General features: G+C 35.7%; 2 protein-coding genes and 1 non-coding gene across 6 annotated transcripts; 2 read left to right on the top strand and 1 right to left on the bottom strand.

Moving 5' to 3' along the window:
- Positions 1-369: 369 nt before the first annotated feature.
- Cip2a (cellular inhibitor of PP2A) lies at positions 370-31,743 on the bottom strand. The gene is made up of 21 exons (XM_021660962.2): positions 31,536-31,743; positions 28,778-28,925; positions 26,975-27,087; positions 25,622-25,716; positions 24,831-24,927; positions 24,364-24,486; positions 24,105-24,250; positions 21,359-21,434; positions 20,879-21,097; positions 19,708-19,867; positions 18,183-18,324; positions 17,143-17,242; positions 14,188-14,306; positions 11,515-11,710; positions 11,034-11,108; positions 10,832-10,942; positions 8,186-8,382; positions 7,221-7,334; positions 6,913-6,995; positions 5,714-5,853; positions 370-4,687 (listed from the first exon to the last, which is right to left on the bottom strand). Exons 1-21 carry the CDS (start codon positions 31,635-31,637, stop codon positions 4,517-4,519), a joined length of 2,727 nt encoding a protein of 908 aa, XP_021516637.1. The 5' UTR covers positions 31,638-31,743; the 3' UTR covers positions 370-4,516.
- A 53-nt stretch (positions 31,744-31,796) lies between these two features.
- On the top strand, positions 31,797-98,251 carry Dzip3 (DAZ interacting zinc finger protein 3). 4 transcript variants are annotated; one of them, XM_060370498.1, is made up of 32 exons: positions 31,797-32,117; positions 36,946-37,047; positions 42,078-42,150; positions 43,058-43,213; positions 44,407-44,523; positions 46,144-46,224; positions 47,240-47,364; positions 50,900-51,014; positions 54,192-54,311; positions 56,565-56,666; positions 57,833-57,925; positions 58,917-58,969; positions 63,949-64,025; positions 67,705-68,322; positions 69,804-69,836; positions 71,357-71,526; positions 72,206-72,250; positions 74,647-74,672; positions 75,385-75,550; positions 77,845-77,940; positions 79,676-79,803; positions 81,063-81,131; positions 83,446-83,542; positions 84,956-85,059; positions 86,508-86,595; positions 88,611-88,712; positions 90,385-90,510; positions 92,549-92,688; positions 93,782-93,902; positions 94,337-94,459; positions 94,542-94,643; positions 94,840-98,251. In XM_060370498.1, exons 2-32 carry the CDS (start codon positions 37,016-37,018, stop codon positions 94,858-94,860), a joined length of 3,519 nt encoding a protein of 1,172 aa, XP_060226481.1. In that variant the 5' UTR covers positions 31,797-32,117; positions 36,946-37,015; the 3' UTR covers positions 94,861-98,251. The 4 variants fall into 4 exon arrangements, with proteins under 4 accessions (XP_060226481.1, XP_060226480.1, XP_060226482.1 ...); XM_060370497.1 differs by having other exon boundaries at positions 31,798-32,117; positions 96,385-98,251; XM_060370499.1 differs by lacking the exon at positions 36,946-37,047 and having other exon boundaries at positions 31,798-32,117; positions 96,385-98,251.
- Positions 78,788-78,891, top strand: LOC132648892 (U6 spliceosomal RNA). Its single transcript, XR_009587275.1, has one exon. It is a non-coding gene; the product is annotated as a U6 spliceosomal RNA (small nuclear RNA).
- Positions 98,252-121,896: the final 23,645 nt, after the last annotated feature.

Below are 121,896 nucleotides of genomic sequence, written 5' to 3'. Positions count from 1 at the left end.
GTGAATGCCTGCTGGAGTTGTGGGGTGCTTTCCAGGCCAGAGTAGTCTTCAACATTCTTAACATGCATTATTTGTTTTTTCAAATAGAGTAGAAAGCTCAAATCGCTGGAATTGCAACAATGTGCCTATACACACACACATACACTCATTCATTCTCTGTCTCAACCAATCATTGTTATCTTAACTGCCAAAATAAAAAAAGTATTAAGTATTTTAATTTTCCTCAATTAAATGATATAATTTACTTAGAGCTGAGGTATATTATAACATTACAAAAGTATTCAATCTCTGTCATTAAAAAGTAAGGAAAAATTGGCAGTCATCAGTTTAATAATTGTTTTAGGTAAGAACAAGAAACAAAAGGATTAATATAAATATATAAAAATTAGAAGAGAAAAAGTTATTAGCTGACTCTGCCTAGAACTTAGTTATGACTCCCAAACCCACACGTCATGTTATAAGCTATTGTGCTTCAGCACAAGCAATAGGTAAATATATTGATGACATTTGGAGTAATTTATTTATTTAAAGAATACTGTAATAATGCTTGGGAACTATTTATTTACATATAGGCAGCAACATATAGTCATCTGTAGCATAAAGGATGACGTGATAAGTGGTGCTATGGAGAAGTGAGGTTTGCATTTTATATACTGACTTACAATATCAACTCTTAAGTGGAGAACGAAAATAAAAGAACTTATTGTCAAAACAGATTACGAAATCAGTCCTACCTGTAAAGTATCTACAAGTAATGTTTTATATATAAATGTACAAAAGGAAATGACACAAAACAATATAACAGGCCAAAGAAAATACAAAATGTAGTAACAGTTATTAATAAACAAAACAGATCATAAGACAAGGAATAGCAAAGAGAGATTTCTTAGTGGGCAAACTGAACATTTAATAGCAAATAATTAACAGTTTTTGTTAATAAGGTTTACTAGAACTGAGCTGGGAATATTTACCTATGCAATGTTCAAGGCTGCTTTTGTGCTAAAATTGTAAGGCTTAATAGTTGTGACCATAATCCTATGTCTCCCACAACCTAATATAACAAAACTAACCAATGATGGAATCTCTGTTATCAGATAGTTTTTATGATGTTAAGACCTGAAGAAGCACGAATTTGATTTTCTACGATAAAGTATTAGCCTTCCATCTTCTTTTTATCCTCACATTAAATTAACAAACAGCTTGGAATAAACTTTAATCAATCAAGTTTTAAGAGAACTGTTTTAGTTAGGCTTTCTATTGCTGTGAAGAGACACCATGACAATGGCAACTCTTATAAAGGAAAATATTTAATTGGGACTGTCTTACAGTTTTAGAGGTTTAGTCTGTTATCATCATAGCAGGAAGCATCGTAGCCTGCAGACAAATATGGTGCTGGAGAAGAAGCTGAGAGTTCTACACTTAGATCCACACAGCAGAAATAGACCTTGAGCCACTGGCCTGGTTGGAGCACCTGAGACCTCAAAGCCAGTGAAACACTTTCTCCACAAAACCACACCTATTCCAAAAAGGACACCTCTCTCAATAGTGCCAGTCCTAGAAGCCTCTGAGACCATTTTCATTCAAACTGCCCAAGAACATTACTTGCACAAGTTTTAAGAATAAATAATAAAAGGAAACATACTAATCATCTCTAAATCCTCAACTATGGTAAAATAGTGTGAACTCAATTAAAACTTTTTTAGAAAAGAAATATCCAGATATTAACTTTTGCTTTTAAAATCTGAGCTACACAGAACCAGAAACAAAATCAAATTAAAACACAACCAGATAAATACCCAATGTACTACATGTTGAAAAGAATACAGGAATAAGAAACATGCTACAAGAAACAAAGAAAGCAGTGAAAGATGCTTTTCCTACAAAAAGACTGAAATGACTGCACTTTGAGAAAGGCTACTATCAATATATTCGAGTACAGTTGTTCCCACCCATCCAAAAATGACATATCCCAAAGTTCTTACAGATGCCTTGAACCAGAGGTAGTACTAAGTTCTACATGTACGATTCTTCCTATAATACATATTATTAAATATAACTAACTCTTGTTCTACCAATGTCCATGGTTTCATTCTTATGTAAAACAAGACCTTACTGTACAGCTCAATCGACATCAAACTTGTGATCTACCTCTCTCTGTGCTTTCAGTGTATGAGAGTTGCAGGCACACAGTATTATACCTAGCGACAAAGCTTGAGTTATAAATTAGGTACTGCAAGGAAATAATAATCGACAATAATTAAAAACAGTAATTATAAATAGGTGCTGTAATGAGTTAATTATAGTATTGATCTCAAAATATCATTGCACTTCTCCTATGTTCTTTAATTAAGTGAGATATAACGGTTATATCCAAATTACTATTTTGGCATGTTTTAGGGCCATTATTAAGTATTATAAAGTAAAGGTTTGTTGAATAAACCATTTCAGTACCTTTGAACATGATCTGATAACTGGGTTAAATAAAATAGCCAAACTGAAAGTAGAATATGAAGTAGAGATATGATGGAAATATGATTCATGATCCAAAACAGAGCAGGAAGATGTAAGAGTTCACCAACTCAGAATCATGTGCAATTTACATCTTATGCATCACTTTTTCTATTTTTCAGATAAAAGTTTAACATTGTAACTGAAAACTATATGACCTATTAGGCAAATCTAACCTGGGTCCCTTTGGTAGCATTCCACCCAGGATAGCTCTGAGTATGCCTAAAATAATGTAGATAATGTCATATCACAATGTCAAAGTGTCCCATAGAGTAGCTATTAAACAAATTAAAAATCCAACTTTTCAGCTGTATATACCACATGTCAAGTGCTCAGAAGCATGTATAGTTAGTGTTATTAGGTAGCACACAGACAATTCTATGGGGTAACATGGGGTTTTATATATTTTCAGTGCCTAGAGAGTTGTACAGCTTTATTTTTCCTAGAATTTTTAGTTCGTTCACTAATTTGTTCCTTTTAATTTTTTATTCTTTTCATTTTAACAGAGCTTTTGGTTCTGTAATCCCAAGTGCTGGGATTAAAGGCATAAACCACCACCATCCAGCTATAGTTCTTAATGCAACCATTAAAATGAAAATATGATTAATTCCTAAACCCAAATTCATATTTTTTATATTTGAAAATGAAAAGAAAACTAAACTCACATAAATCATATATGATTAAGAATGCACGAATAACATAACAAGGATATCAAAAGTACTGATCTAAAATGTTTTCTTAAAAACATCACACTTGCACTTTATTCAAATAAAAAGTGCTGAAAAAAATCCCTTGTATGAATAAAAACAAGTATACTTTTGCTTCGAATTTCAATGGTTCAGTTGGAAAATATTTATACATTAAATGTGTATTATACTACAGAAAATAACATTTTTAACTAGCTAGGATAGAAATCAGATTACCTTTGAAAGTGATAACGGGTTTGTCAACATACATTATTTTAAGGAGAAAACATAGCCTGATATAAGTAGATCACACTTTTAATCTCAGCACTTGGTAGCCAAGGCAGAAGATCACCATAGAAAGGCATGGGTTCCACAGTGAGCTCAAGATCAGCTTGGACTACAGAGAGAAACTGCATCTTAAAGAGCAAACAACAAAATTGAAAAACAATAACAAAAAATAAAAACAGAAAGTGAGAGAGTTAAAGACTACCTTAGCTTACTATATGCCTTAAAAAAAAAAAGCAATAATAATACAAGCCAAATAAAAGAACTAGAGAAGATTAATTCTACGAAGAATAATTCTATTAAGAAAGTATGTAATCATTTAACATAATGGACACTTTCAATTTTTAAACATTGTTTCTCATAACTAGTGCACTGTTTTCAAATTTAGCGTTTAGGCTTTACATTATTTCATTTTTTATGCAGTAATAGAAAAGTCCTTTCAATCTACTAGAGAATACTATTAACTTTAGAGAGAAATTTCTTAGTATTATCAGACCATTTCTCCTTTTACTAGTTGATCTGAGCCAACTAATCTTTTAAGACTACTGTAACAAGAAAGTTTAATTTAACAAATATATCACTTGGTGACGGTGATATTTTAGTCAATGATAGATCATATTTATTACAATAGTCCCCAAAAATGATATTGCTTAGTGACATTTTATCCCTCATAGTCTGTGTGTCTCATATAGTCACAAATTAAAGAAAGTACTTAAAAGCACATTTATATAAATGATCCATGGTTGATACTAAGTAATCCATGACTATAATCATAAATGAAAATAAATAAGACATGTAGGGGCAAACATTAGAAAAACCAAACCATAAAATAACCAACCAACCAACCAAACAAACAAACAAACAAACTCTATTCCAAAGATCATATAAAACATCAAACAAATTAGGATTTTTACTAAGTCAATAGACAGCAAGCAAATGATAACTGTTTTGGAGTCATGATTCCTCCATTTACTGTGACCTCTAATATATAAATACATCAAAAGTATTCATGTACAAATTCCCCAAAGCCATAATGTTTATATACTAAGATTCACAGTTTCTGGGCTTATTTTTCCACCACTTAAACTGTGGATCATTGCTATCATGTGAGAATGTTTGTTCAACTCGTCTTGCTGAAGTTTCACCAAAGACTCTTTCTCTTCCAAACGACCTTCTAATTGAGTCTTCTGCACTTCTAGGGAGGAAGCCTAAGGAGTGAGGGAAGAATGACAAGAAATAGAGATTAAATAGGCCAGAATGGCTTTTCAGTTGAGATTTTAATCTTTATTTGTAAGTGTCACTATAGGACAAATTACATATATTGTATTTTAATTAAGTTATAAAGTGAATTTAGAATAATAAGATATAAATTGGAACTTTAAAATTATACTTTAAAGCCAATGATAACAGTCAGCACTCAGGAGGCAGGTGGATTTCTGCACATTCAAGCCATGTTTGGTCTACATAGAAAGGAAGAGGCCAACCAGGGCTAAAAATGTAAAAATGAAACCTGTTCACTCACATATCCACTCACACACAGCCGATAGAGCAGCTACATATTTTTTCTTTTTGCAGAAACAGTACATACTATATAGTACTTAAAAAAAAAAAAAAAAAAAAAAACAAGATTAATGCAGATTCCCCCAAACTCTAAATATTCTATCAAGTTCAATGACCCTTGTGTTACATTTACTCTGGAAAAGTTCAGTCTTAAAGTAGGGCTATTCTTAACTTTTTGGTAGTAAATGGGCTAGAAAGCACAATTCACAGCCACCTCTCAAGTTATATAATCATAATATATAAGCAGTAGATTAAAATTCACAAAGTATGTTTATTATATATAACTTCACATGCCATTTCCTAATTGTTAAGTTATAAATGCTAATATTTTGATATGCATATATGTAAAAGAGAAATAATTAAGAAAAAGATTTAGGAGTTCTTTGCAATTAATAAGGCTCTGAACAAATATAAAATCATAACCACTTATGTAAGAAGAGACAGAACTATCAACCTACATAAAGCCACCAACATGCCACATGAAGACCTATGAACCCCTTTTCTATATTCTATACACACTTAAAATACACATTCAGCTGTAAATACACATTCAGAAATCTTTAATGACTTGAAATTACTAAAAACAAAAACCAAAAAAAAAAAAAATCAATACATGTTTATCCTTTTAAAAAACTACTTTTCAATTTTTTGCAAGGAAAACTGAGGAGTCTTACCTTAATACTCAACTCTTTTCTTATCTGTTCTGTTCTGCTTAACTCTTTTTTAAGGCCATCAATGGCTTCCTGTTTATCTTCCTTTTCTTTTTGTAAAACACTAATCTTTTCTTCTTGGGATTTTGCTATTTTACGCAAATCTAAAAACAAACAAATAGCCATGTTCTTATGAAAAAGTTAAAGTTTTCTTTTCCTACTATAAAAGAAAAGCAAAGCAATGAAGAAGGTGATCAACTATCTTGCTAGAAATATTTATACAAAATTTACTGCCTAAAAGAAACACCTCAATGGAGGGAGAGATGGTTAAGAAGGTAAAGGTGCTTACGATTAGCTGAATTAATCCCTGGAACCTACATGGTAAAAGGAGAGATCTGACTCTCATAAGTTGTCCTCTCACCTCCACATGGTCAAATCTCATCCCCCATACAATAAATGTAAAGAATAAATAAAACAAAAATACCCCCAAATTCTTTCTTTTTACAGTATTCTTTATAAAATAGCAAGTTCTTGTCTTTTCCCATTTCCTCTGTTCTAAACAAGCATTGGGGGTAGGACAGGGAAACACAGAGCATAAGGGCTGCTGGAAATCAGAAAGCAAAAACCATGGCAAATAAAAAAAAAAAAAAAAGAAAAAGCAGGTTAGGTCTCTGCACTACAGAAGGTAAGTTAGAGTAGTCATGCCTGTGTGGGTCATTTCACAGGGGACAGCATCTAGAAACTAGTAACTGTAAGTTATGCAGTACTGCCACCTGCTGTTATGTTAAACATATTTTAAAAAGGGCCATTATTTCTTGTAACCCCTAGAGTTGGTAAAAAAAAAAAAAAAATTCTATTCAATCAACTGAATAAAAATAATAAAAATAATTTTGAAAGTTCAGAGAGAAGGAAGGTTGTTTAGGAAGTAATTTAAAACTGGAAAAATAAGAGAAGTTGGCGCTTAAGAGATAGTTCAGCAGTTTGGAGGAGGTATTGCTTTTGCAGAAAATCAGTTTATCCAAAATCTCTTCCATGGCCACTTGCACTCAGTTGCACACAGCCCCACTATCCACATAAACAACAAAATTAAGAAAAATAAAAACAAAATCTTTAAAATAAATTAGAAAAGTAGATAGCAGTAGTAAACTAAAATATCCCACACTATGATTTTCTTCCAAAGCAAAATATGCTGAAAACACAGTATCTCAAACAAAGTAACTTACTTGATAATTTATATTCTCTGTCTACTAACTGGCTCTGGACTTCTTTTCTCTGTTCTTCTTTCTCCATCAACTGAGCAATAGCTCTGAAGTTATAAAAGAAAAATTATTGAATAAAATTTGTGCTATTTCACCCCCCAAAGTATTAAGTAAAAAATCGTAAGAACTGTAATTATTTATAAAAGTGCCATATTTACACTGTAATCTAAAAGAAAAGAGTTCTAGCTAGCAATAAAAACAATATTCTATATAGAAAGAGAATCACTGTCTTTTCAAAATAAATAATTAGAATGTAGAATTAGAGGCTTTACTTTTCATTTTGTTGCTTGAGTGACTCATTCAACTTTTTCACTGTCTCAACTTGTTTATTCAGGGACTCACAAGTAGTCTGTAAGTCCGTATTCTTCTTCTCAGTAGTTTCATTTCTAAAAAAGACAAGGAAATGTGTTAGTGTCTTTATGGAGGAAACCAGCATGGATACCTGGAAGTACCTGTCAAAAGTATACTATGCTCTTTAACTCCACAATTTACCTGAAGAGGCCATGCATGGCACAGTAATCTGTACTCAAAGAAAATTGAAGGCAAGTAGTAACACAAACTTTTGCAGTATTAGGTAAAATGATATGGAATTCCCAATTGTTAACTAATCTGACTTGCTGAAATGACCAACTGCCAGTTTTAATATTAATAGTGACAACTAAGTTGATCCAATAATTTAAAACTACATATGGATTATCTGTTTTGTATGTGTGTATAGGAATATGCCATGGTGTGAGTGTGTGAATGTTTAAGTATTCATGGTGTGAGTGTGTGAAAGTGTGAGTACATCAGCTCTATCCTTCCACTGTGAATGTTCTAGGGATCAAACTTGGGTTTCCAGGCTCGGTGCAAGAACCTTTATGCCCTGAGCCATCTTTCTGGCCCTCATTCAATATCTGCAGTAGAGCAGTGCCAAAATATCAAGCACTATTTGTTCTAGGTCATAGTGAAAACCAATTGGTTTGCTCTCCCCTGGACTAGACTATTTCTCCTGCTACCAGCATTCCTTGGTTGTCTGTAGTTCTTTGTGGAGGGTTGAGGCCTTGTGGTCTTTTTCCACTTTGGCATGTCTCTTCTCTTGTCCTCATTCAGTTCATGTTTAGAGAGTCTTAAATCTCTTATGTACTACTTATTTTTTGATGTCACAACTTAAGAAATGTTTTCAAAAATCATTCAGGGAAGAGGAAATGTGGCCTGCCCACTTAGCTTCTAACTTTACACAGAAACCTTTATTTACCTTTGAACAAGTTCCATGTAGGACTTTGTCAGTATTTCATGTTCTTCAGCCACAGACTCCAACTTCCTACTGTGTTGAAAGAGATGCTCAATATCATTTTGGATTCTTTCTGACTCCAGCTGTTGTGACTTCAGCAACATACTAAGCTCTTCATTTTTTTTCTCAACTTCTCTTAACATGCCTGCAAGTGTTCGTGCCTCAAAAGAAAATGAAACATACATTTTTTCCACTATCACATATACATACATCATGCTGTAATGCTTGGAGAAAAGTGTATCACATAGCTAGTGGTACTTCCACTGGATTATTTTCCTAGTTATAATGTAGTGATCTTAGTTTAAGTACACTATGTGATGTTGGCACAACAACTGCCTAATGCACTAAATAATACATGCATGTAATATGAGCACACATTATAGTTGATAAACTGTACTATTTAAAAGAGCTACAAAATATTTAATTCAGTAACTACTGGCTACAGAAAACTGTATCAGTTGTATATTATTAACTACTTCCAAATCTGATTAAGGCTGGAAATCAGAATTGTTTCAGATTCTTCAAGGTTCTGGAATATCTGCACATACATAACATATCATGATACCCACATCTAACCTTAACATTTATTTACATTTCATACCCCTCATATACATAACCTGGAGATAATTTTATGCAGTTTAAATTTGTGTATAAAATAATTCCATTGTGAATAATTTTCCACCAAAACCATAATTGCATTCAAAGTTACTTCAAATTAATTTTTGTGGGTTTGAGTTTGTTTGTGTCTGGGTAAGTGCATACCACTGAGTGCGTGTGGAGGTCAGAGACTAACTTGTGGAGATCAGTTTTCTCTTTCCACCATCTGTGTCCTGGGGACTGGATTCAGTTTATCAGGATTGGTGATAAAGGCCTTTACCTTTATAGTAACTCCATCTCACCAGGCCAACAGGAGAGATTTTGGACGGGGATTATCTGGTTAGGTTAACTGATGTGGAATAACCCATCTAAATTTTGGATGGGACTGTTTCCTCTGCAAGGTATCCTGGCATGCATGAAATGGAGGTGAGCAAAGCATTACTACTCCCTGACTGGGTATAATGCCACTTCAGACTCATGGCACTCTGCCAAGAAAGCTCTGAATTATAAGTTAAAATAAATCCTTTCTTTCTTAAGTTGCTTTAGTCAAGGTATTTTACTACAGCAACATGAAAATTAACCAAGACAATACATTATCCAGGGACAGAATATATGCTTATTTCCTTTCTCCTTCCTTTCAGCTATATTTTCTTATAATTTTTACAACACCTTCACCTTGGAAATATTGTAAAGGTATTTTACTTACCAGCAATTTTAATCTCTCTTTCAAACACCATACAATCTTATAATTTATTAATTGAAATAATGTAAAAATTCCATGTGAATCTGCTAAGAATTTCATATTAAACCAACCTTTCACCTATAAGATACATATCATGTATATTTTAATTGCCAAACTTATATTCCAAGAATGCAATGGAGCTTGGAGATTCAAAAGTAGGCTTTAATATCACAAGTAGGGGTAGGAGGTAGTATGATTTTCATATGGTTTGGAAAATGCAATGAAGAGGCAAGCACAAGATGGAGGGATAGAAGGGAAGCCAAACATACGAATGAGAAAATGGACCATAGAAGCTTCTGGGGATGTAGGCATTTAAAAGATAATTGAATATGGATAAAGTATTAAGAGGAAAAGATCTCTAAATACGGTTAAGAAAACATAAGACTATGGGAGGTTCTACCAAAAATGCCAACTAGTATAAGCAGTTTACCCGCAGTGTATGAGCAAAAATGGAAGACGTAAGATGAGGGAGAATTTTTTTTTTTGCGTGTCAAATTAAGGAATCCCAGTGACATGAGAGAGTAATGACAACTACCGTAAAGCACTGGAGAAACAGGAACAAAGGAAAAGAGAACAAAACAGAGAAAACCATTGAGAGTGCAAAGGGTGTCAAACAGACTTAAGGTAGAAAGACTACTTAAAAGCTCTCCTACAACACCCATGAAGAAGAAACTAGAATGACCCAGAGCAAGTGAAGGTAGGAGACAAAGCAGAAAGTTATTTCTAATCAGCTGAACATGGTGATTAATAGAGGTAAACAGTGTTTCCAGATTTCTGTGTCAGCAAATCTAAGCCGTTAATAGACCACTATATAAACAAGGTTTTAAAACAAGGTTTAAGTACTTCACCACTGATTATTCGGAATTTCAAGCATTTCCCAAATTACAAAATTCAACAACACAGTGTATTTAGTGCTCTGGAAAATGCTCTCAGCTTGCCTTAAGTTTGGGAACAATGACTTTTAGTAATGGTTGAATCTATATGGCAGAAAAATAAGGAAAGGGCTTACAATTCTGAGAATCTCTTATACTCAAGGGTAGAATATTAATGATATGTATACAAAAACACATCAATCAAGTAGAAAAGAAAATTGAGATGATCATGTAGCTAAAAGTAAAGGGAAGAGAGTTTCAAAACAGGAATTACATGAAATAAGATAGTTCACCTCAGTTACATGTGTTACTAAGATACTTGTAACTAGTACTGTGCATCTTTTTCATTTCATTGAAGTTTTCTATTAATCACATACTTTATTGACATAGTGTACAGACCTCTGTCTCTGCTTGAGTTCTTTGACAACGATACTGAGCAATTAGTCTGTCAGCCTGTGCAAGAGCCAGGGCTTTTGCTTCCAGGAGATCTTGCAACCTGCTCTCTTTAGACTAGAAGAAAATACACCATTAATGTCCATTGTTTAAGAAACATCTGTGAAATGCATATATCATTACACAGTTATAATAAGCTTGTACTCACGGCTAATGTGGAAAGTTTCATCTCATAAACATCCATTATGTCAGATATTCTTATATCATTAATCTGATCCTTTACCTGGTTTTAATAGAGTTCAAATCAGAAAATTATAAATTTAACAAGAGAAAGAATGAAAGTCGACTTTGCAACTAAACCATTAAGTCCAAAGAGTAAAACATACAATTTTATCAAGTAGGTTACAAATACTTCACTAATTTGGCTGACAAGGTTCAATATTCATACGGTCATTTAAAAATATCCCTTAAGCTTGGTGGGCAGATAGAAAGGGGCGAGAATGACAGCTTCTTTCTTTTTAAATAACTGTTTCTTTTCTTTGAAAAATGTCCAGATTTTACTTTCTATGTCAGAGTAAAGTTTCAGGGATAAATTCTGTATCTCAAGTTGTTTAAATAAATCTGTAATGAGAGCTGACACTTGGCTGCCTGGTACTAAGCACAAGCCCATTTGTAGCAGTAGCACTTACCATCATTCCAGCCTGAAGTTTCTCTATTAGCTCTTCAACGTTCAATGCAGGCGCATTATCTTTTGAAAGAGGAGGCGTTAAGCACTTTGCTGATGTTGAAAAACAGTGATTTAAGGGCTGCAAAGGCACTTTCCTGGGCATATTCTCCGTTTCTTGCTGTCTGTATACATTGTTTGCTGCTATACTTTCTCCAAGGCTGCATAAGAGTCAGGAAGAAAAAGCAATCACAAAAACAGAGCAAAAGGCAGAGCTGTTATAGAGCTACAGTATCATTTGGAATGAGTCTTCTTTGGGAACCTCAAGTCTTTAAATACATTGGAAATCATCTTGGTAACCATGATAAAACAAGGTTTGGAGAAACATTCGAAATTTTCCAGAGAACTCTTTTCTACTTAATAGTCATTTATAAGGACAATTCCATGTTTGGAGTCATTCTACCTCTAGTTAGTGAACATGGATCATCTGCAGGGAATGCAAAGTTACTATATTACTCAGAACAACCTTATCCTAGATGGTAACATCTGGGCTCATCTATGCTCTCCTTTGACGCTCCTTTTTCTCACCCAATATGTCCTCATCATACTGACTTCAACTACACTGAAAGCCAATCCTGTTTATGTCAAGGCCTGGAATGAGCTGTTTCTTTATCTGAAACTCTATCAGAAAAGGGTTGAGAAGGCTTCATTAATGTGCTTTGTAATATTAATAATTAGCCACTCCTTTCCATAGTGATAGGCATTATATGAACTTTTAATTTTTTTTTTAAATACTAAGATAAAACAAAAACACATCAGAATAAGATAAAACAAACAGAAGAGTTCAAGAGAAGGCACAAAAATCAAGACACCCGCTCAGGAAACACCACTCACAGAAACACTAAACTGGAAGCCATTACATATTAGCAGAGGACCTGGTGCAGACCTGTGTAGGCCCTAAGCAACTGCCTCAATCTCTGTGAGTTCATATGATCGTTGAGCACTCTGATTAAGAGAGCCTTGTTTCCTTGGTGTCCTCCATCCCCTCTGGTTCTTAACACTCTTTTTGCCTCTTCCTTTACAGGGTTTCCTGAGCCCCAAGGGGAGGGATTTGTTGGAGTCATCCCATTTTAGGTCTCTTACTGCACTCTCTGCATTATGTCTGGCAATGGCTTTCTGTATTTGTGTGTGTTATCATCTATTAGAGGTGGAAGATTCTCTGATGATGGCACTGATCTATAAGTATAGCAGAATGTCATTAGGAGTCAATTTATTATGTGTGTTTTTTGTTGTTTTTTTTTTTTAAACAGTAGTATTTGACTTTACCATAGGTCCCTGGGCTATCTATTCTCGCCACTATCTAGCTTCTATCCCACTCCCAGTTTTCTTCAGTTGCCTAAAGTTCTTGAATAGGGTTGCGACCTTGTGGGCTTTCCCAGTACACTTTGGCATGTCTATACAAAACCAAATGGACTCCCCCAATACACACTACATATATGCATGCAATAACAATTAGTAAAATAATGAAAGAAGAAACCATGAACTTGAAGAAGAGCAAAAAGAGATATATGAGAAGGCTTAGAGATGAAGGAAAGAAAAGAGAGAAATGTAGTTATAATACAATTCCAGAAATTAAAATAATTTGGCTAAACATATTTATCAAAAATTTAAACTTTGGGGGTTGGGTTTTTGGTTTAAAATATTTATTAGATTATGTGTGAGGCTTTGAGTTTGTTTTATTACACCACTACCAACAAATAAAGTGATGAACGTTATTTTTATAGCACTGACATTGGGTTTATACTTATTAGTCCTTAAATACTTAATTTATGACTACCCACATGAGTAATTTACAAAATTCAACTACCGTCACTTAACAACAGACAGCATGGACCAGTAAACTCATCTTTTACTTTTAGACAGTGAAAACAGTACAGACAAGAGAGATAATATTAAAATGAATGATGTGGCTTTGGTTTGATGAAACTATTTACAAAGCAAAGGCTTGTTCACAGGCCTGTTTATTGACAATTAGTTTCAAATTACTCATGTGATTTTTACAAATTCTATTATATAAACCACTTAAAGGTCTAAAAACTAAATCCCAAGAACAGACTATAGTAACCATTCAGTTTATAGATTCTCTCCTCCTGATGTAAACCCAATTTAAAACAAAACAAAGCAAAATAAATAAACAAATAAACCCACACCATTTTAAATATACTATTATCTAAAATTAACTATAATAATTTTTTTTGGACTGGCCATCTACTGCATTTAATGATATAATACTTTGTATTTAAGAATCCTCCCACTGACCTTTCCCAGATGAGTTTAAGTTCATGCAGTTCTTAGGACTCCTTGGCAAATAAATCAGAAAGGAAAAGTTCTTTCTACAAAAGGAACTTCAGCAACTGGTTCAAGCTTCAATGTCTAGAATCTATGTTCAGAAGAGGTGATTAAAGACAAAAGCAGCGCTACTAATATATCTAATCGCCTGCACCTACACTTTCTTTGGAAAGCAAACATCTGGATTTTTCTGTTACAGGAATCAAAATTTTAACCATTTGAAGGCTTACTGACAATTACAATAAAATCTGCAGTTTACTAATTTATTAATAAATATGCATGGAGGATTATGAAGAAATATAGAAGGACAAACTTCATTAAGGAAATATTGCAAATGGTTACAACTCACACTAAGGCAGGAAAATCTGGCAGTGGAGCAGCTTCCAGCAATATTCCCAATCCAGACTGTACTTGTTCTCTATTATCTGATGTTAAAGCAAAAGCCAAAGGTGTAATCAAACGTGGATCCTAAACAAATCAGAAACCAGCAAGTAAGAGGCAAAAAGATCACATACTGCAAAGCCTTTACTCAAAAGTGAGCCTACTCTAAGGTATTCCTACTTGAAACTTGCATGTAGTCAAACTTTACCACCCTGCAGCTATTTATACTATACTGCAACCCAAATTAATAAACTAAGATATTATCTAGGAAAATGCTTGAATGTCACAGCCATGCCTCTCAGAACTGATGTAAGTATTTTGATGAATTTAAATTTTTAAAATCAAATTGTATTTAGATATTGTTTTATTTCTAATAAAATAAAACTTTGGCCAATCACTTCTAAATTAAAAACATCAAATAAATTATTCAAGTGAATGCAAATTAGAAAAGTTAATAACTAAATCAATATACTTCAAAGTTCCCCATGTCAGTATTTTACACTTAGTATCACAAGCTCTAAAATCATCTATTATGAAAAACATACAAACCCAAAAGTAAAAAAAAAAAAAGTAAAAAAATCCGACCTACTCTTTAGTGTATATTGTGTAAGTATGCATACATACAAGCCAGAGGTCTATGTTAGATGTTTTTCTCTATTGCTTTCCATAGTATTTTTTTAAGACAAAGTCTCTCATTGAACCTTGAGCTCACCAAATGTGTAGAACAGTTAGCGAGAAAGACCCTGGTAACCTGTTGTTTCTTCTTCTCAGTGCTGTAATGTACTCAAGATATACTGTCACACTCCCCTTTTATATGACTTTAGGCACTTCACTCACTGAGTCACTTCCCCATCCAACTCATTTTTTTAAAATGACAAATTGGTAATGAAGAAAACATTAATAGGTAAAGCCTTTATAATGAAAATATTAAATACTTTATTTTACTTAAGTGTAATTCAGCCTTCAAAACTTTCAACAGAATCCCTTTACAATTTCTCTCAGAGAGGAGAATCATTAATTACTGCTTGCAGTAAAGGTAACTAAAGTACAAAGATGGGAAATTACTTGCTCAAGCCCACACTGTCTAGCAAATAATTTAGCCAATCACGCCTCTAAAGCTAATGCTCTTATAGTATACACATAGCCACTGCCTAGACATTCAGTTCTGGCTTCTATTCCATCTGAATGTTCACCATCACCCTTTCTAAGCTATTTTATTAACTTAATTCAGCAAAAAAATTCTGTATAATTCTGTATTTTTATTAAATAACTCTTATAATCTAGGTAATATAGATATTAACATGGGTAATGTTGAAACCTGTACTAGGCAAAGAAACCAGATAAAACCAGAACGAAATCCTTTGGGCTAAGTATTATGCAATCAAACTAAACTTTAGCTTTGTTTCCCCAAAACAAGCAAAATAGATTGTAGTATCAAAGACCTTTTTCCTATAAGGAAAGTAACAGACAGGGATACTCTTCATTTGAGGAACTCTTTTTCTATCTATAAAACCCACCTCCTCCAGTTCAGTTAAGAACACTCATGAATTTGGCAAAATTAGATGTTTCCTGATTCGTAAAGAATAATGAAGACCAAGAACATAGCCCTGTAAGGGAGGAGTACTTACATGTATGTTTTAAGTCCTGGGTTTGTAGTACAGGAGGGAGTGGAAAGTAAAATACAATTAAAATTTTAAACTAAGTCTTGTAATTTTGCTTTCTGATAATATCTAGGGCTTTTGAGATACTATCATTAAAACATGTAAGCTAGCTATTTTCAGCACATCCTCACTAATCTTATCAGTCCCTTTCTTTCAGATGTTGTCTATCCCCTTATTACTTTATGTCACCAACTATGATTAAAATTCAAAGCTCACCCAGACAGAAAATCTGAGTTTAATAGAGAGAAGCCACAACAAAGTGCTGGGTATGTACTTTTAACCCCATGTTGGGGAGGCTCCTGCAGATTCCTGCAGCTCACTAGCCACCAGCCTTCCTTATTTGGGGAGGCCCAGAACAGCAAAGAGACCTAAGTAAAAAAAAAAAAAAGGTAGACAGAGCCTAAGGAATTACACTCCAAGTCATCCTCAGGTCATCACACATATGTATCTCCCACAGGTGTATAAATACACACGCACGCACAGTCTTTTCCAATGCTAAGATACATCAAGAAATCTTCAAGTACCACACAATGAAAGAAGGGCTGGGAAACTATTACTGTGGACATTCTTTACCTTAGAACATGGAAAAATTTAGCTTAGCTTCTAAAGAAACTGTAAAACAAGGTTATTCTAAGAAGAAGACAAAACTGTCAACTTTTCTCCTGGTCAATTCTAAGAGAAATACACCTTAAGGATGTAGAAATTATGATAGGCATGGTGCACAGGCTTGCAATCCTAGCACTTAGGAGGTCAAGGCAGAAGAATGGAGAGTTTAAAGTCAAGATATCTGACATGTTATATGATGTCTTAACAAACAAGAAATCAAGGAGGAAACAAAAGGAGAACTATTATAAGCCAAGGCAGAGTGGCTGAAGATGTTGCTCAGGCACAAAGACCTGAGTTCAATCATCAGGACCCACCTAGAATGCAAGACATGGTGACATATCTGTACCCTTATATCCATAAGAGTGGGAGGTAGGAAGACAAGACAGAGAAAGGTAGATTTCTAGAGTTCATTGATGAGGGAGCCTAGCTGAATTTGTGAGCTCCAGGACAGTCAGACTCTTGATTTAAAAGAAAAACAAAAACAAAACAAATGGTAGCAAGCAACTAAAGAGAACAAACAACACTGACCTTACACATACACTATCCATAGATACACATACCACAGGATTATGTGTGTGTGTGTGTATATATATATATCACATACATGCACACAAAGAAATACATGGTAATAAAATGTGTGAAAAGTTTGAAGTTACCTGAAGGATTTTGTAGAAGCTTACTTCCATACCAGGAACCAATTGCTTAAGTTTGTTCATCAAATTAAGAGTTTTCAAAATTACATCAGCAGCAAGTTTGCTTTAAAAATAAGTCACATTTAAATTAGGTAATTAAAAATTAGCATATCTTCGTCTAAAATTCTAAAGTAAATGAAAAACTTAAATTTGTTTTTAAAACACAAGATAAATTATTACTTCTAAGAATTAAAATATTAAATATTTGATATTTTTAGTACTCAAGTTCCAGATTGATCAAATTAGTGTTGAGTCTGAATTTCAGACTGCTATCTACTTTTAGATATCAATATATTTCAAATTTCTTCTGAAAGAAGTACAAGTATTAGAACGCTGCTCATTTCATTCTTCATAACTGTTTTTAAAACTAAAAAACAAACCCCACAATAACCGAATATGTAAAGCATGTACTTATTCTACTTTGAATCTGAAAGGGAGTACTTTCAGGTAAGTACTGGGAGGACTTATTCACGAGATGGAGGGGACAAAAAAAACCTGCTCTTTACTCTCAGTGAGCATCCACTTTCAAACAATCCTCTGATGTGCAAAGGAAAAGAGTCGTCTTTGTTACTAAGAAGCTTTCTGCAGGGATTGGTTCTGCTAATAAAACCATCCATGTTGTCATACTTTTCTCTTTAACAATTAAGATTAAATGAAGCAAAAATTAAATTACAAAGGCAATATAAAAAAACAGATGTAGAAAAGAAATGTTCAGGGTCTGTAATTTCTCTTTCACACATGTGCAGAGAGAAAAAAAGTTAGAATGAAATATAAGCTACAGATGTCAAAACCTTTCAGCAGAAGTATGTAATCCATAAACTGAATTTTTCAAAAATTAAAATATTTTCAGCAGGTTCCTGAATAAACTGCATTGGAAAAAAAAATATTTTCAGCTTCTTTTGATTTAACGGAACATTACTAGGGATGATCCCTAAATATGATAACTATATTTTATAGTTTTAACTGCCTTTAGCCAACATGCATTTTGGATTTGAGATACTCACCACAATTCAGAATCTGCTACCTTTGTTCCAAACCCCAGGTCAATCTTGCCATATTTAAACTGTTGCTCTATCAGTGTGGTGCACTTTATAGTGGTCAGTACTTTCACAACATGCATTTTCAGCGTGTCATCTCCACACAGAGGTTAAATTTGGTTAAGATATATAGGGACCCAAATACTTGGTGTATAGTGTATAGCTCTATATAACTTACAACATTCAGAATAATTTAAATCAAGTTATCTCATCACTGCAATCCAGTATAATTACTGTAATTGCTTTAAGACATGTTAGAAAAATGGAACTCTAAATAAAGTATTAAGGTAACTGGTAAATAGGGATAGATAGATTCGCACAAGTATCTGCCACATGGTAAAACCAAAGAAAGGATATTTCTTCCCTGGATGTTTGTTTTTGTTAGCAATGATCACAATGTTTCAATAAATACTGAATGAATTACGGGAGATTATTTTCTCATAATTTATAAATTATGATGAATATTTATCAGAAAAAAGGGCTAAGATATAAACACTTTTTAAAGCTAAAAGAGCAACTGCATGCCTCTATTGCAGTGATTTTTTAACCTTGTCTACATGTTAGAAACAAGTCGGTAAATTAAACAATCACAAACACAGGGGGATTGGGCTAAAATCATGAAAACACTTAGTATTTGCACTGATATATCTACCAAAAACTCACAGGAGTAGTAATAAGCATCAAAAACACAGGAGAGTTATGAGGAGCCAATTCACACTACAACTTCAAAGCTCAAACTGTGATTTAAAAAAAGTGGTCATGCTCCTATGCCTTTCCCTTGGGCACGGGAGCAGGAGGGAGGGTGAGATTGGGAGGGGACAAGGAAGGGGGTTACAGCTGGGATACAAAATGAATAAAAAATTAAATATTAAAACACCAGTCAGTGCTTTAAGAACATTTATTGGTCAACGTAGGTCAATAGTGGAATGTTTGATCTACTGAGATCCTGGGTCTGATCCTTTACAGTGCATATATGCACACAAAGATGTATCTTTAAAAAAAAATGAGTTCTAAATGTACTGAAGCATAAATTTACACAGAAAAACCAACTAGAGAACATTTCCATGTATCCTTGAAACTTTAATTTCAGATCAATATCCTTTTTCTGGATATGTTAAGTGCCTATCATGTTTGCGTGCAAGTGTGCATATATGTGTGCACATGCATATGGAGGCCAAAGCACAACCCAGAGTGTCATCCTCAGTACCACAGGGGAATGAATGTATGCCACCTGTTAGGCTACACTGCTGGCCAGCAAACCCCAGAGATCCTCTTGTCTCTGCTTCCCCTTCCCTGGGATTACAAACCCACACCATGATGCTCGCCTGACATTTTCATGACTCTGCTGAGTACTCAACTCTAGTCCTCATGCTCTTAAGCATTTTACTTATTAAGCTATTTTCCCTGTCCTTTGGTACAATATTGTAAGATTGCAAATAGAGGCAAAAATTGGAGTTTCTATACTTTTCATTTATATAATGGTAAAGGATATTTAACAAAACTTCAATGGCTTTGACCATCCTTTCACACTTTTTTCTTATTAAGGTCTCATCCAGATTTTGTTCTGTGAACTGAAGCTGATCTAGGATTGTAGGCAGCAGAAGCGTCACAAAACAGTCAGTTGAGGAACAGTTACCAGTATCAATGACATCCTAGAAAATTTGACAATCAAGAATAATTAAAATTAAAGATGGAACACATAGCACAAAGCAGTTAGTGAGCTGTAACATATTCTTCACATTTTTTTAACATTTATTTCAATGTTCATTTATTCAAGTCTCCCATTATAACATTACTTTTTGCAATTTAAGCAATTTTTAGCCAATTTTCAGACCTGTTTTTTTTTCCTCAAATCTGTATGATTTTATAAATAAGACAGTTTTAAAGGACTCCACAATTTAAATGTTATTCTAAATATGTTTGTTATTTAATGACAATATCCTAAATTTGCTAAATATAATTAAAATGGTAAGAAACTCACTTTAATAGTGTAAAACCACAACTGATTTCAAAGGCTTTTTAAATTCTAAGATCAGTTATAGTCAAGACCAAGTTAAAAACGCCAAAAGTAGTTTATGCATCAATCTTAATGAATAGACTTAATCAATCATATACATATTTGTGCATAGGATCCAATTATGACATGAAAATAATTTGGAAGACTAGGATAGGCTGAATGAGTATAAAAGCTGGCGAACAGCAGATAATGTTAAATCACCCAGTAGCATAATTTACAGATCATGATTATTTGTCTTTATTCTATTAAGTACATTTCTTGTGCACACTCTGTCTCATTTCACTAGTTAAGACCAATATTTTACAGAATCAAAGGCAGTGGACAAAATCTGAGATAGACAGAAACACAAGGATCCACACACAAAGAAATCATATAGATACCATGTAATATATACAGCATAAAACTTTATATATATATATATGTACATATGTGAGAAACAGATACATACCAAGCATTCAGTAGAAACATAGAAAATACTAATACATGTGAATTTGCAGGAAAAAACCTTAGTAGTTGAATTCCAGACAAATTGTTAATTTTTTCCCATCTGTGGACAATTGGAAGCTAACACATTAAAGTGTTGTAAAACAAATTGTTAACTGAGTATCATAAATTACAAAAGTCCATTTGTCAATCATTCCATTACCTCAAAGATTTCCTTGAACAACTCCAAAGCTAAAACAGAACAGTTTTCAGATCCATCCAAAGGTTGGCTTAGCCAACGAAGTAGAGCCACAGTAGGTTCTAAGCTCTTAGGACGGCTTCCCAGAACGTTGTTGCCAGGTGGAGACTGTTCAAACATCATGTGACTGAGCACATGGCGCAACTGAGTCACTGCACAGAATGCAAGAAGTAATTCTAAAACCTGTGCAACATAAAGTCTTCATTAAGTACTACTTCATTGGACTTTAATAGACAAAGCATATGACGATGCTAAAAATGCAATGCAATTTAAAAAACATTCTGAAAGAAAAGATTAAAGAAATGCTTGTAATGCTTGTGTTCTGATTTCAATACTGGTTACATGAGTGTGAGCAGTTTCTAAATATGCAGAGAACAGTATACTTAGATCCTGTACATTTTAGTTTTTAAAAAGTGTAAAACAAAATGTCATGCTTTAACATACCTTTGAAGAAGAATCAGCGTCTTTTGCATTTAGAAGCCCAAGTACTTGATTAAGACATGAAGAGAAGTGTTCATACCTATGTTTAAAGGTATATATTAAACAAAAAAAGGTGAAGAAGTGTAGGCAAAGGGGGTAGATTTGATCAAAACATGCACATATGAAATTCTCAAAATAAAAGATACAACAAATGTCTTTACCATGTTTACAGAGATATTCATTGATTTCTGACAGTTTTGTGCAAATAAACCCATCTCAATAAACTACTCCATGTGAAAAATGTATTTTCTACAATCCTCAGAGCATAGCAACACAGTGCATGGTAGCTGATGGGTTGTTTAGCATTATGATCTGAGGGGCTGGCTTGCAGCTGCAGTTTCCAGCCACTGTTTAGCACTGCATGGGGCCAGAAATTAAGCTGCAGTGTGGCCAAACTGCAGGTATTCACATTGAACACTACCGAAGTGATGTAATGGTTGGAAGCCAAGTTAAAACCTGAACACCTATAAGTAAAGAGAATTGATGATTGAATAGGAAGCATTAGATGGGCAGGAGAAATTATTTGCTGAAGACGACAGAATGAGTTTACAGCAAATGGTAATAAAATATTTATGAACAGTATAGGATAGAATTAAGAAAGAATGTGCAGAAACAAGTTTGTCTAGGAGTACAAATATGGGTAGGCTCTAAGCAGATGAAATTTTTTTTCTGTATTTGAAACAAAGATAAAGTGAGCTTGTGCATGAAAGGTAGCAGGAGGAAGTAACACATATTTGAGTGCGACCTTGTAGGAATCAAGAAAGAAAGCTGATAAAAGAAATGTAAGTATGATTTTCTCATATCTGTTAGAAACATGACATTGGTAAGACTGAAACAGATTCAAGGTTTAACAAATGATATGGCAGTGAAAAAGAAAGACAAGCTAGATATAGTTCTTGGGATCCATGCTCAACAGAAGGGAGAAGGAAAAAAAGGATCTGAGACTGAAAGGATGTTGATCAAGCAATCTCACACATACTACACATGGTCACCTCCTAGTCTCCTGAAAGCACATCCAGAAGAAAATCTTAATTTACCACAAGGTAAGCCAGAAAGGATACACATGGGTGTTGAAACACAACAAATGAAAAGGGAACAGCTAAAGGGAAAGTACTCTGAAGGGAAAAATGCCCTTATTTATGACACTGACTTTATAAGCACTCTTACAACAGATGTTTAGGAAAAAGACCATATACTGAAGTGAGTATGTGTTCTTTTTCTAGCTATCCGAGGTTAATTTTGCCATATTTCCTTAGGTTTATTTGTTAAGCTTCTTGATTCTTTTTCTGGAAAATTGGGAATTATCTGACAACCTACTGCTGCTGAGACTTCATTTTTTCTCACTGCATGAACAATGTAGGTGTTCAATAAATGTTTTCTTATTAGAGATGAGTCACTTCAACTCTTTGAAGCAATTTCTTAATTTAGAATTCTAATGTAAGTTAAGAACTGAAAAAATTAAATTAAGATGCTAAAATCAAGATCTGGAGGATGATCCAGGAGTTAAGGATGAGTATTAATTTTCCAAAGAAACACAGCTAAGTTTCTAGTACCCAAATTGGGTAGCTCACAACCATCCATGACTCTAGATTCAGGGAATCTGATGCCCTGTTCTAGTCTCCACAGGGACCAGGCACACACATGGAGCACATACATGCAGACAAAAAATCCCACATATAAAAAATAAAAATAAATTGCAAAAAAAAAAAAAATTGAAAATAAAAGAGAAAGATTCTAATGCAATGAATTCTTTGAAAGTAAATGCTTCCTTGTTTCTAAATATATTTGACAAGAAACACCTGGTGACAAAACATAAATGTTTTAGAGCTCGAGAGATGGCTTAAGTATTTTTTTTTAATTTTTAATTACGTAATTAATTAATTTTTAAATTTTTATTTTTTGGTATTAATTATAGTTGATTTATTTTTTATCCCAGCTGTAGTGCCCTCTCTCATTCCCTCCCAATTTCACCCTCATCTTCTCCCATGCTCCTCTCCAAGTCCACTGATATGGGAGGACCTCCTCCCCTTCCATCTGGTCCTAGCTTCTCAGGTCATATCAGGACTCGTGCATTGTCCTCCTCTGTAGCCTGGCAAGGCTCCTCCCCCCTCAGGGGTTGGGGTTGGTGGTCAAAGAGACAGCCACTGAGTTCATGTCAGACACAGACCGTTTCCCTTACTAGGGAACCCACTTGGCTACTGAGCTACCATGGGCTACATCTGAGCAGGGTTTCTAAGTTATATCCATAAATGGGTGGAATATCAGTCTAAGAAAAGACCCCCTGCGCCCAGATTTTTTGGTTCTGTTGCTCTCCTTGTGGAACTCCTGTCCTCTCCAGGTCTTACTATCTTCCCCTTCTTTCCTAAGATTCCCTGCACTCTGCCCAAAGTTTGGTTATGAGTCTCAGCATCTGCTTTGATACCCTGCTGGAGAGTCTTTCAGAGGACCTCCGTGGTAAGCTCCTGTCCTTCCTGTTTTCTCCTTCTTCCAATGTCCACTCCGTTTGTATTGCTCTCAGCCACAGGACCTGGGTTTAATTCTCCGCATCCACATGGCAGCTCACAGAAGTCTCTAACTGCAATTTCAGGGACCAAGGCCCTCTTCTGGTTTTCATAAGCAGCAGGTATGCATGTGGTGTACATACACACGTGCTGACAAAACACTCATGTGTACACAAAATTGAAAATAATTTAAAAAAAAAGTAACATACCTTGTAAGATAATCAGCAATTTTAGGATTCTTGAGGAGATCCATGAGTAGATCAACTGAATACTTTCTTGTTAGGGTACCATCACCATTTATGAGAATATTAAATATTAGTTGGAAAGTCTGATGAATATTTCGAGCATGAAATAGCTTTGAAAAATTGGGAAAACTTCATTATACACAAAAAACTGTAAGTTGACATCTTACTGATTTTAAAATGTCTAATACTATAAACTCAAAATCAGTTTCATGAACAGAATTACCTTTTCCCCGACTTCTTCATTTAGTGTCAAACTGGATAATATTGAAAGTGCAAACACAACCACTGTCAGACTGCTGTGTGCTAGGAAGCTTATGAGAGTTCGATAAAAAGATTTCACATTACTCTGAAGGAAAAAAGAAATAATGAATTTCATCTGTATACAGGACAAGCTTATTTACCATTATTATGAACTGTCTACACATGATTGTTACTTTTAAAAGATGAGTGCTCTAAATAGAAATTTTAGAACAGAAAAAAGTAGAAAATCCATGATTGTTTGATATACACAGAATTTATGATTAAGTTTTCTTTCTTTCTTTTTTTTTTTTTTTATAAAGGTGTCCAAATGGCAGTGTAAGGCCCTAGGTTTCACCATTAGCAATAGCAATTAAAAAAGAAAACAAACAAAAAACTTGGAATTTAGAAATAGAACCTACTACACAAACAAAACCCAAACTATCTACTTACCAAAGTTTTTATTTGTGTTTGAACAGAAAGATTGTACCGACAAAGATTTGCCAATAATCCTAGACAAGGCATTGTTAGCTCATCTTCAGAAGACTGTCTGTTGTAGAGACAGAAAGCATGGTGTTCACTCTAATTAGTCAAAATCAGAAAGTAATTAATATACCTAAGTTCCTTCTTACATGTAACAACATGACAATCATATTCTGAATAATATTCCTTATGTTTTAGAAGTAAATTGTCCTATTCAACTATACCACAGAAATACAGAAATAATTGTTAAAATAACTGTGATATTTTATCATAGTCACCTATGAAGAACATACAATGTTCACCTTGATTACTATTTTTCTTCTAAATTTAATTCGTTAAATCTTATGAAAATTAAACTTGCTTTACGATACTCAACCCTTGAAATCAACCAAGTGGTTAAGTAAACAAACAGTAATCTTAGTTTAAAAACCAAGATAGCAGGGAAGGCTGGTAAGATGGCTCAGTAGTTTACGAGCACTTACTGCTCGTTAGAAGACCCAGGTTCAACTCCCAGTACCCATGTTGGACAGCACACAACTGCTTATAATTCAAGGGAATATGAAGCCCTCTTTTTTCCTCCACAGGCACCTGCACGCACATGATGTACTACAAATATGCACTCAGGCACAACACATACACATAAAATTAAATGAATAAATCTTTAAGCTGGAAAACATTACCTAAGGAGAAATGATCTACACACCATTTAAGTTTTAAAATAAAACAACAAATTATCTAATTACGTTTTGTTGTATACTTACATATGACCAATCAAGAATGTAACTAAGTCATCTATATGGGCACCAGAATGGAAAAATCTGACATTATATGTTAACCTTTGCAGGAGTTGAATACACTGAAAATAAAAAAATAATTTTGAGTATATACATGAAAACATATTGACTGCTCATAAAAATGGACTACTGTAAACATTTGAGAGCATCATTTCAGGAACAGAGCAAGGACCGTTTCTTAACTTTCATTTTATTTTAAAATATATATCCTAAAATCCTTGGGAGTCATGTCTTATATTGAGACTTTGAGTCATCTCTCCAGCGTATGTGTGTGTGTGTGTGTGTGTGTGTGTGTGTTGGGGGGGGTTATGTCTTAATTTATCCATTTCTACATATTTTATCCCAAGTCTTGTCATTGCTATGGTTTGAGTAACACCTAACTGTGTCCACTAAGGGTAGGTCCTGTGATTCAAGCCTTAGTTGCTCAGGCTGGTGTTAACTGGGAGGTGACAGACAGAACTTCTGGAAGTTAGGGTCTGAACAGAGGTCCTGAAGTCACTGGACATATGATTATTTCCACGTGACCCTATTGGTAGTTCTCAAGAGAGGAAAGTTATAAAAGAAACATACCTGGTCTCGGTACCTCTCCTATCTTACCTTAGATTTGACAATGTTCCCATCCTTCACACATGCCATGTTTATAACCAGAAGACCCCTTGCCTGATCTACGCTCCTGTAGATGGCACATTCTTGAACTACCAAACCCATTAGGTAAATACATCTTCTTCCTTATCAAATAAACTATTTCAAGTACTCAGCTGTAGTAACCAAGGATGACCACAGTCATCTACCTTGTTTCCTTACTTACATTAAACTTGAGTATAGGTTGAAATTTGAGGATATCTTTTTCCTTTCACATTTTATCTTTATAACTGCATGTCAGTTTAATTGGTGATTTTTTTTGCAGATTATCACATTTTAGATTCAATAAAATGATGAGTTCAAGAATTTTCAAATTATGCTAAGTAAGACTAAACCATAGCTTTAAATTTTTTAAGGTGTTTCTTCAATAGTCTGAGACTATATACAAACCCAATTATAAATTTAAAATGAAGAGCTCACATTTCAAAATGCACATCTGTGTTCTTAAGTTAGTTGTAATGGTATAAGTTAAAGTGGTGATAATGCAGATCTGATTCTCTCTATTCCCTTCTTCAGAAAGATGTAGTCTGCATGTGTCCAATCAGCTCCTAATAATAACTCGGTCTGATCATGCCATATCAAAACTGTAACATAGCAGTACACAAAAGGTCTTACCAGTTCTGGACTGAGAATAAAGAAGGAAGAACACGTGACAATGTACTATGAAGATCAGTATACCTGTAAAAACACCGAATCATTGTGGCAAGTGCTGCTCCGACAAACCACTCCTGCCAGCACACTGTTCAGATTGTATAGATTCTGAAGACAGTCTCGGCTTTCATTATCTAAAGCTAAAAGTTAAGATAAAATGGCATGAAATGCATCACTTTTATATGCAGACATTATTCGACAGAAGTAAAATAATGTTTATGTCATATAATCTTATCTTTAAAGGAGATAGAACATGACATAGCTGTTTAGTTTTGAGTTTTTGAATCAGGATTTCATTCTGCGGCCAGGACTGGCCTAGCACTTATGGCAGTTCTTCCTGTGTTAGGCCCAGGAGTGCTGAGGTTACAGGGTGAAGCCACCATGGCTGACCATAGTAGATATTTTTTTCTTTTTTTAATTACTGCCCACCAATTTCAAAGTACAAATAATTTTTCTATTTAGAATTAATAGTAAAGAACAAACATGTTTTAAGTATGTATAAAAACTTGGCTGTTAAAGAGCAATATAACAGCTGGTTTGGTATTTTATGCCTGTAATTCCCATACTTAGCAGGTTGAGGAAAGAGAATTTTGAGTTCTTGGTCAGCCTGGGTTACATAAAGTTAAAGTTAAAATGGTGATAATGTGGATCTGGCTCTCTTTGTTCCCTTCTTGAAAAATATGTTTGCAGTTTGCATATGTTCAATCAGGTCCTAATCAGAACTATGTCTGCTCATGCTATGGCAAGATTATCATTTCAACTTCTTTTATAAATCCAAAGACTTACAATATAAAGCTTACTACTTAAACATAATTTAAATTAGAAAGATATATATCAAACCAATAACTAAGATTATATCCCTAAAGGTAGCAATGATAAAAAAAAGCTGGGATAATGAATAACAACAAATGTATTATCTAATATGAGAGCTATTAGTCAATATGTAATTATTTAAATTAAGATTAACAAGAGTAAGACTCAGCTCCCTAGACTTCAAATGGTAACAAGCCTATATGGCAAGAGGCTACTCTATTTTACAATACAAACTCAGACTATTTCTAGCGCTAATAATACTTTTGAATGCTCTGCTGAACAATGCAATGTCTGTCTTTGCTAAACTACCTGAATCTTATAACCATATACAAAAATATCAAACACTTCTGTGCACACACAAATCAAGGAGTAAATGATCAACAGATGAACATTTAAAAGAAAACATGAAGGGAAGGAATAAAAAAATGTAACTTAGTTTATTTTTGGCTCTAAGTTCAATACAGTTTATCACAGAAGGATCTCTGATTGGTAGCTATGTCCTTCTGATTGTTGTCTTTAATATTGGCACTATGTTCATGTGGCTTTTTGTTATTTTAAAATTAAACGGACTGACATTTCCCATATTCATTCCTTTCTGTAGAACACGGAAGTCTTTGATATATGGCAGACTCTTTGATCCGATAATTTAAATACATGATATATATATGTTATATATATATATCATACATATATATGTATGATATATACATACATATACATCATACATATGTATATCTATATGTATATAAATGTATCTATACATATATAGATGCATATATAGATGTGTATATATATGTATATATCTATATATATGTATGTGTTCATATGTATATGCATGTATGTGTCTATACAGGGAGTTGTTTGAGAGATATGTAAGAATAACTCTAAAAGGTTGTACAATGAAGAAATCTTTTTACTGTAAATCATTCTTAAAGAAATTCTATGTACTATCTGCCCTTTAAGAATATTAAGTTTATAGTCTTCCAAAGTCTGAAAAACAAAGTATGAATACGTTACCCAGTTGAGACAGCAAACTGATAATACTTAAGATCAGTGAAGCACTTATGTTTGGGTCTTCAAGAAGTTCTACGAGGCAACTCAAGCATTCACTTGGCAGTATCTGATGTGATGTAAACAGCCTTGTCAGCTTTTGTCCAGAAACTATCTATAAAATGGGAAGTAAATGTGAGTAAGAAATTACGGGCTAGTAATTTCTACTTCTTTTCTCATTCAAATAAACCAGTTTTCTGAAATGCTACTTAGCCCTTTCTTTCCCAATTTAGAAAACCCACAACTGTTGTTCTCTCTGCCCACATATAGATGCTCTCCTTCTCTAGCTGAATTTTCTGATTTTAGTTTGTTTAATTTCCCCACAAAGATTTCCCTAAGCCATTTAGATCATGCAAATTTTACTTATTACACAGCCTTACACTCAACTCTTCTTTCATGTATTTTAACTTTTGACTACCTGGTAACATTTATATAGTAGTTATACTGAGCACAGACTAAAATGCGCACTATTATCAACGAGATTTATGATTCTGAAGCTTGGTATACTCATTCCATCTACTGAGAGAATGAATGTGAGGTTCAGTGTACAACTAGTGACTGCTTTCAGGCTGAGCCTAGGAGTCAGCAGATGATACAGAAACAATTAGGTTAATAAAGAATATTTTAAAATGAAGCAAGCATAAGTTTTTAATCATTTTCACTTTTCAATTCAGTTATTTTTGTGAGGGAAATTCATTATAAACCTGGTACTTACAATCAAATAATTTGTTACTTTAGAATTAGACTAATGCATCTTATATACATACCATAAAAGGTCACATCTAAGAGACTGCTTTAGTAACCCTCTAATTATTAAAGTCTAATTCTTCCTTCTATATCTCCCTTCTGTTTTCTGACTTCCTTACAAACTTTGATCTCGGAGTATCACAGTAGAATGTGTGTTAACATTAGTTATTTAGTCTGTAAGATAGAAAAGTATGTCCAAAGTAAAAATTATACAAACCGGCAACTTCTCTTGGGTTCAACTTATTGAACATGGTTACATGATTTCTTTCATTTATTAAGAATTACAGCCCTAGCAGTGTAGTGGCGGTGGATGCCTTTATACCAGTACTCAGGGAGGCAGAGGCAGGCATATCTCTGTCAGTTCAAGGACAGCCTGGTCTACAGAGTAAGTTCCAGAACAATCAAGCTATACAGAGAAATCCTGTCTTGAAAAACAAGACAAAAACAAAAACAAAACAAAACAAAAAGACAAAACCAACCAAACAAGGATGACAACAACAACAAAACAACCCTCTAGAAGATGAAGACATTTTCTGTTTTAAAAATGAATGGGGCTGGAAATGTATCTCAACAACAATCTAATATATAGTAATTAGTTAATACAAGGTAAAGTTAAAATTTTTCTAATGAAAACTAGTTTATTTTAATGAAAATACTTATATAGCACTTAAGCTGGCTTTGGCACTGACCTAAGTGCTTTACTTAAAATATGGTAACTCTTTTTCATTTTTATAACTCTGTAAATTTGGTGCTTTCTATTCAATTTTTATTTGAATAAACTGAGGCACACACTGATGATAAAGAAGCACAATCAGATTTATACCCCAAAGAGATGAATCTACAGTTTTAATGACTAATTACATGGTCAGTGTTGTGAAATACTATCATTAAACACCAGAACCAATCAACTTGGCCTTGTCCATCAAGAAATGATTCAAAATACAGGTTTTGTGTGGGGTTATAAAGTCAAACTATGACAGCAGCAGCTCAGAAGAATGGCTAATCCCCCTTCCCATGATACACATTTGTGTAGTCTCAGAAACTGTTCTCGGTCTCTGCATGATGATGTTGACCATCAAAAACAAAACATCACCCTCAAAACGGTAAATACTAAGAACTAAGGATGGCTGGGTGAGCCATGGCAAAGACGATTTAGTGCCGGTAAGGAAAATGCCACAATCTCCGTGAAAACTGTTTTCAGCAATTTGAAATAAAAGTGAATGTGGGTTGGATGGCTCAGCAGATGGGAGCATTTACTACTCTAGCGCAGGACCTGAGGTTGAGCCCCAGCACCCATATCAAGCTGCTCACAACCTGCTGTAACTTCAGCTCAAGGGAGTAATGCAGCGCCCTCTTCGGTCTCCTGTAGGAACTGCACTCACAGCATACATAAATAATTAAAATTAAAAAAAAAAGGAAACAAGCCTTTCTGGTAGGTGCATTCGATCGTAATAAAAATGTATGATTGGAATGCCTTCATTCATAATTCTATCCACCCAGTCCTGGAAAAAAATCCAAATGTCTGTCGACCGGGAAATGTACATAACTTGCAGTACTCTTATATAAACGGGATTACACGTGACATAAAAAGGAGCCCTGGTAGTATGTGCAACCTGAATTTCCCAAATGAATGAAACCACTCACTCAACATTCAACAAAGCGAACGAAATGCTCTGAGAAGACAGACCTAAAAGAAGACCAGTAAAAGCACAGAGGCACAGATACACAGACACACACTCTAACACATCCACACGAAGCCATGGGAAAGAAAATACGACCCTCTGGGTCCGGGCAGGCCACGGTCCCCTCCTGTCACCCACACGAACGCTCACACCCCGTCGGCCGTTACCAGTGTAAGAACAGGGAAGCAGCTGAAGGGCTGTCCTCAGGCGTCCTGGGCCAGGCCGCCACTTGCTGGTCCCACGGGAACACAGAATCCCTGAAGGGGAGCACCCACTCGCGCCCCGAAACCCCTTACCTCCAAGTGCCTCAGGAGCTGAGTGGCGTTCGCCTCCGACTTAACGGCTTTGTACTGATTGATGCTCAGGAGCAAGGACTTCAAGCAGGCGGTGGAGTCCATCTCGACGTGCTGTCAGCGAACACCGACACCGGCCTGCCGCAGACTCCAGCTGTAGCCGCGCTCTATTTTTGATTTTTTGTAGGCTCCACCCTTTCCGCCCCGGATCTTCCTGTTCCGGTCTGACTCCGGAAGTGTCTGGGCCGCCTCTGGGCCTGCTGCCTGTGATTGGCGGGGTGGGCCTAGGGGCTCCGGAGGGGTTCGGGAATGTGGCTGGGAGCCGCCCCCGCCTCACGGCCCCTCAGCCCCCTTCGGCGCAGAGGCCGCGAGCTTTCAGCCGGAGGTCCGCGAAGACGCGAGATCTCGCGAGGAACGCCACTCCGGCGCAACCTGTGGAGGGGCAGCTAGGCGCGAGGGGGTCGCCGCATAGCGTGGGCTCTGGTTCCCGGGGATCCCTCGGCCTCGGCGCTGCAGGGTCTGGTTTTCGCTTGTGCGTCAGCCTCTACCCGGTCTACATGGTCGCTTTCCCCTAGTCTAGACACGGTGAGGAACTCGTAGCAGTTTCTTTGGGGCGTAGGTTTTGATGCGGCGGGGGGTGGGGCCTCAGGCTCTCCAGCAGCGGTCGCTTGTGTCCAGAGACGACTTGATGGAGGGTAAACCCGTGGGCGCCAGGGTTTCGTGGCGAGTTAGTTGTGACCTTACAATAGAATTTGTCAGACTCTCTAGGTATTACACCCTGGACTTGCTCCCCTGTGTGTTCTCCTCAGCGTTGGTTTCTATAAGGCGAAGGTGTCTTGTTCCTGTCTGGCATGCTTATTTTGTACATTTCTTGACTCCCAGAAAACGGCACTGTTGAGATTTTTTATTTAACTCAGAGGTAATGTTGTGCATTACATTGATCTGTAACGGAGTGAGTCAGCAACTGGTTCAGGAGCTTAAGCTAGGTTGTAGAAGAGAGTACGTGACCATTTGACGAAGAAGTTCGCCTGAAATGTTTTGTGAAATTGGAAAACATTTTTTTTTTTTCCTGTGCGTTACTACCTTTTAAAGACGGGATTTGTTTTCATATTAAAAACAAAAATAAAAGTAAAGCTAACTGATGGCTGAAAATTATTGTGCTGTTGAGATATTCACGAAAGAATTTGTAGCATATATTTTCACTCATGCATGCATTCATTTATTCATTCATTCAATTTTTTCATTACTCTCTTTACAGCCTGATCTCAGCCCCCTCCCTCCTCTCCTCCCAGTCCCACCCTCATGCCCTCCTACCCTCCTATCCTCCAAACCTTTCTCTCCCTTCTCATTGAAGGGGAGGCCTCCTCATTCATTCAGTTTTAAACAAATATGTATAATGGGCTAGGGATTGACTGCTACCCAGAACAAAGATGAGGAAGCAGTACCTTAGGAGAAATAAGGGAAATCATCTAAGTAGAAAAGTACTTTTGGAATTCACTTCATAAGTGAAAAATACATCATCAGTAAAATGTGGAGCCAGTTTACTTATGAACGTTTTTTGCACCTTTTTCTTTGTGTCTGCTTTTCACTGCTTCAATCTTTTCATGAAGTGAAATCCAGGAATAGTCTTTTTCATGATTGCTCATTCAATAAATTCTTATTTGAGCTTCTACAATGGGATGAGTGCTGTTCTGGTCACTATTCAGTCTTTGGGCATTGGATTTAACATCTGGTAATAAAAAATGTCATAAGCCAAGGAGAAAAAATACTCTAGAATAATAGTAATCAGAACAGGTAAAGAAGAGGTTAGAATAGGCTTCACTGGAGGGGCAGGGTGGCATTTGAGGAAATACTTTGAGAAATCAACCATACTTATAGCTACCAGTTAGTTGGAGTAACCTGGACAACTGGAAATACAACAGAATGCCAGGAAGAGAATGAACTAGAGGCCAGAGTACAAGTATAGAAGTAGTAGAGATATGGTGAAAAATAAGGTCATGTATTGGTCTTGTAGACTGTTATCAAATCAGTTTGTCAATGAGTTAAATTGTTGATTGATATGTCTTCCATATGAAAATACAATCATTGGTAAATGGAGTTGCAAGAATATAGTCAAGATTTTTCACATATAATGACAAGTGTTCAGCATCATCCCCATTTTGCCAAGTAGGAAAGGACCCAAGCTGCCTATGTAGAGTGCCATCTTTACAACTCCATAAAGTATTGGTGTCATTATTACCTCCATTTTCAGATAAACGACATACAGAATATTTTATAATTCTACATAAAGTTGAATAACTAGTGTGCTTAAGAGCAGACCTTTGTACTGCAGAGTGAGTCCAAATGAGATAATTTGTCATTTGTTTTTTATAGACATGTTTTTATTATCTGGATTTATATATACATCATAATTAGAATGATGTTTTTTCTTCCTGAGAGCAAAATATTTTCTGTGTTAACTATTTGAACTTAGCACCATACATTCTTTAAAGATACTGGTTCTAAATCCAGCATAATATTGTGTTCCAGGGGACAAGAGCATCTTGAAATAGATTGATTGCCCTAGTGGGGCTGACAGGAAGTAGTTTAGTTGACAAGTCAAAATTTTTAATAAAACTTTTTTGAGAAGATACAAATAAGTGGCTTTATTTTCAAGCTACTAGCATTGAGACCGGTGTGAGGTCTACTTTAATTTTTCTCTGCACTAGTAAGTTTTCCACCTGCATTCTGTAAGTGCCAGAGTTGGGATGGGTAGAGAATTCTTGGGCCTTTGCACAATCTCTGAAATGGGAACTTAACTAACAAATTAGTCTTGGGTAGCTTGGGCAGGTAACTTAGTCAAGATGAACAAAACACTTGGGTGGATTTTTGCAAAAATACACTCATGTACAGTCTGGGGGAAGTGACAGGTATATAACCAAGTGTTTAAAGTACAAATAGTTGTTATGTCTGCTAGCCACAGCCTTAAAAAATTGAAACCAAAACCACTTTTATAAATGAATAAAAGATTTTGCTGTAATAGCAGTAAATAAAAATGAGAGCTTAGAGCTCTGTGGCAAGAGCACAAAAGACTTTTTACTGATACAGATAACTACTCTTCTGCCAGTGAAAATCAGCCTCTGGATACAATCATTGATGGATGAGATGGTTAGGAAGTTAACAGTGCACTTCAGGTTACCCTCCAGTCAAAAAGGAGCCTGATAAGTTCTGCCAAAAAGCACTCTCAGTTGCAGGAAGACTGAATTGTCTTTCCTGCAACAGGAAAGTCTATTGAAATGAACGCATGGTGGAAACTAGATTCACCCTCTGCTATGTAATCCTGACTAAAGGTTTCTTCTGACCTCTTCTAGAATGTTAAGTACTTCTGTCCTGTTGTAGTTGTACAATGGTAGTATATCAGTCTTGCTGCTTCCTTTTGGTTACTGGGCTCTTAGGTCTTGCCAGCAGAGGCTGTAAAATGCAATTGTTGCTGCTAGGCACACATACCTGCTCTGCTAAACCTGGATAATCTGCTCACCTGGAAATTTCTTCATACAGATGTGTCACCGGTTGCATTTTAAACAGAAAAGCTGCTAGCCCTTCTTAAATATTAATTTAGCGTATAAATGTCTTGTTTTTTTTTAATTTCTCAACTCTTTAGATCTTAATATAGAACAGCTTAGAGAAAACTTCTGCCATTTTCCTTGTAGCCAGATTTTCCTCAATCTTTACATAAATCTTTCTTGTGATCTTCATAGTTATTAATTAAAGGAGACCTTACCAATCTTGAGTGTGTCACATATGCTCTTTGAAACTACCTCCTAATTACTGGAGAAAAAAAAAAAGTGTCCTAAAGGGAATAAATCAGGCACTATCTTTTCTCACACTTTGTAGGAAAGATATGGAGATCCATTGTATTTATATTGTTGTTGTCAGTTTCCTTTCTTTTCTTCAATATTTCTTCCCTTGTTCCAGAGCATCTAGCAACAGTTTTATTTACATTTATTTGCTATGTTGGTTCTGAGTTTACTAAATGGAATCAGTAAAGGAAAGCCAGCCTAACAGAGGGTCCTGAGTCTAGAGGCATAAACACACCATGAAGGAGATCAAGTGGGACTAATTTTATAGAAAAGTTGTTCTTGGAATAAATAGAGCTAAATAAATTCCAGAAATATCTTTAGTCTTATTGTTTAATTTGTATTGTCTGCATATTTTTTGTTCTTTCAAGAAACATCTGCAAAGAGCTGGGCATCGTGGCATACACTTTTAATCCCAGTGCTTTGGAGGCAGAAGTAGGTAAATTTCTGAGTTCAAGGCCAATCTAGTCTATGTAATGAGCTCTAGGACTTAAGACCCTGTCTTAAAAAAAAAAAAAAAAAAAAAAAAGCCTGGGGAAGAGAAGAAAAAGAAACATCTACAAAAGTTCTTTGGTATCTTATCTGGAGAATATACAAGAACTTATTACATCTCACCTCGTATTTTATGGAGCTGTACAATTACATGGTTTGGGAAGGAAAGTGGCTGTGTATGTAGCATCCTTATACTGAAAAGAAAAGAAATGTCCATTACTATTAATATTATAATTAAGTAAGAACAGATATTCTTGTATAGGAAGCCATTTGGAAATATCCATTAGTAACTCAACAATGTATCTTTTACTGTGAACTTACTGTAAAGAAATAACATTAATACAGTAAAAGGGTTATAAACCAATAGAGTTTGTAGATCAATTATAATAGGAAAAATGGGATATCTTGTATGCTGTAAAAAGATGGTTAAGAAAACCCTAATCAAACGTTGTTTGTGGCGATACAGCCTTCTCTCACAGGAGCATCATAGTTCAAGTCTTGCCTACACTACAGTGGGAGATCAAGGCTAGCCTAGGCAGCTTAGTGAGATCTTGTATCATCACATCCATGAATATTTGAATATTGTAAATTGGTCTTGATCAATGTATATATGCTCAAAGTTAGATGGGTAAAGAAAGAAGAATAATCTGGGAGTATTTGGGAAATTAATATGATCAAAGTGTGCTGTAGAAAATTCTCAAAAAACTAATAGAAATAAAAAAAAAAAGAAATACAAATGGGTAGGGAATAGAACTTGAAAAGTAGGTAGAGCACTTGTCTAGTGCACAGTTCCCAGGAGTAGAAAAACAACAATGTATAACTTTTATAATGCGAACAAAAATAAGAGATAGTTTTGATAAAGCATTCAGTGCTGCAAAAGAATAGATTTCAATATGATAAACTGATAAAATATACCTATGCCTAGAAAAAATGGATTCTAGATTATTATATTTGTATGTTAAAACTACATTATTATTTTATGGAAATACTGAGAAATTTTAAAAGCAACCATGTACTGGTCTATACAGGGAAGAAAGGAAAAAAAATGTATCTTCCTAATAAAAACAGTACTTTTCTTCTTATAGCTTTAAATGGCCATGGCAAAAGTCAGTTTGCAAGCACTGGAATAAGTCTTATAAAGGAACATTTTGCAAAATGGATTCTCTCACAGAAGAATTTTTTGTGAGGTAAGCAACCAAACTGCAGCTGTTATATTCCAAAGACAATATAGCATTAGACTTTTCTTCATGAACTTTGAAAATTCTTATATATATCACTGTGTTTCAAGGCATTTTAGCAGCTTTGATTAGAGGAAATTGTAGTCTTAGTAAAATGCTGTTTTTATTTTTTCTTTTTTTATTATATATTTGGTTTTTAATAAATTACAGTTTATTCAATCTGTATCCCTGCTGTAGTCCCTCACTCATCCCCTCCCAATCCTACCCTCCCTTTTTCATCTCCTCCCATGCCCCTCCCCAAGTCCACTGATAGGGGAGGTCCTCCCCTTCCATTTGACCCTTGCTTATCAGGTCTCATCAGGACTGTCTGCATTGTCTTCCTCTGTGGCCTGGCAAGGCTGCCCCTGCCTCAGGGGAAGGTGATCAAAGAGCAGGCCACTGAGTTCATGTCAGAGACAGTCCTTGTTCCCATTACTAGGAAACCCACTTAGAGATTGAGCTGCCATGGGCTAGATTTGTGCAGAGGTTCTAGGTTATCTCCATGCATGGTCCTTGGTTAGAGTATCAGTCTCAGAAAAGATTACTATGCCCAGAAGTTTTGGTTCTGTTCCTCCTTGTGGAGGTCCTGTTGTCCCCTGCACTCAACCTAAAGTTTGGCTGTGAGTCTCAGCATCTGCTTTTATAACTTGCTGGGTAGAATCTATCAGAGGCTCTCTCTGGTAGGCTCCTGTTCTGTTCCCTGTTTTCTCCCTGTGTCCTGTTTGCCTTTCTGAGTAAGGATTGATAATCTTACCCAGAGTTCTCCTTGCTTAGCTTCTTTAGGTGTACAGATTGTAGTATGTTTATCCTATGTTATATGTCTAATATCCACTTATAAGTAAATATATAACATGTGTGTCTTTCTGCTTCTGGGATACTCAGGATGATCTTTTCTAGATCTCAACATTTGCCTGCAAATTTCATGATTTCCTTGTTTTTAATTGCTGAGTAGTAGTCCATTATGTAAGTGTACCACAATTTCTGTATCCATTCCTCCACTGAGGGACAGACATCTGGGTTGTTTCCAGATAATGGCTATTACGAATGAAGCTGTTACAAACTTGGTTGAGCAAATGTCCTTATTGTATACTTGAGTATATTTTGGATATATGCCTAGGAGTGGTATATCTGGTTGTCTGAGAAAGTACCAGATTGATTTCCAAAGTGGTTGTACAAGTTTACATTCCCACCAACAATGGAGGAAGGTTCCCCTTTCTCCACATCCTCTCCAGCATGTATTATCACTTGAGTTTTTGATCTTAGCCATTCTGATGGGTGTAAGGTGAAATCTCATGATCATTTTGATTTGCATTTCCCTGATGAGTAAGGATATTGAGGATTTCTTTGTTTTTCTGCCATTCCATATTCCTCTATTGAGAATTCTCTGTTTAGTTTTGTACCCCATATTTTAATTGGATTGCTTGATTTATTGCTTTTTAACTTCTTTAGTTCTTTATATATGCTGAATATCAGCCCTCTGTCACATAAAGAGTTGGTGAAGATCCTTTCTCAATCTGTAGGCTGTTATTTTGTTATGATGACAGTGTCCTTTGCTTTAGAGAAGCTTTTCTGTTTCATTAAGTCCCGTTTATTGATTGTTGATCTTAGCACCTGTGCTGTTGGTGTTCTGTTCAGGAAATTGTCCCTTGTGCCATTGAGTTCAAGGCTCTTCCCTACTTTTTCTTCTAACAGGTTTAGTGTTTCTGGTTTTATGTTGAGGTCTTTGATCCTCTTGGACTTTAGTTTTGTGCAGGGTGATAAATATGGATCTATTTTCTTTTTTCTACATGTAGACATCCAGTTAGACCAGCACCATTTGTTGAAGATGCCATCTTTTTTTTTTTTTTTCCATTGTATGGTTTTGGCTACTTTGTCAAAAATCAAGTATCCTCAGGGGTGTGGGTTTATTTCTGGGTCTTCTGTTTGATTCCATTGATCCACCATTCTGTTTCCATACCAGAACCATGCAGTTTTTATTACTATTGCTCTGTAGTACAGCTTGAGATCAGGGATGGAGATACATTTAGATGATCTGTTGTTTTACAAGATTGTTTTAGCAATTCTGGGTTTTTTGTTTTTGCATATGAAATTGAGAAATGTTCTTTCAAGGTCTGTAAAGAATTGTGTTGGTATTTCGATGGGAATTGCATTGACTCTGTAAATTGCTTTTGGCAGGATGGCCAAAAGCCAGGTTTTCGAGGAGATCTTTAGGGAAACTCCTCTAGCTTAAGTAAAAAGGACCCTAGAGTGTGCCATATCTGGGGGCAATTTTTTAAAGGTACAGTCATCACTTAAATTTTTTTCTTTCTTGGGTGTTTGGCTGTTTTGCTTGTATATATTTGTGTGGACCTTATGTGTGCAGTGTGGGGAAAAAGCCAAAAGAGGGAATTAGATCCCTTGGAATTATAATTCATAAATATGAGCTACGATGTGGTTTCTGTGAATTGAAATTGAGTCCTCTGGATGACAAAACAATGCTCTTGACCACCAAGTGATCTCTCCAGCTCCACTTGGGACATTTTTTTCTTTTTAAGCAAGGTAGTGTTTTAACAGGCACTTAACATTGACTATATTGTCTTTATTTTTGTAGTTTTTTTAAATTAATTCTTAATTTATACAAGGTAGCAAGCATAACATAAAAAAAACTATTTATTGGTTCCTTGGTACTTAGAGAGTAAGACCTAAGAAAAAAGCATTGTAAGTAGAGTGTCTGATGTAGTAGGAACATATGTAAAAAGTATATCTGTAGGCAAAGTACATAAGTAAAATATTGCAGACACTGAGTTTGTAGGAGAAATTATACTGACTATACTTTGAGTTTTCATACAGTGACATTAGACTTGATTTTTAAAGAAGAGAAACAGTTGATGAGTGTACAAGCAGGAGAGAATAGAAGATCAAAATGTACTTAAGAGTCTAAGTTAGTTGTACGTGCCTCTAATGGTAGCTAATCACAGTCTAAGGTAAGAGGTCATCAAATTTGAAGTGAGCCTGCGAAATTTATTCCTTGGCCCTGGAAAATGATGATGTAGTTCAGAAGTAGAGCACTTGCCTAACAGATACTGATTTCTAAGTTCAATCCTGCTACTACACACACCCCTAAAGTATATACAGAACAAAAACAAAAAACAAAACCAGAAAGGAGAGTATACTTAAGAATTTTTAAAAAATATATTCACTTTACATCCCAGTTGTTGTCCCTCCCTCAACTCTTCCGCTCTTCCCCTTCCTTCCTCGTTTCCCGTCCCGCCCTAGTCCTCAGAAAGGGGGAGGCCTCCTCCCTTACCATCTGACCACAGCCTGTCAAGTCTCTCAAGACTGCATCTTCTTCTTCTGTAGCCTGGCAAGGCCAACCCCGCCAGGCTACATCTGCATCTTGGACTGATAACTATATTAGAGTGATTATGAAATGGACGTAGCAAGTGTTGAAGATCATATTGCATTCCTTTAGGTCTTGAAAGGCTTCAGACTACTGCTGCATTCATTCCTAGATAATATGAGATTGTTAGGAGACTACGAAATTAAAAAAAATAGTTAGCTATGTGTACTGAGAGCCATACTTTGGATTGTTTCTATAGTCTCAGTTTTCCCAGATGAAATCAGTTTATACATATTAAATGACTCAAATGCACACATAAATTAAAGCAAGTCATACTTATAAAGTATAATTTTATGTAATTCAGTTTTTCACCTGAATATTTTATGTACCACTATGCTGAATTGTTAAGAGCACAGAAATCACATATGATCCTATATTATAATTCCCATCTGAAACAAAACAATTTTATAAATTGTTAGGTCATTATATAACATTGCATATGTTAACACTGGAGTCAATATTAAAAGCAGAAGCTGTCAAGTTACTGCTTATTACCAAAACAACTCATGAGTTTTAAATGTGCTTGATAGTCTCTCTCAATGAATGTGTTTTGAAAATCTGGGCAATTTTAAGTTTAGATGTTCTTAACCAAAAATAAAGTTATCTATATGAGAACTTTTTAATTCCTGCATTATGGTGTATACCTGTTATTTATTTGTTTTGATTTTTTTTCTTATATTTGAGAGAGAGAGAGACAGAATATAAAATAGGGAGGATCTGGAAGAAGGAAATATATTTGTATAAAATTAAAGAAAAAAACATTCCAACAAAACAAGTGTTATTGTTTGTGTGTATATACATAGGTATATATGCACATGTACATGTTTATATATAAACATATATATATATACACATGTATGTATATTATTTATTATTTATATATATACACCTTCCTAGCCACATATGTATATACACTTTCCTAGCCCTTTTTATGTTTTTTTCATACATATCCATACACATAAAGAAAATCATCCTTTCCAAAGACTTCTTTGCCTTGGTATAATGCTATTTCTTGTGTGTATGGTCTGTGAGTTTGTGTGTGATTTATATGTATGAATGCGTACACTTACCCCTTCAGAACTGTGTAGAATTCTGAGATCAATGTCAGGTTTTTTCCTCTATCACTGACCTACCTTAATTTTGAGGCAGCATCTCTCACTGAGCTTGGAGTTCCTCTTTCTATTCTGCAGGCTGGCCAGGTGATCTATGCAGCCCCCACCACAGCAGCTTTGGGGATGTTATGCCTAACTTTTTAACTTGGGTTCTGGGAATACAATCTTAGGTCCTTAGTTTTGCAAAGCAAGCATATTTCCAGCTCTGCTAGTAAGGTTTTCCCCTATATTTTTTAGCTGTTGTGCATCTGGTAAATGTGCAGGGTTGAATATACCAGTTTGCTGGGTTTTCTACCATTATTAAGAAAGGGATTAGCATAACTTTCCCCTAACTTGAACCTCCAAAGAGATGCAATACCTATTTCCATGTCAGACTTTGATATACATTTATGATACTTTTTTGGCTTTGAGATAATGGCTTAGTTCTTTGAGTCTTTACTGCTAATTTTTGATATTTGTGAGAACATTCTCTTAATACACATTTTTTTTTGTTTTTTGTTTTTTTTTAGTGGAAATCCTGATGTAGAAGAGCAGACCAAGGAAGAAACTGAGAATAAAGTAGAGAATCCAGTCAGTGAGCTGGTAAGAAAAAATTAATTCTCATTAATGTTTAGTAAATTAGCATTGAGTTATTATATGAAGTCATACTGCAAAGACTACGTGTAAAATTTTTAGCAAGTCACTTTTTGAAAATGTGAATTTTTCATAAATTCTGAGATGATTCATGAATTTCTGAGATGATTGCTGCTGTCAAGGATAGTTTAATCTTCATGAGAAGCTGAACTGACTCACCCAGAAACATCTTAACAATCAGGCTTCATTTGTTAATGTGTTTTTTATTGCAATACTGTAGATGAAGTCATACTAGGCAAGCACTATATCCTCCTAACCTCATTTATCATGAAAAGGAAAATTTCAAACAAAATCAAGCCGAGAATATATATATACATATATATATACATATATATACATATATATACATATATATACATATATATGAATATATATTCTAAGCTAGGAATGTATATATGCATATACACACATATATATGTGTATAGATATACACATGTGTATAGATATACAGATAGATAGATAGATAGATAGATAGATAGATAGATAGATAGATAGATAAAAATGAAACATTCCACAGTTGGGCATTTTTAGTAACTCAAGCTCTTTGTGTCTATAATAAGCTGTTTGTTTGGATTGTTAGGAACTGTGACACCATATTCTCAAAGCTTGTATTGTGAGGAATGGTTTATTCTTGTGTTTTATGGTTCTATTACTTACATACATATATATGCATATGTATATACATACACACATGTATATATGTATGTATGCACATATACATATGTGTGTACACATATGTACATATACACATATGTATATGAAAACTTTACTTCTTTAAAAATATTTTTGTTAATTTTATGGCTAGAATAAATGAAACTATTATTAGGTATAATTTAATAAATTAAATGTCTTATAGGACAAACAGAAAATGGATATACATGCTGATCTTGACCCTGTTAACCCACTATTAGAAGTAAAGAAGCTATTAAATGCAATCAATTCTCTACCGAAAGGTGTGTTCCCTAACATTGAAAAGTTCGTACAAGAAGATTTGTCCTTCCAGACTATGCAGGTAACAACATCATTTCTCTTAAGTGCAGATGTACAGTTGCCGCACATGACTTTTAAAGCTCTGTGGTATAATAAAAGTCTTAAAATCTCCATCTGATATTTACAAAATGTTTTGCTGTCAACCTTGACTATAGATTTATTAACAAAATTTTTAAAAGTCATCATAGGAATGTATGTTTGTAGTTGCAGTAGTAAACTGTAGAGTTTAGTGGTTCTTTTGATTCAAAATGTAACATGTGCCACTCCTTGCCAGGGACCATTGTTTTTGTTTTCTTAATTTAAAAAACATTGACAATTTTCTTCAAAAATGTAAGGAAAATATATAATTTTTGTATTTATTAATAAATTAATTTTATATAGAATGTATAGTAGATTGGGATCATTTTATATCCTTTCCGCTTTTGACCACTTTACAACTGAGAAATTTTTACATCACCCAGTTGTCTAATATGCAGATCAAACAGTTACTACTAAGAAAACATAAATTTATTTGATATAGATATAATTTGGTATTTATTAAAAACAGTAGTAACTAATATGTTAGATGTTCACTTTTACACAAAGAATTAAATCTTGGATGAATATTTGTATTACAATGTAGTAAAATTTTCCATTGTTAAAAAAGTACGTGTGTTCTTCTTTATTGTATTGTTTTGTTTTGTTTAGACAAGATCTTACTATTTAGCCCAAGCCTTCCTGCAACTCTCTATGTAGACTAGACTGGCCTCCTACTCATAAAGACATGCCTGCCTAAGTCCTCTGAGTGTTGGTGTTAAGATATTCAACACCATCCCTGACTCTGTATTTTGATTTTATAATTATCAATGTTGAGTGTCTGTTTTCTAGACACAACAGGAGTAGCTGTCAGTATTCTGTCTATACCAGAAGCTCAAACAAAAGAATAGGGTGTTAAAAGTTCTACCTAGCATCTAGAGAAAGAAACATTCTATGTGTGCTAGAAAATGGGAGGAATTAGAAGTGGGATTGATATCTTTTTTAAAGTAGTAGAAGAGTTGCCAGCTTCTTGCTTGTCAAGGCAAAGAAGTGTGTATGTAAGAAAATCCCTGATTAATTTAGATTGGTTAACAATAAACATAATCTTTGTCTTCAACAAGGTTTATACATTTTTCTTTTTGTATAATGTATTTAGAAATTCAAACTCTCAGAAAGTATCATCTCAATTATACTTCGCAGAGGGAAGTCGCAGCTAATGGCCAGGCTGGGGAAGAAATTGTTCCTGCTTTAACATTACATATTTTGATAACACAACTGGAAACAGCACTTAGAAACATTCAAGCTGCTAATTATACTGTGAGTATTTTGCATCAAATGTTTGAAATCATGGACTTGTATAACTTTTTATATTATTATTATTATTATTATTATTATTATTATTATTATTATTATTGTGAGAACAACAGCATGTGCCTATTTGTATTTTTCTTAGATTAAAAGACACTTGAACTAGTGGGACTGGACATCCACTGTTATAAACAGTCATGAACTTTAGGAAATCATTCAGACACAGAAAAATAGCTACATAGAGTCCAAAATGTTGAACAGAGAATAGGATCACAGTCACCAAGGTAGGATGGAAAGGAAGAGTTGAAGAGATGTTGGTCAAACTCTATGAAACTTCAGTTAGATTAGAGGAAGAATCTTTGAGAGAGCTATTACACCTTATTATGATTACGGTTAAAAACAATGTATTGCATTGTTAAGAATTGCTGGTTAGATTATAAATTTTTACCAAAAGAATGATAACTATGTAAGGCCATTCATGTAGAATGAACTTTATTTAGTCATTCTACAATATATATTTAATTCGAATATTGTTGTATATCATAAATGTGTATTTGTCAATTAAAATTTAAAAAAAATAGTCCCTCATTTTTGCTACTTATTAGCCTCTTCTCTTTTGTTACCCTGCTGTGTCTGCAGGACACATATTTTTTTCTTCACCCACTATCTCAGACTCTTAGACTTTCTGTTCTGCTCACAGTGACCCAAAGGTCTTGGAAGAAGGGGTTGTATTAATTATGTACCATTCCACAGTCACTTTGACCAATTATAGATCTCCATGCTAATCACTGTCTACTGCAAATAGAAATCTATCTGATAAAGGTTGAGAAATACTTTAATTTATTATAAGTCATTAGGAGTCAGATTAATCCTATTTAAGAACATAATAGTATGAGGACTTGTGACCTGTCTAGCCTGATAGTAGTGGCAGAGATGGGTTTTTTTCTTCAGGAGCAGGACTTAAATCTAATAAGAAAGTTGCTGGTTACTCATAAGATGTTTGTGTAACCATTGCACCAGTGGGTATTAGGCCAAACATTATTATTACTCATATAGTTCACAGATAGGAATTGATGATTATTTTTCTCCTCCTGTAGTGTATATAAAACGTCCTAACACTGTGAAAGCCAGCCAATGGAGATGATGGTTCTAGCTCAGTATCATGGTCTGTGACTCAAGTACATGGTATCTCCGGCAGTACTGTGCAGTTCTGGAGAATAACCAGGAGCAGTGCTTGAGTATCTACAGGATAGACACTCATTGACCAACAACATGAAGAGAACTAACCCATCTTGGCAGTGGGCTTTTTATTTGTTAGCCTGTAGAGTTTTTTGATAACCAGAATGCTATGTAATTTAAGAGAGAAAGCTTATTTTTTAAAAAGCTAAATGAAATGACTTTTAATTGAATTTGCTTTGATCTTTTTTTTGATCAAATTCCTTTTGCAGACAATTTTATTAAATGAAAAACATGCTTCTCTGTGGTTATTAGCAAATTATGGGTAATAAAATGAAAATTTGCACTCTTTTTAATAATTATTAAGTAAGTAGGTCAAGGACTTTCAGTTTAATCCTGTTAAACTGAAAAGTAGCATGGTGTAAATAACCAATTGATAAACTTTTTTCTTAGGCACATCAAATCAATATTGGTTATTACTTGACATTACTGTTTTTATATGGAGTGGCACTTACTGAAAGAGGAAAGAAAGAGGTATGTAGCATGTATTATTTACCTTATAAATCTTTTTATATACCTTGGCATCATTGTAGCAATTGAAAGTGTTGATTTAAAAACAGAAAACAAAATAAAAACCTTGAAGACTTCCTATAACTTTTTTCTTCTTATTTGTATTAGTCAATAACTATGTTGAAGATTTGTGTTGTGATTAAAAATAAAGAGTAAACAATACTAGCTTATACTTAAGCAATCTTTTCTAAGACTTTTTATCTCTTTTAAATATTCCTTATTTGTATGCTTAATGCATATCAATCTTTTAAATAAAGCTTAATCTCTTTATTTAATCTTACTTTTGTGAAATATAAACTTACCTCATTTTCTTATGTTGTCAAATGAAAGTGAAACCAAATGAGTAAAAATCTGGAAATAAACTAAAAATATTCTTTTTAAATTTATCATTGATTATGTTATTTAAATTTTTATAGCCTTGGTAACCTTTTACTTTCTTTTTTACCAATCCATGCTCTTTACTAAGTTTTAATATACACATAAACACCCCAGGAGCATCTTGGAACCAATTCTAATCTTAAGTTACAAGTCTATATTATGTTACATTTCCATGTTGTGTTTTGCCTCTTACAAGAAACTATACCATGGCTAAGGAGTCACCTATTTCCAGTTTTCAAAGCTCGGAAGATTATGCTGTTACTAGGTTTTTTTTTAATAATGTTAATTACATTCTAATAATTGTCAGATGTGTTTCTGTTTGACAATTTTTTGCTATTTTAGATCTAAAAATTGTTATAATTTCCCTTGAAATAGTTAAAAATCTGGAGTTAAAGCTTTTGTGTTTATAAATGATGTTACTTGGTACCTTATCTTTATAGTCATTTTTAGAGATGATAAGATTATAGATATTAATACATGACCAGATGCCTAGCTCGTCATTCTTTTCTTAAATGTATCCTAAAGCTTTCTAGTTGGGGAAAGAATATCTACTTTAAAGGAAAAAAGCATATTTACACAGCTAACTATTATGCCACTATAGGACTGCACAGAAGCTGAAAATAAATTTTTGGTGATGAAGATGGTGATCCAAGAGAATGAAATTTGTGAAAACTTTATGTCTTTAGTTTATTTTGGACGTGGTTTGCTTCGATGTGCTCAGAAGAGGTAAGCATTCTATTTATAGGTATATTTTTACTGCTAACTTTCATTATTAAAAATGGGAATCATATTTGTACAGCATACCATTGATCACAACATTTGTCGTCTCAGAGTGTTTTTCTTTCTAGTTGTGGTAGTTAATAATTCCATGCAGTTGGAAATAGTAAATGTGGAACTTAGTAGACCATGGCAGTTTGAGGCAGTCCAGCATCAACATTAGTAATATGGGCTTTAGAATCTGACAGACCTGATTCGAATACAATTTTTCTACCACTTACCCTAAGAAACTTAACTTTGCTAAACCTCATTATTCTGATATCTAAAATGAAACAAAAATTAATATCTGTATAATAAAAAATATACATAAACTATTTACAGGGTGAGTAACAGTGCGCGCACACACACACACACACACACACACACACACACACACAGACCCACAGTAGATGATAAATGATGATTGTAGTTACTGGCATTCTTACCACTGAGTTTTTTAAGTATAAGTGCCCTGATACAGAATTAAACCTATCTGTAGTCCCAGCAATAAGGAGTTAGAGATAGTTGTATCATGAGTTCAAAGTCAGCCTAGGCCATAGAGTTAGGCTTCTAAGAACTAAAAGCAAACAAATGAAGACAAGAAAGGTCCAAGTATTGAGCTCTATGAATCTGAAGTGTTATATATTTTAAGAACGTGAATTATACAGTGAAACCTACGTAAAGTCTTTGTTCGCTTCTCTGTGAATATTTGTCACATCAATCATTTGTAGTATTTACCTTAAACATCTATCATAGATCATGGATTGTGCTGGTGCCTAGCAATATAGTCCTTTACAAAACAAGGCAGTTGTGCTTATAGAACTGAAAGTATTGTGAAGGATACAGATTTTAATGAAATAATCATTCAAAATAGTTAGTAATGAAAAATGAAACCTGTAGAGGGAAATATGGTAAATAATCAGCAAAAGTCTGAGGATGTGATTGTTGACTGGGACATAAAGGATCACTAAGAAAAAGATATCCTCTACCATGACTCTTTTGGGCTAGGGAATCAGAGAGTTTCCTTTTCTTATTCACTGAGTTTGGTTAGAGTGACATCATCGGTGTACCAGGGTCAGTATGATGGTTTGTGGAATGTAAAGATCAAAATGGAAAGATGGTTCTCTGATAGTGTGAGATACTGAATGTAACCCAAATCAACACAAAGATATATACTGTTACCTTTCCTGAGAAAGGCAAACTACTTTCTTTTTTTCTGTGTTATATTAGAACTCAGAGAGAGCTGCCTGCCTCTGTCACCCCAGTGCTGGGATTAAAGGTGTATGCCACCACTCTCAGCTTTCTTCTGTCTTGATTAGAGTTGAAGAGAATATTCTCTAGATCATTAGTACCCCAAAGCCAAAAGTACCCAAAAGTGTCAGAATCATACTTTTTATTTTTAGGTTGTTTTTCTATATTTCAGCAATGTCTTAAACAAGTGCATTTGGTCTTTGAAAATGGTAGGTTGCTGAGCTTTGGTTGTAGTATTGATACACTTGATTAAGCAAATCACCTACCAAAAATTACAATATTCTATACAACTAATGTTGGAATAAAATAGAAATAAACAAAAAAATTGGTCAAATAGCAGAAATAGTAGCTTTTGAAAGCTAACAAGTAAAAGGAACACGACTATGCATTCTTCCCTGGACTAGAGGATATCACTGAGCTTATTGAAGTCATTGATGCCCGTTCATTATATATTTCACCGCGTTGGTCAGTACCTTTTTCAGGAACATTACACCTTTGATTGCTATGTCCAGTGCAAATCCAGGAACAGACCTGCCTGGGGCAGCAAGGGAAGCTACAAACACAGTCGTAGATGTGGACAGAAACTGGGATCAGGTGGTCTAGGCTCCCAGCTAGAAAACCACAATTCCCTGGAAGCTCAGCATGTTTGTTATATACAGTTGAAGAGTTTGAATAACTCAGACAGGCAGAGATATTACATAGAGTTGAACAAGAAGGCAGGGTTATTACATTCAGATAATGAGTGACAGGGTTCATCATATACAGCTGGATCAAGGGGACAGGTTCAGCTAATGTCAGTAGGAGTAGTCTCTGTAAGGGAGCAGTCTTTCATCTATAAATATACAGAGGCAAAAAGCTGTGTTGACATTTTCTGCACATAATTGTCAGTGCTCACACTTGGCCCTCTAAGAAAGGCTTTGCCATCCTGAGCCTGTAGCCGTGGGATCTTTGACAGGACCATGACCAAATTTACTCAGGACTTCACTCACTCAGGGCTTTATCCACTACCTGTAAGTGATAGGTTCTGTGTGCTTACATAGCAGTGCCATTCTAACCCCTAGAACCTCCTGATTCTGTTAATCTTAGGCCAAAAAGTTTGTATCTCATTTACTGCTGGTCATAATTGTATCAAATTTCTGGAAGCAAGTTAGGATTGGCTTCAGGTGTCCATGCAAGAATAATGAATCTTGACTTCTGTCTGAGTTGTGTACTTCCTCATGTAGGCTTGTATTTGTCCCTTGTTTTCACATTCTTAGGATATCCTTCCATGTTTCTTTCCTGTCAGCCATACTGTGCATTTTCTAGGTGAATGCCTCTTTTTTTTCCCCTTCTTCCTAAACTTAGACCTTGTTTTCTGTCTTGGGCCCTTCACTATGCCTTACCCTAGATGTCCTAGCTCAAAGGCAGTGAGTGGAGAGAGAAAAATATCTGAAGATGATCTTTTTTGAGATGTGAATCTCTGATGATAATTTTTCATGATCTTTAAGACCAAGGAAGAAGAAATCCTTTCTACTCAAATTGGTCAACAGGAATTTAGAGACTTGCGATTTCTGAGCACATTCACATATATATCCTCAATTTCAGATCTCTGGGTCTATTTATTCTTTATCAAAGCCCTGATTTTAGCATAGTAGTCCCATTGAGGCTGGCCTGAGGTCCCATTGCAATTGTTTTACCTTTTATTACAAAATTCTGGCCTCAAGTTTGGCATAACATGCTGCTCGAATTCATTAAGTACCATAGCATAGTATCCTTCTAGCTTTTACAGGGTGTCCTGAGTTGATAATAGCCTGTCAAGGCCGTGCATTTGTTTTTCTTTAGTTTGTCCTATCTTATAATTAAATTTGACCCTATTTTCAGCACAGATTGAGTATAAGAGATGAGAATCAATTTAAATGCTGCCTTAGAGGCCTTCTGGCTTTCAAAGTGCATGCTAAATTAATAGTTGGCTGACCTATACCTGTCATTCTCTTTCTTCAAGGCCTCCAAGACAGTTAACAAAGGCCAACCAACTCTACAACCCCTTTAATTACCATGGCCCCTATACTGTTCAAGCTTGAGCTACTACATAACCTAGTGCCTCCCCTTCTACCTGTATTTCATCCCAGTCTGCCACAGGTGAGAGTCATAGTATTTATTTCTACAGCATGCCAGAGCTTATCACCACCTTCCTTGGGTTTCTTTTTCCTTCATTGACAACTGTGTATAGTACTGGAGTCCAGTTCAACTAACCTTACTTTAAACTGCCTTGCAGATATAATGGAGCACTACTAGAATTTCACAAGAGCTTACAAGAAATAGAAGATACAGATGATGAGTGGTTTGAAGTAGATCCTACAGATGATGAAGATTTATCTACAACTTTCAAAGTAAGAAGTTATTTAAGTATAGTTTGCCTTCTGTGAGTAATGAGAATCATTTTTTACAGCTTTTCTTTCTTTATTTATTAATTACACTTTATTCACTTCGTATCCCCCCATAAGCACCTTCCCCCTCCCCTCCCAACCCAGCCTTCCTTCCCCTTCTTCATGCATGCCCCTTCCCAAGTCCACTGATGGCAGAGGTCCTCCTCTGCTTCTCTGCTTTCTTCTGATCTTAGTCTATCAGATATGAGAATCGTTTTTAACAAGTAATCTTAAAATCAAGTAGCTACTGTTCTATTCTTTTATTGGTAATTAGCTTTTTGTGTAAGAAAGAACCTTATTCTCATTAACTGGTGCAGAGTGTGAGCACAATTAGACAACTAAAGGAAGCAGTGTCATTATTTTCAAGTCCTAAGAAGACCAGTAGCTGAATTAGCTGAGTTATTGTCTTTTTAAAACCCACATGAAATACTTAACTTGCCTTTTTTAATAATTACATTTGGAATTATTTTGTTTTTAACTTAATTTATAAAGTATTAAATGCTTTGTATAGAAAATTTACTCCTTTTATCTAAAAAGAAATTTTTACTGTTTTATTCAAATGTAGAAACCATTCTTGGCTATCTGTTTTTGTCTTTCTGTGTATACATGCATGTACATACTAATAATTTCCTGTGTGTTTATTTAAAATTGACATAATGGGGCATCCATTTAGGTTTAATTTTGAAATGTATATTCAATGTTTTAGTAGTTAGGTCCTTTTACACCAAGTTTTGTTTCGTGTGAACTATCTTGCTTAAATATACTCAGTCATTTGTCATTGTTTACTTCATTTAACCTAAACTTTTCAGTTTTTCACATACAAGTATACAAATAAAATAAACTTTTTATATTTCTCATATCATTTCATTAGAATAACATTTGCATAGCAGAACTATGAAGCCAGCGCTCATAGGCTTAGAAAATTGTTGATATGTGCTTTTATACTTTTTGTTACAACAGTTGGACAAGTGTATATTCATTATAAAATGTGAGAGCTTCAAAAAAAAAGTGAGAGCTTCTACAAAACTTCTGAGTATTGTCTGCTTTACAGGCAGTTTTTGTGCAAAATTATGGGCTGCATTATTTAAAGTGAAAATAGCTACATGTTTCTTTTACTTTAAACCTTCTGAATAGGTACATTTTAGCTGACATTAAAGCTAATAACATTCTTGAAAACAAAGACATATTGCACAGAAGTGCTAAATTAGGTATCGGTTATAAGAGCTGAAAGGACAAATTTCAGTGAGGCATTTTTTAAAAACCTTTCTGAGTGATCATACTCCACTGATGGTTTCTGTGCCACTGTCCACAGAAGTAGAGTTTTAACTGACTGACTAAATAACAACTTTGTATATTTTAAAGAATAACTTTGTTCCTATCTAATCCAGTCTCTGATTTTTTTAGGTTTTTACTGTTTTCCTTCCTCTTTTAATTACTTTCCTTATATACAAATTTTTTTCAGTAAAATTTTATGTTATGCAAAGAAGTTTGTATAGGCAATTTATTAAAAAATATTAAAGACTTAAAAATTGAATTTTTGCCTCAGTGTCTGTAACTGTAATTCCTAGTCACTCATCCCCACCCCCATACCCGCTTACCTATTCAAGAGCTGTCCTAGTATTTCAGTCTTTTAGGTATTGTCTTGCCATTTCAGTATAACATATGCAGGACTAGACAGCTCCTGCATGTATATAACACCTCCTTTAAATACACATACACTCTCACGTGTACACACACGCACACACTTTTTCCACATCTTAACTGGCTTTTATTAAATTGGCTTCAACCCAGGGATAACTTTTATCTATCTTTCTTTGTGTAAAATTCTGTATGTCATATCTGAAGTTTTTATCCACTCTAGGTTTTTTCCCTTGTTTGGTTGGTGTAACTCCTCCTTCCCATGAGTGCTTAATAGGGAGGTCAACTTTTTGAGATCTTTGAATTCTCAAAATAATGTGTTTTGTAAACTTTATTTATGTTTTACCCAGAAATAGAATTGTAAATTAAAATTAATTTTTCTTCATTAAAAATTTCTGCTGGCTCCTGGAGAGATGGCTCAGTAGTTAAGAGCACTGGCTCTTCTCCTAGAAGACCCAGATTCAATTTGCAGAACCAACATGGCGGCTCACAACCATCTGTAACTCCAGCCCCAGGGGATCCAGTGCCCACTTCTGTCCTCCATGGGCATACAAACACATGGTATACAGTCATACATACAGGCCAAATGTCTATACACATTAAAAATTTTTTTACTGTTATTTTCTAAACTTTAATCTTATTTTTTAAAAATCTGACATTCTGATTTTTAATCTTTTACATGTAACCTATTTCACTTTTTTATTTTCTTTCTGAGAGTTATTAATGATAAATTATCAATTTTTATTTCTTATGTGCTTATTAATTGTACTCTTTTCCTATTGGACTAGTTCACTAATATTACTGAACTTGTGAGGGTTTTTGTTACTATATTTTGTTACTGTTGTTGTATCTTCTGTCATATTTTTATAAAATTTATATATATATAGCTGCTGCTCATTAAATGACCTTTAAAGGGTTAGTTTTCATATCATACATGTTCTTAGTATATTAGTAACAATACTATTTAATATCTTAAAACCTTGTTTTTCTAAAAAGTATTAAGGTCGTTGTCTAACTGAGATAAAGTAATGTTCTTTGCTTACGTTTAGTTAGTTTAAAATGAGAAATTATTTTCCAGGTTATAACTTGCAATTGTAGAAATATCTCTGCCTCATACTTCTGCCTGCTGTGTTATTGATTGCCGTGTTGTATCACTGTAATGCTTCCACTGTCAGTGAATCTTGATTGGCTCCAGTTCTAAAATATATATGTATACAATTCTTAATAGGAACAAGTGATGGAATAGAATAATGAAGAGAAATGTAGCTTCAAATATATACACGTCTACTTCTTCCCTGTCAGAAATCTATTCTTTTCAGTTTAGGGCTTTTCTATTTATTTACTTTGAAAAGGGTGAATATGTTGTGTTACTGTTTATACGTACATACATACACACATTAATTTAAAATGGGATCTGTGGATATGTTAATAATGGTAAATCTTGGATGTGTTACTGGCTTAACTTATAGATGATTCACAAGAATGTGTATTTTTAAATTTTAGGATATTCTCAATAATTTTATCAAAACAACTGAAAGTAATATAGTGAAAGAGGCCATTTGCAGTTATCTTGATTGTGAGCGCTCTTGTGAAGCTGACATTTTAAAGAACACCAACTATAAGGTAACATAATTATCAACCATTGTATTATTGACATTATTGACAACCAATTATTAATCATTTTATATGTCATTATAAAATTAAGCAGTTAAGATCATTTCATTATTATACATCAAAATACTACATAGGGTATAGTATGTAGTTCTGTGGCAGTGCCCTACTGAGATAACTTCAGGTTCCTGAATTTTGTCACAGCCCTTGATAGAGGAAAGAAAGACCAGTGTAATCATAGTGGTACTATAGTTAAGAAATAGTTTTACTCTGAGAACGTGCATTCACAGTCATTACTAATTATATTCTGTGAGTCAGTAGAATAGGCTGGTTTTGCTGAAGTTTTTGTAGCATTACCTGCTTCTGAAGTTATGACTATTTGCCTGTTATTCGTATAGTGAAATAATCTATTCTCTACATTTTTGACAGTTGTAGATTTCTGGAGTAATCTCCGTTGCAAAAAGAAGCTTCTTTGATCAGGAGTGAGAACTAGTTATCTGTGGGAATAAGGATAAATATTTAGACTACAGTTAGATATTATATTGGCTATACAGTTAGAAAATGAGAATGGTTGGTTCTCCTTGAGGTAAAATCACAGAAAAGGAGATGAAAAGATTGTAAGAGGCAGACACCCAGAACTCTTGCTGCTACATAGTGTCCTCTAGACTTGACAGGGAAAATGCACTCTTGAAATCCTAACATATGGTTGCCTAAACACAACTGGCATAATGGACATCAGTTACCCTGCCATTGCAGACAGGGAAAATGTCACATGGTCCTAGCCCACGATGAAGACCTATTTGTGGCCAATTCCTGCTGAAAAAGGAAGGATCAGTTTCTTCCAAGGAAGAGTTCCAGCATAGGTTGCCCAGTCCTAAAGTGGTTAGCACAAGTACATGCACACACTAGCAACACTAAATGGAGCCAATAGTTTGTATATACAGGTGTACATAGGTAGGTAGGTAGGTAGGTAGAGATACAGAGAAACACATAATGTGTATACATGTACAATAATAAGTAAAAGATGAATTTGGGAAGAAGAGGGGACAAGAGTGTTGTAGATGAAGTGCTTATGTATGAATTTCTCAAAGGCTAAGATTATAAAAAATCTATTTTTTTCTACTTTATAATGAAAAATGGTAGAAATTGAGAATAGTGACACATATATTTAGAAGTAAATGATTCTCAGGGCTCCTATTACTAAATAAATGATTGCTCTTGTGACTCTTTGGGTAAGGGAAGAGAGTAAATGTAAGCAGTTTTGATCTTGTGATCTCTGAATCAGAGTGTGGCTATAAAATCACAGGAGAGGGTGAAAAGTGTCATGCAGGACAGGTGAGATCCTGCTTCTGAAATAAAGTGGCTAACGTCACAGCTGCAGGCTTCTCTACATAAGTAGGCAGGTGGAGCGATGCAGTACTCAAGGCTGTTCTTGGCTTTGGTGCTGGGGTAGGTTATATTAGTCCTGTGGTTCAGAATAGCTTTTAGGGTTCCAACCAAATGAACTGCATGTAAGGACAGAAGTTCTAGTTATTGTATAGACTTAAAATTTAAGGAGAATTCCTAGTTCAAGGAAACAGTTTCTAGAGAGAACACAGTGGAAAGCACAACAAAAGACTATTAAATAACATGGTAGATTGTGGATTCTGTCACCAGGACAGTGGGCCTGAGGACTCCTGAGAGATAACAGAATTCAAAGAATAATAACAGCAAAGTGAGTTGAGCTTGAAGAAAGAGGAATATAAAGTGGAAATACATAGATAACATATTGCACAAAAAGTATTTCAGGGTTTTTGCTATTTTCTTGTACCATAGAATACAAAAAAATTTACATTGCCTAGTTTAAATCATTGCCCTTCTCCCCTTATTTTTACTATCCTTATTGTTTTGACTTTAGTAATTTTGCAGTTTCAGAAGTTCATTTTGTATTTACAGGCTTTGCTAGTAAATGTTAAATGTTGTGTAAATCAGAATTATTATAAAGTGTACTCTGGGGGCTGGAGAGATGGCTTAGCAGTTAAGAACACTGACTGCTCTTTCAGAGGTCCTGAGTTAATTCCCAGCAACCACATGGTGGCTCATCCCATCTGTAATGGGATCTAATTTTTTCTTCTGGTGTAAAGACAGAGCATTCATAATAAATAAAAAATAAATATTAAAAATAAGTAAATAAAGTGTACTCTATAAATTATAGAATTTAAAACCGACCTGAGAAGTTATTTTATGTTAACATGAATTATATTTCTATATCTATCTTTTTCCAAGGGATTTTTTCAGCTAATGTGCAGTAAAAGTTGCTGTATTTACTTCCATAAAATATGTTGGAAAAAGTTCAAGAATTTAAAGTACCCAGGAGAAAATGACCAGGTATTGCTTTCTCTCCTTTCTTAAAGCTGCCATACCACAGCATATCACTTCCTCTTTCCCTTGTCCTTTTTGTTGTCTTCTTTTCATTCACTCTCCTTCCTCTTTTTATCCCTCCCTTTTACTCAGTTCTCTCTGGTGGTTATCTTCTTGTCACTCTTAGTTTTATAGTTTCCATCTGTTTTTAAAGATGGAAAATGAGAAAATGTAGTGTTTAGATACGAAATTATTTCTTTTTAGTTATGTTGGTCATGAGATAAATTGAGTTGTTTATCACTAACATTAAAGTGAAATTCAGGGCTCTATTCTTTATTTATTATTTGGGTTGTTTTTGTTTTTGTTTTTTTTGTTTGTTTTTTTGGTTTTTTTTTGAAATAGTTGCTTTATGACTTTAAGTTCTACAAAGTTTTATATTATGTAAACAAGGAAAAACCCTTCCCCAGTTGTGGTACAGTAGAAAGAGCATTTATGGAGGTGGCAAATTTGAGATCAAATCTAGTTTGAGCCACTTACTAGTTTTATTACATTAGACTGGTAACTTCACCACCACGATTAATATTTCTAAGCTCTAAGATGATGGTAAAGTGTACATATTTCAGTGTGTGTGTGTGTGTGTGTGTGTGAGAGAGAGAGAGAGAATGCACAGACAAGAGAAGTAAACTGGCATTTCATGCTCTAAAAGTAAAGCATAAAAGGCATTACTACTCAGATTTAAGTTATATATAAATTCTTTTGAGCTCATATGGTTGATGGAGCAATTGATATTTTTCACAGAAAAGCACAGGAAATAGAAGTTGACCAGAGGAAATTGTAAGATCAGATCCAGAGAACTCACGGTTTTTATTCTTCCCTTTTCTCTGGGACCCTTAAGTAGCTTATGGAAATTCAGTACTTTCTGAGCTCAGTCAGTACTTGTCATTACAGCTTTCCACAGTTAACATCTACACTTTAGGCTGTAATAGAGCTCGTTAAAGGGTTTGAAGTCTAAATAATGTAAGTAAATGTTATGAGATACATACACATTGATAATAAAATACTTCGACCATTCTTAACTGTTTACTCACACCCTTCAGTTTGTCATATAACATTATCTGCTTCATTTCTTTTGTGGCTCAGAATTGTACAGAACTGATGCTCTATTTTTACTGTTTTTCTATGAACAATTTTAGAGTTTTAGTGGGAAAAAATGTTTGAAAGAAGGATGTGAAGGTGACATGGTAAGGATGCTGCAATGTGATGTGCCTGGAATTGTCAAAATTTTGGTGAGTGCTTTTTCTTCTGACATTTTTCTTCCCTACCTTCTATGTAGTACTATTCATGCCGTAAAATTGATTTGTTAGCAATAATAATAGGATCCTAACTCTATTTTAGTTTTAGTGAGTAAGCTTCCTACCCTTTGTAGTCTTCTTTTACTTGGTATGTTTGAGTCATCTTCAAGTATAAAAAAACTAAGAAATAGAAACAGGTAAATATATCATCAGTGAACTACTGTTGGGAATGTATTGTAGACCAAGAATGATAAGGTGTGATAATTTAACTACTTTTTTCCATCCTTAAATTAAAAATAGCTTTAGAAGTTCTGAATCAATTTTTTTCTCTTTTGGTTGATCTGGGAGTTGAATCAAGGGTCTCAGGCATGCTCAGAGTGCACTCTACTGCTGAGCTATATCTCCAGGCCCTGAACCTGTTTAGCCTGTAAATAACTTTCTAATATTTGTTTAACATTGCATATATTACCTGTTAAATAAAACATAGTACTCATTTTAGTTTTTTTTTTTTTTAAATCTAATGAGGTTTGTTGGATGGAAAGGGAAAAAGAGAAAGGACGAAACATGTGGGGGGCCAACAGAGAGAGGGGAGAGAAAGCAAGAGAAAGGAAGAACAAGAGAGCAAGAGCCACATTTTAGTTTTTAATTAGTATCATATCTTAATTTTTTTTCATTTAAGGTAAATAGACTAAATTTAATTAGAATTATGAATGAATTTTATTTTTATTATTTATCTAATTATTTATTGACTTTGCTTCTATAGTTTAACATTGACATTCAAACCATATGATGATGTAAAATTGGCTGCTTTTAACTATGGTTTATTTGAGTGGTATTTTTTTATTTCTTAGTTTTTAATTTTGTCACTTGTTTTACAGTCAATGTGATTTTATTCTAATTTTCTTTTTGTAAATGTGGAAGCTAAGAGCTTATAGAATTTTGAAAATTGAACTATTTTAGGGCTTTTTTTCCCCATTACTTGCAGTTTGAAGTGGTGAGAAAGGATGAATATGTAACCATTGAAAACTTAGGAGCAAGGTAAGCTTGAAATAAAATATTCTGTTACTTCTTTTTTTCTTCTGAGCATGCATGTGTTTTAGTTGCTGCTTCTGTGTCCTGTCAGTCTTAGAGTACCTATTTAAGAGTATTCAGTAAGAAAAAATATAACAAATTCTGATTGTTACCCTTCTTTTCCTTCTTTTGTGGATATTTACATTTTAAAACAAGGAAGGAAAAATTGTATGGTTGCCACTCTGTGTAAAACTAATCATTTCCTGAACACAAACACATTTTTAAACATAATGTAAGTTTATTGTTACAATGAAAAAACTTTATTTTTCAAGGCTGTGTAGGCCTCAAAGCTTATGGTAAATTTAAAATCTTTCTATTTCTCAGGTGAGAAAAACATGTTGCTGAATAACATTGATGTATATGTTAAGCAAGACCTTTATAGAGGCTCAGAGTATTGCTATTGAAATTAGAAGCTACAATAAAAGTTCTTCCAACCCATCCCTTCTTTTTTTCTTACGTATTATTTGTAGGGGGGTACAAACACACACATGACCTGTATTGAATTGATTTTTTTGTGTGTGTGTAAGGTGACAGATACAAATATTTTTCTATATGTAGGTGTCCAGTTTTTCTTTTTTGTTGTTTTTGAGATTTACTTGTGTTTTTGTTTATTGTTAAATTACGTGTATATGTAGTGTCTGTGTAGGTAGGTGCTTGTGTGAGTACATTTGTCTGCAAATTTCAGAATAGGTGTTGGATAGATGAGTTTTTGAAATGATTTTTCGTTAGCATTTGTTTTTGCACCTTTATCATGAATCCAGTGGTTGTAACACCTTGGTTTATTTCTGGCTTCTGTATTGCATTTCATTAACCTACATGTCTAGTTAGTATCATGTTTTTGTTTCTTTGACTATTTAGTTTAATTAAAAACCAGGTATTGGGACATACCCAACATTCCTCTTTCTACTCAGAATTACTTTGTCAGTTTGAGAGTTTGTCAAACTTTGTCAGTTTGTCACATCTTTATTTCTATGTGAATCTTAAGATCCTTTTCTCAAGTTCTCTAAAAATATTAAGGAGCTTTTGTAGATGCTTTGAATCTGTAGGATGCTTTCCCTAATATGGCATTCTGAAACAGCTTTTTAACAGGTCTGTCCTTAACCATGCTTTTTTCTAAAGTCTATGTTTACTTAGCTATCACTAGCTGTGACTTTTAAAAGATAAGAATTCAAATTGATTTTTGTGGTTGGCAAGATTTCAGAGGACTCACATTACTCTTAAGATCAATGTCAGACCACTTAGCTTGGCCCTGTAGACAACTTGATCCTGCTGACATCACTGTATCATCTGCTATCATTCTGCTTTGACTGTATAGAATGAGCTTTTAGCTTCTTGATTGGGTCATCTTAAGTAATCTCCAGGATTTTACCTGGATGCAAACATGGTTTTATTATTTCACCCTCAGGCCTAGTATTGAATATTCTGCTTTGGTTTGCCTGGTTAATGAGAGTAGGGGTTTCTTATGATTTCTTTTATGCCTCTCAAAACATTTACTATTGCTTATTATACTTGCTTATCAGAGGATAAGTATTTGACAGCCACTTCAGTGAGGGCAAGAATTTTATTGTGCTTTCTAGTTTGCTCCCAGCATATAAAATATTGCCTGAAACATAAGCACATGGCATCTTTTATTGACATGCATACTTTTGAAAAAGTTATCTGCTGTCTCTTCTTTATCCTTATTCATTCATTTGAAGCTGTTTTATTAGATGCTGAATGCACATCATTTGTGTAACCCTATTTATAAAATCCTCATTATCCCTTACAAACCTACTTCAAGTTTGTCTTTTATTAACATTTCCATTTCCTTTGTATCTATTCATTTCAACCTATATATCTCATTGGAAGTTGTTTTTTATAGATGACACAGATTATGTTCTTATTTCTACTTTGTTAATCTTTGCCTTTATATTAATATTTATTCCATATATTACATATGGAATATTCTGCAATTATTTACTTGATTGATTTAAATCTACCATCTTACCTTTATTTTTTCCATCTCCTCTTTGTTTTTATTTGTGTGTTTTATTAGATTTCTGTGCCTGTGTGCATGTATGTATGTACATAAGCTTGTAGAAGTCAGAAGAGTTGTCAAATCCCCGAGAACTGGAGTTACAGACAGTTGTGAGCCACCATGTGGCTGGCTCTGGACACCGAAGTTTGTCCTCTGCAAGAGCACTAAGTGTCCTAATAGCACTGCTGTCCTATTAGTTTTATGCTGTTTAATGAAGTGATTTCTCTAGAATTCCTAGTATACAATTGTAACCTAATGTAATCAATTTTCAAAATTGCATATTTTGTTTATAATTCACTTTATTTTCTGTGTAGAACCTTTTATATACAAACCCATTTGTGTTTTGTGAATTCTTTATTTTTGATTTTAATGAATTTATTTACTTATTCACTTTTCCTACGTTCCTAGTCCCACCCTCCCTCCCTCTTCTTCCATCCCTACTCTATTATTCCTCAGATGAGGGGAATCCCCACCCACCCACCCACCCATTTCAGCTCATTAAGTCGCACCAGGACTGAGTGAGTCCTTTTCCCCTATGGCCTAGTGATGCAGTCCTATGAGGGGCGAGTGATCAGAAAGCAGTCAACAGAGTCCGTATCAGAGACAGCCCGTGTTCTCCTTACTAGGGGACAAGCCTGAGCTGCCCATCTGCTACATCTTTGTACGCGGTTAGATCCAGTTCATGAGTGGTCCTTGGTTGATGCTTCCATCTCAGCAAGCCCCTCTGGGCCTTGGTTAATTGGCTCCGTTGGTCTTCTAATGGAGCTTCTGGCACCTCCAGGTCCTCCGTCTTTCCTCCCACTTTTTATTGTGTTGCTCGTTTGTGTTATTTCCTTGCTGTAATTTTGTTTTATAGCAGCACTTATACTATTTTTGATAGATACTTGGATTATTTATAATTTTAAACTATATCAATGGTGGTAAAGTAAATATGAATATATGTAGAAATTTTTATAGTATTTACTTAGAGTTAAATTTTTAGAATTTTCATGCCCTCTTTCAACTTATTAAATACTGTTAAATTTTTTCCACATAGTTTTACCAGTATACATTTTCTCAGATTCAGGGTCAGGAGCTATCAATTGAGCTATCCAAGCCTTCTCAATTTACATTTTCTATCAGCAGTTTTGGATAACTTCTTTTGAACAGTTTTTACTAATAATTTATATTGTGTACAACCACTTTGGAAATCAACCGGGTGCTTTCTCAGACAATTAAGAATAGTGCTTCCTCAAGATCCAGCTATCGACTCCTAGGCATATATCCTCAAGTACACAACAAGGACATTTGCTCAACCATGTTTGTAGCAGTTTTATTTGTAATAGCCAGAACCTGGAAACAACCCAGGTGTCCATCAATGGAGGAATGGATACAGAAATTGTGGTACTACCCAATTGTGGAATGCTACTCAGCAATTAAAAACGAGGAAATCATGAAATTTGCAGGCAAATGGTGGAACCTAGAAAAGATCATTCTGAGGTATCCTAGAAGGAGAAAGACACACATGATATATACTCACTTACATAGACCTATAAGATAGGATAAACATACTGAAATCTATACACCTAAAGAAGATAAACAAAAAGAGGACCCAGGGTAAGATGATCAATCCTCACTTAGAAAGACAAATGGGATGGATATTGGCTGTAGGAGAAAACAAGTAACAGGACAGGAGCCTACCACAGAGGGCCTCTGAAAGACTCTACCTAGCAATGTATCAAAGCAGATACTGAGACTCATAACCAAACCTTTGGCAGAGTGCAGGGAATCATACGAAAGTAGGGGGAGTTAATATGACCTGGAGAGGACAGGAGCTCCACAAGGACCAAATATATCTGGGCATAGGGGTCTTTTATGAGACGGTTTCTCCAACCAAAGACCATGTATGAATATAACCTAGAACCCCTGCTCGGATGTAACCCATGGTAGCTCAGTATCCAAGTGGGTTTTCCTAGTAAGGGGAACAAGGACTATTTCTGACAGGAACTCAATGGCTGACTCTTTGATCTCTTCCCCCACCCCCGATGGAGGAGCAGCCTTGCTAGGCCACAGAGGAGGACTTTGTAGCCTGTCCTGAAGATACCGATAAACCAGGGTCAGATGAAAGGGGAGGAGGTCCTCCTGTATCAGTGGACTTGGAAAGGGGCAGGGAGGAGATGAGGGAGGGATCGTGACTGGTTAGGGAGGGAGGGTGAGATTGGGAGGGAATGAGGGAGCGGGATACAGCTGGGATACAAAGTCAATAAATTGTAACTTTATAAAAAAAATAAAAATTTAAAAAAAAGAAAGAAAAAAATTTATATTGTATGAGCCTTAAATTTTTCCTTATGACACCTGGGATAAAATCTATTATTAACAAACAGTAGCCACTATGATGTTTACTTCCTAACATTACTGTCTGGAATTTGTTTTGTGGGGTTAAGTTCAAGATACAGATTTTCACTTATTGGTAGCATTTACCTATTTAACAATTTTTTGTGCTTCTACTCTCTGTTCTTTCTAAGTATGTATGTTATGAGTGCTTATTCTTTGTTTTTTCAAAGATCTCTAGAAATTCAGTAAATTTAAATTACTTTTTTAATTATTTTTTAAGTTCTGTGATGATGTTGGGACAAGTTCTTGTTTGCTGCTTTTTGTCTTTACAGTGCTAATTCTTTGATTTTCCTCTTTTTAGCTACCACATAGTGTTTTCCTCATAGAATTCTTTTTAATGAGCTGTGTCAATACTCTGTACTTTTTAATAACAGTGGAAATTACAGTTTAGAGTTGTCATTGCTGATGGCTTTTATTTTTTTACTCAAATTGGCTTTCTCTTTGTTTTCAGATTATTTCTAGGTTGAGAACAAAACACATAATGTTGTCTATAGTCCGAAAACTTGGTCTAACTATTTCATTCTTTCATTATAACATTTTATTTTTCTAATTGCAGTTACAAGAAGTTTATGTCTCTGGAATTAACTGATACTGATATTAGGCCGAAATTCAATTTAAAATTAAATACAAAAGGTATTCCTTTTTTATATATATTTTTATATTATTAACTTTTTCTTTACTGTCTCTGTAAAGTAGCATTTTGTTGGCATTTGTGAAATTATTTATGGTTACTACTCATAAGTTTCAGGTTTATAACACCAAATAGTACTTGCTGCATATTAGAACTCATAGACAGAAAAGTCAGCAAGAATATGGCTCTCATATTACTTTGGCATTCTGTGGAGAAATGCTAACTCTGAAACTTGCTTGTGAGTGTACAGTAATATTTGTCTAAGGAGAGTTTTCATCCAACCCTTTTCTTGCTACATTCTCTCTTAAAATGTGTTAGCAATTAAAATGGAAGGAATGTACATTTTGGAGCATGGAGCAGATTGCTCTAAATCCACATGCCAACTCTTTAGGATGTACTAGGAAGTAGTCTGTTTAGCACTTGGAAACCATATAGGTCCCTGGTTTTTTGGAAGAGGTGTTGGGGTCAGCCTTTTTTACTAGGGAGACTAGATGTCCCTAATGGTAGCCTGCTCTGCATTTGACAGTTTAAAGAAGGCCTTCTGACACATTTACTCTTAAATTGTGTTTTCATAGTGCTTAATATCAAGTATATTAAGCAAAGTTATTAACTAAAAATCTCTTAAAATACAAACCATGAAGAATAAAATAATAAAGCTAGTTTTTATGATAAACATTTTATTACTCATACAAAAACTACATACTATCATTGACTGAATTCTCATGACTTTCAGCTTGCTTTCGTCTTGAAGTAATGTTTAAACTGGAAAACACTAAATAGTTTAGTCTGCCTCATTCCATTTCGTTGTTTAAATACCAGTGTAATTACTCAGTATATTAGGTGATGCTGCTTAAGTTCTATCATCTGGTGATTAAAAAAAAAAATCAAACAAAATCTCAGGTGTCCATTCAATGGGTAAATTTGCAGTGGTCCCCAGGATTCTGCATGACTCATAGCTCTCAGGTAGGTGCTAATACTTCTGGTCTGCGGACTGCACTTTGATTAGCAACTTCTTTTTTTCTTTTTTTTGGGGGGGGGTCCAAATTTTTATTTTTTATATTAATTACAGTTTATTCACTTTTTATCTCAACTGTAGCCCCCTCCTTCATTCCCTTCCAATCCCAACCACCCTCCCTCATCTCCTCCTACCTCTCTCTAAGTCCACTGATAGGGGAGGTCCTCCTCATCAGAACTGGCTGCATTGTCTTCTTCTGTGGCCTAGCAAGGCTGTTCCTACCTTGGGGGGGGGATCAAAGAGCCAGCCACTGAGTTCATGTCAGAGATAGTTCCTGTCCCCCCTACTAGGGAAACCCACTTGGATACTGAGCTGCCATGGGCTATGTCTGAGCAGGGGTTCTAGGTTATCTCCATGCATGGTCCTTGGTTGGAGAATCAGTCTCAGAAAAGACCCCTGTGCCCAGATATATTTGGTCCTTGTGGAGCTCCTGTCCTCCCCATGTCTTACTAACTCCCCCTTTGATATGATTCCCTGCATTCTGCCCAAGGTTTAGTTATGAGTCTCAGCATCTGCTTTGATACACTGTGTAGCAACTTCTTAGCTAACTATGTTGACTAGTATATATCTGAGCTATCTAATATGATTGACATCAAGATGTAGTTAAATTTACTTTAACATCAAATAACCTTTTATTTTTTATGTATGTAGAATTTAAGTATCTAGTCTTATTTTTTTCTTTTTTAATTTACTTTACATCCCAAGGGTGCCCCTTCTCTCTTCTTCCAGTCTCCCCAACCTCCTTCCCCTTTTCCTTCTACTCTTCCCACCAGAAAAAGGGAGCCTCCTCTCTCCTCGTATCAACCTTCCCCAGCATGTCAAATCACATCAGGACTGAGCATATCTTCATTCCCTGAAGCCAGGCAAGATAGCACTGTCAGAGGGAAGTGATCCAAAAGCAGGCAATAGAGTCCATGTTAGAAACAGCACCACCCTCCACTCACCAGGCACCCCATGTGAAGACCAAGTTACCCATCAGCTACATATGTTCAGGGGGCATAGGTCCAGACCATGCATGCTCCTTAATTGATGCCTTCGTCTCTGAAAACTCCCATAGGACTGGGTTAGTTGTCTTTGTTGGTCTTCTTCTGAGGTTCCTGTGCCCTCCATATTCTTTTATCTTTCCCCCAACACTTCCACAGGACCCCCAGAGCTCTACCTCATGGCTTGGCTGCAAGTCCCAGCATCTGTCTCAATCCTCCGCTGGCTGGAGACTCCCAGATGACAGTTAAATTAGGCTCCTTTCTGAAAGCATAACAAAGTATCATTATTAGTGTCAAGGGCTGGTTCTTTACCCTGGGTAGGGTCTCAGGTTGGGCCAATTGTTGATTGGACTTTCCCACAAACTCTGTTCCCTCTTATCCTTGCACTTCTTATAGGCAGGGTAATTTCTGGATCCCAGGTTTTGTCAGTGGGTTGTTGTTCCCCTCCTTCCACTCATGTTGCCTGCCTAAGAAGTGGTCACTTCTTGTTATGTCCTCTTGTTAAAAGTCTCATCTAGAGTCACACCCATATCCTCCTAGGACCCTACCCTGTCACAGGCCTCCAGCTTTGTAAAGAGATGTCTCCCCTTAGTTTCCCTTCTTGTTCCGAGCCTTCTCTGTGCCACCCCCATTCTCCCCACATCTGATCCCCACTCTCACCATTTCATCTCCTGACCAGTTTCTGTCTTCATCCACTTCTGCTGTCTAGTCTATTTCCCCTTCTGGGTGACATTCAGGCACCTTCCCTTGGGCCCTCCGTGTAACTTAGCTTCTTTGGGTCTGTTGATTGTAGTATGGTTATCCTGTACTATACATCTAATATCCACTTATAAGTGAGTACATACCATGTGTGTCTTTCTGGGTCTGGGTTACCTTACTTAGGATGATCTTTTCTAGTTCCATCCATTGCTTGCAAATTGTATGAATTCCCTGTTTTTAATTGCAGAGTTTATTCCATTGTGTAAATGTACTACAGTTTCTGTATCTGTTTTACAGTTGAGGGACATTTAGGTTGTTTCCAGTTTCTGGCTATTATGAAAAAAGCCACTATCAACATAGTTAAGCAAATGTCTTTATATGATGGAGGATTTTTGAGTATATGACCAGGAGTAGTGTAGCTGGGTCTTGAGGTAGAACTATTCCCAGTTTTCTGAGAAATTGCCAGATTGATTTCCAGAAAGGATCAAATAATCTTTAAAGCTTAGCTGTTGGTCACTCAGAAAACAGTACTCAGTGAGTGGTAGACTGTACATGTACCAACTTTGTCACAGTACTAGTTTGGGACAGTACTAGTTTCATGGAAAATAAAAATAAAATTATTTATGTAAATTATAATTAAAACTAGAAATTACTATTCCTGACTAATTCTAGGATTTCCAGAACTACTTTGCCATTATGTCCTCAAAGTTAATTTGCTTAAATAAAATCGTAGATACATTGAAAGCCTTCTATGTTAGAAGAATCTGCAATTCCTTCTAGCTAGGAGCATGCTCTTTTTGTCTGGAGTTTTTGGTAGCTAGACAGAGAGCAGCATGCTTATTGAGCACTGACTATGGTAAAATTCTTCTGTACTTTATTCCTTGAAACAATTCCTGCTCTACAGGAACATAGGGTGCAATGTGAGAGACCACAAAAAAAAAGCATTAATGTGGATTGTTTTGACTTCTCCAAATTCATTTTCAGATGAAATGCCTATCTTCAAACTTGATTATAATTATTTCTATCATCTGCTTCATATAATTATTATTTCTGGTACTGACATTGTCCGGGAAATATTTGATGAGGCTATGCCACCCACTCTTTTGAAAAAAGAGCTGCTTATACACAAGAATGTGCTGGAACCCTACTACAATCATCTGTGGACCAATCACCCTTTGGGTGGATCATGGCATCTGCTTTATCCCCCAAACAAGGAGCTACCACAGTCCAAACAATTTGACCTATGCCTCTTATTAGCGCTCATTAAACATCTGAATGTATTCCCTGCACCCAGAAAAGGCTGGGATATGGAACCACCATCTTCTGATCTCTCTAAGTCTGCAGACATTCTCAGGCTCTGCAAGTACAGAGATATCCTCCTCAGTGAGATTCTGATGAATGGGCTCACTGAGTTACAGTTCCATTCAATTTGGAAAAAAGTTTCTGATATTCTTCTGCGCCTTGGGATGAAACAAGAGGATATCGACCAAGTCAAGGAGAATCCCATTGAGAATATATCCCTTGATTATCATCAGCTGTCAATTTATCTAGGCATACCAGTACCAGAAATCATCCAGAGGATGTTATCCTGCTATCAACAAGGTACTAAATGATTACTTACAGTAGCCAGAAAACCATTTTTGAGTGTCTGTTCTGTGTTCTATTTAGTGTTTTAGAGCCTTTTTTTCATTATGAAAAGACACTGAGTTTTATGATACTAGATATTAGAGAAAATTAGAGAGGAATCCCTGAGGCATAATTTAAAAGCCTTAAAATATATTTATATATGTATATGTATATAAAATGTGTGCATGCACACACACACACACACTTGGAGAGAGGGCTCTGAGTACTAATTAAGTCCAGAGCATTTCAAGCAATTTTCAGTTAAAGAACTTTATGGTCAAATACCTTTAACAGAGGCTTTCATGGTGCCTTTTTATCTCTTTTCTCAATTATTAAAGTTTCAGTTTTCATTTACAGGTCCAGCAACATCCATTATCCCCACAATGTCTGCATGAATATTATTTCTTTTTAACCTTTGCTATTTACTCTGTAGGGCCTAATAAAGCCTGTTATATATTGCATATGCTCAGTAGACAAGGACAGGGTATGGAGTTGCAACCAGGGTAATCTGGATGTCTTGAAAGGCTCAAACCTTTAGTGGAAACTTTATGTACATTTCATGAATATCCCTTCATAGTCTTAGACTATAAATAAAAATTGCTGCTCAGTTGAAAGTGCTTGTTGAAGTGATCGTGGGTATACAGCTGCAGCTGATACATCTATTACATGACTCCTGCACCCAAGACTCAGGGAACACTCCAGAAGAGGGGCCAGAAAGATCTAAGAATCAGAAGACCAGGAAAATTGCTGCTAGATTGTGTTTTATAAAAATGACAGGGACGCTTCACCTATGACTCCTTAACAATATAACTAAATCAAGAACTGAAGGAGTACAACACAAACTTACATGCTAGTGTGGAAAGAAACAAAAATATCATAGGCTCCACCTCTAGACAAAGAACAGTATACAACTAAGGGACTGATGAGAGTTGGAGAAATAATTTTTCCCCAAAATGAGTTCCCTAATTGATTGTGCAGTGTGAGATGGTAAGCGCTAAAGTCACATACAAGTAATACTAAGTGGATTGAGCAGGTTTATTTATACACATGCATATATGACAATAAGTGCTAAAGAAAGAGGCTGTGATTTCAAGAGGAAGGAAATGTGGAGGACCTTGGCATAAGGGGGAGGGCAGAGAAGGGCAAGATGATGTAATTGTATTTCACTTTAAGAAAATAAAATGTTTCTTGATGTTCTAAGACTAAACTATTATGAAATGTCTTTAAAAAAACAAAATAAAACCTTTTGCTTCTTAAATCAAGGGTTTCTAGCTATTATTTGATAGTCTAGATTGTACCTTGTCTAAACTACATTAGTGAGTAGTACTGGTTTTTTCTAAATAGTTATGGAATAAATTAATGCTCCATAAAAGTTTTCTGGCTTTTCTTAATCCTGATGAGATATTGGTTGTTTGTGCTTACAGTTACAGTCTAATTTGTTTTTCTGTTTGCCATAGGAATTGCTCTACAGTCCATAACAGGCACTCAGCGTAAGTAAACTCAAACTGCGTAAGTGGCCTTTTAACACAGAATCCCTACGGCATAAATATGTTGTTGACATGTGTTTAGATAAACTATACAATACATTTTTCTGTACTTCATTCCTTGAAACAGTTCCTGCCCTACAGGAACATAGGATGCAATGCGAGAGACCCGAAAGCTTAGAAAATCATAGTTCAGCTTACTGTTGTTCAGCTGAACCTCGTATGCCTTAATCTAACTTGAATTAAACACTTGCCACAAGGCTTACCCAAGGATGATGTTCAGATTCTCATGCTCAGTACTTTAGAGGGCTAAAATGCCTGTCTGCTTGCTTTTCTCTGCTGTTTTGTGTGGCTTTATTGTATTTACAAGCCACAGTCAGTGGGTCTATATGGGAAGGACAGTGATGAATTGCTTGTTATTTTTTACTTCCTCTTTTTTAACTGTTTTTTGATTTTTGTTGTTGTTGTTCTTGTAAACAATGTTGCCCAAGATATGTCCAAGCAAACTTTCCTGTAATAGCCTTTCAAGTATCTGAATATTTGACTCCCTGCTTGGTTTAGTAAGTCCCATTTGGAGTCTCCAAACAATAATTTGGGTGTGGGGAGTGAGGAGATTGATCAGTGCTCAGTGGATAAGAGCACTTGGAAAGGACCATACTTCAGTTTCTGTCACCTCTATCAGGCTCTCACAACCACCTATATCTCCAGCTCCAAGAGAATTCATACTTTTTTCTTGCTTCTGTGGACATACACACACACAGTACAAGCATTTGCATGCACACACAAAATCTTAAATAAGTATAAGTTAAAAATGTAATTTATATTCTAAACTTAAATTGATTCTTTACAAAACAGTACCATGGGTCTGCCTGAGGTTAAATGTTGGGACATCTCTGAGGAAGTTGTAAGAGTGAATGTTTAGGACTTAATGTTTGGGACTTATCTTCTTATTGAAGAGCAAAGATTCAAAGAATTAATAATATGGCACAGTTACCAATCTTATGAAAAAATAAGGGAAAATGGATGTAGCTTTTGCTTGTTTTATATTTTATATTTATATCCTGTAAAATAATAATAGTTGCACTTCTAATTGGGTCGATGGCAGAATTTAGTACCTTAGTATTTAGATTGTACTTACATTCAAAAGTACCTAAATCTACTTGAAATCTACAGAAATATCAATGCAGTTTCATAGTGTTTTGGCTTTCACTAATTGGTTCCAAGTTCATTTGCATGCCTGTTATTTGTGGGTAAATAGGCATTGCAGTTTTTATACAGCAATAGGAAGAGTTTGGGTATGATTGTTGCCATGGTGCAAATTTAGAAGTCAGAGGACAATTTGCTGGAGTTGGTTCCTTCCGCATGGAAATGTGGACTCAGGGAATCAGGCTCAGGTCAGTAGGCCTAAAGGCAAAAGCCTCTACCCACTGCACTATCTTGCTGGCCTAGCAGATATAATTATAACAAAAGTATAAACTTTTCAACACTTTACCACTAGATTTTGAATTTTTTTCTTTGTTATTTAGGTATTGACATAGAAGAGTTACAGAATGATGAAGAAGAATTGAGTCCACCTGTGATGGAATATAATATAAATGTGCAATCAAACACTGAACTACAGTTAGCAGAAATAAATAAAGAAATAGCCTCGATACCTAGTGAATCTTCAACAGAATCTATTAAAGATCTTCAAGAGGTAGAAGGTTTAATATTTGAATGTGCAGAACATACTTGGCGCTTTCGGATGTTGCGTGTACGACACCCAAAGCATTGGAGGCAGTAGTGTTCACGCAGAGCCCGGCTAGGAGTGACTCCCCATTCCTGTAGCTTCTTCAGTAATTATTTTGCCAAAAGTCAAGCAATGTGTTAGCTTTTGTAGTGAATTTTTTAGTGCCAACCAATAAAAGTACACTTTGGAAGGAAAAATAAGAGATAGAAAAAATAAGAAAAATGAGGTATTTTTAGTACCTCTAACAGAAGTGGAGTTTAAATCAACTAGATAAAATCTGAGTGCTAAGCTGTTAGCTACCTTATAGACTTAATTTACTCTTGGGCTAAAACTTTTTTAACTTTATGGACATGATTGTTGCTCTTTAAAAAGTTTCCTAATCATTTGTTTTGTTATTGTTTTATTTTGGTTTTTATATGTGTTCTTTTTTATTTTTTTTTCAGGGGTGGATTGAGATTAAATTTAATGTAATACTTGTTTCCATAAAAAAATGTAGAAAAATACAGTCTATGAAAATCCATAAAAACATCTAAAAAATAAGTATTAGAAGGCAAAGATATTTGTAGTTAGATGAAGTGTCGCATAAAATAATACATTGTAGAGTTTGAGTAGCATATTAAATACATGCTTTATTTTTATGTTTTAGGTGAAAAGTAAAACAAAGAAAAAGAAAAAAACTAAGAATAAAAAGGTGAGACACTGCGCTGGCATTACAACAAAAGGATGCTTAACCGTGAATACCTGAAGCTTCCCCCAAGAACTCACAGTTAAAGTCACCAACTTCAGTCAGTCCAGATGGATGTACACGCTACTCAACCTTATCAAATATACATTTATAGAGACAGCTATGTATTTTACAGATTGAAAAATCTTGAATTAGTCACTTGATAATTTTATTAGTTTCTGCTTTCTGCTCCCATTTTTAAAATGCCTCATTTTTTTTTGTCATATCCCTATTCTATTCCAAAGTTGTTTTTTTTGTGTGTGTTTTGGGTTTTTTGTTTTTGTTTTTGTTTTTTTAAGAAATCTTACACTGCCCATTCCTCAGTCTTCTGTCAGGTGCAAACAAGAAAATTCACTTTATGGATCCATTTGATCCATAAATCATCTCTGGTTTGCTTAGAGAACTGTAAGAAAAAAATGGGATTTTCTTAAATGGGGCATATGACTCGTTTATGCAATGTAAACGTAGTGATTAAAGAAAAATTCTTATTTTTCTAATCTGGAACATACTCAAAATCTTGATACTTCTCTGTATTATCAACTGACTATAGTTTCTAACTACAGTCTTATTTGTTACTAGTCAATGGAACATAAATAAACATTTTAATGACTAATGAAAGTAATGAAGAATATATTGTAAAGTATTAAGACTAAAATAATTTTTATTTTATTGTGCTAAGTAAAATATCAATGGCATTCGCATTATAATAATATAACATTTACTCAATAGTTATAAAAATATGAATATACAGTAAAATATGAATGTTTTTATTAATAGTTCCTATTTAATAACCTACAACAGCATTCATTAATGACATGTATTTTAGAAGACAATGCTAAGTCTCAAGCTTAGCCAGCATATATTTATTGACTGCTTCTTTAACATTCTGGTTTTTTGCAGTTTAGTTTTATTAAAGAAATTGAGATACTTTTGAAAATGCTTGTTTTATTAAGATGAAATTTAGACATTAAAAGACAAATTATATGCTATATTTTATTCTTACTAAGTATGTACAGCAAGCCTTGAAGAGCTGTCAGCCTAATTATATAATGAGGAATTCTTATGAAAATGGTTAGCATATGGAAGTTTGCTTCTGTTATACAAAGGATGGCAAGATCTCCTTGAGAAATTGTATCCTTTTCTCTTTGTTATTTTGCTTCATAACATATGGACCTAACAATATAACAATAGCCCTAGAAATGCCTATCAGGAGTTATCTGGATGGAAAACAATCAAATTTTACATCCCAGGTACAAGGGACAATAAGGTAACTTTTAAATACTTTTAGAGATGGGACAATTTATTATATTACTTTTCTTTGGTTAAGTATTTATATTTAGCTTATAATTCATCTTCATTATGAACAACTCCACTGGTGATTAGTTTCTTATATTTTCCACCCAGATTTAAAGTAAGCAAAAGAAAAAAAAAGGCTTTTGTATTATGAAGTCATAAGAAATTTGACAGGAAATGAAACAAGCCCGTTAGTTTGGGTGGCCTCTGTACAGGAGAGAAATTGCAGACATTCCTATTAATGGACTGAAGTGGATTGATGTGAAGTTTGCATGAAAAGAGTTAAAAGTGGACTTTGAAAAATAAACAACTGTACTAGATGTATTCAGTCTGAACAACTAAAAGTCTTTATATCAGGTATTCAACTCAAACCTTCAGGCATACTGCAACCAAGGTAGAAGTCACTGTCTTTAAATTGTAAAAGTCAATTGGTATGAACAAGACAAGAAAACAGGGTTGTATGTACAAATTTGTATGTATGTACTTGTAAAGGAAACTTAGAATCAGACATAGTAGAAGTCAGTACTTCTGATAATTAATATTTCTAATTTAAGTTGTATTAATTTAAATTGTATGTCATTTAAGTGGGCTCTATTTGATATGTTGCTGCTATCATTTATTTTAGTAAACATAAAACTTAAGGATTTCAAAAAAATTTCCTTACAGTTATGATCTCATCTGTATATATAAGATTTCTTCATATGTCAGTCTGATTTATTTTTTCCATGTAGATTTTCAAAAGTCCTTTTATTTAGCATAGAAATGATGGATATTACTCTGTTTCAAGGTTTCCTAGTAGGTACAAATTCATGTCCAATATTTACCTCTATTATTTCAGTAAGTGATTTTCAGAATTCTAAAATTTAATGAGACACAAATACTATTTTAAAAGGGAAGTAGAATAAGTAGAAAAAAATTTTAAAACCCACATTTTATCACATACAGTGTGGTTATCTATCTCATAGAATTCACATTTGAGTTTTATAGTTGACTGAAGATATATAATTACATACAAAATTGGGACAAGGTAGTTGATACAGATTACTAAGTCTTGTGATGCTCTTTTTCAGGATAAGGACTCAGAAGAAGAACAAGCGTAAGTATTTAAATTTTAATTTTTTCTTAAGTTTTTAACTTATGTTTTGTCAATAACATATATTTGTTTTGGGAAGTTTCTAGAGAAAAATGGTCTTTGTCTTAATTGATATCTTCTGCAGGTTAGACTATTATTAACTTTGGCAGAAAGGAATCTTTTACAGTTTTTCCTGTAAGGCTACTTAGTTGTCATCTAACACTATTTCATTCAAAGACTGACTTGATGCTTACTAAAATACTTTAAAAATATACATATAGACTAAAACTTAACTTTAAAGGAGAGATCAATTATTATGTCCTGGATAGACATATGTACATCTTTTCTTTGGTTGGGGTAAATGTACGAATTGTGATAGTGTATTAAAGATGTGGGAACACTTGTAAACTTGTTTCAAAATACTGATTCCAGAGTAACTAATGTTAATAGCTGTAATTTGAAAAATAAAGCCTGTTGACTTATCATTCTTGAAAACATTGCCATGCACAATTAAATAGGTACCTTGAACAAGTCCTTCCTCTTATATGCTGATGTTCATTGTTAGTGTTCAAGAGAAGAGACCAGTGGGAGTGAGCACTGTCCAAACTTTGACCATGAGCCCTTCTAATACAGGGTATCTCATGAGGCAGTATACTACTAACTTGAGAAGCAATAGCCTATGTTGAAAAGCACTGTACCATTGTGAAAGGTCATATTGACTGTGTCCCCACTATAGCTCATATATGGTAGAAAAGGACGACCAGCTGGAGACAGAACAAGGAGATGTGCACACACTCAGCTCATACATGAAAACTGATGCAAGTGATGCACAAGAGGATTCTGCCACCGAAGACAAGTTCTGTAGCCTGGACGAGCTGCACCTTCTGGACATGGTAGAGCAGGTGAGCCCCTGGAGAAGGTTTAGCCCTACCGTCCTTCTTGTAGAAAGAGTTGATAATCTTGTTTTATCCAGATTCTTTGTGCAGTATGTCCTTTTGAAAAGCCTAGCAGATTTTGCTGTTTTGAGAAGAAAAACAACAAAAATAGAAAAAGGAGATATTTTAAGACAAGAGTTTGAAGAAAAAAAAAACCCACTGTCACTAAAATTCACATCTTTTCTCAAATAATTTCTTGACTATTGGGCAAACACAAAAAAAAATGCATTTCTTTTAAAAAGGTTTCCAAAAAGTGTAAGGAGCAAGGAGGGGAAATGACAATACACTAAAAACTAGCATAAACCTCACTAAGTCAAATGCCATTAAAATATATTTTAATAAACCAAATGTTTATTTTTTATTATTAAATTTGGATGCAACCATAAAAAATTTTCTGAAAAGCTCTAGTAAGTAGTAGTGATTTTTCTGACTTCTTTTCTGGTAGTAGACACTGCTTGAAATGCTATATCTATAAGAAAATTATTGCTCAGAAAAGAAATTTATAGAAGGTAGATAAAGTATTGAAATGTGTGCCAGTGTACACACACACCGTGCTTGAAGTCAGTGGTGAGCCACTCTCTGCTTTAAAATGCACATGTGTCACAATCAGTTACTATTACAATATATGTATAGATTAACTGAATTGGCATAGCTTTGGCTATTACACTGAAATTTAAATATGGAACCATTAATGTTAGTAAAGTAACCCAGAAAAACTCAAAATGAAAATCAAAATGTCACATACTTGCAGAAAATGTTTATTTACTTATTTAAAAACCATTGAGCCATCTGCAAAGGGCTTGTAAAATATGCTGTAGTGTGGTCCCCATTAGTATCCTGTTTATGGTATAGTAGCCAAAGTTGACCATTGAAATACACAACAAGGACATTGTTCAACCATATTCATAGAAGCTTTTTTCATAATAGCCCGAACCTAGAAACAACCCAGATGTCCTTCAATGAAGGAATGGATATAGAAATTGTGGTACACAATGGAGCACTACTCAGCAATTAAAAACAAGGAAATCATGAAATTTGCAGGCAAATGGTGGGAACTAGAAAAGACCATCCTGTGTATCCCAGAAACAGAAAGACACACGTGGTATATACTCACTTATAAGTGGATACTAGACATATAATATAGAAAAATTAAACTACACTAGAGAAATCTGTACACCTAAAGAAGCTGAGCTAGGAGGACCCTGGGTAAGATGATGAATCCTCACTCAGAAAGGCAAACAGGATGAACAATTGGGAGAAGAAGAAAACAGGAAACAGAACGGGAGCCTACCACAGAGGGCCTCTGAAAGACTCTTCCCAGTATTGTATCAAAGCGGATACTGAGACTCATAAACAAACTTTAGGTAGAGCACAGGGAATCTTAGGAAAGAAGGGGGAGATAGTAAGACCTGGAGAGGTTAGGAGCTCCACAAGGATAGCAATAGAACCAAAATATCTGGGCACAGGGATCTTTTCTGAGACTGATACCCTAACCAAGGACCATGCGTGGAGATAACCTAGAACCCCTGCTCTGATGTAGCCCATGGCAGCTCAGTATCCAAGTGTGTTCCCTAGTAATGGGAAGAGGGACTGTCTCTGACATGAAGTCAGTGGCTAGTTCTTTGACCACCTCCCTCGATGGAGGAGCAGCCTTGCCAGGCCAGAGAGGAGGACAGTGCCGCAGAGAAGGACAAGTTCTGATGAGACCAGATAAGCTAGGGTCAAATGGAAGGGGAGGAGGACCTCCCCTATCAGTGGACTTGGGGAGGGGCATGGGAGGAGATGAGGGAGGAAGGTGGGATTGGGAGGGGATGAGGGAAGGGGCTACAGCTAGGATACAAAGTGAATAAACTAATTAATATAAAAATAAAAATTTATTTAAAAAATATATAACAAACAATGCAAATTTCCCATCATAATAAAGCTTTTTTACTGTTAAAAAAAAAAAAAGAAAGAAGTTGGTGCACTGAGGTAATTAAGGATGGACAGTTTGCACTGCATGTGTAAAAATATGGCCCTTCATTTATTCTCTGTGATGCTGTACAATTAAGAGTATTACAAAAACTACAGATAGCAAGCGTGAGTATCCCTCAGCAGTAGCAGCAACCTACAGTTGTTGTATTATTTAATGAGTGCTATTAGGGAAGTAAAGCGTGACTAGGAGTTATCATACATGGCAACTTTATATACATGGGAATCCTGTAAATACAAAAATTAGTATCTTTTTAGAAACATAAATATTTTTGTTGTATTTGCTTAAGGGCTCATCTGGAAAGGAAAGTACAGACTACAAAGAAACTGAAAAAGAAAGGCTGGCTCATCAACATCAACTTTATAAGTTGCAGTATGAATGTGAAGTGAGTACTTTTGCCATTAGATCTTAGAGAAGCAAGAAATATTTTAAATGCTAAACTCAATGATACATTGTCTTAAAATAACTCAGTAAAATTGAACCCTTATTCATTGTTTGGGGGTACAAATTAAAAGTTGAGAGTTATGGTCAAACTTTGGGCAGAATGCAGGGAATCTTATGAAAGAAGTGGGAAACAGAACCAAAAAATTTGAACAGAAGGGTCTTTCCTGAGACTCATACTCCAACCAAGTACCATGCATGGAGATAACCTAAAACCCCTGCACAGATGTAGCCCATGGCAGTTCAGTGTCCAAGTGGGTTCCATAGTAATGGGAACAGGGACTGTCTCTGACATGAACTGATTGGCCTGCTCTTTGATCACCTCCCCCTGAGGGGAGAGCAGCCTTAACAGGGCACAGGGGAAGACAATGCACTTCTGATGAGACCTAACAGACTAGGATCTGAAGGAAGAAAAAGAAACCCTCCCCTACCAGTGGACATGGGGAGGTGCATGCGTGGAGAAGGGGGAGGAAGGGAGGGATTGGGAAGGGAGGAGGGAGGGAACTAGAGGGGGGATACAAAGTAAATGGAGTGTAATTAAAAATAAAATTAAATTAAAATTTAAAATAAAGTGTCTATTGTAGAAATAATATGGAGATTGCTCAAAGACCTAAAAGTAGAACCACTGTATGGCCCTCCTTCTCACCCCTGGGCACACATCCAGAGAACTCCACACCGTACCATAGACAGAGGTTATTCTGTCTATGCCACTTTATTCACTATAGCAAAGAATTGGAATCAACCGAGTCTATGAGTAGATGAATAAATCTGTAATGAAAATTTGGAGTAGTGCTTGCTATGCTTATACATGTACTAAATTGGAATGATATAGAAAAGGTTAGCATGGCTCCTGCATAAGCATGACACTCAAATTCATGAAGCATTCCATATTTTGTCCAACTGATGAGTTAGTTTTCTTTTTCTGTATTTTATTATTATCATCCCTTAGAAGCCTGTTTCTAATAAATGAAATAAAGGGAATTGAGGAAAATTGGAGGGGATATGGGGAAGAATTGTGAGTAGTAGAGGGAGCAGAAACCATAATTAGGATATAATATGTCAAAAAAAATTATTTTCAATGAAAGGAGAAAAAAATGAAAATTTGGTGTGTATATGTGTGTGAGTGTATACATACATATATTTGAATATTATTTAGCTCCGAAGAAAAATGAAGTTAAAAATATCTGCAAGAAAATGGATGGACTTAACATGTATAATAATAGTTGAGTGCACATCTCAGGAAAAAAATACATGCTCATTCTCATATGGAATCTAGTCAGTAATATGTGTATGTAAACAAGTGTATATGTAGGTGTGGTATAATAAGGAACAAGGAAGGCTGAGTAGCAGATGAGGAAGGACTGAGTACACATAATGGATCCGAGTTATGAATGGGAATATAAAGTTGTTCTTTTGTTATAGATTTTTTGTAGTAGATAAGTACATAAAATATTTAATACTGAAAGTGCAGTATTAGTGTGTAGCTTGAGTTTCTATTTTAATAATAATAAGTTTATTAAGTTTTATAGGTTTTAGGTCTGTTTTATTTTGATGTATAATTTTTTATTTATTTCTAAGTATTCTTATAATAAAGTTTATTTAAAAGATATCTCAATGTGGATATGGTTCTTGACATTTCGGTGACTTGAATACTATGAAAAATATTTTTCGTTGAGCAGGATTACAAAAGACAACTGAAAACAGTAACATTTCGGTGGCAGGAAAATCAAATGCAGATTAAAAAGAAAGAAAAAATCATTGTATCTCTAAATCAACAAGTGGCTTTTGGAATCAATAAAGTGTCCAAGTAAGTACAAAACTTGATAAAAATGAAACTCCTAAGTTTGCTTATCTTTTTTTAGTCTTAATCTCTCTGCAGCCACCAGGTGGCAGTGCGGCTGCACAGTAGAAATTTCAGAAGCTTAAATGAGGTTTACAAAAGGAAGTCAGAGAATTAAGAGAGTTGAGATTAAGACCTGAGGAGAGCAAGGGCAAGAGGACAGAAGACCTGTAGAGAAAAGAGAAACTGAGGATGGGGACATCTCTGTGACAAGCTGGAGACCTAAGTCAGGGTAGGTTCTTAGAGGAATTTAAGGGTATTCAAGCAGAGACCATAGAGACTGAAGAGGACATCTTGTAACTAGACTAGTCTTCTAATAAAGGGCAGGTAAGACCATCCCACCCACAAAAACTTCAATCCAAAATATACTCTGCCTACGAGATATACAGGAATAAAGATAGAGCAGAAATTAAGGGACTTCCCAGCTGATGCCTATCCCATCCAAAGACCCACTTTATAGGAGAGTGCCAACCCCTGAGACTATGAATGATACTTTTTAAGCCTGCAAACAGGAGCTCATCAGAGTTGTCCTCTGAGAGGCTCTACTTAACAGTGCTTCATGACACATGCTAAGACTTATAGCCAAACATTGGGAGATGGGTAGGGAGTCTTGGGGAATAGTGGGAGAAAAGTGAAAAGGACCTGAAGTGACAGGATCTCCACAAGAAAAACAACAGAGCAAACTAACCAGGTCCCAGAGAGGTTTGCTGAGACTGAAGCATCAACCAAGGACCATGCATGAACTAGACCTAGGCCCCCTACAAAGATGTATCAGATGAGCAGCTTAGGCTTCAACTGCGTACTCTAGTAAGGGAAGTGGGGACTGCATGGGACACAGGCTCACTTGCTAGCTTTTAGATCACTTTCCCTGGTGGATGTGCCTTGACAGGCCACAGGGGAAGAGAACATGTTCAGTCCTGATGCAACTTAATGAGCCGGGATGGATGGGAAAGGGAGGTCTCCTTTTCTGAAGAAAAGGAAGGGAGGGAAGGAGGATGGGACTGGGAAGGGCGGAGGGAAGGAGCTACAAGGATGTAAAGTGAATAAGATAAATGAGAAAAAACAATAACAAAGAAATCAGATGGATGAGGTATAGGAGATCATTTGCTGTTTTCAAGGCCAGGATTTGTGATTCATATACTTGGCCCCTCTTTAAGCAACAGTAGAGCTCTTCTGTGTTAATGAGAAATTATTTCTATCATTTTATGACTTCCTTATTTGCTTAGATTACAGCGCCAAATCCATGTTAAAGATGATGAAATCAAGAACCTTAAAGATCAACTTTCCATGAAAAGGTACACCATTTTCTTCCATTGGCACTCCATCTCTGAAATTGCATTTTACTCAACATTTTTAGCTGGGATAATCTAACAGCACTTTTTCACATGAGATTGAGTAATATCAGCAACTACATTGGGTTTAATAGGTATAAACAGAAAGGTGTAGTCAGATTGGAAGATGTTCATTGCAGCTCTAATTGGAGAAAACTGAGACAATTTTCACATGTACAGAAGCTAAGAATAGGGAACTAAACCCCTTGTTCCTGTGGGTCCACCACTATAACAAACTACTGACTGATTAACAGCATACACCAATTCCTCCAAGGTCAGGGTGACAACCAGCTAGATATCTGTTAAAGACTTGCTGCTTCATAGCAGATCTTCCTTGTCTTCTCTTTTTACTCTCACATAGTACAAGAGCCACAGAGCTGTCTCAAAGTAGCATTTAAAATAAGCCTGATGATGATGCTCCAACATTACAGAGAGTTATGGGTGACTTAAGACAGAAAACTATTTCTCTCAATTTTTTATTTTTTTGGAAGCTGCTAACGTGCACTTCCTATTTATTCAAGTAACTAATTTTATTCCTTCTCAAGTTTCTGATGGGGTTGAAGACCAAATAGTTATAGTGCCACAATTAAGCTTGAGTTGTTCAGAAGTTAAAAAATCCTTTCATATAGATACTACCAATAAGGATAAAAGTTAATTTAGGTATAGAACTTTTAACTTCTCAAGATAGATAGGATAATCAGATAACTTTATCCTAAGTTGCTAAATACACATGGACTGGACATTGCATGTATAGATTTTACCTGACAGTTTTCAGAATTTCATAATTATTATTGTATTGAAAGAAAAGGAGCCTTTTATTGGACTTAAAGGAGGAAATGTTGGTATAATGTTCTTTTGAAATGTATACACCTTACCCTTGTTCATTCAAATGCTGATTCTCTCCCTCCCCCCCCCCTGGTTTCAATCTGGATATTGCATTGTGATACTTATTCTAAGCATCCTGTCTCAACTTTGTGTAAACAGGCCAAAATAAAACAACTAGCCAAAATGTTGAGCAATGGGAGGAGCCAGAGGACAGGAAAGAGGGGAGGAGCCAGAGGGCAGGAAATGAGTGGGAGGAGAAGGGGCGAGAGGAGAGCTAGGAGAACAGGGCTGGAGGAGAGATCTTGGAGGATGTGGAGCATGAACCAGACCTAAGATTTCACAAAAAGCAAGTATAATTAAAATCTAAATGTTAGGAAACTATGAGGGCTTGGAGGTTTAGGAGGGAGTAACTGTTGCCCAGCTTTGTGTTCTAGGTTAAGTAAATTTAAAAATAATAATAATGTGTTATTTCCATTCATGAAGGCTTTGTCTTTATGACCATCTCACTTTCCAGTGTTTTATGTCCCAATCACTAGGAAAAAATTACTGCATCTTCTAAGATCCTCAATTTGGGGTTTGTTTTATGACAGAACTTTTCCTAGGGAGTTGCAACACACATACATCTGTTCACCCCAGATAAAGAATCCATAATAGACCAAAGTACAGATACTACCAAAGTCCACCTTGATGAACCATAGAGTTTTATTGGGCTTACTACAGAAATATGGGTGAGGGATTACTTATAAGCAGAAATGACTCAAAAAGACAGCTACATCACTAACGCCCACCTCAGCATGAGTGACAGGTCAGAAAGCTGAGAACCTAGATCACAATGTAAACCCTAAGGCAGCTCATCAGGTTGGAGACTGTGTTGGTCTAAACTTCTTCCAAGTAACTGGTGTTGTCCTGGAGTTCTTTTGCAGCTTTGCTTGTCTGAGAATCTTCTTTGCACCTTTCCTCTGCTCTTCTGAGAGAGACTCTTAGCTCTTATAGGGGTCTAGGAAATATGGTCAATTTTCAGGACTTTCTGAAACTATAATGAGTTGTTTATACCTTGAGTTTCCTGAAAGATGGAATGTTTTAATCTTAGAGGAAACTTACACAACAGAGTTGAAGATTTCAAGAAATGAATTATGGGTCAAGGAGAACTCAAACACTCAGTCCATTGTTCTCATCTAAGGTTTTACATCTAATATGTTGTAGTGGTGAGATTAACTTTAATACTACAGATTCAGAATTTAGGTCATAGCCTCTGTACTGAGAACTTTAAAACTTCTGCATTTTTGTAATGAAGAATAACTATGTTTTAAACAATGTCTTCTTTTGTTTTTATGTGCTATGTGTACTTTTCCAATAAAATATTTTGTTCTTGTCATGGTTTTATCTTCTTCTGAATAAATTGGAAAAGGCTATCTTTGTAATGTTGCTAATTTTTAATGATCATGCATTTCAGATCTCAGTGGGAAATGGAGAAGCATAATCTAGAAAGCACAGTTAAAACGTATTTAAATAAACTGAATGCAGAAACCAGCAGAGCCTTAACAGCTGAGGTAAAAGGAAAATGGGGGAATTGAAGAGGGAGGATAATTTTACTTTACTATAGCTAAAGAGTTGAAAAGAGATTGGCTTTGAAACAAACAAAACAGTATCATTCAGAAAACTACAGCTTAAACTCATATTCTTTTGTTTCACTGGCATGTCATTTGGGAGTGCTTGAGTATTTGTAATCTTACGTTGCTTTCCTTCAGTGACTCCAAGAAATCACAGTATTTATAGTTAGAGGCGAATTCTCATGAATTAGACTCTAAGCCATACTTGTAGGAATAACATTTCACTACTGCTGTAATACCACTTTCTCTGCTATGTCCATAGAGCTACTGTAAAAATGCGTGCATATTATAACATCAACATCAAAAGCCCGCTTACTTCCCATAACCCTAGAAAGTCGCCTAATACTATTAAAGTTAGCTTATAATACCACAGGTGGGGTCTCTCAGAAGAAATAGATTGTATGCATATAATTTTTATTTATAGCTATTGAAACTTTTTACATAGGAAGATTCACATTTTTTGAAGAGCTTGTTGACATTAAAAAGCATTAAAAATTTTGCCATCTGTCATTAGGAAGCTCTCTTCCCTGGTAGAATTCTTGGGATTCCAGAACAACCCAGAAGTGATAATCTAAGCACTCCATGAATGTATGCTGCAGTTTTACCTTAACAAAAGAAAAGCTGGCCTTACCTTGAGCTCATGTATATTCTTTGTTTTTCAGAGCTTTTAGTTAAAAGTTTCTGTATGCTTCTGTTGTTACTTTTAGAAAATATTTTCTAACACTTATTAGTGTCTGAGTATTCATTTTGTAATTATTGAATGTTTAACAGCTACAACTTGAAATTAAGTGATTATACATTAGTAATGATGTGGTAAGTCTTCCTTCTCTGGAGAAATATTGGACCAGAACATCTGTAAGGCCCATTGAACTGTGCCTTTTCTGTTGTCTGATTACTTCTGTATTTCAGTAGCCCTTCTTCATGAACATATAAACAACAGAATTTCTTCTGAGTATTTTCAAACTTAGCTGCATATTAGAATTATTTTAGTGAGAACTTTAAAAATCCTAATGTATAGGCCCTCCCTTGACATTATCAATTATTTGTCAATTAAGTTAGTATCTCCCAAACTAAGGTACCGCTCTTTAAAGTTTCCAAGACTAGTCCAATATTTGGGGGAGGGGAGATTGAAAAGTAATGTTCTTGGCCTACCAACCTAGTAACAATTAAATAAAATAAGTAAAACTGCAGAGTTGCTTTGGTCAGAAAACATTTTTGATGCTTCTCGGATTGTCAGACACTAGAGTGTTCATGGAAGAGACTGGAAAATTGCTTTGAGTTTACTTGAGATAACTAAGAAGAGGTTGCTCATTTAGAATTCCTTCATTTCCTTTCTCTTTCAAAAATCTGTAGGTGTATTTCTTACAGTGTCGTAGAGATTTTGGTTTACTACACCTTGAGCAGACAGAAAAGGAGTGCCTCAATCAGCTTGCCAGGGTGACTCACCTCGCAGCAAGGTAACCTCTTCCCTCCTAATTTGCATGACCTCAGAGAGGGGCAAGTATCTCCATAGTTGAAAATAATCTGTGAAGAAAAGAAAAAAAGAAAATAATCTGTGATGAATTTTACAATACATGCATCAGAGTCATTGGAATAATTCCAAGTGCTCAGGTTTGTTTGTTTCTTTGTTCTTCAAGTATGTTGTTGCATCTGATGAATTATTGGAAAGCACTGAATACAGTGGCAGCTTTGTCCCCACTGAGAGACATGCATAAAGGCCAGATGTGTACAAGACAGTTTCTAATTGGAAAACTGTTTCCTAATTGTTTTTCTACTATGCTTGATACTAAGTACCTTTGTAATATATTTAGAAAAAAAATAGGTAATAACATCTAACGCTACGTGTTATAAGACAGTTTCTGCTGTTCTGTATTAAATTTCAAATATTGGAATAAGTTCCATGGAAATTTCCTTAAATTTATAATCTTATAGGGCATACCTTTAAAATTTAATGAGTTAATTATCTCTGCGATCAAAGCATTATTATTTTATAATAATCATTTTTAAATTGTCATTATTTTTTGATACTGATGTACAATCAAGCTGAGAAGGAACTATTGTGAGCAATCAGTCTGCCTTTCCTTGCCAGGAGGAAAAAGAGTATAGTGTAAATTAAGACTATGGGAAGCTCCTTTTTGTCTGATCTTACTGATGACTTATAATTGTTAGACTCATGGTGAAAATGTGGGAATGCTGTAGATAGCCCTTTTGGAAATCCGCAGGAAATTTCTCCTAGAGACCATAAGCACTAAAACATTGTGAGTTGTTCCTGCCTTAACTATTTATAGGACATGCTTCAGTGAGCAGTTGCTATACTGGTTCATTTTATACACTTTATTGGGGAGAGCATTTTTCCTTATAGGAAAATGTTGATTGTTTTTGTTTGTTCGTATTTTTTGTGTGTGTTTTCATAATTTGTCATCCCAGAAATAATTTAATTTTCTAACTTACATTAAAGTCAGATCAGTTCTGACTCTGTGACATCAGGGTTAACATGAAGATAATCTAATCTGCCTCCAAGATGGGACAACATTCTTGAGATTACTTGTGCAGCTTCCCTGTTTGGATTTTTCTGCTTCCCTGCTCCATTGGAGATATTTTAGAACAAAAAGATTTTATAGTATCATCAAGATAGGAAAAAAAATGCTATTCTGAAGACAGGGAGAAGGATGAAAAATGGTTTTTGGAAGGATATGTCTTATCTTCCCTTAAAAGGAGTACATATATTGCTGGTTTCTGTTTTTATCAATTATAAGCCTGTCCATGTATTTTTAAAGGAATTGCTAGTACTGAAGGTAATTTTATTTTATATTATTTACATAAATACTAGAGAATACTTTTGAAATTTTTGGAAGCCTAAATGTTATATATAAAGCGAGCTTCTGTGTCCCCTTTTCTACATCAGCAACCTGGAATCACTTCAATTAAAGGCTGCTGTAGATAGTTGGAATGCCATTGTGGCGGATGTTCGAAACAAGATTGCATACCTGAGGGTAAGTTCTGAAGTGTACTTATCTAGATTGACAGGGTTATTGGGAGTGCATTCAGAGAGAACAGCTAGCACTAAAAGCAAAGAGGTAAGAAACTTAACAACAGTTCTTCATCTCAGTTACCAAAGATTATGATCTCAGATTGTAATTATTTTTGTTTAATTGATGTTAGGTATAAATTATAGACTCATGTGTGACTTTTTCACTCATTGTCCCAGGAAAAGATAAACTCAAAAGTTGTCCCTTACCTAATTTTCCAGAATTCCAAATCCAAACAAAATTAAACTCAAATTCACTCCATGTTAACCAGCTATAAAATTAATTAATAATTCTACATGTATAGAAAATACTGAATGTCAAATAGAGCTATATTCTTTTCTAATCTTAACATTTTATAATTCTTCCATTCTTCCAGAATCTTAACCATTGATTTAATTGAATTGATACTTTGAAAAGGCTAAACTAGTGACTTTTTATAGAAATGGTTCTCACATTTTTATATGTAATGTTGATTGAGTTTTACATTCACACGACTTCTATAAATGGTACAACGGTGTTCAGTTGCAAAGAACTGCCTTAGAGCACTATGGACTTGTTGAGTTTACAAATGATGGTTTCAACCATTTTTCCCTGGGATCATTGTCCCTCCATCTTGAGTGGATTTAGTGAATTTTTTTTAGGCGTACTCAGACTTTTAGCCTCAGAAGCATTGTTCTTTGTTTCCTGTCCTTGTTTTCTTCCAAGCCTATTTTCTTCATGGAAATTTGTTTTCCATGTCTAATGGGTTCTTTACTAAAATGAATAAAGAAAACTAGGAACAATGCCAAAAAAATATTGAAAGTATGAAAATTTCCAAAATTAGACTCCTGGTCTCTTCTTTCCTTTCCCAGAATGCAGTTTCTTTCTGTCTTCCCTTTACCCAGTCCCAAAACATTTATAGAACTGGAACAAACCAGACGTGTAGTTATTTTTATTTTCTTTTTCATTTTTATTTTTTTATTTATTACTATTTATTCCCTTTTTATCCCAGCTGTAGTTTTTTTAGATAAATAAAATTATGAATGTCTAATTAACGTTTTACTTTTTAAATATGAACATTGACATGGAACTCAGTTCTTTGTTAAAAATGTGTTTGTTTTCATATTAGCCCATGTGTTTCTTATAGATACTTGACTTTTTAGATTCTGTCCTCACTTTATATCAGTGGTTTCTATTTGTGAACTGGAAATTATGTAAACACTGAGGAGTTACCATAAGCTCCTGAATTATATCACTATATCTTATCACTAAATCCCTGAAACACAGCTACTTAAGTGTGGGCATGAAAGTTTATAGAATTGTTTTTTTTGTTTTGTTTTATTAATTATAGTTTATTTGCTTTGTATCCAAGCTGTAGCCCCCTCCCTAGTGGGGGCTACAATTGTACCCTCCCTCCCTCTTCTCCTCCCAATCCCACCTTCCCTCCCTCCTCTCCTCTTATATCCCTCCTCAAGTCCACTGATACAGAAGGTTTTCCTGTCCTTCCCTCTAATCCTAGTCTATCAGTTCTCATCAGGAGTGGCTGCATTGTCTTCTAAACCCACACACTTATGGACACCTGATCTTTTGACAAAGATGCCAAAACCATACAATGGAAAAAAGATAGCGTCTTCAACAAATGGTGCTGGTCTAACTGGATATCTATATAGAAAAATGCAAATAGATCCATATTTATCACCCTGCACAAAACTAAAGTCCAAGTGGATCAAAGACCTCAACATAAAACAAGACACACTAAACCGCTTAGAAGAAAAAGTGGGAAAGAACCTTGGGCTCATTGGCATAGGAGACAACTTCCTGAACAGAGTACCAACAGTACAAGCTCTAAGATTAAGTATTATTTTTATGTCAGAAATTTTTATATTTTTTTTCTATCACTGGGTTGAGAACTACTAGTTTATGTTGAATTGTCAGACTTTATGCTATATACTGTTTCTTTAGATTCAGTGGTGGTCTGAAATATATTTTTCTTCTGCCAGACACAATATAATGAACAAATCAATAAGGTGAAGCAAGGGTTTGCCTTGAGTACCTTGCCTCCAGTCCAGCTTCCCCCACCACCACCAAGTCCTGAGATACTGGTAAGCTGCCTGACATTTTTAAAAGTTGCTATTTTTATTTTGATAAATGGGAAAGTATAAAATTCAGAGTATAGAGTGTGTTTTGGCATGTGCTCAAATGGAACTAAGTCCATGCTTTAAATACCAGTTGTCACTGATGGCCCATCCATCATGATACAATTAACAGGTGATACAGTCTGACTGAGGATAGTTTAAACTAGTGTTTAGTCATACATTTGAAGTCTAAGTGCTGTTTTCATCTGCTCAATATTATGGGAAATAACTGGTGAATGCACATAATTCTCACTGCTCTCTATGTTAGTACTATATAAAACATTCCAGCATAATACCCAGGATGCTGACTAGAGAGTCAGTCCCTTCTAATTCTACCTTAGATGTTTTTTCTTTAGCTTTTATAATCTACTGTGGTTTTGACCTCAAGTGAGGTTTTCACTTATACCACTTTTCTCCTTATTAAGAGCCAGTAGGTTTAACCAGATGTACTGATTTGAGTACTTTAATCTGAGAAATACACACAAGTTTCTGTGAATAAGTTAGGGGGTTATTGTTAGGTGATACTTTTTATTTTTACTCTAAGTCTGGGTATAGGAAGATAAGATATTGAGGGGCAGGTGGCATTTGGTAACATTCATGGTAATTCTGTAAACTTTATTTCTACTCATCATTGAATATAATAAAGACCACTTATTTGCTAGGAAGTGACACAAATGGTCTCTTGTCCAATTCCCAATGGAGTCCTGTTTCCATCTAAAACTTCATGATTGTAGTCTGTTACTGTTCTCATTATTAGAAGCATTCTGGTCTTCTGAACGCCCACTAGAATTTCCCATTAAACTGCTTACAGCATTCTAGAATTTTTCTTCTCAAATGTTTCCAAATCATTTCCACAACCAGTTTCAAAGACCTAAAAACCATATCATCAGACTTAGTTATCAGTGACCCCACTTTTGGATCCTAATTTTCTGTGTTTGTTTTATAGTCACTATGATGAAATATATGTTCCTGCTTTATGATCATATTTAGACCTAGCACTTTGTAGAAGCTCCATCAGCCTGTCCCCTTCTATACTCAAACTAACAAGCTGAGGTTTCTCTCCAGCTAACAATTACTAAGACCCCTTGGGAGCTACCGCCACACCCACAAGGGACCTCTATGGAGGAGTATCCCTTGTATGAGCCCTACATCATTCTTCTGTTTTTGGAGCTAAAGATAAAAGTCCTGGTTCCATCAAATGGCATCTTGAATACAAGATTAAGAAAGCTATATTTTCTATGGATGATTTTGAGGATTTTTAAATGAAATATCTGAGTATTGTCTATCAACATGGACACTGAGACCTTTGCGATTTCTGTACATATACCTTTCAGAGTCTTGCATTAATATACCATTGATCTTATATCATTACCCATCTCTCTTATTTTATAGTCTAAGAATTTGGCATCCAGTTATTCAACCAGGTTCTTCTACTCTGTCTCTCTTTCTTTCGCTTCTTCAAAATCTCAGATTTAATTAATATTCTGATCACATTGCTTCTGATATACTTTGTATCTGAATTTCAAATCGGTGTTTTACCCCCTGCATGGCTCTGTGACTTTACAGCATTGCCCAGGTAAATCTATAAGCATGTAGAGGGTTTTATTTTATTTTTTATTTATTTTTTTTTTTATGTTAGATACAGCAGTTCTTAGGAAGACCTCTTGTGAAGGAATCTTTCTTTAGACCAATACTTACTGTTCCTCAAATGCCTGCAGTTTGCCCTGGAGTCATCTCTGCAGCTGTACAACCTAGGCCGCCCCTGGTAAGAGCCTTTTCTGGTGAAATAATAGTCCCTTATAAGTAAAACGGGATTCCTGAATAAATACATTATCTTCATTCATTTGTTTGGTAGAATAATGTTGGCAATGCTGGTGATGATGATACTTACATGATTATTGAGTGAATACTTGTTTTACCTAATAGCTTAGTTTTGAAATACAAAGATAGATATTTTTATACTGAGTTCTTCTAATTGCATTTTACTTGTGTGACAAAAATGTAGGATGGATTGACATTTTTATTTTTTTTACATGGCTATTTTGTAGAATAGCAAAGAACAGTCACAGTAAACTAAATTAAACGTCTAAGTTTACATACATACCCAAGTGTTTCAGGTGTATCTGCAACAAATAGCATAAGTAACTTCAGCTTGGAACAAAACCCTAAAGTTTTCAGTCTTCCTAATTGTAAATAGATAAGTTTTATTCAAACCTGAAGAAGGAATAAAGACATTTAAAATGGCTGGAATTATGATTTGTCATTTTGATTAAAGTTAAAAAAGAAAAAATTCTTCCAAAAGAATGACGTCAGGTATAACTAGTAAAAAAAAAAAAAAGGTCTCTAATCCTAACTCTTCCATAAAGGCACTTTCATTTTTAAAAGTGTGTGTGTGTGTGTGTGTGTGTGTGTGTGTGTGTGTGTGCGTGCACGCATGCATGTATGCGTGTATGTTTATGTGTGCATGTGCGTTTATGTGGCTGTGTATTTGTATGTTTGTGCCTGATTGTATTTCCATGTGTATGCATGTGTTTGTGTCTATATATAGTAGTATATAGTTCTTGTAGCTTGCTCAATTTTTTTGAAATATGTAGTTAGACAGTCTCATTTATTTCTATGCCAACTGTCTTATATTTCAAAAGATATGTATGTAAGCCTCAACATTACAGATGAGTGCCACATCTTTTCTCACTGTCTTAACTGTGTTGCTTACACAGTTTACTTGCTGGTATTCTGTAATGACCAGAATGGAATTTTATTGAAAACATTGAAATCTATTTACCTCCTAGTAAGAGGTTCCTAGGGAATGCTGAAGACTCATGTAGATCTTGTTTGAGTCCAATCACTGGTAGTCATTAATCACTCACTTTTCATGCTGACCCAGAGATGTTTAGGTAAACATTGTCATGATCTAACCTTAGTAACCTAATTAGCTCTCTAAAAATTCTCTGCCTGATAATAATTCATTTAATCTTATTGTTTCTAAGGACTACCATAAAATACACAAAAAAATAATGGTTGGTGTCACAACTCTTTCAGATATATTGTTGTACCTCCCACACTGCTGTTTTCTGTGATTTTTTTTTTTTTGAGACATGGAGCAAAAACATTTTTGTTGCTGTCATCATCTTTATGTAGAGTTTAAAATTTTTATCTTTGCTATTTTTCTAATTGTAAAAGTATATTTAATAATTGTAAAAATATAGATAATAAGAAAATAAAGACATTTGGAAGTAAAACTACCTTGTGTTTGAATTCTTAGGAAAAATCACCATTTACATATTACTGTGTAACTTACAGGTGCTTTTGTGTGTTCAAATGCATGCACATATTAAAAATGTTAATACTAAAGGAGCTACACCATAAATTCAGTGCAACATACTATTTTGAAAAACCTAAACATATTCCATGGGTATCTCCAATGCCCAGACATAAACATCTATTTGTAAGAACTTGATTGATTTGCTGTAATTTATTTATTCATTCCCTTGTTGGCAGACTTTAGGTAGTTTTTAGTTTTTCACTTACTATTTTTTCAAATTCATTAATAAGAACTCTGCTTGTGTTTCTGTACGTGCTAGTAATTGCTGAGCAAACACCCTGTTTTTAAAGTAAATTAAAATAGGTAATAAAAAGTTAGAAATATTGTATATATTAAGAAAAAACTGGAAGAAGAGAACTTAGGTCTCATAGGTATCACTATGACTCTTCTGCTTTTTTCCTGAGGCTTCTAAGTATTCTGTTGGCATGCAGTGTTGTCTACTAACTGAAGCTGATGGCTGTTAACCCTCTACCCTTTACAGATGCCTGGTATAACCTGGGCTATGCCAACACCTATAGGTGACACTGTGTCACCCAGCGCAAGTCTGTGCAGTGAACCTCTCATGATAAACTGGGAGAGGATCACAGACAGACTGAAAACGGCTTTTCCACAACAGACAAGGTACCTTCATTTTTCTTCAGTGGTTACACATGTATTTTATTGTTTCCGTAGCCATAACTATAGAAATGAAACATTCACACACATACACAAGTACAAATATTTCCTCACTGTGGTCTTAGTAAAATAAAATTGACTAAGAAAATAAAGTGCTCAGCAGAAATGCTAAATATTTTTACATTTTATTATGCTTAAATTATGGAAGATAAGTGTGTAAATTTATGTTTGCTCATTTGCTAGAAGCACTAGTTATAAACTATTCAATTTGAATGCCTCCAGCTACAGTAATTACTTTATTAACAAGGCAACAAAGTAAAGTTTCAGTTAATTGTATTCTAAGCTCCAACAATCATCGGGTTTCAGCCTTTTTTCCATTTTATTGATATTCTTATGTTTTTGTAAGTGGACATATTTCAGTATAATAAATAGTGATTTGAGGGCTTTCACTGTCTGGCTTTAACAGAAGGATTTAAAATTAACTAAAATTTTAAAATCTGTACACTGTGTGGAAATAAGTCTAGTTTTCTTGCTATTTTTATTGGAAAACATTATATCCTGTTGCTATCAAATTAGATTATGGTGTTAATAAGCTCCATAATTATAAATAAAAATAAAATTATCAGATAGTTATAAATAATTACTAAATGAATAAATCATGAACCAAAAGAAAGAAAAATATCTCATTCTTTTTCTGGCAGAAGTATAGATCTCAGTGGAGGATTAAAAAAGGAAATGCTGATGAAAATAATTAGAAGTTATTTTATAGTTATTAAAAAAGGAATAATGTAGTCTTGAGTGAAGTTGTAGATACAAAGTTCTCAATATGTAAATGAATCAACTCAATTTTCACATAGTTAACTCTCATAAACATCATTAACTTTTTCTGGTAAACACATTATATATCACTTCTGGACACAATTAGCAGTTTTCATTTTGGTTTTAAAAAATTGTGGATGACATTTTTAGATTCAAAACTATAGAATTTAGTCTGTATGCTGATGATCTACTGAATAGAATTTTGTATCTCATTTTTGAGGGCATCTTCAAAGCAGTAGGAAAAACCAACCAACCCTTCTCTATTTTGGATCTCTTCCAGGAAGGAGCTTACAGATTTTTTACAACAATTAAAAGATTCTCATGGAAAGTCAGTGTCTCGACTGACATTTGATGAAATTGTTTACAAGATTTCTCAAATGATTGGGCCCAAGAAACCCGAGGTAAAACAAGCAAATAAAAAACAACAAACTTTAATTCTGTAGTCTCATCTCTGTAATAGTTTCATAACATGTTAAGAGAATCAAGAATCAATGACTTAATCATAGGACATCATTATAACAATAAAAATTCCACAAATTCAACTTGACAAGCAACATGGAAGGGTTTTTGATAAGACCAGAATAAAGCTGACCCTTTTAGTTTCTAACGCCTGCTTTGGGTGATTATGAATGCACATTTTGTTATTGTTGCTTTTCTAATTTTCTGGAAATACTTATTTAAAAGAACTCTTCACATAGCTCTAAGAAATATCGCCAACATTTTATTTCAAAATACATCATGAATATTGTTCATCCTTTTGCTACAACCTATTTTATTCAGTTCTGTCAGTTGATACTGTTTTAGGATAATTCTTAAAAGTAAATATTATTTTTAGAGTGAAGGAAAGACTGCGCCAGATGGTAATAGTGCTTCACCGAGCCACACTTCACAGCCTAATGCTCCCCAGGCCCCCACAGCAGCTCAAGGTTCTGCCACATGGGAAGGAGCCAAAGACTTGGTGAGATAACTTGTTGACTATGAGCACATTTAGGTCAAGAGGAAAAATTAGCCTAAATTTTATCCTATATGTTGTTCTCTAGGATAATGAAGAGGAAGAAGAGGAGCCTTGTGTCATCTGTCATGAGAATTTGTCTCCAGAAAACCTTTCAGTTTTGCCTTGTGCTCACAAATTCCACTCTCAGGTAAATGTTTAAGCTTGTCCTGTTAACATTTTACCATTAATAAGCTAAGCAAGACCACTGCCTTACTTAAAGGTACATCAGCATCCAGTGCCATTTCACAGTCACACTGGGCATAACTACACTTCACTCTGGGTGCCATACAGAAACGTTTATACCTTCCACTGTATGCACTCATGGTTGTGCTACTGTTTTTCAGGAGGACAGCCTGGAGATTTAAATGGTATACAGTATATACTTCCCTTGGCCAGAACTAGGAGAGATATTGATTGATAGAGCAATTGAGTTACAAGACTAGCAACAAAGAAGTGCCACTTTACCCAGATATGCTTTAACATCTACAGTGTCTATTGTCCATCTGTAATAATGGCCCTTCCCATTTTAAAGCAGAAGACATATCTTACTTAGTAATCTCTCTCACCTCTTGTGTTTACATGTGTAGGTTCTGAGGCTTGGGTGTTAATGTTAGAAAAGTGTAAGGCTGTCATATCTTTTGTGTTCTTGGTATTTCTTTGGGATTAATTCCTGGTGCTGCTCTGTGTAACTGTTACTGATGTATAATGCATGGTTCAAGTCCTTTTGTAATTTGACAAAAGAAAATATAATCTTAGACAAGAAATGTTTTCTTGGAAGTAAACAATTGCCTGATTTTTCAAACTTGTTTTAAAGTTACAATATGTGGTACCTGTTACAAAATTATGTGTGTTTTCTGCTTAGATCTGAGGAGGTGTAAAAACTGGCCAATTGTAAAAGGTCTCCTAGATGATACTTAGCCACCCAACTTTCCCATTTTGAAATTTTAATGTGTGATGATTTTTTTAAAAAAGGAAAAAAAAAGAATGTTTATCAGAACTTATTTGCCTTTGTTCAGTGAACTAAATGTGTATGATTCACTCGGGTTACTCTTTAGGGTTAGTTATTAGGCCTCAAACATAGTCCCTGTACTTAGTCCTCGTATCTGATTTGGCTTTCCATTATTCTAATATCAAAAATACCTGGTTTTAGAGTCAATACTTAAGATCAAAACATAAATACTTTATAGTTCAAGATTGTCATCATTGTCACCATAGAAAACAATCTGAAGAGACTTTTCATTCAGGGAGTTTCAGCTTTAGAGTCCCATAAGGGTAGTGGTAACTTTTTTTGGTGTGGTTTGATTTGGTTTGGTGTGGTTTGGTGTGGTTTGGTTTGGTTTGGTTTGGTTGGTTGGTTTGGTTTGGTTTGGTTTGGATTGGTTTGGTTTGGTTTGGTTTCGAGACAGGGTTTCTCTGTGTAGCCTTGGCTGTGCCGGACTCACTTTGTAGACCAGGCTGCCCTCAAACTCACGAAGATCCTCCTGCCTCTGCCTAGCTGAGTGCTAGGGTTACAGTTGTACACCACAGCACCTGGCTGGTATTGGTAACTTTCATGTTCTTAGTTGTGATTTGTTTACTGAATTATAAATAAAAATGAATATATAAATAAAATCAATCAAAGAAAGAATAGATCAAGCTTCCCCAATATCTTTGTCAGAAAGGACTACTAGTTATTTTTAAAATAGGGTGAGAGCAAAATTTGAGTCATAGAATGGCTTAAACATACTCTGCAGCTGCCAGCAAAATAGGGAGTGTGCCATACTTGTATCAGATGGCTTGGCTTGAGATCCATCAGAAGACATGTTGGTTGGTAACTATGATGTATAGAGTTTTAGCTGCCTCTGCTAGGCTAAATTTGAAACTCTGACTTGAATCATTTTGCTTCTTAGTGCATTAGACCATGGTTGATGCAACAGGGGACATGCCCCACCTGCAGACTCCATGTTTTGCTTCCAGAAGAAATCCCTGGCCACCCCAACGGGCAGTTACCCAAGATCTGATACAAGGCAGGTAGCTATACCTAAGATCAGTTTTAGACATTGGAATTTAGTTCTGCTTTTTAATGAGCTAATTGTATGAGTAGTATTATGCAGCTTTGACCAGCTAATCACACCAGAGCTGAGCCAAAGAGATCAAGACAGATCTAAAGCACATGTAAGTTAAATGGAAGGGACTTAAAGAAGATAGGATTTTGATAGTTGCGTTTTATTGCTCTTCGTAAGATTTTCCATCTGTAAACACAAGACCTGTAAACATGAGTATTCATATTTCTTAGAATGTCCTGCCCTTTATTCCTTCATACTCTATTGTCCTTTACTTTCTCTCAAGTATGGTACATTTTAATTTCCTAAAATAAATTTAGGAGAATGACTAGGAAAATTCTATAGGTTTTAGTTTTCTTTTTAACTTTAAAAGCTTGGTGTTAAAATATAATTATTATAAGTTATTTTTCTATCTTCTGAAATAGCTACCCTTGGTGAGATTATGGACTCTTTGACACTGGTAATCATACAATGGTCTATAATAGTTTGTGACAGATGATTATTAAGTGTCAGACAGTGAAGATCCAGTTCATCAAATTGTTGGTGCCATGAAATCTCTACAATAATTAGACTGTAGAAGCTGCAAGTAATATTTGTCTTTCCCCCTAAGAGCTAGTTCTTAAAATCACACCACAGGATGCGTATATTTTTAATATTTAGCAAAACAAATACAGAATGAAGTTAGATTTGAAATCAAGAGATAGTAAAATGGGCAGATATGCAAATTAAGTAATTTGCTGGGATGACTAATGGAGATCTTACATTCCTTTGTAAAGATATTCTTTAGATTTTAATCATTTTCATTTGGGAGATACCTATTTTTTTCCCTCTTAAAAAGTGTCTGCTTTTTGTAACTGTTCTGGGAAGAGAGGAAGCCGTGCACATGTCCTTGCTTCTGCTGTGACAGAGTTGATGTTCACTAGACCAATTGCCTATAAACAGCTTGTCCTTGGGAATACCAACTCTTAGACAACAAAGTCTATTTTAAAAAATAATGTAATGCTGTAATGTTGTACGTGCCTGTACTTTCAAACCTAAACAAAACCATAGTTACTTTGTGAGACATATATTCCTTGGTTCATATTCCCAATCTCGATGTCATTTAATTTTTTTGGGGGAGTGGTTGACTTGGAAACATTTTTTGTATATTTCAGTGTAAATGTATGTTGAAGCTACTGTGAATATCTATTTAAAAATTCAATGCCTGTAATTGTATGGTAAACTTCTTTTATCTGAAAATAAACTGAAAAATGTGAAGAAAAATACTTTTTAGATGTCAACATTTGAGTGGGTGATATGACTCAGCAGATTAAAGTGCTTGTGGTGCAAACCTGATGACCAGAGTTCTCTCTGGAACCCGCCTGGTGAAAGGAAAAAACAACTAATGCGTGAACTGTCCTCTGACCTCCACATGAACAGTGTGACTTGTGTGTGTACAAGCATGCAGTACACACAGATGCACAAAAGAGAAAGGGAAGAAGGAAAGAGAATGGAAAGAAAAAGAAAGAACTTTTAATAGTGCCATTTGTCTGTATATAAAGAGTCAACATTGTGTTGGAATTGCAGAATTTAGAACTTATGGAACATTTAATCATTGTGATTATGTAGCAAGTTACTTTGTATTAGTTAGCTCATACTTATAATTTGTTTCTTAGTTCATGTTTATAAACTGTTATTTTATTTTTTTGTGGAAAATAAATATTTCTGAATTGAACTACTGTTTTTCTATATATTCATCTTAAATGTATCCAAAATTACTTTAATTTCCTCTTTCAGATGTCTTTTTCTGTTGAGTTGTACTTAAATTTTTCTTTTGAGGAAATAATAGGGAAATATGTAAGTTGCCAGTAATCCCATCTTGTGAAATGCCAAGAATATCTGGGATTATTAGAATACAGAATCTTTGTGGACCTAGTGCTTTCCCCATCTGCCTCCTCTGTTTTGCAGGTGTGTCTTCCCCAAAGACACATGGCTGTATAGTAGATAAGCCACCTGGTACTTATGGGTCCTGATGCTGTGCAACATTCCTCCTTTACAAGTTCATGTACTAGAGTGATAGTAGTGATGGCCTGTCATTCTTGGCTTCAAGTAAGGGGCCAGAAGTCATAACACAGGCACTGGTGTGCAGTCAGAATGGAGACAGTAGCCAACAAAAATCATGTCTACTTCTGCAGATGCTGAAGTTATTGGATCTGTAAACTTGGTAATACACAATTGAGTTAACTTTCTTCTGAGGATTTTACCCTGCTCAGAAGACTAGTTAATGACTAGAGAGCTCCTAGCATGGCAATATTTGTATCAAAAATATTTTGGGGGCACAGTGAGTAAAGAGTGCTTACTGCCTAACCATGAGGACCTGAGTTCAAATCTTGACACCCACATATAAAAAATTACATATTCTAACTAGAAGGTGAAGACAGAAGGATCTTGGGAGCTTGCTGGTCAGCCAGCCTACCCAAAATTGCAAGACTTAGGTTCAATGAGAGAGTCTGTCTCAGGGTAATAAGGTAGAGAGAGGTAGAACAGGAGACCCAGAGCCACCTTCTGTCCTCTGCACATGTGCACAAGCATGCACGCCTGTGTATGCACATGCACAACTTTTAAAACAAGTATTCTCGAAGTGTCTAGTAAATGCTATAACTCCTACTAGAAAATATGCCTTATGATGTTTTTCTTTCTATTTGTGTGTGTGTGTAACTTGCTATAGCTTTTATAAGATAGCTTCAGATGTCTTTGGTATATTGAATGACAAATAATGACAACTTTATATTACTATGATTTCTTTACAAGTGATGAATCACAAGGCTCAGATAAGGGTGAAATAATTTATTCAAGGTGGCAGTTAGAAGTAGTACAAAGTAGCATTTGGGGATTGTAATACAGGTCTTCTGTCCATTAGCTAGTGTTCCTACTAGTATTGACACCTACATCCAGTTTTGGATTTACTTTGAACATAACAAAAGTAGCACTTACTACTTCCTAAGTAATTATCTTCAAATTAAACAAGATCAGCAGCATAGTAAGCCAACTGTTTTCTATTAGAGTTATGGTATTGGGTATATAAAATACAAAGAAATGGTAGTGATATGACTTCTCATAATGGTTTATTTAGGATGGTTCCAGTTTATTGATATTCCTTTTCATTCCTTAATCTTTCCCAGCTTTAAAAAAATTAATCAAATTCTATGGTTTGTGAAAGAAGGCTTCGTTTTCAGATTTGTCAAGAATGCCCCCTATTGGTAAGCTGTACCTGCATAATGTATAAACTATTCAGATAAGAATTCTGATTGGGGTAACTTTAGTATACTACTTTAGTATAAACCAGATAAAGATAGTAAATGAACATGGTAGTTTCTAGTTCCTAGCTGTGTAGCCTAGAAGGTACTGTTCCACAGATCCAGTACAGATTCTAGGCTGCCATCATGATGGTGTATTTATAGAAATGTGTATTCCAAGCAGCCATCTGGAAATATGCCTTAATAGGGAACACTATAAATGGTCGAGCATACATCAAATTTTGGAAGCCACTAGTGTGGTAGAGTCTGGTTTTCTTGCATAAGTCTAGGTTTGATTTTTTAATATTCATATTTAGATTATGTATGTGCACCATGTGAGTATCAAAGAAGGGTGTCAGTCCCCATGGAACCAGACTTGTAGGTGGTTGTGGGGTAGGTACAGGGCCTGGAACCTGGATCCTTTACAAAAGCACTAAGTGTGCTTAACCACTGTGCCATCTCTCCAGCCCCAAAATGTGGATTTTGCTTAACTCCCAGAAACATTATGTGAAAATTTAAAAAATTAACTTTTCAGTTGCTGCTTTTTCTAGAAAATAGCAACAGGAACAACTACCTGCTGAGAGCTACTTTATTAAAGAAACATTTAATTAGTTTTCTCTCCCATATGAAGTATCAAACTTCACATGGCTTATTGAACCTATTTAAACTTATTTCTTGTTGACAAGCTATATTTTTTTAATGATCCACTGTGGATAAGTTAAAGAGATTATAGCCATTAGTTGTACCTCTAAGCTTACAAAACTCCACACATTATCACACCCTCATAACCTTGGTTTAATCTGTTTGAACTACATGAACCATAGTGCACCTGGATACTGCTTTGACAGGTTGAACAACCTACAGCAATATTTAATTATAGATGGCTTTCACTATGACATTATATATATAAATGTATATATATATATATATAATTTTGCTTCTCTTACTATTTTTCTTGCCATTATAGAAAAGTTATTAATCTCCATTTAGATCTTTAGATCAGTGGTTCTCAACCTTCCTAATGTTATGACCTTTTAGTACAGTTACTCATGTTGTGGTGACCACAACCAAAAAATTATTTTTGTTGCTACTTCATAACTATAAGTTTTCTACTGTTATGAATCTTAATGTAAATATTTTTGGAAATAGAGGTTTGTCACCACAGGTTGAGAACCGCTAATTTAGATGGCAAGGACACTGATTTGTTATGGTCACACAACTCAGAGTTGTGATTCCGAGTTAGAATCTTTCTACCAACATCAGTGTTACTTTCTCAGTAACATACTGGCTTTTGGGCAGAGGAAGCAGAGCAGGTATAGGAAAAAGAAGGGAGAAGAAAGGAGAAACAGGAGGAAAAGGGAAAGAGGATATCTTAGTCAGATGTTTTTTGTAGTGATGAAGCACCATGACCAAAAAGCAAGTTGGGGAGGAAAGGGTTTATTTGGCTTACACTTCCATATTGCTCACCAAAGGAAGTCAGGACAGGAGCTCAAGTAGGGCAAGAACCTGGAAACAGTAACTGATACAGAGACCATGGATGGTTGCTGCTTGCTGGCTTGCTTTTCGTGACTTGCTCAGCCTGCCTTATAGAACCCAGGACTCAGACCATGAATGATACCACTTACTGTGGGCTGGCTCTCCCCTGTTGATCACTAATAGAGAAAATGCCCTACAGCTAACACGCCCACAGCTTTAGAAGTCATGTAAGTGTGCATCTGCACTAAGATGAAAGCTGGTAAAATGCTGCATTTTCTCCTGAAGATATTGCTGTGTTTGAGGCATGCACCATGGATGTTGAAAACAACACCTACATATTTCATGAAGAAGAGAAACAGGAAGCCAAAAGTAAATGGGAGTTTTGGGCTAATAAGATATCCTGAACCTAAGTACCAGTGACTCAAAAATAATAGAACCTTAGAGGGGTTGAAGATAAACCAGAATTTAGCCAGGCGTGATTGGGTAACAATGACTAGCTCCTAGTCTACCTTCATAATAGAAATGAGCAAATATCTTTAGGAGAAGATAGTTCTCTAGGGTGCTCTAGATCATTTTTATATATGTTAACTGGAATTTGACAAAAAAAAAAAAAAACATATCAATCACTGTTATAGTTGTAACAATGGAAAAAGTTTTAAAATATTGTAGGAATTACCAAAATGTAACACAGAGACAAGAACTGAACATGTGCTGTTGAATAAATGGCAAATGGTGGGATCTAGAAAAGATCATTCTGAGTGAAATATCCCAGAAGGAGAAAGACAAACATGGGATATACTCACTTATATAGACCTATAAGATATGATAAACATAATGAAATCTATACACCTAAAAAAGATAATCAATTGAGCGGACATGGGGTAAGATGATCAATCCTCGTTTAGAAAGACAGATGGGATGTGCATTGAACGTATGACAGGAGTCTACTGAGCGCATCTGAAAGACTCTAACTAGCAGTGTTTTCAAAGCAAAGACTCATGACCAAACCTTTGGCAGAGTACAGGGAATCATAAGAAAGAAGGGGAGTTAGTCTGATGGGGAAAGGATAGGAGCTCCACAAGGACCAAATATATCTGGGCACAGGGTCTTTTCTGAGACTGACATTCAACCAAGGACCATGTATGGATATAACCTAGAACCTCCACTCAGATGTAGCCTGTGGTAGCTCAGTAACCAATTGGTTTCCCAAAGTGAGGGGAACAGGGACTATTTCTAACAGGAACTCGATGACTGGCTCTTTGGTCTCCCCACCCCCGAAGGGAGGAGCAGTCCTGTTAGGCCACAGAGGAGGGCTTTGCAGCCAGTCCTGAAGATACCTGATAAAACAGGATCAGATGAATGGGGAGGAGGTCCCCCCCATCAGTGGACTTGGAAAGGGGCACGGTGGAGATGAGGGAGGGAGGGAGGGACTGGGAGGGAATGAGGGATAGGGACACGGCTGGGATACAGAGTTAATAAAATGTAACTGATAAAAAAAAAAAAAAAAAAAAAAAAAAACAAAGGTCTGACTAACATTGGAATCCTAAGAGGACATTAGAGCAAACATGCAAACAACACAAATCCATGATGCTTGAGTTCTGTTTAATTGATGTCACAGCTAGGGCATTAGGGCACTTCAGAGACCCCCAAGAGATGAAAATATGGAGCCAAGCCTATGAGGTACTCCTAACATTGCTAAAACTGTATTGAACCACTGGTGATCCTGTTAAAATTTGTGTTCTGATTCAGTACTTCTGGTGAGAGCTAAGACTGAATTTCTAATGCAATGCTGTTGGTCCTGCGATGATACTTTTAGTAGAAAAACTAAACCATCGGAGAACATCAGTACTGCCCAGGACTGTAAAGGTAAAGATTCCTAGGTCCCACCCATGAGATGGATCTCCCCCAGCTCCTGTACTTCTTCTGTATGTGTACAGGAGGAATTCATGACAGATGAATCTAATCAAGTTTAACAAAAAAAATCTCTAGCCTGATGTTCACACATGAGGACACTGTATCCAATAGGCAGTGTGACCTCTATCTGTTCCTCCAGGAAAGTTCATTAGCTGGTGAAGCATTTTCAACAGGAACATTTTCTGGTGTGTAGTCCCCTTTGCTGATTGGGGACTGCAATCTGCATTTTGAGTGGACCATGGGGATTTCATTAACACACAGCTCAGAACTTAGTGTGGAGCAGCCTGTGTGATGAATAGGGTCTGCGCTTCTTCTTGAAGCACTATCACATCATATATCAGCTTTATGTCAAATGAACTGATGGTTTTATGGCCTTTCCTTTCAATTTGATAGGCCCCTTGTCATGGTTTCTTTTTAATATGGCCAGAGGGCATTTTTTGGTGGTGGTGACACAGTGATTTATAAAACCACGTTACACATCAGCCACATATATGTAAATCAGAAACATTTCTTTCTGGAAGAAATTGTCTTTGCTATTCTGTGATAAATAGGTACGTATTCAGTAGGCAGGCATTCATTGTGACAGACTTGAATTCTCATTGCTGTGTGCCATATGATCAAGCAATTAGGGGAAAGTACTCTCCAACAGTTGGGTCTTTCCAACTGTAAGACTTGCAGCATTCAAGTAAAGAGCCAACATGACTCTCATTATGCTGGAGAATGGTTGCTGGAGACACCTGAAAATCAGCCTAAATGATGAAGGGAAAAGAGATGCTTAAAGGGAGCATTGCAAACAAAAAAGAAATAGAACCTGTTTTTACCTGTTTTTTACCTTTTTTACCTGTTTCAGAATTGCTATATAATTTACTACTACCTGTCTTATTTAGTCCTCAAAACATTCTGAAAGGTGGAAATTGCTGTCTAACAAAAAAGTGAACCTAAAGTGAACTTATTCAAGAGTTGAACATAGATCAGACTAACTCTAAAACCCATGATCTCTCTGCTATTCTACTGCATCACAAAATACCTTCAGATCACTATTTGAATTATGTCTCTGTGATAGCAGCTTTGTAGAGAAAAGACTACAGTGCTTAGCAATTGCACATACCATCTGCATCCTGGGCCCAGCCATGAATTTGTGGAGACAGTATCAGAAGTATTAATGCTACTAGCTGTACAGTAATGACAGCTGCTTTGGAAACTGACACAGTTTCCACATATCTACAGGACCATATATCCAAGAGTCTGCTTGGACTTACAGACTGAGTTTAGGGACAGGCAGGGCAACTTAGTGAGACTGTCTCAAAGTAAATCTTAGTAGGAAAGTTGAGGATATATCTCAGTTGTAAAATGTCTACTTAGAATGCTAAGGTTCAGGGTTCAATCCTGAAACACCTCAAAAAAACAAAGATGCTGAAATTCCTAGATAGGATGAAACAAAACATTAAAAGAAAACTCATTGGTTGACAGAAATGGTGTCAAATAATGTTCATACTTAGCTGCTTGAACAAAATAAAGTTATATGTAAACTTTAATATTACTCAGAAGTCATTAGTAACATAAAAATATGGGTTTGTTTGCATTACTATTATGTGCTAAATATTTGTTATAAGGATGGACAACAACTTTTATACACTGAATATTTGCAAATTATTTTAAAATATATTGTCTTCATAACACTTCACTCAAGTTAGCAGGTGTTATTTGACCCATTCTTAGACAGGAAATTGAGGCTCAAAACCTGGGAGCCAACCCACAGAAATACTCACACAGACAGTACTGGCAGGACAAGCTGCCATATTCTAAATCCCTTGTTCTCATTGCTCAGGAAAATATTTATTTTTAAAACTACATTTATGCTCTCTGAAATCTCTGTATCCAAACAAGAAGACACTTATCCTAATAATTTCAGTTGTAAACATTTTCAAAAAGATAAGATAATATTTTTCTCAAATATTTGATTTGAGACTCCTATATAATATTCAGAATTTTATTCTGAATTGGAGATTGCAAATCTGTTCATTTCATTCTGTCTTTTCTCAATAAATAGAAAACCAGAGGCCAACATTTGGCATACAGGAGAAAAGGTTCAGTGCCTCCGACCTCTATTTTAGTTAAAACATAAAAGCAGGATGATTCACAAAACAAAATAGGAACCAGGAAAAGAGACTAGATCTGGATTTTCCTGGCAGATGAGGGAAGGAAACAAAGAGAAGGTGTCACTTGAAAGACTGCTTTCGAAAGTGTATTCTAGAAGTTCTTTTCCATGAAGAACACTTGGAAGCGTCTGTCCCGAGGCAGCCAGCTGTGCGTCAAAGTCTATGAAAGAGAGAGTTCAAACTGTGAGAAGAGGAGCAATAACACGAAACAGTGCTATTATAGCAGACAAGAAAGAAGAAATCCCTTTGGACATTCCCTTGGTCTGAAGCCTAGCATTTGAAGGATTATATGGTCTCTCCAGGTGGTGATAGCCCCACTTCAGAGGTGCTTAGGACAATCAGGAGACTTTGGTGACCAGAAGTGACTGGGTCATTTGGGAATATGGAAAAGTTGCATGAAACATAAACTTTAAAATATCTCTTTTTCCCTACCATGCTCAGCCAAATACATAAAAGTATGTTAAATGGAAGCATCACACAGATGTTCTAATTAGATCCATACTGCATGTTTATAAAGTGAAATCGTTATCCCCATTTTACAAAAGAAGAAAGAAGCTTATAGAGGGGAAGACACCTTTTCATAGTGTTGCTTGAAAAACTGGAGTTAGAATGCAGACTCTAATTCAGCTATAAAGCTGGGGCCAGATAAGAAAAAATATTCCGTGCCTTGGAAAGCGTCACGGTTCTGGCGGCGTCTGGTGAGCTCTCGCTGGCCCTTGAAAATCCAGGGGAGAGGGTGTAAATCTCGCGCCTGGTCATACCCATATCCGCAGCAGGTGTTCAAGGTGAACAGCCTCTGGCATGTTGGAACAATGTAGGTAAGGGAAGTCAGCAAACCGGATCCCTAACTTCGGGATAAGGATTGGCTCTAAGGGCTGGGTCGGTAGGGCTGGGGCACGAAGCAAGGCTGGGCGCGCAGGGCAGGGCACGCGCCGTGGCTGAACAAGGCGCTGCAGCCACCTCCCACCCACTTCTGATAAGAACTGATAGACTAAGATCAGAAAGAAGGAGAGGAGGACCTCCCCTATCAGTGGACTTGGGGAGGGGCATGCATGCAGAAAGGGGGGGGAAGGGGGGGAAGGGTAGGACCGGGAGGGGAGGAGGGAGGGGTTTATGGGGGGATACAAAATGAATAAAGTGTAATTAATAAAAGTTTAAAAATAAAGAAAGAAAGAAAAAAGAAAAAAATATTGCATTTGTACCATATAAATAATTTTAATTCAGGGTGTTCAGCTAGGAAACACCTGCTAGATAAGCAAGAATCATCTTGGTTGACAAAAACACTGAAGCAAGTCCATATGCACACAGGTAACGAATAGGATCTACAAAGCCTGATGTTAAAGTAGAAATGGACATATGATAGACAGGTAAGAACTCTCAAAAATGAGCAAATATTATTATTATTTTTTAATTTTTTATTAATTACACTTTATTCATTTTGTATCCCCCCATAGGCCCCTCCCTCCTCCCCTCCCAGTCCCACCCTCCCTCCTCTTTCTGCATGCAAGTCCACTGATAGGGGAGGTTCTCCTCTCCTTTCTGATCTTAGTCCATCAGTTCACATCAAAAGTGGCTGCATTGTCCTCTACTATGGCCTGGTAAGGCTGCTCCCCCACAGGGGGAGGTGATCAAAGAGCAGGCCAATCAGATTATGTCAGAGGCAGTCCCTCTGCTCATTACTATGTAACCCACTTGGACACTGAATTGCCATGGGCTACATCTGTGCAGGGGTTCTAGGTTATCTCCATGAATAGTCCTTGGTTGGAGTATGAGTCCCTGGGAAGTTCCCTGTGTTCAAATTTTCTTGTTCTGTTGCTCTCTTTGTGGAGACCCTGTCCTCTCCAGCTCTTACTATTTCCCACTTCTTACATAAAATTCCATTCACTCTACCCGACAGTTGCCCATCAGGCTCAGCATCTGCTTTGATAGTCTGTAGGGCAGAGGCTTTCAGAGGCCCTCTGTGGTAGGTTCCTAGTTTGTTTCCTGTTTTCTTCTTCTGGCTTTCAGTATTCCTCTGTAGAAGGTTCCTAGGTTGTTTCCTGTTTTCTTCTTCTGATGTCCATCCTCTGCCTTTCAGGATGGGGATTGACCGTTTTAGTTAGGGTCCTCTCTCTTGCTTAGTTTCTTTAGATGCACAGATTTTAGTGGGTTTGTCCTATGTTGTATGTCTATATGAGTGAGTATATACTGTATGTGTCTTTTTGCTTCTGGGACAACTCACTCAGGATGATCCTTTCCAGGTCCCACCATTTACCTGCAAATTTCATGATTTCCTTATTTTTCATTGCTGAGTAATATTCCATTGTATAGATGTACCACAATTTCTGCATCCATTCTTCAGTTGAGGGGCATCTGGGTTGTTTCCAGCTTCTGGCTATTACAAATAAAGCTGCTACAAACATGGTTGAGCTAATGTCCTTTTTTGTGTACTTGAGCCTCTTTTGGATATATGCCCAGGAATGGTATGGCTGGATCTTGGGGAAGCGCTATTCCTAGTTGTCTGAGAAAGCGCCAGATTGATTTCCAGAGTGGTTGTACCAGTTTACATTCCCACCAGCAGTGGAGGAGAGTTCCCCTTTCTCCACAATCTCTCCAACACGTGTTGTCACTTGAGTTTTTCATCTTGGCCATTCTGATGGGTGTAACCTGAAATCTCAGGGTTGTTTTGATTTGCATTTCCCTAATAACTAATGAGGTTGAGCATTTCTTTAAGTGCTCCTCTGCCATTTAATATTCCTCTACAGAGAATTCTCTGTTTATCTCTGTTCCCCATTTTTTAAGTGGATTACTTGGTTTGCTGCTTTTCGCTTTCTTTAGTTCTTTATATATACTGGATATGAGTCCTCTGTCATAAAGGGTTGGTGAAGATTCTTTCCCATTCTGTAGGCAGTAGCTTTGTTTTGATGACGGTGTCCTTTGCTTTGCAGAAGCTTTTCAGTTTCATGAGGTCCCATTCATTGATTGTTGCTCTTAGAGCCTGTGCTGTTGGTGTTTTGTTCAGGAAGTTTTCTCCTGTACCAATGAGTTCTAGGGTATTCCCCACTTTTTTTTCTAGCCGATTTAATGTGTCTGGTTTTATGTTGAGGTCTTTGATCCACTTGGACTTCAGTTTTGTGCAGGGTGATAAGTATGGATCTATTTGCATTTTTCTACATGTAGACATCCAGTTGGACCAGCACCATTTGTTGAAGATGCTATCTTTTTTCCATTGTATGGTTTTGGTGTCTTTGTCAAAGATCAGTTGTCCATAAGTGTGTGGGTTTATTTCTGGGCCCTCTGTTCGGTTCCATTGATCCATCATTCTGTTTCTATGCCAGTACCATGCAGTTTTTAAAACTGTTGCTCTATAGTACAACTTAAGATCAGGGATGGAGATACCTCCAGAAGATCTTTTATTGTAGAGGATTGTTTTAGCAATTCTTGTTATTCCATATGAAGTTGAGAATTTTTCTTTCCAGGTCTGTAAAGAATTGTGTTGGTAATTTGATGGGAATTGCATTGAATCTGTAGATTGCTTTTGGAAAGATGGCCATTTTTACTATGTTAATCCTGCCAAGCCATGAGCATGGGAAATCTTTCCATCTTCTGATATCTTCTTCTAATTCTTTCTGCAGAGACTTGAAATTTTTTTCATACAAGTCTTTGACTTCCTTCCTTAGGGTTACTCCGAGGTACCTTATGTCATTTGTGGCTATTGTGAAGGGTGTTGTTTCCCTAATTTCTTTCTCAGCCCTTTTGTCTTTTGTATACAGGAGGGCTACTGATTTTTTTTAGTTAATTTTGTATCCGGCCACTTTGCTGAAGGTGTTTATCAGCTGTAGGAGTTCCCTGGTAGAGAATTTGGGGTCACTCAGGTATACTATCATATTATCTGCAAATAGTGATAATTTGACTTCTTCCTTTCCAATTTGTATCCCCTTGATCTCCTTCAACTGTTTTATTGCTCTAGCAAAGACTTCCATAACTATGTTGAAGAGATATGGAGAGAGTGGGATGTCCCTGATTTCAGTGGGATTGCTTTAAGTTTCTCTCCGTTCAGTTTGACGTTGGCTATAGGCTTGCTGTATATCGCCTTTACTATGTTTAGATATGTGCCTTGTATCCCTGATCTCTCCAACACTTTAAACATGAATGGATGTTGGATTTTGTCAAATGCTTTTTCACCATCTAGGGAGATTATCACATGGGTTTTTTCTTTCAGTTTGTTAATATGGTGGATCACATTGATGGATTTCCGTATATTGAAGCAACCCTGCATACCTGGGATGAAGCCTACTTGGTCATGGTGGATGATATCTTTGATGTGTTCTTGTATTTGGTTTGCGAGTATTTTGTTGAGTATTTTTGCATCGATGTTCATAAGGGAGATTGGCCTGAAGTTCTCTTTTTTTGTTGGGTCTTTGTGAGGTTTAGGTACCAAGGTGACTGTGGCTTCATAGAATGAGTTTGGTAATGTTCCTTCAGTTTCTATTTTGTGGAATAGTTTGAAGAGAACTGGAGTTAGCTCTTTTTTGAATGTCTGGTAGAATTCTGCGCTGAAACCATCAGGTCCTGGGCTTTTTTTGGATGGGAGACTTTCGATGACTGCTTCTATTTCCTTGGGAGATATAGGACTATTTAATTGATTTACCTGGTCCTGATTTAGCTTTGGTAAGTGGAATCGATCAAGAAAATTGTCCATTTCATTTAAATTTTCAAATTTTGTTGCGTGTAGACTTTTGAAGTAAGTCCTAATGATTGTTTGGATTTCCTCAGTGTCTATAGTTATGTCCCCCTTTTCATTTCTGATTTTGTTGATTTGGATGGTGTCTCTCTGCCTTTTAGTTAGCTTGGCTAAGGGTTTGTCTATCTTGTTGATTTTCTCAAAGAACCAGCTCTTGGTTTCATTGATTCTTTGAATTGTTTTATTTGTTTCTAGTTGATTGATTTCAGCCCTGAGTTTGATTATTTCCAGCTGTCTACTCCTTTTTGGTGTGTCTGCTTCTTCGTTTTCTAGGGTTTTTAAGTGAGCCATTAAGTTGCTTGAATGTGCTGTCTCAAATTTCTTCTTGAAGGCACTTAGTGCTATGAACTTTCCTCTTAGGACTGCCTTCATTGTGTCCCACAAGTTTGGGTATGTTGAGTCTTCATTTTCATTGAGTTCTAGGAAGATTTTAGTTTCTTTCTTTATTTCTTCACTGACCCAGCTGTCTTTTAGTAGCAAGTTGTTCAGTTTCCATGTATGTGTATGCCTTTTGCTATTTCTGTTGTTACTGAGGTCCAGCTTTATTCCATGGTGATCAAACAGGATACAAGGGATTATTTCAATCTTCTTGTATCTGTTGAGGCTTGCTTTGTGACCAACTATGTGGTCTATTTTGGAGAAGGTTCCGTGAGGTGCTGAGAAGAAGGTAAATTCTTTCGTGTTTGGGTGTAAGGTTCTGTAAATGTCTGTTAGGTCCATTTGATTCATGACCTCTGTTAGAGATATTGTTTCTTTGTTTAATTTCTGTTTAGTTGACCTGTCCTTTGTTGAGAGTAGGGTGTTGAAGTCTCCCACTATTAGTGTGTGGGGATCTATGTGTGCTTTAAGTTTTATCAATGTTTCTTTCACAAATGTGGGTGCCCTTGTATTTGGGGCATAGATGTTCAGGATTGTGATGTCTTCTTGGTGGAATTTTCCCTTGATGAGTATGAAGTGTCCTTCCCCATCTCTTTGTTTAATTTTGGTTGAAAGTCTATTTAATCAGATATTAGAATGGCTACTCCTGCTTGCTTCTTGCATCCATTTGCTTGGAAAGCCATCTTCCATCCTTTTACCCTCAGGTAATGTCTATCTTTGTGACTTAGATGTGTTTCTTGTATACAACAGATTGCTGGGTTTTGTTTACGCATCCATTCTGTTAGTCTGTGTCTTTTTATTGGAGAATTAAGTCCATTGATATTGAGAGAGATTAATGACCAGTGGCTGTTAGATCCTTTGAATTTGATGTTGGCTGTGGTCATACGGTTGTGTGCTTGGTTGCTCTTTGTTTTACTGTAGTGGGGTTATTTATTTCCTGTGTTTTCTTGAATGTAGCTAGTTTTCTTGAGTTGTATTTTCCCTTCTAGTGTCTTCTGTAATGCTGGATTTGTTTGTAGGTATTGTTGAAATTTGTTTTTGTCATTGAATATCTTGTTTTCTCCGTCTATGAGGACTGAGAGTTTTGTTGGGTATAGTAGCCTGGGCTGACATCTGTGTTCTCTTAGGGTCTGCATGATATCCACCCAGGACCTTCTGGCTTTCATAGTCTCTGTTGAAAAGTCAGATGTGATTCTAATGGGTTCTTTTGATTCTAATGTTACTTGGCCTTTTTCTCTTGCAGCTTTTAGTATTTTTTCTTTGTTCTGTATACTTACTGTTTTGATTATTATGTGGCGGGAGGATTTTCTTTTCTGGTCTAATTTATTGGGTGTTCTATAGGCCTCTTGTATTCTTATTGGCCTCTCCTTTAAGTTGGAGAAATTTTCTTCAATGAATTTGTTGAAAATGTTTTCTGGGCCTTGGTGCAGGGAATCTTCTTTTTCCTCTATTCCTATTATTCTTAGGTTTTGTCTTTTTATGTTGTCTTGAATTTCTTGAACGGTCTGTGTCAGGAATGTTTTAGATTTAACATTTTCATTGACAGATACATCTATTTCTTCCATTGTATCTTCCACACCTGAGATTCTTCCTTCCATTTCTTGTAGCCTATTGTTTATGCTAACCTCTGTAGTTTCTGCTTTCTTCCCTAAGTTCTTTCTCTCCACAATTTCTTCCATTTGTGTTTTTTTTTTAATTTTTCCAATTCTAATACTCCAACCAAGGACTATGCGTGGAGATAACCTAGAACCCCTGCACAGATGTAGACCATGGCAGTTCAGTATCCAAGTGGGTTCCATTGTAATAGGAACAGGAACTGTCTCTGACAAGAACTGATTGGACTGCTCTTTAATTACCTCCCCCTGATAGGGGAGCAGCATTACCAGGCCACAGAAGAAGACAATGCAGCCACTCTTGATGAGACCTAATTGACTGGGATCAGAAGGAAGGAAAAGAAGACTTCCCCTATTAGTGGACTTGGGGAGGGGCATGCATGCAGAGGATGGAGGAAGGGAGGGATTGGGACGGGAGGAGAGAGGGAACCACAGGAGGGATACAAAGTGAATAAAGTGTAATTAATAAAGAATTAAAAAAACTTAATCCCAAGGTATTTGCCTCTATAAAACTCTACTTGCTCCTTGTAAGGCCCATCTTACATTCTGTTAGTTACTTTTCTTGTTACTATTACAAATCCAAAAATGAAAGAAAGAAAAAAAAAGCAAGCTAAGGATGGAAGAGTTGGAGGGTACGTTGGAGACAAAGAAGCTGAAGCATGTGGTGATTAGTAATATTCCATTCTCAGTCAGGAAGCAAAGAGAGAACAATGTTTGTGCTCAACTCTCTTTTTCATTCAGCCCAGGACCCTAACCCATGGAATGGTGCTGGCCATATTCAGGGTGACTCTTTCTCAATAAAATATTTCTGGAAATACTGTTAATAGACACACCTAGGAAGGTATCTTATGCTGATTCTAAACCCAGCCATGTTAACAAGATTCATTATATCAAAGAGCTATAATTACTGTATTAAGATCTAGTGATTATATACATGCAAAAAAATTAGCTACCCAATAATGAGTTCCTGAATGTTATTTTGCATATGCTTTCCCTTTTCTTTTTATGGTTTTTGTTGTTAGCATCTTTTAGTATGTAATTGATCAGCATTACATTTCTAGGCTCTACAGAAAAGGGCTGAGACTATATGAAATGTGAAGAATGAGTAATGGTTAACACCTATTGCAGTGGTTATTCAGTCTCTGTGAAATCTCCAGAAATACAGACTTGAACAGTGGGCAGCTAAGAAGGCTAGAAATGCTTGAGGAGAAAGAAAGGAAGTTAACTGGAGGAAAGGAAGAAAGGAGAACCAGGAAGAAACTGTATTCTTTCAAAACTATCAAGTCAGGGCTCGAGATATAACCTAGTTGTAGGCGTGGGTCAAATGTGCAGGGCCCTGGGTTTGATTGTAACACACACACACACACACACACACACACACACACACGTACAGATAGAAAGAGACAGAGACACATAGAAACAGAGCAACAAAGAGACTGACGGAGGAGAGAGAGACAAGAGAGAGGGAGAGAGTGCGGTAGGTTGAGTGAGAAATGTACCTCTGAGGATTATTGGTGAGTCGAGAAAGTGTGGACTTACTGTGGGAATGTGTGCTGGGGACTGGGTTAGAGAATTTGTATATTGCTTCACCCTATTTGCAGATAGCTCTTGCTCCTGATGTGATCTCTCAACTTCCCAGTCCTGCCTTTTGCTGCCATGCCTCCCCACCTTAATGCACTCTTTTCTTCTGGAACCATAAGCCAAAATACATTTCCTAAATTCCTTTGGGTCATAGTGTTTTTCAGAGCAATAGGAAATACAGGCAAGAAGGAAGAAAAGGGGGGAGAAAGGAAAAAATAAACACCAATCCTTTCTCGATGTGTAGTGGGTGTGAGGTAATTTACTTGTTTGTAAGTCATTTAATAGAGTCAGATCAAGGCCAGGTAATGGTATCCTGCATTTTAATCACCTGTTAAACATCACTGGCATCGAATTGTCATCAAAAGATTATTTCTGAATGTGGATCATATTATGTAGGACTTAATTTTGTTTGATTTTTGTTTTCATTTTGTTGTTGTTTTGAGGCAGACTGACTTGGACTCACTATGTAGTTCAGGCCGGCCTTGAACCTGCAGTTTATATTTCAGCCTCCTGAGCCACCATGCCTGGTTTATTAACATTCTTAATTAAAATTCTAAGATTACTTTGAATATGTATATGGCAGTAATTTTCTTTTTTATTTTTATTTATTATTTATTACAGTTTATTCACTTTGTATTCCAGCTGTAGACCGCTTCCTCATCTCCCAGTCCCACTCTCTTCCTTCTTCTCCCCCTGTGCCCCTTCCCTAGTCCACTGATAGGGGAGGTCCTCCTCCCCTACTATCTGACCCTAGCCTATCAGGTCTCATCAGTACTGGCTATATTGTTTTCCTCTGTGGCGTAGCAAGGCTGACCCCACCAGGAGGAGGTAATCAAAGAGCTTGTCACTGGGTCCATGTAGAGACTGCCCCTGACCCTGTAACTAGGGAACTCACATGGAAACTGAGGTGCCTATGAGCTACTAATGGAAAAGCCTGAAGTACTTAAAATATTTCAAGTATTTGAAATTTAAACACTTTGAAAAATGTAAGAGAAATAGATGCGTTCATAATGGGGCAGAAGCCTAGTATTCAGTCACGTATTGAGACCTATGGCCATGGCTATATAAACTTTATATCTGTTTTTTATTTTATTTAACTGATCTATTAAAGTGTGTAGGTTTATATTTACACTGTGTGAAATAATGCTGCTGGAGGAATCTTATATATATTTTGTGGGTTTTGTTTCTTTAAATTAGACTACTACAGTAAAGGTTGTAGCCCTTTTAAAGATCTTAAAATTGTGTCGTCAAAATTCTAGAAAAAGTAAAATTAGTTCCAACTCAGTGGCTGTCTCTGAAGTCTCTCATCTCTTTACAGGTACACATTAACAGTAGATATTGTCCTTTTAAAAACCATTTTGTTTATTATAATTTTATACATGTATATAAATGATCATAATCACCCTTTATTCCCCTCACTTATCCCCTCCAGCTCCCTCAATATTTATTCTTTTTAGCAAGGGCTGGTCCTAGCACTCAGGAGATAGAGGCAGATGAATCTAATTGAGTTCATGCCAACCTGGTCTATAAAGTCAGTTCCAGGACATTCAGGACTACATAGAGAAACCCTGTGATTTTTTTGTATAGTCCACCCAGTTTAATTAGGGTCTTTGCATGTACATGAATGTAAATTATTTACTGGATCATGGGTAACTAACTTTGCAATTACTACATTCCCTGGAGAAAAATGTCTTTCTCTTCCTCAGCAGTCAGTCACTCCTTTAGCTAGGGACAGGGCTTATGTGCTGTCTCCTATCTGTGCTGGACTGTTGAGGGCTAGAACTTCTTTATTATTATTTGAGTCTTTGCCAAGCCAATAAACAAAAATTATGTTACAGTTTTCATGTAGTTACCAGTGAGGCTAAATGGCTATTGTCAAGATGGCAATTTCTTCATTTTATCATCACTCCAATAGGATCCTAAAACGCAGGTCTAGTAAAAACATGATAAATGAACTAACATGAATCACAACATAACATTGCATTTGACATTGTTTTGTGATGTGAGTGTCAATAACTTTTTCTCGTGTGTTAAACAGAAAGATGTTATTTTATTACCTCTTCTATAACCTTCTTTCTCATGGATCTTAAGGTATGTACAAGCACTTGTGAATCTTGGGGGGACTACCAAGCACATGGTAGACAAGGATATTCCCTAGAGTTTGTCCATGCTCCCTCCCAGTCTTTGATCCTCTTTCACAGGGATATGAAGCCCAAGAGGGTTAAGAAACTTGTCCAAAGCCAAAACAAGTTGATGTCAAGACTAAAACTCAGATCTCTCGTCTTGTTACTCTATCACTAACTCCTGGTTCAAAACTGAACTTGAATGATGGCTGTTATACTTAAACTCACTTTTGAGTGTGTTCCTTCACCTAATTAAGATTTTCAAAACTTTCAGAAGAGAAATTTTACTGTTTATCCTTCCATCACATCACAGTGAGATCAGATACAAGTCTATTATAACTGCTTAGCAGGGGGAGGCTGTGCTTATGTCAGTGTCTCTGCTGGAGTTCATCCTTCCCAGTGAGAAACAGTTCACAAATATCCTTGATGATAGCTTTCGAAATAGCAAAGACCAGGCACGTTTTCAATTCCTTTACATCAGAATTTCTCTGCCCTCATTGACTATATACCACCCTTTTTATTCATAGCTTTGGGGAATTGTTACATGCAAACGCTTGTCTTCACCTTTCAAGGAAATGGTTTTTCTTTTCTCCACTAATACATTTCTTTAATAGTCACGTGATGACTGGGAGTATACTCACTTTTGTCTGATCTTCATTTGGTAGTGTTTGCTTTGTTTCTGTTTAACTTAACACCATGGGAACTTTTATTTCTCATTACAGGAGCAAGTGATTAAAAAACAACACTTTATCCCCCTTCGATTTATAGCACATTTTGGACACAAATGAAAATAGTTTTACTAAATCAAATATAAATATAAATCTCATAAGTCAGGGGTCCTTCTAGCACTTTTTAGAACCCAAATTTAACTCCTCCTCCTAGAGTTAAGTTCATGGAGGAGGAAAGAGAAAGGTAAAACCTACCAACAAGGGTTAATCCTGTTAATCACACCTTTTTTTTTTTCTTTTTCTTCTTTTTTTTTTTTCTTCTGGGGGATCAACTAACCACCAGACAAAGCCATCAAAACAAAATGACCAGAAGATTTCCTATGGACACTCTCACTTCCTGTCTGAATTATTTGCAGAGATTTCCACCAAATAAAATACCCAGAATTGATTTATAGTGGTCAGTGCTTCTTCAGCAGTCTTGATTATCAGTACTAACTCTGGGATCTGTGCCATCCACATGGCTTTAGCAGACAAATAACACCATTATTCTTTAGCTTTCATGCTTGGGTGTAAGCCTCACTCATGGGGAGCTGAGATTTATAGGCAATGTAATTTAGAATTCTAGCCCCATAAGTTAATGCTCCACAAATGTCTTCTTTATCTCTGTGGGGATGATACATGGGCAGCTCCCTGGAACAGCTCCCTTCGTCTCACTTGATCTCTTTGCTTTTGATAAAGGCTTTATTCTGCCAGATTCACTGCTGCTTGCACTAGGGGGGAAGGTGATTTTCTGTTCTCAAAAATGAGATTAATGTCTATGTTGAAACAATGTTTTTGAAATGTCAATTATAGTGAGAATAAATGACCATATAGAGCACTTACTAGGTACTGGACCCTAAGTTGATGCTTTAGAAAATTATATGTGTATATATATATGCATACACATACATATACATATATACACATATATTGGCATGCATATATATCTATATATATAGATACATATATATACATGCTGATTAATTAACTTAATCTGATGCCTTGTATAAATTTACCTATAAATCCACTTATTTCTTTCATTCCCCATGGGATATGCATTTTCGCTTTCTACTTTGTTTATGAGAAGATAAGAGTCTTGGCAAGATTATGCCATTGTTCTAAGAAGTGTCAAAAGGAAGACTGAAAATAGTCTGCTTCTCTGTAGTGTCTGTGTTCTAACCATCACTGTTTATAAATGAATCAAGTTGATACATAGAAGGAAAATCCCACTTGATTTCAGTATAAATAAAGTCCCTTCCTATCTTGGATTTGAATGAATATAGAACATATAAATACATTTTATACTACTTTGTTATTGATTTCTCTCATGTAATTATCCTCATATGATGAATGCTTTATTTTAAGAAAAATCCTTTGAGTTGTGCCTTTTATCAGTGATTCATTTATTAAGTTATTTAATTGGTTTTTAATTTTACACCTGTAGAAATACTTTGCTATATGTTCATGTGAGAGTAGCTCCCCTAAAAATTCTCTAAAGGCTGAATATGAGTGGACATGATGGCCATTACATATCCCTAGATATAAGCAGGCAATCAGATGTAAGGTACTTGTATTTTGTCCCAGTTTCAGAAGTGTCACAGTAACCTTCTGACAGGTCAGGACACATAATATGTTGGTTTATATGAGTAAATAGACATTTACAGGCTCATGAACATAAGTTAGTATGTCTGAGCCCAGAAGACTCTAAAGACTACCTTTTCCAAGGGTGCTTCACTCTGCAGTATCTGCAAGATGCTATCATCCAGCTTTAAAGAGAAACCCAACTTTGAAATGGAAGAACCTTTAAACATAACCAGCAGGGCAGACAGTAAAGAAGCTCTTCATTGGCTGTGACAGATAAAATATACTGTTTCAGAGCAAACCATATCATCTTTCAGGTTGGTTAGAGACTTGTGTGTATTCTATTTGGTTACAAAATTCACCCTATATCTTAACAGTCCACATCTATTTCAGTGAAAATTACTTGGTGCTAGTTGGGACTCAGATTAGATATTCATCTAGATGGAACTTGTAGCTTTTGTTGTGGTCCTCTGCAAAGAGTCAGGGTTTGCAAGTTTCCTGTTATAATGATCAGGAGCTTCTGTCTCACCACATTGCCAGCTTCCAGTTGTCTCTATACAAATAGATGATGTGTTAAATCATGTCATTCTCTCCTGAAGGGCCAACTTATTTTTTTTTTTTAGGCAAGGGCACAGGATACTTCACGAAATAACCCATAGGAACCAGATATTTTCGGAGGGATCCCAGATGCCAGTGGTTCTCAACCTTCCAATAATGTTGTGACACTCTCATACAGTTCCTCATGTTGTAATCACCCCCAAACCATAAAGCTATTTTTGTTGCTGTAATTTTGCTACTGTTATGAGTTGTTATGTAAAGGCTTTTGAAGATAGAGGTTTGCCAAAAAAGTAATGACCCACAAGTTGAGAATCACTGCCATACACCTTCAATATCGTTAAGTGTCCATAGTGTTTTGGGTTTGAAAAAGAACAAGTTTATTTTCTCAGATCTGCATAAATTCATAGGTATATTATTTTATAAATCAATGGAAAGAATTTCCTCTTCATGAAACAATTTATTCCCTCTTTCATCCTGGGAGATTAAATGGACATTCCATGGATGCTGTCATACAGATTTCAACCTGTGGACTCTTTAATGAGAAACAACTATACGGAAGATATTTAACAGAAAAATTTTGGTCATGGCCTAAGGCATAGTTGATTGTAATATTCACGACAGAGAAAACTAGAGTCAATGTTTTTAATCTGTTTAATTGACAAATACTCTCTATATGCTTGAACACGTGAAATTAACTCCAAGCAACAAGTGAAGAAAAGACAGACATTAGTGCTTAATGGTAGATAGAGTTTTCCCCTCAGGCCACCCAGGGCAAAGGTACTCATCTGAGATGTATCATACTTAATCTGAGATGTATCATACTTATGTAGCCTATGCTTTGGACCCATAGTGGTATCCAGTGTGGTTAGTACCTGGTAAATTCTAGCATGCTATTCTGCAGCACACTCCATAACTGCAGCATAAGAATGGGTGTATCGTTTTGCTGGTATGTATGCCTTCCAGTGTTCCCACTAGGAGGTTGTCTCCCTATAAACACAGAGTTGAGGTCAAGGAAATGATAGTCATTTAGCTGCATAATTAGGTATGATTTCACAAAACCAGGAGGAGGTAATCAACAATACAAAATGCAAGATGAAAATACTGATGTGCAGCTTAGGGCTCAGCAAGTAAAGCAGGATCACATGGCTAAAGCAGAGACCCATATTAGAGGTGGAGCTGAACCTAGGACAGAAGTGTTTTAATTTGACTCTCCAGCTGTATCTCTTCAGGCAAGTTCCTAAATTCTCAAACAGTTTGGGAACAAATCACCAGTCTAAACATTCTTAGATTCACTGTCTACTTGATTTCCTTTAAGTTGCTGTCATTTCTCCTCTGGCTCTGAAAGGTGCATGGATGTATGTCTGGATCTCCTTTTGGTGATGCAGGTCAATTCTGTGAATAGTTCTCCATCCTCTGAACCACTCCAGCCTTGTCCAATAAAAAGGCTTTTTTTTTTTTTTTTTTTTTTTTTTTTTTTTTTTTTTTTGCTAAGGTTAAGGACTTCCAGGAGAACATGTTCTCCACCTTAGCTGCCTTGTGGTTTAAAGTAAATCTCTGTGCTTTTTTGCCCTTGTTATGTAAACCCAACATTTTTTTATTATTTTTTTATTTTTTTACACTTTATTCACTTTGTATCCCCCCATAAGCCCCTCCCTCCTCCCCTCCCAACCCCTTCTTCACGCATGCCCCTCCCCAAGTTCACTGATAGGGGAGGTCCTCCTCTCCTTCCTTCTGATCTTAGTCTATCAGATCACATCAGGAGTGGCTGCATTGTCATCTTCTGTGGCCTGGTAAGGCTGCTCTCCCCTCAGGGGGAGGTGATCAAAGAGCAGGCCAACATTGTAGAGTGCAGAAAAGCCCCCATCTTTTCCAAATAAATATTCATTGTCAAGAATGCTGTCCAATTATTGGCTCAAAGATGGTGATTTGAAGTACAAAGCTTAAAGTGGGCCACTTGTCACTAGTTTCTGTTACTCTTTTTTTAATTAATTTTTTTACATTAATTACATTTTATTTGCTTTGTATCCCAGCTCTTGCCCCCTCCCTCATTCATTCCCAATCCCACCTTTCCTCCCTCAGCTCCTCCCATGCCCCTCTCTAAGTCTAGTAATAGGGGAAATCCTCCTCCCCTTCCATCTGACTTATCAGGTCTCATCAGGACTGGCTGCAATATCTTCCTCTGTGGCCTGGCAAGGATACTCCTCCTCACTTAGAAAGACAAATGGGATGAACATTGGAAGGAGAAAACAGGGAACAGGACAGGAGCCTACCACAGAGGGTCTCTGAAAAACAACAGAAAGGAGGATCAATGGAACCAAATAGAAGACCCAGAAATAAACCCACACATCTATGAATACTTGATTTTTGACAAAGAAGCCAAAATCATTCAATGGAAAAAAAAGACAGCATCTTCAACAAATGGTGCTGGTCCAACTGGATGTCTACATGCAGAAAAATGCAAATAGATCCATACTTATCACCCTGCACAAAACTAAAGTCCAAGTGGATCAAAGACCTCAACATAAAACCAGATACTCTAAATCGGTTAGAAGAAAAAGTGGGGAAGAGCCTAGAACTCATTGGCACAGAAGACAACTTCCTGAACAAAATACCAACAGCACAGGCTCTAAGAACAACAATCAATAAATGGGAACTCATGAAAATGAAAAGCTTCTGTAAAGCAAAAGACACTGTCGTCAGAACAAAACGACTGCCTACAGATTGGGAAAAGATCTTCACCAACCCTATATCTGACAGAGGGCTGATAGCCAGCATATATAAAAAACTAGAGAAGTTAAAAAGCAATAAATCAAGTAATCCAATTAAAAAAATGGGGTACGGAGCTAAACAGAAAATTCTCTGTAGAGGAATATAGAAAGGCAGAGAAACACGTAAGGAGATGTTCAACATCCTTAGCCATTAGGGAGATGCAAATCAAAACGACCCTGAGATTTCACCTTACACCCATCAGAATGGCTAAGATGAATAACTCAAGTGACAATACATGCTGGAGAGGTTGTGGAGAAAGGAGAACCCTCCTCCATTGTTGGTGGAAATGTAAACTGGTACAACCACTTTGGAAGTCAATCTGGCCCTTCTCAGACAATTAGAAATAGTGCTTCCTCAAGATTCAGCTATACCACTCCTAGGCATATACCCAAAATTTGCTCAAGTACACAATAAAGACATTTGCTCAACCCTGTTTGTAGCAGCTTTATTTGTAATAGCCAGAACCTGGAAACAACCCAGATGTCCATCAACAGAGGAATGG

The sequence above is a fragment of the Meriones unguiculatus genome, chromosome 17 (genome assembly GCF_030254825.1).
Source record: "Meriones unguiculatus strain TT.TT164.6M chromosome 17, Bangor_MerUng_6.1, whole genome shotgun sequence".
In the NCBI taxonomy this organism is placed as follows: domain Eukaryota; kingdom Metazoa; phylum Chordata; class Mammalia; order Rodentia; family Muridae; genus Meriones; species Meriones unguiculatus.
This window is presented reverse-complemented; position numbering and strand designations above follow the sequence as displayed.

Bases quoted from the DNA above. Each gene is read 5' to 3' on its own strand.
- Cip2a (XM_021660962.2), bottom strand. From the start codon at position 31,637: ATGGACTCCACCGCCTGCTTGAAGTCCTTGCTCCTGAGCATCAATCAG. The intron at 10,943-11,033 runs GTGAGTACAAGC...ATTTTCTTCTAG, and splicing joins TGAAACTTTCCACATTAGCC to TCTAAAGAGAGCAGGTTGCA. The intron at 7,335-8,185 runs GTAAATAAAGGT...TGTCTTTTTTAG, and splicing joins TACATGGAACTTGTTCAAAG to AAATGAAACTACTGAGAAGA.
- Dzip3 (XM_060370497.1), top strand. From the start codon at position 37,016: ATGGATTCTCTCACAGAAGAATTTTTTGTGAG. The intron at 64,026-67,704 runs GTATTCCTTTTT...ATTCATTTTCAG, and splicing joins TTTAAAATTAAATACAAAAG to ATGAAATGCCTATCTTCAAA. The intron at 68,323-69,803 runs GTACTAAATGAT...TGTTTGCCATAG, and splicing joins GTTATCCTGCTATCAACAAG to GAATTGCTCTACAGTCCATA.